The 144179-nt window shown below is 34.2% G+C and overlaps 2 protein-coding genes, 1 long non-coding RNA gene and 1 pseudogene across 11 annotated transcripts; 2 read left to right on the forward strand and 2 right to left on the reverse strand.

The window, feature by feature from the left end:
* Positions 1 to 4351: 4351 nt before the first annotated feature.
* On the reverse strand, positions 4352 to 57543 carry LOC148623143 (sacsin-like). 7 transcript variants are annotated; one of them, XM_088573698.1, is made up of 10 exons: positions 57425 to 57512; positions 44772 to 44891; positions 43282 to 43531; positions 35208 to 35324; positions 34721 to 34868; positions 32299 to 33444; positions 29666 to 30070; positions 11163 to 22159; positions 9212 to 9498; positions 4352 to 7401 (listed from the first exon to the last, which is right to left on the reverse strand). In XM_088573698.1, the coding sequence occupies exons 3-9, from the start codon at positions 43402 to 43404 to the stop codon at positions 9220 to 9222; spliced, it is 13215 nt and encodes a 4404-aa protein (XP_088429824.1). In that variant the 5' UTR covers positions 43405 to 43531; positions 44772 to 44891; positions 57425 to 57512; the 3' UTR covers positions 4352 to 7401; positions 9212 to 9219. The 7 variants fall into 7 exon arrangements, with proteins under 7 accessions (XP_088429824.1, XP_088429823.1, XP_088429827.1 ...); XM_088573697.1 differs by lacking the exon at positions 44772 to 44891 and having other exon boundaries at positions 57425 to 57543; XM_088573701.1 differs by lacking the exons at positions 44772 to 44891; positions 57425 to 57512 and adding an exon at positions 55019 to 56492.
* On the forward strand, positions 53019 to 66999 carry LOC148623144 (neuronal acetylcholine receptor subunit alpha-10-like). Of its 3 annotated transcripts, none has more exons than XM_088573707.1 (5): positions 53019 to 53140; positions 63266 to 63310; positions 63987 to 64096; positions 64903 to 65438; positions 66032 to 66999. In XM_088573707.1, the coding sequence occupies exons 1-5, from the start codon at positions 53138 to 53140 to the stop codon at positions 66733 to 66735; spliced, it is 1398 nt and encodes a 465-aa protein (XP_088429833.1). In that variant the 5' UTR covers positions 53019 to 53137; the 3' UTR covers positions 66736 to 66999. The 3 variants fall into 3 exon arrangements, with proteins under 3 accessions (XP_088429833.1, XP_088429831.1, XP_088429830.1); XM_088573705.1 differs by lacking the exon at positions 53019 to 53140 and adding an exon at positions 58789 to 59080; XM_088573704.1 differs by lacking the exon at positions 53019 to 53140 and adding an exon at positions 59135 to 61558.
* Positions 67000 to 72155: 5156 nt separating this feature from the next.
* LOC148623145 (uncharacterized) lies at positions 72156 to 78212 on the reverse strand. The gene is made up of 3 exons (XR_015920782.1): positions 78059 to 78212; positions 74064 to 74169; positions 72156 to 72512 (listed from the first exon to the last, which is right to left on the reverse strand). It is a non-coding gene; the product is annotated as an uncharacterized LOC148623145 (long non-coding RNA).
* A 49182-nt stretch (positions 78213 to 127394) lies between these two features.
* LOC148623146 (uncharacterized) lies at positions 127395 to 128473 on the forward strand (annotated as a pseudogene).
* The last annotated feature ends 15706 nt before the right edge of the window (positions 128474 to 144179 follow it).

Consider the following 144179-nt stretch of genomic DNA (forward strand, 5'->3'; position numbering starts at 1 on the left):
TATACAGCATATCAAAAACATAATCAAGGATATCTTTAGTTGTATCTCTACCTTTAACTGCCACCTGTTTAGTAAATATGTCTGCTGGGATTTTAGGAATTTTCAAAAGATTTGGATACATGGTTTCTCCAAAAGAACAAATTTCGGCAGTAAATCTAGCATCTCTCAAGAATATCTGTTGGTCCAGACCACTGGGGAGACAAATCAACTCGTAACTGGTAACAAGACAACATAACGCTTTATTGCATTTTGCTGTTAACAATCATCATAGAGATACAGCATTCTCTCTATGAGCCCAATAGTTATCAGTGCTGTTAACAATAACCACAGAGATACAGCATTCTCTCAATGAGCCCTATAGTTATCAGTGCTGTTAACAATCATCATAGATACAGCATTCTCTCTATGAGCCCAATAGTTATTAGTGCTGTTAACAATCATCATTGAGGTACAGCATTCTCTATATGACCTCTATAGTTATCAGTGCTGTTAACAATCATCATAGCGGTACGGCATTCTCTCTATGAGCCTTATAGTTATCAGTGATGTTAACAATCATCATTGAGGTACAGCATTCTCTATATGACCTCTATAGTTATCAGTGCTGTTAACAATCATCATAGAGGTACAACATTCTCTCTATGAGCCCTACAGTTATTAATGCTGTTAACAATCATCATAGAGGTACAACATTCTCTCTATGAGCCCTACAGTTATTAGTACTTCTAAGTTATAAGGAAATCTATAAGCATAAAACATCTATCTTAATGTTAGTTTTACAAAGACTATAGATCTACAATCTGATATGTGGATGACATTTTCGTGTTTTATGTTTTTAATAAGTTATCAGTTCTCTCTAATATTTTATACTTATCTATAATTATTTTGTTAGACTTATTCTCTTTTTTTAGGATATTAAGCACATTAACGTGTTTGTGGTTTTTTTTAGTTCAGATATATAATATACTTTATAAATTGAGTATCCAACAAAAGTAGTAAAATAGTTACAAGGAGAATAGTTTTCATTGGAAATTTTATACCCAAAAACTAAATGAGTAAGGCTAATTTGAATATCAGATTTGACAAGTTTGAGTATTTTAGATTTTTTTTCCCAAAAACAGCATAAATATGGACAATGAAATAATGCAAGTAGTCTTCTTCTTGTCCACAAAAGTTACAGTTGATATTTTCGACTATTCTCCATTGATTAAAAAGGTGTTTGTTTGAATATTATTTTGCAGTAACTTCCACCTAAAATATTTTAACTTATTCTCTTTCAAAAAGTAAAATATAAATTCAAACAAGTTGTTTTTGTTGAATGAGGACGTGCTCATTAATATCATCCATTTCATTTTTCCATTGGATTGTTTTACTACTGATATATTGTATAGCTTTTTGTTTGACAGTACAGACACTTCAACCCATGTTAAAATGAGTACAAATCTACCCCTGGAAGGAATTATTTCTTTTCTAATATGACAAATACGGTATTTTTTGTGACAAAAATTTCCCTAGGCGTAGCCAAACTAACGGCTGTTCGGTTTAACCTCCCCCGTATGGAAGTTGGATTAATTAAGAAATAAACCACACATCCAAGTAAACTATCTATTGAATAAGTATCAGTATCAGTAAAGTATTTGATAGCCTTTCAGCCGTTAAATCGTCGCGTTTTTAAATTAGTGTTTTGTCTCGAAGCGACAGCGAAAAGAAAAAAGACAGTGCGCAGGTGCTAAAGGTGGGGTTGTACCGACATATACTATTTGACCATATGAAGACGTCATATTAGAATACTCAACGATGTCTTTACAAACATGTACAATGCTTTTCTATGACTCTCAGGACGAAGCAATATTAACCATACTTTGGTTATCGCTTTTTTTTTCAAAATCATATATTCAGACATCCAATTTCTTTTTTTTTTTTAATTCATCTATAATTTTATATTGATAAATATTATTGTTCTCATCGATGTCATTAATATAAATTAGCCCTCTTTCAATCCAATTGTTAATTATTAAAGTTTTTGCGTTAAATATTGAATGAATTTATTGTTCCAAATTATTTGTTTTCGATTTTCTCTAAAAGCTGTAGGTCTTTTACATAGTCAACCGCCGATTAAGTTCCAACATTTTGCAATCTCTTTGTAAAATTCCAGTTTATGATTTAACTGATTGTTAATTTTTTCTTCGCTGTTTGTTTCAAATATCAACCAATTTTTACCCAATGCATTAAACTATTTTCTAGGAATCAGTTTCCATTTGGCGTCTGAGCCATTTTGTAATCTTATCATCTAACTGGCTTTAAGAGCATCAAAATAACCGCATTAAAAGTACTTTCACTGCGAAAGAGATGTGGCGAATGAATATTAAAATGTATCAAATAAACTATTTCGTATAAATACATTGCACGTTTTTACAGTATACGATTGACATTATATTTTACATGATTGATTGTCAAAGAAAAATTCAAATCCATATATAGAAGTTTGAACTATATTTTATTGATGCCTTTGATATCCATATATGGATTCCATGAAATACAGAACGAACAAATTACCATCAGCGGATTATAAAATTTTTAAAATACCTATAAATTTCTCATGACTTCCGAGGTTCAACGCCATCGGCGCTTTGATTAATTTCCCTTGTTTATAGTTTCCGATAATGAGATTTCGTTTAACTTTGTCTGGTTTTCCATCCCATATGAATTTAAAACATTTTTTTCAAGTTCTTTGCTATATTTTTCTGGGACTACACAACATGTACCAACGAATGTAAAGATTGGTAGGACTAACGTTTTGACAATTAATATTTTACCTAATATTGTAAGTTTTCTCTTTTTCCAAGACTGTGTTAATTTTTATACTTTTAAAGTTTTTTCTCCCAATGAAGTCTTTCACATTCGGATTTATTATGTCCAAAATATATGCCTGTTGCATGGGAAGCAAACAAAATCAATACCAGAATGATTTTAACAATACATTGATTAGATAAAACCAAGAGAAATTATAGAAAGTCCAGACAAGAGACTTCATCCAAAGTATATGTTTCCGTCTTACCCCTCTCTTTCCCATTAGGATGTCGTGATTTCTTTGCATGCCAGTGCTGACTTTTTTTCTTTTTGACACTTCTTAGAACTGACTTTTTATCTTTAAATTTTATTTCTCCAATAAAATGGCCACTTCTTATAAAATAAGATTATGCCACGCGTATTATGACTTCGTAGAGCCTGTTCAAGTCACTTTCCCCCAAGTCAGACTTCTTTCAAAAAGTAAGGCTTCAATGATTGACCAATGAGACTAGCCAAGTACATATACAAGAAGGGTGACCTCCTCCGCTCCAAGATGTTTTTAAATGCAATAATAACAAGCAAGATGTTTTTAAGTAGCAGTAAAGCAACCAAGCATAACAAAAGTCAGCTTCACAAGACGACATAGATACCTCAACTATTTCGAAAACTGGTTTCATACAAAACAAGGTAATTAAGGTGCAAATTAGTGCTCATATTTTAAGTTGAGCAATGTTTAACTGTACTAGGTATTACTAAACATAGGCCATTTAGATTGTTGCCCATGTTTTAAAATGTATACAATAGGTCATAATCCTATTCATATGATACCCTTTTAAAAGATACTTACCAAATAACTTACATGTACATACTGTTCTCATCACAACATACTAAGCAAACACGTGATAACGCTGAGTCAAACCGAAAGTAGAACTCTATGTACATGTAAGTAATTGGAAGTGATTTACCTATAGTCGACGTCACTCGCACTTTTTCAAGTAATCATCGGTAGACGCTCTGGTACTAATTGCTGCAAACTACTTCTCAGGCGTTACATGCGCCTGAATTCTTGCGTAAGAAGACGTATCGGTTCTGGAGCTTGCATCGACTGTTGTGTAAAGGGAGTCCGCCAAAAATAATCCACAGCGGTACTCCACTGTATCTCATTTCAAACATTTTCCTAGTCTGGTAACGTTCAAAATAAATTTGTTCATTATGAAAGATTATTTTTGCTATTAACAAGTAGAGCTGTCAAGATGATTATGTGAATATGTAGACGTAACTATCACAAGTGGATTACTCACAAAAAATTGGTCAAAATGAAGAATTTGTATCAATAGTGGGAATAGTTTTATCTTTATACATGTGTATATCTACATGTACCTGTTATGTTTGTAAAGCAGACGATAACGACGACGCGATGGCAATACCTCACACGGTCCTTTGAGCCAGATGGGCTAAAGAGGTCAAAACTAATCTTTCAATATTTTTTCTTGTTCTTCAATGTACGCATTTGCCTGGTCTAGTTAAGTCAAGCAAATTCTTAATCAGAAAGGTCATGGTATAAAAAAAAACTTTTATTTTTACACAAAACACTGCTTCTATTGATCGTCAGTTCTACACATACATGTAATTATCAAAAAAACATAATTTCCAAAACAGCATTACATATAAAAAAGACTGGAAACACATCACCACAACAATAGTATTTTCATATGACACAACAAAAAAAAGTGTTCCAAATGCAAGGGATTAATTATCACCTATATAATACATGTTTATACTAAACCAATTATTTAACTACATCTGGAATATTTGTGTTATACATTTATACTCTTTTGAGAACTTGAAAACAATTATTTGTATCATGGTACAGTTCATCAGTTATATCTTTATGCAGAAATAATCCAAGTTATATGTATCTATTTTATATTTGATGTTAAAATACTTTACAAAAAATCCAACTAACAAAACACTTTACTAAAATAAACAAGACAAGGTTATAGGTTCAATCAAACATAAAGAAAATAACAAACAACTTAAAAAAACAATTTGTATTCGAACTTGGTTTTAGAGACTGGACACAAACTTCACTTTATTACAACGAAAAGACTATACTAAAGTCACAAAATGTTCATATTCAAATGCGAGAAGAAACAGAACATTACACTATGAAAACCATAACACGTTTGTAATAGAAAAAAAGTGTGACAGTAGACACGCACTTTCCATAATCATTTAAGAACAAAGGAAAATACAAAAAAAAAACAAAGACAAAAAACAATGCAACAACCCTATAAAACAAACCTCTACATCGATACTGGGTAAATACAGTTTATACACAATTGAAAATATGAATTTTGACAATAATGACGAGTCTGTCTTTGAATTTGATTTACCAGATCAAATATTAAACAATTAAAAAAATGATGTCTTTTGTAGTGTTATATGAAGAATCAAGTTACCGATTAAATATGTAAACTAGAAAAACTGTGAGCGATGCTCACTAAATACCCCACCTCCAATTTTGATAACATGCAACTTTTACCTACATATTAATTTGGATCAAAATCTGTAATAGAAGGTGAACAATGGGGAAAAGTAATAATGATTCTGTGAAAGTTTCTTTCAATTCTATTCAGTGGTGTGGGAAGAGTAACGGATAAGATATACATGTAGATCCTCATGTCCTCAACTTCAGAAATGACAGATTCCATATTTGTTATGTTAAACCCCAAAATTGATTGGGTTCAAAATCTTAAATAGAAGGTGCACAATTGGATTATTTAATGAAGGCTCTGCTAAAGTTTCATTCAATTCCATTCAGTGGTGTAGTAGAAATAACGGATAAGAGGTGTGTCTCCTGTGTAACGGAAGGAAGGAAGGAAGGACGGACGGTCACCCCTATCCCTATATACACGTACCTCCACTTGCAGTGGGGACATAAAAAAGTTAAAAGCGCATGAAAACCAATAATGCTACAATTTTCATAACTATGGCATTTAAAAAAATCATTATAATCAAGTATTCGTCAAAAAAGTGAAAAATTCTTCAATGTAAATCCAATATTAATTTCAGTATAAATCATTACTCTGTTACATATCTATGATGCAAATCCTGAATACTAAACAAATCAACAAATCTTCAATACAAATCATCAATACCAATACTTCAATACAAATCATCAATTCAATTCTTCAATACTTAAATACAAATCATCAATACCAATACTTCAGTATAAATCATCAATTCAAAACTTCAATACAAATCATCAATTCAATTCTTCAATACTTAAATATTTTTCATACAAGTTATCAATTTAATCAGGAATAGCATATCATATAAAATTTTTAAGGATTATTAAAATGAATATAATCAAAATGACAAATAATATGAAAAATAAATGAACATTCAGAATCGTACATTTTACAATTCAATGCACATTTTCAGGGGCATAATAGACACTGAAAAGGAGGGTGTCAGGCGGGGTTCTTGAGAAAATAGGGCGGTTGCTAGGACATTATTTGCTATTTGTTGTCAGTTTTACACATAAAAACGATTAAATTTCAAATAAAAAGGGGTTGACAACCCCCTGCACCATCCCCTGGATCCGCCACTGTTTATATAGCCATCAAGTTTAAAATGTAAGTCTATAAAAATCTTGAAGAAAACTCTTCGGGGGAAAAGGCTGTTGTTGGTAATGATAAGAGGTGTTAGATGTGATATGAAACATGTTTGTTATTGAATGTGTGACACACATCATGGTTAAATCTTTAGAACAGTGACCTATAATTGTCTGAAAGTAAGTTAGGAGGTTGTTTCCTAGATTTATTTAACCACTTAAAATAAAACAAAACACTACGCCTTCTTCGTTTGAAACGAAACCAACGTGGTTAATTCTTTTAACTTTGTATTCAATTGTAACAGTAGAAAAGATTTTTGAAATGGGATTGATCAACATGAAATGAAGCAAAAACATAACTATAACAGTATAGTCTACAATATCATACAAAGACATACCATATTTGCTATCATAATTAACGATAAGAAACTACGACAAATTAGTTTAAGAACCAAAGGGAGTTAAGGTAATAATATCCAAAAACAAATATTTATTACATCGAAATTAATCGAACATCATATCATCGTAAAAAAATAATGATATGCAAAGTATGCAAATCCTTTTATAAAACTTTTATATACTCTCTTTTTAAATGTGTCAACCACGGAAAATCAGAAAATTAAGACTTACCTATGGATTTTAATGCTGAATTTTTGCTGGAGAGGAATTTCTCTTTCATTTAATGTTGTTTAACTAAAATGCCTAAGGTGTAAAGAGTTAATAAAGGTTCAAATAAATGAGAGGAAACGATATCTTACTTAAGGCTAAGGTAAGTTTTCTTTAGATAAGATACACTGTACACATACCACATGCAGATTGGGACAAATATGATTAAAACCTTAGATTCACTGCAATATAGAAGTAAAAAAAAACATACAATAAATAGTCAAAAATCACATGATAAAGCATACCAATATCATAATCAGTCTACATGAGTCTTCCTCTTTTCTGCATCCACTGTTTCCAAAGACTTGACTTGATCTGCTATGGCACTGAAATGTTTAGAAATCAACTCATTAAAGCTCAAAATTACTGTTAGCATAGACATAATGCTAATAATTTAATAAACCAATTTTTATATTAATTGTTTGGCTGGGAAGTAAATAGATGTTTTTTTTTCAAATCGAATCGGAATGCTAATGCACACAGTTTAGGATAGTGTCAACATAAATAAAGCAATAAAGTATCTAAATACATCAGTGGGAACCATAATGTTATGTCTCGGCTGAATCACATGGGCTTGATCCCACAATCAAACATGCAGCCCAACTAGTATATGACATGAATAAATCAAGTATTTTTCCTGCAGTCTATGAATTTCATAAAAGCACCTGTTAAGGTGTTTCCACAAAAGTCATGTCCAACAAGGATACTGTTGTAGTTTAAAAACTAGAAATACTGATTATCGCATACTTTGTGATACACCTGCTCCCCTCCATAGAAACCATATCAGAAACCCAAGAAGTTATTCATATGAAGAAAAAAAAGCGAAATAGAAGGTGTACAATGGCGCCATGTGATGAAGAATGCGAAGAAGTTTCATTAAATACCTAGCATTCAGTGGTTTTAGAAAGTTATACGTCAGAACTAAGGACGGATGAACGACTGGACGGACTATGGTCACAATCACAATGTACATCTCGCTTTTCAAGATGGGATATAATAATGGAATATTTTATGCCATCATGAAAATAAAGTCATACTGTATGGACGGACGGAAGAATGAATACACCTTCGGACGGACAGCATGATCGTTGTATACCTTTCGTTCATCGGAGGTATTAAAAACACTAAATGATAACCAGTCTCGTTGTTGGGTCATAAATTGTGAACATCAAATTTCAGAACGATAATAGCAAAAGGAGTGAGCAAAAACAAAATAAAAAAAAAGTATGTAATAGCATGAAAACTCCAATAAAGAGCCTCGTGGAGCGCAGCATAATACGATAGCAGTGGCCAAACCCTGAACAGTTTGGGCAAGTGTGGACACAAAATTAGTTTTTGACGTATATACTTAAGCACAGGGACTTCTAGTTCATTATGGACACAACATGTTTGGACAGAATATAGCATAAAGTTTGAAAATCTTTAAAAAAATCGGGCCTAAAATAAAAAAGTGGATTTTTTGGGGTGTGGCATCTATGACCCCTTATAACTAGAAAACGGTAAAAGATATCTGAAATCTGATTAAAAAATGTAGGCATCGATTTTCATAAGTAATCCAATAAAAAACAGAAATCGTACAAAACATTTTAAAAATGATGAGAGGCCGAATTTTGTACCCCCCCCCTTTAACTCAAAATGATTAAAGATACCACTCGGTAAAAATTAGGATAAAGTTTTCATGTGGAAACCAGCGGAAATGGACAGAGGGGTAGATAGACACATTAAAAATTAACTATCTTATGAAGAAATATCTTATTATCAGAGTCATCAAGGGAACCAAGGTTATAGCGGTAATCAAAAGAATGTAATCCACGGACAAGGACCAGACATGGAAAACAGACATACACAACAAAGAACATAAAGTAAAGTAACTAAAATCATACATACAAAGTAACACAAGCAAATAAGCAACTCGCACTCCACTAAGAACTGGGAGCATGGACCAGGTGCACCGGTAGGGTAAGCGTCCTCTGTTTTTCAACAACATAAACATTTCCGTACAGAAAATAGCTTCATAAGATATTTCTATATAGTCAACCACTCAGCCCTCCAACAAAGATTTAAAGTAATCTTTAGCCAAATTATCAACAGGTACGCTCGCAATCTTCAAAAAACATTCCATAAAAGTGAGCATACCTTATATTTTATAGTTGATCATCAGCAAAATCTAGAATATTTTTGCTGATATCTCTTGCAGTTTCTGTCATTTGTTTGGTGTAAATATCTGCTGGAATTTCTGGTATTCGTAGACGCTCTGGGTACATAGCTCTGTCACAAGGTCCTACTACATCTACTAGCCTCCTTACCATTGCTCGAAGATTGGCGTCTAACCCGTTTGATAGCTGGACCAAATTTGTCGTCTTGTTAGGAACATTATTACAATTTATACTTAGATGCAAAGCCTTCAATACCTTTTCAACGCACTGAAAAATAGAGAGCTGTTCATTATTTGTATGATGGTTGACAGTAACATAACATACACTAATTTCGTGCCATTTATTCTAAATATTCTCACAAAACAAACTAGATAACCGATCACTATATTACAGTACAACATGCTAAAATATCTTAAAATTCTAAATTTCACGGAATGAATGCGTTCACGTTTATTTCTTGTTTAAAGTCCAATCACATTGTTTTGCCGTGAAAAGGATACTTAATAGCGAAAAGAGCATGTAAATTAACAACGTGAGTCGGTTCGTAAAATGCATTGATTTAATCGTTTAATTAGCATATATTTTCTAGACATTCATGTTCTCTATTTAATATATGAATACAAATACTTCCTGAATTTTTTAAATAACTTTCATTTTCGTCATAAATTGATTGATACTGATCACGCAAGTGAATCCTTCATAATTCAAATTATTTAATTTCAACATCATAAAAAATGCAAATTTGTTATTGTGATGAAATCAGATAAAACCAGTTGATATTTTGTGACATAAAAACTTTTTTCTCAATGATTCTTTTTGAATAGTTTGACCGCTTGAAATCAGTATCTGTCATGGCAAAAATTCTATCAATCGTCCATTTATGACCTCAAAATGGTGTCGGGATAACGACAGAAACGCCATAACGTCGCTTTCGACCAATTGGGTTTTATAGAAAATGATACACAAGCACACATTACTAAACCAATAGCAACGGCGAAATTTTCATACCACTATACTCGGCGTCACATAAATAACATACTGTTAAAATTTGAATAAAAATATTTTCTACGACTTTATAGACACCAACCGTCGTTTAAATTGTCTTAAATGACTTGCTCATTCGTTTAGCCAAACAGCTTCTCAAAAACAAGTCGCTGATTAGCTTAAATCATGCGTAACAAATCCTTACGGGAAAATCCCATACTAATATCCGCCATGTTGGTTTTTACGGGACGATTTGTTTACAAACGAAGTGCGTAAGTTCCCGTCGAACTCCGGTGACAATCGTCTGCTTGATCAACTTCTCGGTATTATACGTTGTTCGCGTAAAATAAATCCGAGATATCCGAAATAACGCCGAATTGCATTCTGGGTTCTTCGGTTTTTGGACAAACCATTTAAACGTAAACAACATCTCCTAGCAACCCGATCACTGTAAACATGGCCGACTTTTTACAATGTAAATATTGCCACCTAGAATTAAAATCTGACCGGAATTTAACGATTCAATGTTTAGGGAGAAGCCGTTTGGCTAAACGAATGAGCAAGTCATTTAAGACAATTTAAACGACGGTAGGTGTCAATAAAGTCGTAGAAAATATTTTTATTCAAATTTTAACAGTATGTTATTTATGTGACGCCGACTATAGTTTTTATCACAACGTTCATGGTGTAATGTCACAAATATCTAGCCGTTGTGTTTAAAATCTTACAATTTGTAGACGAACTGTAAGTTTAAATTGTTGAAGGCAGAGCTAGAAAATTGATTTTAATTCTAAAATTGAAAACTCTTGTCTGTTTTGAATTCCTGGCTACTAACGCATCATTTATGAACTAAACACTATGAAGCAAATGTGATGTTTCAAGTGTATTTGATCAGATCAATAGCTTTACAGTTTCAGTAGTATACTGAATAAACAAACTTAAATTACCTTACAAAACATGAAACAAATCCAGTTGAAGTGTGGACCTGTATATGCTTGTGGGAGGAATTCTTGAGCAGCAGTGTAATCCATCTTAGCCTGACGCATCCACTGACAAGCTTCATGGATAGATGGTACCTTCTCATGCGCAGTTTGTCTTCTATTTCCTCTCATTTGACTACCCTCGGTCGCATTTTCACGACTATAGAAGGAATCATTTTTCGTACTACGCTCCCAATGTTCAAAATGAGACCAAAACGTCGACTGAGTTTTCGCACGTTGGAAGAAATAGTCGGTATTGTTTGCGTCTGAATTTGGTGTGTCTGTAGTTATGTCAATATCATCACCACGCTCCATTTTTAGCACGCATAACTTGATAAATTTAAATATTTCTGTAGCTAGCTCTTCCTTGCCAATATTCTTATCAGGGTGCCATGTTTTAAACAACCGTTTAATAATTTTTCTTCTTTCATCTTCTGGACGAGTCCATGCTGCCTCGATCCTGTCTCTAATATCTTTTAAAATTTCATCTAATGGACGATCATCGTCCTTCGATTCTGGAATGTCCAAGAAAACCTGTAATTCTTGTGTTCGGTGTTCGAAATTTCGTTTAAACTTAAACAAGTCATATGCCTTTCTTTGTTCAAGTTTATTATCCCCAACAAGTAGCTCGTACTCAATGAGAGTTTTACCAATAAATGGAGTGTCGGCGTTAGTTTCAATCTTCTTCTCGACGATGGCATAAATGTATTCCGCTGGAATGAATTTTTCACCAACCAATGTTTCTTCGCAAATCAATAACGCAACATATTCTCCAACGTCATAGTCATAAAAATTGCTAGAAAGGTAGCAATGCCTATTAGGATGAACCACTGTGCCTGCAGGTGGAAAGACTGACTCGTTACCACGAAACCCAATGTTGTACTGTTTTATTTCTTCTTTATCTAACGCCCTTGAAATGTCTTCCGGTCGGTTATACCGCGTCAAAACTTTCGATAACAGATTGTCTGGATCAATAAACTCCCCGTTAGTACAAGCCTTTAGTGCGACAACAAACCTTTGTTGATTGTCAACTAACCATCTAGTTAAATCATCATCATCATCAAAGACACAGTATAACAAATATTCATGACAGGAATGCTGAAGAAAGTGACAATTTTTTTCGCTTCGACCAACTTCTTTGTTTTCAAAAAGCAGTCTTATCACGATTTTTTCTACTTGAACAATCATCAACTTTTCTAATCCAGCAAGAAAGATTTCAATACCTTGTTCAGAGAGTTCTGTTGAGGAAGTGTAATTAGGACTTTTCTTGTGACTGTGAACATAAATTCTGACTAAAGCTTCTTTGAAATAAGGAGAGGAAATGAATGCTTTCAACTGTGTACCTTTTCCATCACGAATCATAGTTAACTGACTTTGATCTAATTCCTTAGAAATCATTTCTGATAAAATTATTGGCTGCATTTGTTGTGGTAATTTTTTCAATCTCTCTGATATTATACCAGGAATCCATACGTTGAGAGTTTTAAAGTCCATAAGATATGGCTTGCTAATGTCATGACCTATTGTTTGCTCGTAGTCATCGTTATCTGAATAAACTAGCCCGGAAGCATCTTCTAACGTTGAGGTTCTTGTCAGAAAGTACAATTTATTCAAGTTCAATATGCGTAAAGTATCAATTTCATGTGGTTTTGCTGTAAATAACAGGTCAAGAAGCCTTTGGACAGCGACTTGAACTTGTTTTATTTCATTGATGTGTAGTTCTGAGTTTCCGACATCAATTTTCAGGTTACGAAGAACCCTTATATAGGTACAAACATTCGTGTCTACATCCATTCCTAACATTTTAAAAAGTTTAGAGTATTCGACATATTCATCAGGAATTTTCATAAGGTAAGGTTTGATTTCAGATTCACATCTATCAAAATTCTTCACACACCTATCACATGTTACAAACAGTTTCGATTCAGGAAGAAACAATATTGGTTTTACCGCAAGACATTCTTTAAAACGAAATATGTCTTGATCATGTTGTCCATGCAACCATTTGTAAATTTTCGTCATCAAACCTTTCAGAAGGTAAATATTATGTAAACTGGCTTTATCAGCAGCAATCTTCAACGCATCGCTTATGTTCTGTACGTGACGAACTACCTTTTCCATCGGTGGATCGGAGTACATTCCAAGCTGATTTTTTATTACCTGGATTGATTTTTCATTCTGATTCCAGAAAGGACTACAGCTGTCGGGATCAGCATACTTAGGAAGAATTGAGCATGTAGTCCAAGCAAAATCTGCATATTTTTCTTTTACGGATTCTGAGTAACAAATAAGTTTAGTATTATGCTGCTCGAAAATTTCCCTTTTCCAAACTGCAACTGTTACAGGAACAATGAACTTGATTTTGCTTAGTTCTTTCAAAAAACCTTCTTTTTCTACACCTTGTCGAGATGAAATAAGACTTACAAGCATCTCTGATTTCTTAGCATTATCTTCATTGGTTGTAGTACTACTTTCAACCTGACGAGAAAATTCTAGGATTTGATTTGGTGTTACCTTTACTTTTATACCAGATAATGTTAACATGTCTTCCCATACACTGTCGCGGAACGGTGCACATGGAAACTGGTGTTCTTTGCAAAACACTCGGAACACTTCCTTAAAGGGACTGACAAAATTGGATGCCTTGTGCAGGTTTCCATCAACATCTGGAACAAACTTAACATTTGCAAGTATGTCAATCAGCTTCTTTTGCTTTCCCGAAAATTGGCTGCAATATGATGGTCTAGCAAGCAGTTTATCTCTTATCAAATTAAGATGATCAAGGTGAGCTTCACGTGGTAGACAGTCAAACTTGGGAAGCAGATGAATGATATATACGTCGATTGCCTCAAGCTTTTCCATTGTATAGCCAAGCTCTACGTACAGTTTCTTGGTAGTTATATTCGACTCGATAAGGAATGTTCCAGACATTGTCGCCCATTCTTCTAACCCAGCAGTACTTATCTGTAATGTCAAAAACTTATCAAGTACTAAGTAATTTGATGACGCATGAAGGCAAGTGTTTCTTCCGTTGATACTGAGATGAATTGGCAAATCTTTCAACAAACTTAAAAGGCGACTGTCCTCCTGTACCTCATCAAAATGAGTTGAAATAAATTCTAGAATCGTACAACACGTTTCTGTTTTTAAATTCCGTGCTTCAATGTCATGTCTATAATAGTGTAAAAATTCCAATAAAGAAGGAAGAGACGTCTCTGAAGCAACTAATGGTTTGACAATTGTACTCTCACGAATGTGAAAACTTCCATCTATAAGGGGCAAACGAAGATTTTCTAATGCACATTTCATTGTACCTTTGCAAGTATTAATATCTAGAATGTATTGTAGATTACCAACAGGGAAGAGCACATTTTCATATTGTCCGTCAACATTTGGGATCTTCAGTTGACGAGCAGGTACTAAACACCACGGCATAACCGTTGAAAGGGCTTGTTGAATGGTTGAGACAGAATGATTTTCTGGTGATTTTGCCGACAATTTTTCATTCACAGTCGTATTAAGAAATTTCCATACATTTTGAATCCATTCCATATTTGGTATTTCTTTTCCTTTAGGATCCCACTGTATAGGAATGTTATGGGTTCTGTACACTTCGGTTTGTAGTGAATAACCTAATATTTTGGCAAAGTCGGCTATTTCGAAGTGTTTGATCCCATTTGTTGCCACGGTGAAAAGTGTGACCAGGTCATGGTGGAGAAACAAATCTTTTGACTGATGAACAATATTGGTATGTTTAGTCCAATAAACTGGTATTTCTTTTTTAAATGTGCGTAAGAACCCATCTTCAGTTAAGCATAATGGCAAATCCTCTATATTCTCTGTACCGTTTTGTAAACAATATCTGAGACAAACCATGACATTTGAAGACGATTTAAGGACAGTCTCAGTCACTGGAACATCTACATTGTGTAATCGACATTTATCGGCGGATTCTGAATTGAAAGACTTGAGAAATTTAATGAAAAATTCAGGAGAAATCTCGTGGATCTCAATCTGCGCTTCTTTCAAACTTTTAATCACAAATCTTGGACTTTCAATTAGCTTGACGCCTAACTCTTGCATGAGGTTTACCAGTAATTGTGGTTTTTCATCTAGCGAATGTGTTAATTTGTGAATAGTTGATAACACATTTTTTCCAAAAGACATAACAGTTTCAACCATACTCATGTTAGTTTTCGTCGGCTTTAGTGTGTTGAGAACAGGGGGAAAAGTCATACAACTGTCCTTCAAAGCATAGAAAGTAACTTTAATTTTAGCATGTTCACTCGTCTTTAAACTAGGAAAGACTTTAGCTTCCTGATAACAAATACATCTGTAAATGCTACATGACAAATATTTGAAGTATTCGTTCTGCGTATTTGATACGTCTGGAAAGTAGTCGAACAATCTAGACACAGCAGTTTGCAAAATTGATTCTAGTTCAAATATTCTTCTGTTTAAATCTAGATGATCTTTCATCTTGATAAGTGCTGAAGTGTAGGCTGGTGCTATGATGTCTTCAAACAAGAACTTATTCCACGATGATTTGTATCCGTCGTTTTCATCTGTCCACAGGTTTCGTCTAGCTTCATGATCTAACGCGAAATGTCCGTTACAATGAACAGGAAGCCCTGTATCCAGCGGAAGCGGCAAAAAACAGAACAACCTTCTTCTAGCTTTGCACATTGTATTTGGCTTTGGTTCAGTCAAAGGAAATGCCACTCCACCACGAGGTAACAATCCAAGATCTTTGTTCTGATAGGCCCGTAAAATATTCTCTGGGCATTTAATCTGCCCTGAAAATCCTATTCTTCTTACAATTAACCATTCACTACATTTTCCATTACAGTCTTTGACTATAGTTTTGTAACTAATTTCATATGGACAGAACTCTCTTAAATCTCCATTTTGTCTCAGAGTAGCTGAGCAGTTTGCTACCTCTTTCTTGTATTCCTCTAAATTATTTTCATTTTGCAATTTTACAGAGTATATTTCTCTTAATTCACCCTCACAAATCTCTGACACTTTTATACTGGTAACATTGCTTAAAAACAACAATACGTCCATCATTTCAGCTTTCAGATCCTCGATTAGTTTTTCCACTAATTCCTTAGTTATAACTGTTTTTGAAATCCTCGATCGCATAGCATCTGTTATCGTTCGCAAAGGAAGTCTAAATATAGTTCCTCTGTTTTTTGTCATCAGCAAGTCCGAGTGATAACAGGAAAACACATCACCATAGTCTTCTTGTAAAATAGCAGTGTCAAAATACAACTTTCCAGGGCTTTTTCGTGTAGTTTGTGGTACGTAAGCACAATGAGGGTCTAGCACACAAAGACATTCATTCGTTTCTACTTCTTGTCCCCGTGTTAGGAACGATGGAACATCAGTAAGATGATATACAGCATTAAAACCGACGCCGTATTGACCAGTCTTTGTTGGATCATTTGATTTGCTTCCAACACCAAGACTTTGAATTCCAGTAATATCCTCTTTGGCGAACGATTTATCGTTATATACTAGAATTGCCGGCCCTTGTAAAGGTTTCCAAGACTCGTGAAATAAACGGTCAGTGGGATAGTAATTCCAATCTATTACGATGTGGACTTCTGTAGCCTGTGCGTCATCTGCGTTTTGAACTAACTCTTTTAATATACTGCCATCACATGGATAACCGGATATTATTCTTTGAAGTCTTGAGGTCAATTCTTCATGTTGACCAAAGTCTTGTGAGTGAGCATCCAAATGTAGATCTCTAGAACAAACTCTGATTTTTTGCTCTCGTTTCGTTCTTATCCCTAAGCCCATGGCAATATCTGGTGGTATACTGCCGTGTGTAAAATGCATATCACCTGTTGAATTTACGTTTGGTTCATCGAAGCAGAGTGTATTAATTGAACGTAGTTTACCTTGTGTGTCGGGTACCAGCACGTCGCCAAGATCTTTATCTGACTCTCTGTCACGTTGTAACGCTTCAACAAGCACTCGTAGAAGTTTAACATACAGTTGTATCTCAACGTCGTCTAGGGACCTATGTTGATATTTCTTCAACGCTGAAAGAACGCGTGAGGTACTACATTTTTCTTCAATTTGAAGCAGACACAGAAAACCTTTAAATGCCTTATATTCAAAAGCTGACTGAAGACAATAGAAATGCGGGCTACAGTCCTCTATACTCTCCATAACCACCTGGCTTGGCTTTACAAATGCTCCGTTCAAGAAGATAATATTCTGGTCCCAATAACCCTTTGCCATAGCTTGCATGATTTTCTTTCTTTTAGCTTCAAATGAAAATCGAATGAACTCATCGCTCAAATATGTGTACATAGTATGTATCGTCTTTTTGAGCATTTGAATGTTATCCAATAATTCTTCAGATTCGCTTGCATGTTTGCATAATTTCAAGAGATTTTCAAAAATAAATGAAGGTGTGACATCCACAATAATACCTAAACTATTGCGTACTCGATTGTCTAATGTTTTGATGTCCAAAACCGGTTTCGATACACATACTAATTCAATAATCTGACTTGTGTAAAGGTCAGTCGAACGCTCATACCTCGCGTTTTTGTCGTGTTTATGATTTTCATTTCTACATTTATAGTCAACTGTATGCGAACGCAAGTTGCATTCAACAGAATCTCCTCCCCATGGCCATTTCCAATTAATCGGTTTAGGTGCCACAGGTAAGAACTGGATAGACTTAAGACTGGAGACTACATCAGGATCTTTTTCAATTTCTCCAATGTTGTTTCTAATGTACTTTATAAAGACACTGCAGCGGTCTAAAGAACATTTAGAGCATGTCTGAGAAACGAATGCAATAGATCTTGCTCTGTCCAACAAAAGTTCATTCGGAAGAGATATGCTGTTCATTCCTAAATTACACAAAGTTGAAATAATACTGATTTTGCTGTATTTACTTGGTTCTGGCAGTATAAACCGCTCGTCTTCGGTACAAAAAAGACCAGATATTGAACTATTCCTTTCTACCAACTCACCAGGACGTCTCAGTAGCCTTTTGGGATGTGTAGGAATACACCTATGTTTTTTCAACAACTCTTGCATTTCCTCCGATGTATTTTCAAGAGCATGTAACATTAGCGAATCGATCATCCTGTCATTCCATATATCGCTTTCCAAATTCGGGAACACGAGCTTTTTGTAGAAGTCTATTTTATGAAATGTCTTTTCTGTGATTTCTTTTTCACATCCTGCATGGATAAAACAATCTAAAACATGCCTCGGTAGTTTTATCATCAAGCTTTCATTGTCGTCTATACATTGTACACATACGCCGAATGCTTCGTCACCAAATTCTGTCTCGAGTATTCCTGTGTCGAGAAACTTACATTTCTTGAAACTGCCATTTTTGTCATATCGTCTGAAAATTTCAACATTACAGTTTTTACCTGTCACACTTTGGTAGAAGGCCTTCTGAAAATTGCCAAAATTTCCGTTTTGACCACAATGTGTAGGCCACATTTTATGATATGGTTCACTCGGATCAACATCTAGGTCATTAAATCTTTGAAGAAACAAAACGTATGCGTTACAAACAGCGTCAGTCATTAAAGCCTCATTCCATTCACCTCCAAATGAATTTTTGTCATCTGTAGTTTTACATGAAAGTCTACGTCGATCTGATGATACTGCAAATGACCCGTTAAGGAAAACAGGTAAGTCTATTTGTACAGGAAGTGGCAAGAAACAAAATACGTGACTTCTTTTGTAGTAGCCGAACGGTAAAGAATTTAGACTGCACGTCTTGTAAGCATTGTCGTTAGTCCTGCTAAGTGGACAAGCCACACTGGCCAGAGGGAGAAGTCCATTCCGATTTGATTGCAATGCTAAAGTCTTACTTCTTTCAGTTCCAGATGCCCAAGCCACTATCCATGTTGTCGTAGATGAAGACGCGTCGGTGATGTTGAATTCGGAAAGTCCTTTTTCAGCTCTTACTGAAACTTCCAGTATCAATGTTAAATTAAGTTTAGAAAGCACTTGGCTTTGACCATTCTTCAGAATTGCCAGATTTTCTGCAAGTTCTTTCAAAACCAAGCAACGCTTCTTGTCTGAACTGGAAGATAACGGCCGTTCAATGCACTGTTTAATTTCGCGGGAGACGCTAAATATCAATGCAGCATTTTCTGGATTGGTCTCATCACATGGTAGATGATAAAACTCAATACAACTGACGTTTTGTGTAAACAAAAGTAAGTTCCCGCCTGCCTCTACAAAGATATTTAATAAACTGTTTACTTGTTCTCTGTCATACGTAACACCACTAATTTCACTGGATGCAGCTTGCAGTTTTGTTCTGAGTGGAAGTCTAAAAAGTGACCCATTAAAAAGAATTTTACTCTGGTTAGTTCGCAGGTCACATCCAAATATACCATTAAATGGTTGAAATTGGGAAGTTTTTCTCTCAAGAATCTTCCTGTTTTTTGTAAAATCCACCCTGAGCCCAGGCTGTTTACTGCTTTTTAAAACATCGCTAAGATATTCATAGTGTGGGTCGAATATTACCATGTTGTTCCCTGTCACAAAACTGGGCACATCTGTCAAGTTGTATACAGAACAGAAACCGAGTCCAAACTTTCCAATTTTAGACAGGTCTTCTTGTTTAGTTGCTCCGCTGACTTTCGTGATATTGTGTAAATCATCGTCTGTAAAGACAGCATCATTGTATGCCCATAATGCCGGACCTTGACATTCTAACATGTTTTTGTCAATTAGCTTTCTACCATAGGTATCTTTATCACGTTCGTCGTACATGAAACAAACCTTTGTTGCTCCTGCATCGTCAGCATTCTGAATGATTTCTTTAGGAACAGAGAGGCCATCTTTGTATGATTCCAGAAGATTTTTGATACGCCTTGTCAAGGGCTCACTTTGACCCCATTCCTCAAGTCTCTCAGCATTTTCGAATAATGTATCCATCACAGTAGGCACACCTAACTTCTCTGCGGTATCTGGTGTTATGTCCTGGTGAACAAAATGTTTTTCATCTCCATATAGTTCGTCGTCGTCTCTGCAATAATTGCACTCATTGACAGGATACAAAACAACCTTCGTTGCATCTTCTTGTTTAATTGGAACTAATACACCCTCTATTTCATTTTTTGGTCTATCTTTCAAATGATTTAGTATACTAATCACAAGATGGAGATCAGACTTGGCCTCGTTCAAAGATGTACCACTTTCTTTGTATTTTTCCCGTATCGACATCTGAACATCTATTAGTAGCTTGGGATTTTGTTCTTTTTTAGATCCCATTGCACCAAAAAATGACTGCAGATTCACTTCACTGAACTCAGAAGGCAGAGGATATAAGTAGGGCAACAAATTGATATCTGAACTTTTGGTCATGAGGTAAACCTTTCCTGGTTCGTCAAAACCGTTTCCTGTCCACAGCCACTTGTGTCCTTTAAGTCTCTGGCAGTCACTGTGGGGCTTATTAGCAAGAAATCTGTAAATTGTGCTGATCATTGGTAAAAGATCTGGCTTGAATTTATCTTTGTATTTTTCAACAATAATTTGTAACTGGTTAATAACATCAAGCGATGATGGAACCTGATTACACCCAAGTTGTCTACTTAAGCCTGATATCGGTTCTTGGAGTATTGGTTTTATACTCCCTACCAAGCTAGTGTGTTTTGTCTCAAACATATCAGACGGACAGCAGAAAGAAAGTTCCTCTTCAAACCATGGCAAACACTTTGGATACGATTCACTTCTGGCTTTTGGTACGACAAAACGGGTGTTTTTTAAGACCATTGCAAGTGTACTGTTATTTATATAAGTTTGTAAAAGATTGGGTTTCTTGAGTAAAAGATCAATAAGCGTTTTTGACCGGCGTTGTGAAAGATGATCTATAGTGCTGCTCTGTATATTCCGAGCACACTGTAAAATGTCTTCTGCTGATATTTCATTCCATGACTTCAGTCCAACTTTTCGAAGCAAGTCAATCTCAATTCGTGTAGGTGTTTTCGGGAATTTATTTTGGTCAACAATGACACTCTGCAATATCTCATCCTCAGGATCATACAGCTCATCAGCTCTCTTTAACTGGCCTCCAGTACTGGTAACAAACTGAATACATCTAGCAATACTCATAATTGTGTCTTTCTTGTGATAGTAGGGCAGACTTAACAGCACGTGGTGCATCATTGTGATGACTTCTGCCTGTTCATATTTGCTCCAAAGGTTGTTTAATATGTCAATGATAGCATCTTCTTCCTGTATTACTGGAACACTGAAAAGTGTGGCAAGACTTTCGTGGTCTGAGGTAGGGCAGCTTAAGCTTTCTCTGAAGTAATGAATAGGTATTGTACCAGTCTTTACTACCCTATTAATATCTTTAACAGAGACAGGTCTCCTACTTTTTTTCTCTAAGTACAAGTTCATACAAAATATCAACTGTTTTACTGGTGTGCTTAAACTGCACTTTGTTAGGTACACAATAAACTCATCTCTCTCAGGTTGAGTCACTGATGAGTTGAACGTCTGTATCTGCTGTGTGGAGTTTCTACTTTGTACCAAGGCAATTAAACTCAGTACATTGTTCGACGTTGGTATCAGGACATAGCGTCTGATGTCCCTATGTTGTTTAATTTCTTCAGTCACTTCATCAAGGACAGCTATACTTAAGTATCTAAGACAGTTTGATATGTTTTTTGATATGCTATGACCCTCGCAAGATCTCATTAAGAACTTTTGAGATACTTTATATAGCACATTATTCATGAAGTCTGGAATCAAATGAAGTTCAGAAAAACTGCTGAGGCTGAACCGCTGAATAAATAGCCAAACCTTTCTCAGCCAAGTTTCACCAATCGGACCTGTACGATCCCAATCCATTGTTGTACTGGATGGAGAACCATTCTGGATATCTAAAGTTCTCGCTACCAAACTGGCAATCACATCGGCTGGCTGTGCTTCAAGTGCAGACATTTGGAAATTACCTTTAAATAAAGTAAAACTGTATAACCGAAACGTAAGTCTGCAATAATAACAAAGCTTTTACGGAAAATCTTTAAAGGTAAGTATACAATTGTCATAAATATATATATATTTTTAAAATTAAAGTGCATGCCATAAAAAAAAACGATAAATTTATACCCCGTGGGGAATGAAGAACAAATAATGCGGGTTTTCATTTTCTTCATTCAAATGATAACAGAGTATCGGCAAAAAAAAAAGATAAATTAAATATACGTAAAAACGTTCTTTGCATACTGTTGTGTTTTGCTTTAATACATTAAATATTTCAACTTGAATTATTACTGAATTATTACAGTTTGTAATAAGCAAATTGTACCCAGTCTTTTTACGTCGTTTTCTCGTCATAACGTAATACAACCATTATGTAACGTAAAAATTACGTCTTACATCTACATGTCTGAAAGATGTTGCAAATTGACGTTGATATGACGTCTTTTCTGGTCAGTGGTCAGTTTTATGATATCTATAAAATGTCATGATACAGACGTCGTTTTAACGTTATCATTTGACTGACTGTGTGATTTTATGGAACTAGCTAGCGAACTTAAAGTTCTGCAGCAAAAATATAATTAAACTAAACTCATTAGTTAACGCATGGACATACCTCTATCACAAATGTCAACCTTTTAAAATTCTGAACCGGGGCGAGATCTTCGCCCTTACAAAATTTTCTCAAAGTGGAAGATTTTAACAATGAACCGACACAGAAATTATATTTTATTATAATTTAATATATTTAATTATATATTATATTCTAGGATTGATATACGGTTCATGACGTTCCGCATTGGTCACACAAACATATTTTACGAGTACGCTATGACGACGCAACATTGTTTACAAAGAGGGAAGTTGGATTTCTAAGTTGATCAAATAAAGTAATTTATTACGTTTTTAAGCTAAAAATTCTAATCAGATGGGAGAAATTTCCGCAAATCAATGGGCTAAAGCTCCCGCTTTGACGCAGGCACATCAGTGGGAGACTGTTGATTTTTTATAAAAAAAAAAATCGGAAAGCATCCACCAAAAGCGGGACGGGAAACGTCTAGCTATGCTATACTGACAATAGATAACAAAAAATATTTTAAATTGTCCTGTTTCTGTTTTCAGTTGCATTTTGGGATATTTTGGCATAGACCTGTAATTAAATTTAACTTAATTACAGTCTATGATTTGGTATCATATTATTTATCAAAAAAAAAATTATAATCGCTGGATTTCGGTTGCGGTAACCAGAACTATCTTCCCGGGAATTTGAACAAGAGGCTCCCAGGAGCCTGAAACTCTTACCTTGTTTAAGAGCAATAACTTTAACAAGGAGTTGTCCGACAATTTTGACTAAAAACACTTTGGTAACAATTATCATAAGAATCATTTCACCAACTGAAAGTTTCTTCCTATCTATTTTAGTTTTCAAGATATTGGCTAAAAACTGCTAAGACACCATTCTCCGCCTTTCAAGGGCATTTACTCTAACAAGGAGTCGTCCGGAAACTTTGATCCCAGTGGACTTTTGTAGGCAATTTCATCAGGATCATTTTACCAAATGAAAGTTTCCTCTATTTAACATAGTTGTCAAGATATTTACTGATAACTGTACACATGAGGTTCCCAGGAGCCTGAGTCGTTCACCTAGTTAAATGTTTGTCTTTCAAGAGCAATAACTCCAATAAAGAGTTGTCCAACAATTTTTACTCAAAGAAGACTTTGGTAGGACTTACTATACACGTTTCTTTCTATCTATTATAGTTTTCAATGTATTGACCGAAAACTGCTAAAAACATCATGTTTTGCCTTTCAAGGCCGTTTACTCTAACAAGGAGTCGTCCAACAAATTTGATCCCCTTTGTCTTAGGTAGGCCTTATAATAAGGATTATTTCGGCAATTGAACGAATTTGGCTAAACCTATCAGTTTTGAGATATATGAGAAAACTTCAGACTGACCTCTTTGTTTTATTTTTAGCAACAGCAACCGTATTTTTCGACTACACTTAGAAATCGATGGTAAAGGAAAACTATTGACCAAACTTTATGACAAACGTGATGACTTCATTCTGAATTGTTAACTTTCCTTTCATCGGTGGCAACATCCCTTCGGCTCCTGCGTATGGAGTGTTCATATCACAACCCATACGTTATGCCAGAGCTTGCCGAAACTACGCAGACTTTTTGTATCGCACTAGAACTCTAACAAATAGGCTTCTGGAACAGGGTTATCTTGCTACAAGATTGAAGTCATCACTTCAGAAGTTTTATGGTCGTCATCATGAACTCGTGGATAGTTATGGTGTATCCATCAGCACCATGAAAACTGATGTATTCAACGGGTCATAGTTTTCCTTTCCTCGTTTGTCTACCCCGGACTTGACTTTTTATGAGCAACTCGGCGGGCGTTTCTAGAAAAGCAGAGAACGCTTACCCTACCGGTACACCTGGCCCATGCTCCCAGTTTTTAGTGGAGTCCGATTTGCTCATTTGCTTTTGTTACTTTGTATGTATGATTTTAGTTATTTTATGTTCTTTGTTGTGTATATCTGTTTTCTATGTCTGGTCTTTTTCCCTGGAGTACATTCTTTTGATTACCGCTATAACCTTGGTTCCCTTTATTACTCCTTAACGACAACGACGACAATGGTTGCCAAGTGATGGCACTAGCTCACATGGACTGTGACCAGGTGAGCTAAAAATACGGCCAGGATTAGAGAGAGACAACTAATTCGAAATGCTTTCATATAAAAGAACATCAGGTACAATCAAACCACATATTTTTCATGCAATAACGTACGAATATGCCAGAACTCAGTCAGGAGAGGATCATACGAAGATAATCTGAGTTGATGGAATCCATTATCCAGTTAGGAAAACGAAGTCCAGAAGTTTAAAATCTTACAAGTTAAAATGTCATGACTTCACTGATGCGACCAAGAAAAATAAAAATAAGCCTCAAAAGACGGCATAATTATTTGAACAAGGGGGATCAAATTTTAAATCCTTCCATTTTACTTTGGGAAAATATAGGACGAGCCTCGTTTTTTTAAAAGGCAAAATGCTGCAATATACATAAATTAAAAGCATATAAAGACAATAATAGGTCCTACCTGCTGTTTTTGTTTCAAATTTGATCCTAGCCACACATCCCCATAAAAATCAAATGGTGGTTCCCTTGACTATATCATTTGTCTGCTGATATTATGGAAATATAAGGCCTTCAAATTAATTTTTGTTTCGACTTAAGATGGGGTTAGGAATATTTACAGCAGGTACGACTTAATGTTTATGTCTTTTTTTCATCCAAATCAAAAGGAATAAATAAATAGGACTTTTTTGCCAGCTATTTCATCAACGTTAAAACAAAGTTCCTGGCAAATGTAAAATGTGATTGTTATGCCCCTTCAACTTTGTTACTTCAGAGATAATATGTATTTTTTTATGTTTTGTTTTGTTTGTTTGTCATTTGAATAGTTATGTTTTTTTTCTAGGACTGATAGTTACAATCTGGCAAAAAAGCTTTGTGTTTAATTACACATAGGCTAAGGAATAATATATTTGCCTCCGCTATTATGCTATAAAATACGGGACTTATAGATGGGCAAAACTTCGTTATTCAAGTTTTGTTCTAGTTTTGCTTTATTGCTGTTGAGCAAACAACAGTGAAAATACTTTAGGGGTGGTTAATTTTTTTTAACTGCTCTTAGCTAATAGTGCATTTGTGACATTTATGGTAGGAAATAAATCAATACGTTTTCATCACAACCATGATATCTGAATATTATGCTATTTTAATGATTACATTTTTTTTTATTTTAGGTTAATGACATATAAACATATGACCCAATGAAATATGAAAGGGCAAAGAGGGAATCATTCCTTTGGTACACTGCAGATCTGTAAAATTGTAAAAGGAAAATAAAATTTACAATTTAGGAAAACAAATATATATATATATATGTGTGTGTGTGTGTTCCTGGTTTCTTCCATGCAATAAATCTCTGTTGTTGGACAATCCTATATTCTGAATGTTTATACTCGTCAGAAGTTGCAAGTTGCTATATGATGGCTTTGGAAAAATCCCATACTGAGGTTTCAAGTAAGGGTAACAACAAAATCACCGAACACTAATTCCATTCAAGATGACAGCTTTCAAACAGGTATGGATTTTTTTTTAAAACTATGCACAGGTGTTTAGTACTGTAAACTACATCTTGGAATTTCATTTTTTTATAAACACATTTGATGATTACCATGGCTAAGTATTTGTACTTCACCACTCGTAAAATGCAGGGTATTTTAAGATTGCCATTTTACTTGACTTGCAAGGAAAAGTTCCCAACATGTTTCAAGCAAGGAGATTACTTTAGAATAAAAACTTTATAAATTTGTAAGACTAGTTTTACTGACTCTTTTACAGAAACAGCAGCTGTTCTGTTTAAATCTACAGAGGACTACATTAAAGTATTTCTATGGCAGACCTGGAAGCCTCAGATGAGAGGGCAGATCAGTAGTGTTGAACGAAAGAGTCAGATCAGTAGGGTTTAACGGAGGCAGGAACGAACGTCTGATCAGTAGGGTTGAATGGGGGAGGAAAGAAAGAGACAGATCAGTAGGGTTTAATGGAGGCAGGAACGAACGAGAAAGATGGGCAGGGTTTAATGGAGGAGAAACGAAAGAGTCAGATCAGTAGGGTTGAATGGGGGAGGAAAGAAAGAGTCAGATCAGTAGGGTTGAATAGGGGAGGAACGAACGAGACAGATCAGTAGGATTGAATGGGGGAGCAACGAACGCGACAGATCAGTAGGGTTGAATGAGGAGGAACGAACGAGTCAGATCAGTGGGTTGAATGGGGGAGGAAAGAAAGAATCATATCAGTAGGGTTAAATAGGGCTGGAAAGAAAGGCTAAAAGAATCAGATCAAGGGAGGAATGGAAGGTCATGAGTGAGATCTAGGGAGAAAGGTGAAAGGTCCTGAGAGTCAGATGAGCAAGGGGTTGAACTTTCGAGCGGATTAAATACAAATGGGATGGAAATGTGACACAGCATATTGTTTGTTTTGATATTATCGTCCTTACAATTATTATTAATTTCAGATTGTTATTTTTTTAATTATTGGACTTTATTGAATAGGATGATCTGTTTTCACACTATAACACAAAAACCCTGCAAAAAAATCAATGAAGTTTTGGTGAAAAATTTATTTATACTAGTGAAAGCCCCTTGTGAAAATAGTTTCAATACTGCCAGTCAACTCGGAATTTTATGTTTATCTTATGAGTATCTTTCATTTTTATGATTCTTCAATAGTTGAGGCAAAAATAGCATTTTGACCCCAATATTCTAATTTTAATAGAGACGCCCATGTTATTTACCGATGAAAAATTTCAAATTATCAGCCTGTGCAGGAAACCCTAAAAAAATATGCCAACTTTTATTAAAGCTGCATTAGTTGCCAAATTTGTTCAGTTTTGATTCTACTGAATTTTTCTAATAAAATGAAACTTGTTTGTAGTAATGCAATTGAAGCAATAAATGTCGACAATACCTACAGAATATCGTGAAAACAACGTTTTTTCAATCAAAGAAGATCGATAGCTCATATCTAATTATTTTTCGCCATTACTTCCGAAGATTGTCGACAGAACTTAAACCTGGGTTAAAAATACTTTAACCTTGGTAACACAATAACAATTACGGACACACAGGTAAGCACGTGTCTTGTTTACATTTCAAATCATCTATTTCTTGATTTGTTTTCTAATAAATAATGACAGTTACTGACCATATTTGTGCCTCATTATATCACAATACGTAAATTTTAAAAGGATCATTGCATTATATTCAAACTTTCACGGTTTGAGTCCGACGGTCTTCTTTGCCATGGAATAACCACTTTCGTTTTACGATCAGATTTGCTTTTTAAAAAAAACCACCCTTACACTACATGCGTGTATTAAGGTCACCAGAAGTCATATGCATAAGAATTTATCTAGGTCGATTTTTTGTCTTGCAAGACAATAAATATATAGACACCTATTTTATGTGTTTAACGCATTTTATTTGTGGATATCGAATGAAATTATACAGCAAAAGTACAATTTAGTAGAAAAAAGTTAAGGCATATTTCAACAGAAACAAAAAAAAATATGAAAATGACAGCTAACGCAGCTTTGAATTTTGTTGCAATCGGTTTCGGAAAGTTGTACACGATAAAACGACAAAAAATCTGTTTTAGGGGCCATAACTCCTACAACAGGTAGGTCCGTCTTTTGATGAACAATATTACTCTCCATCAAAATTTTGATAAATACAACTTTAAGGGAGATTTAAGCATCATCGAAAACGAATCTCTACGTAAGATCTTTTTCTAAAGATCCCAAGTATCTCGAACCACGCTCAATAAATTGGAATTAAAACTTTTAAGGTCTTATGGATGCCGCGGAGGACAGACAAAGAAAATGGATAAGACGAGAACAAGAAGATACTGGTTCTCTGTCAGAGTTGATATAGGCCGTTATGTCTTCAATTTTGAAACAAATGAAAGTTATAAGTAGATCAATGAGTGTCAAAGCTACATCAGTTTTCAAAGACTCCGATGTAGTACAAACATTGTCTACTATACATGACAAATATATTGTCGTAACAGCAGACAAAGCCCAAAAAACATTGCTTTTGTCTGCAAAAGATATTACATCAAATGTTTATTATCAAAAGTAAACATAGAAAATAAAAGCAGTGTTATCTAGGTCGATTTTGCCACTACACTCTACAAAGAAGAGATTGTGGATAACCATAAATTTGTACTGTCCTTTTTTGGTCTCTCTACCAAATTGATTTTGAATTACCGTCTATGTACTGGATTCCTAAACTCCACACGAATCCATACAAACAACGTTACATAGCTGGATCTGCAAAATGTACCCCAAAATTTTCAAAACTTCAATTCAATTCAAGATTATGATCAGAATATTATAGCATTAAAACCTATGATTTTTCAACGCTGTATACTTCTATTCCCCGTACTCAATTAAAATATCGACTCAAAAGCATAATACATAGATGGTACACCTAGATACAAATGAATAGTTCTCGGTAGAGATTCCTCATACTTTTTTTAAAAAAAAAACATAATTCCAAATCATCTTCCAAATATACATAAGATGTTTTCAAAATGCTGGAATTTTTTATCGACAACATATTTGTTCAGTGTGGTCGACGCGTTTTTTCAACAAACGGTCGGCATTCCAATGAGAACAAATTTTGCTCCTCTACTTGCTGACCTCTATCCCTTCACTCTTTACTCTTTCAAACTTTTTATTCATTTTTTTTCTTCTTTAGAATAAATGTTTATAAAGAACCCCTACCCATGTACTTTGCGTAACTCTGTAATTAAAGTTTGTTGCAAATATTGTGTTTTAGAAAATATATTAAAACTAGATGGCCTTTACTAGTAAATATATACTGAATGTCTTACCTTTTCTCGCTATAGATATAATGATAGTGTAGACATCCTCCTGAAGTGTCTGATTAATGAACGACGCCTCTTGTCCTGGAAACAGATCAGCTTCCTCCCGACAGACATATATTCGGTTTGCTCCTCCAAAATCGACGAATGAACCGTTGTGTAAGGGAAGCAATTTTAGTCCTTGTAAACGGGTGTAGTTACCATCATTCACCAGATATATCAAAATGTTCATCTTGTCGTTGAATGGAAATGACTCATAGGAGTTATCGTTCTTTAGACAGTTCACAATGAAGTCTTTCGACAAGGTCTTCACTGTTAAGCCGTGGCATTTCAGCATGGAAATAATGTGTTTTGGGGCCTCCACTAAATTTATTCCATAATGCTTTGCAATCTTTAATACAGATTTCTCTACAGCTAAAAAGATAATAAATTGATTCCATCTATCTTATACAATTTATAAAAAATTGCAAGTGAATTTATTTTAAGTCGCTAATATTGTTAGCGGCTTCTTGCACTCGTTAATATTTCCATATGATTTGCAAAAATATGTATTTATACGCCACATAATGCTGCATATCCTCGCCATGTTTACCGTCATAGCGTCATAGTTCTACCTTCATACAAGATAAAAGTATACTTCTTAAGTATAATACACGTGTGTTCTACGTGTGTTTCTTGCTTGTGTGATACCGGGAACTTTACATGAAATGATCGGTTAGCTTTAAACATTACCCAGTTTCCGATTCAGGCACTGAGGCTCGTTACAGGACTATATAGGTCTTATACATTAGCAGGCCCGATATTTATGAATATTCATTGCCAGCTGCTTATTATCTGATTCTATGGTCAATATCATAAGCAACCCACAGATCGCTACAACGTTCCTTTTTTCAAATATATCATACACATGTCTATGCGCGTCTTCTGCATGTATTAGGACGGGAAGTTTACATTAAAAGATAAAATGATCGGTTAGCATTGAATTTATGTAATATTACCCCGTTTCCGATTCAAACACAGGCGTTCGTTACAGTTGATTATATAGAGGTCATATATTATCAGAACAACAATATCTATATATAGCCACTGTCAGTTGTTTTATCATGTTACGGATGATTGAAAACATTCGAAAAAGTATGCAATAATATCAAGGGAACCAAAATTTTAGCGCAAGTCACCCGATTTAGATTAGAGCATATCGCATTCGTACCATTTCGGATGTTGAAAGTAAGCCAACATATTTGACGATTAGCGACTCTGAAGACTATGAGTGGCCGTTCATGTCAAAATAGCGTTATTTTCATCTAGATGTAATTTTCTATCTAGATACTTCTCACAACTATATAGATACTCCGCATAACTATCTAGATGCTTCATTCAAGTAACTACATGTAGATGCTTCTTACAAGTATCTAGATATATAAAAACTTCTCACGAATATCTAGATACTTCGCTTCGCAAAAGCATCTAGATGTTTCTCACAACTATCTAGGTGCTTCTCACAACTATCTAGATACTTCTCACAAGCATCTAGATGCTTTGCACAACTATCTAGATACTTCTCACAAGCTTCTAGATGCTTGTGAGAAATATCTAGATCTTGTGAGAAGTATCTAGATGCTTGTGAGAAGTATTTAGATAGATGTGAAAAGCATCTAGATCCTTTTGAGAAGCATCTAGTTGCTTGTGAGAAGTATCTAGATAGTTGTGAGAAGCATGTAGATGCTTTTGCGAACTACCTAGATACTCATGAAGAGTTTTTATGTATCTAGGTACTTATAAGAAGCATCTAGATAGCTATGCAAAGTATCTAGATACTTGTTAGAAGTATCTAGATAGAAAATTACATCTAGATGAAAATAACGCTATTTTGACATGAACAGCCACTCGTAGAAGACTTCAGTCTTTGATTATTCGGGTTCGGGACTTTTATTTGTATCTTATATGATTGTTTGTTTGTTTGTTTGTTTGTTTGGGTTTAACGTCCGAGCAGCAATATTTCAGATATATCCAGACGATGAACATGAAGTGGATGATGAACATGAAATGATGATGAAATGAAAAATGGGATGGGACATAAGTATAATGGGGTCGAGAAATTTTGATTGCCACTGGAAATAGGGAGAGGTGGGTAGGGTCTGGCAATTTAGCCTCCTGTGGCAGAGCCATATGGTTCCTACTCCGGGAGAATACCACAGTAGGGTTCTTTAACGTTCGAGGAACGTGGCATCTTTCCCAACACGGTGCACCACTATGGTTTGCGGTCAGGTTTTCCGTATTATAGCTTGACAACCCCAGCATGTAACACGCCAGGGGTACCCCATGCCACCACCTGGGCTATACAACCCAGTGACTCTGTGGACAGAGCGCCCTAGCCCCCAGCTAAGGTTCTGAGTACTATTTAGTCGTCTGTTACGACAATTCTTTTGACACCCTGACCTGCACGGGTCTTGTACATGTATTAGATTGGTGTTTGCCTGGGGGTACTAAGATGATCAAATATTACCACACGTTGATACCGAACAGGATAAAAACGTAATTACATACTCAAAATTGTCAATATCATTTTTTTTTTAATTTAAGTTTCATACAGTTTTGAAACATTTTTGGTATACTAAGGTCACGAGAAGAACTACATGTACCTAAATTTGTGCTTCCGTCAAGGATGCTAAACACGGCTTGACTTGGCAGGATCCATCTACCACCATCTTTACTGGTAAAAAGGAAAGGGGTCGCTAGGAGACATCTGGCTAACGGCTCTGTGATCAGATTCCAGTTGCTGGTAACTTCCCCTATATCTGGAATAACGTTATACACTCGCTCGATATCCCGTTGAAGAAACTGGTTGTTTTCACACTTCCGCATTAATTCTTTAATGGTCATATGGTAGACATCAGCTAGAACTTCGCTAACCAAACATTTATTCCACCTGGTTGGTTTATCAGTGTGTGTCTTGTTCTTCGTCTGATCTGCAGACGGCCATTTCACGTGGCGTCTGTTTTGGTCAAGTGCAAACAAACCATTAACATGGACAGGGTACCCAGTCAAACTCTTAGTTTCTAGCGGAAGTGGCATCAGACAAAACACATGACCTATAAATTGTGGGTCGACAAACAAAGGAACAGCTATACTAACGTAAGGACTGTATGACAAAGATTCGTCCTGTGAAAGTTTAATAAGTTCATCAGATAGGGGTTTCCCCTTCCGACAATGCATCACAAACCAATCCTGTTCAATGGATTCTTCTGTGGCGTTCTGTGTGACAATGGTAAGGTCAAACGTTCTGATATAGGTCTCCTCTGTGACAGATAATAGCACCTGTCTCATGTAACTTTGCAATTCGTACCGCTTTAGTCTCACATTTTCAAGGCAGTTATCTGCAATCATCACCGTAAAGAACGGACCAACCAGATGTCTTTCGTCCTCGGTTTTCCAAAATAGTTCAATTTTCTCAAGACATTTAAGGAACAGAAGTTCAACAGATGCTTCAGATTGAAAAGCCGTAAAAAGATCTAAGATTTTCTCGCTTCCATAAATATTATCAGAAAGAGGAGATACATTATGGCGCAAGGGAAATCTGAACAAAGTGCCATGAAAGTTTCCTGTATCCAATGTCTCCTGTGAAAATCCAAATAAACCATCAAAAGCATTTAAACAATATGACGGCTCCATCTGCTTTTTGTATTTGTGTAGCATGTTTAGTTTCATGGTGATACAGACTTTCCCTGGATCTTTTTGGTGAGGATCAATCACTAATAGTTTACCTCCACTTATAATCATTGGGTAATCTGAAAGTAACAAAGGGTTATAAGTATTGGTTCAGATTTACAATATGACTCATCCTTATAATGCCTGTCTTATCAAGTAGCTTTGTTCTATTTTTAGAACTAATTCTCTAAAGCATTAGGTACAATTAAGAATTGGCTGTGATGAAAATTTTGTCTATTGAAAAAATAACATAAATTTTCCATGTGGATATCGTTTATTGCGCGAAGTGCAATAAACAAAATGTGCACATGGAAAATTTATGTTATTTTTCAATAGACAAAATTTTTATCATAGCCAATTCTTATAAATTAATATGAAAACATATTTTTATCTTTAAACATGAGAAAAGTAACTCTGAATTTAACTGAATAAGGGCGTGTCAATATTTTTTATCCATTGAGATATAACAGAACTATTTTAACCAATCAGATTACAGTATTTATCTCAAATTAATTTATGTATAATTGGAATTAATTTATGTATAATTGGATTGAATTATTGGTACAGATATTGCATGCTTTTTAGGACAAGAAGGTTCCATAATTCTGCAATAACCAGACTGCTATGTCAATCCGAATATTTTAAAGTTCTACATGTAGTTTACAGGAACAATCCACAATAAGACTTATCACTATTTAAGGACATGTTTTAGCATATCCTATAAAAAAAAACATCTTCCTATCTCAAATATTCTGGTTACTTGGTGAAGAAGTGGAGACTGATTTTTTAAAAAGTTTCTGGTATAACTATGCCCAGAATTAACCAGCACCACCCTATTGGTAGTCTCATATATTGACCTCCTCTCAGATGTCGATGGAAATGGGTGAACTCATTACCAAACTATACCACAAGTGCGATGATTTCTCTTCCTATATTGTCAACGTTCCTTTATCTGTACCATTTGTGTATTATTTTTCGTATCATATCTGAGACATGAAGCGAAAACTAGTCGAAACTACGCAGACGCTTTGTTCCGCTCCAGACTTCTTTTGAATAGGCAACTGGTTCTAGAACAGGGCTATGCTTAAACAAGATTAAAGTCATCAGAACAAAATGTTTATGGTCTTAATCATAAACTAATGTAAGCAAAGGTGTATCCATCTACACGATTATAACTGATTTGACTACATGATGTTTTTCATTTCCCGTTTCCTCTTTCGTCTACCCCGCACGTGACATTTTATTAAAAACTGGGAGGGTGTTACTAGAAAAGCAGAGGACGCACTATTGTGACTACCTGTGCACCCTGTCCATGCTCAAATTCAAATAGCAAAAACATGATTTACAATAGTGTACCTGTTATGTGAAATACAGATTTAAATCCCAGTCCAAACCGCCCGACCTTTACAGGGTCAAATTCCTTCACACTTTGGTAGATCATCTGTATCCCTGTCCAATCCGCCTCCGTAAAGCTTGCACTGTTAAAAACACATAGTGCCGGTCCCTGTATTTAAAAAAAATGCTACAAGTTATAGAGAAGCACCCGTAATAAAAAAGTTAATGAAACAATTTCGAAAAACGCAAGTTTTCATTGAATATTAAAGAGAATGACACTGAAGAAAATCAATAATGCTTAAATCATGGCGCACTTGTGATATGGTCAATATTATAATGCAATACAAAGTACATCACATGGTTGCCACATGCTACAATATAGATAGTAATATTTGCAGCAGTCATGTCTACTTTATTCATCACAACACCAAAGCCATCAGGTATAATCATTACGGTCTAGAGCAATATTGCTGAATTTAAAAATGTTAGTGTTACATTGTACATGTACCTTGAAATACTGTTTGAAAGCCTTCCGTTTTGTTCCATCCTCTTTGTTTACACATCTTTCATCAAACAGAACTTTCATTTCGGAGGCTTCAGCGTCTTCAGCGTTCTGTATTATTTCCTGCATACATTAACATACAGATATATCAACACCAGAGAACAATCGATGGATTCCATGTATAATATTCCAGAAAGAGATAAATTAACAGTATAAAAAAAACAACACAGAGACCTTAAAGAAACTATTAATAGTACAAGAGCAAATCAAACTCCAAGGTGATTATAAACCGGGTGTACAGGTAGGATAAAGTCAAATCAAACTCACAAGGTGATTATAAACCGGGTGTACAGGTAGGGTAAAGTCAAATCAAACTCCCAAGGTGATTATAAACCGGGTGTACAGGTAGGGTAAAGTCAAATCAAACTCCCAAGGTGATTATAAACCGGGTGTAGAGGTAGGGTAAAGTCAAATCAAACTCAAAAGGTGATTATAAACCGGGTGTACAGGTGGGGTAAAGTCAAATCAAACTTTCAAGGTGATTATAAACCGGGTGTAGAGGTAGGGTAAAGTCAAATCAAACTCAAAAGGTGATTATAAACCGGGTGTACAGGTGGGGTAAAGTCAAATCAAACTTTCAAGGTGATTATAAACCGGGTGTACAGGTGGGGTAAAGTCAAATCAAACTTTCAAGGTGATTATAAACCAGGTGTACAGGTAGGGTAAAGTCAAATCAAACTCCCAAGGTGATTATAAACCGGGTGTACAGGTAGGGTAAAGTCAAATCAAACTTTCAAGGTGATTATAAACCGGGTGTACAGGTAGGATAAAGTCAAATCAAACTCCCAAGGTGACTAAAAACCGGGTGTACAGGTAGGGTAAACTCAAATCAAACTCCCAAGGTGACAATAAACCGGGTGTACAGGTAGGGTAAAGTCAAATCAAACTTTCAAGGTGACAATAAACTGGGTGCACAGGTAGGGTAAAGTCAAATCAAACTCCCAAGGTGACTATAAACCGGGTGTACAGGTAGGGTAAAGTCAAATCAAACTTTCAAGGTGATTATAAACCGGGTGTACAGGTAGGGTAAAGTCAAATCAAACTCCCAAGGTGACTATAAACCGGGTGTACAGGTAGGGTAAAGTCAAATCAAACTCCAAAGGTGACTATAAACCGGATGTACAGGTAGGGTAAAGTCAAATCAAACTCCAAGGTGATTATAAACCGGGTGTACAGGTAGGGTAAAGTCAAATCAAACTCCAAGGTGATTATAAACCGGGTGTACAGGTAGGGTAAAGTCAAATCAAACTCCCAAGGTGATTATAAACCAGGTGTACAGGTAGGGTAAAGTCAAATCAAACTTTCAAGGTGATTATAAACCAGGTGTACAGGTAGGGTAAAGTCAAATCAAACTTTCAAGGTGATTATAAACCAGGTGTATAGATAGGGTAAAGTCAAATCAAACTCCAAGGTGATTATAAACCGGGTGTACAGGTAGGGTAAAGTCAAATCAAACTTTCAAGGTCATTATAAACCGGGTGTACAGGTAGGGTAAAGTCAAATCAAACTTTCAAGGTGATTCTAAACCAGGTGTACAGGTAGGGTAAAGTCAAACAAAACTTTCAAGGTGATTATAAACCAGGTGTATAGATAGGGTAAAGTCAAATCAAACTCCAAGGTGATTATAAACCGGGTGTACAGGTAGGGTAAAGTCAAATCAAACTCCCAAGGTGATTATAAAATGGGATTACAGGTAGTATAAAGTCAAACCAAACTTTCAAGGTGATTATAAACCATGTGTATAGGTAGGAAAAGGTCACATCAAACTCCAAAGGTGATTATAAACAGGGTGTATAGGTATTGTAATGTCAAATCGAACTCCAAAGGTGATTATAAACTGGCAGTATAGGTAGTATAAAGTCAAATCAAACTCTCAAGGTGATAATAAACAGGGTGTATAGGTAGGGTAAAGTCAAATCAAACACCAAAGGTGATTATAAACAAGATGTATTGGTAAGGCAAAGTCAAATCAAACTCCCAAGGTGATTATAAACCGGGTGTACAGGTAGGGTAAAGTCAAATCAAACTTTCAAGGTGATTATAAACCGGGTGTACAGGTAGGGTAAAGTCCAATCAAACTTTCAAGGTGATTATAAACCGGGTTTATAGGTAGGGTAAAGTCAAATCAAACTTTCAAGGTGATTATAAACCAGGTGTATAGATAGGGTAAAGTCAAATCAAACTCAAAGGTGATTATAAACCGGGTGTACAGGTAGGGTAAACTCAAATCAAACTCAAAAGGTGATTATAAACCGGGTGTACAGGTAGGGTAAAGTCAAATCAAACTTTCAAGGTGATTATAAACCGGGTGTATAGGTAGGGTAAAGTCAAATTAAACTTTCAAGGTGATTATAAACAAGGTGTACAGATGGGGTAAACTGAAATCAAACTCCCAAGGTGATTATAAACCGGGTGTACAGGTAGGGTAAAGTCAAATCAAACTTTCAAGGTGATTATAAACGAGGTTTATAGGTAGGGTAAACTCAAATCAAACTCCCAAGGTGATTATAAAATGGGATTATAGGTAGTATAAAGTCAAACCAAACTTTCAAGGTGATTATAAACCATGTGTATAGGTAGGGTAAACTCAAATCAAACTCTCAAGGTGATAATAAACAGGGTGTATAGGTAGGGTAAAGTCAAATCAAACTCCCAAGGTGATTATAAACAAGATGTATTGGTAAGGCAAAGTCAAATCAAACTCCCAAGGTGATTATAAACCGGGTGTACAGGTAGGGTAAAGTCCAATCAAACTTTCAAGGTGATTATAAACCGGGTTTATAGGTAGGGTAAAGTCAAATCAAACTTTCAAGGTGATTATAAACCAGGTGTATAGATAGGGTAAAGTCAAATCAAACTTTCAAGGTGATTATAAACCAGGTGTATAGATAGGGTAAAGTCAAATCAAACTCCAAGGTGATTATAAACCGGGTGTACAGGTAGGGTAAAGTCAAATCAAACTCCCAAGGTGATTATAAAATGGGATTACAGGTAGTATAAAGTCAAACCAAACTTTCAAGGTGATTATAAACCATGTGTATAGGTAGGAAAAGGTCACATCAAACTCCAAAGGTGATTATAAACAGGGTGTATAGGTAGGGTAAAGTCAAATCAAACACCAAAGGTGATTATAAACAAGATGTATTGGTAAGGCAAAGTCAAATCAAACTCCCAAGGTGATTATAAACCGGGTGTACAGGTAGGGTAAAGTCCAATCAAACTTTCAAGGTGATTATAAACCGGGTGTACAGGTAGGGTAAAGTCAAATCAAACTTTCAAGGTGATTATAAACCAGGTGTATAGATAGGGTAAAGTCAAATCAAACTCAAAGGTGATTATAAACCGGGTGCACAGGTAGGGTAAACTCAAATCAAACTCAAAAGGTGATTATAAACCGGGTGTACAGGTAGGGTAAAGTCAAATCAAACTTTCAAGGTGATTATAAACCGGGTGTATAGGTAGGGTAAAGTCAAATTAAACTTTCAAGGTGATTATAAACAAGGTGTACAGATGGGGTAAACTGAAATCAAAATCCCAAGGTGATTATAAACCGGGTGTACAGGTAGGGTAAAGTCAAATCAAACTTTCAAGGTGATTATAAACGAGGTTTATAGGTAGGGTAAACTCAAATCAAACTCCCAAGGTGATTATAAAATGGGATTATAGGTAGTATAAAGTCAAACCAAACTTTCAAGGTGATTATAAACCATGTGTATAGGTAGGGTAAACTCAAATCAAACTCTCAAGGTGATAATAAACAGGGTGTATAGGTAGGGTAAAGTCAAATCAAACTCCCAAGGTGATTATAAACAAGATGTATTGGTAAGGCAAAGTCAAATCAAACTCCCAAGGTGATTATAAACCGGGTGTACAGGTAGGGTAAAGTCCAATCAAACTTTCAAGGTGATTATAAACCGGGTTTATAGGTAGGGTAAAGTCGAATCAAACTTTCAAGGTGATTATAAACCAGGTGTATAGATAGGGTAAAGTCAAATCAAACTCAAAGGTGATTATAAACCGGGTGTACAGGTAGGGTAAACTCAAATCAAACTCAAAAGGTGATTATAAACCGGGTGTACAGGTAGGGTAAAGTCAAATCAAACTTTCAAGGTGATTATAAACCGGGTGTATAGGTAGGGTAAAGTCAAATTAAACTTTCAAGGTGATTATAAACAAGGTGTACAGATGGGGTAAACTGAAATCAAACTCCCAAGGTGATTATAAACCGGGTGTACAGGTAGGGTAAAGTCAAATCAAACTTTCAAGGTGATTATAAACGAGGTTTATAGGTAGGGTAAACTCAAATCAAACTCCCAAGGTGATTATAAAATGGGATTATAGGTAGTATAAAGTCAAACCAAACTTTCAAGGTGATTATAAACCATGTGTATAGGTAGGGTAAACTCAAATCAAACTCTCAAGGTGATAATCAACAGGGTGTATAGGTAGGGTAAAGTCAAATCAAACTCCCAAGGTGATTATAAACCGGGTGTACAGGTAGGGTAAAGTCCAATCAAACTTTCAAGGTGATTATAAACCGGGTTTATAGGTAGGGTAAAGTCAAATCAAACTTTCAAGGTGATTATAAACCAGGTGTATAGATAGGGTAAAGTCAAATCAAACTCCAAGGTGATTATAAACCGGGTGTACAGGTAGGGTAAAGTCAAATCAAACTCCCAAGGTGATTTTAAAATGGGATTACAGGTAGTATAAAGTCAAACCAAACTTTCAAGGTGATTATAAACCATGTGTATAGGTAGGAAAAGGTCACATCAAACTCCAAAGGTGATTATAAACAGGGTGTATAGGTATTGTAATGTCAAATCGAACTCCAAAGGTGATTATAAACTGGCAGTATAGGTAGTATAAAGTCAAATCAAACTCTCAAGGTGATAATAAACAGGGTGTATAGGTAGGGTAAAGTCAAATCAAACACCAAAGGTGATTATAAACAAGATGTATTGGTAAGGCAAAGTCAAATCAAACTCCCAAGGTGATTATAAACCGGGTGTACAGGTAGGGTAAAGTCCAATCAAACTTTCAAGGTGATTATAAACCGGGTGTACAGGTAGGGTAAAGTCAAATCAAACTTTCAAGGTGATTATAAACCAGGTGTATAGATAGGGTAAAGTCAAATCAAACTCAAAGGTGATTATAAACCGGGTGTACAGGTAGGGTAAACTCAAATCAAACTCAAAAGGTGATTATAAACCGGGTGTACAGGTAGGGTAAAGTCAAATCAAACTTTCAAGGTGATTATAAACCGGGTGTATAGGTAGGGTAAAGTCAAATTAAACTTTCAAGGTGATTATAAACAAGGTGTACAGATGGGGTAAACTGAAATCAAACTCCCAAGGTGATTATAAACCGGGTGTACAGGTAGGGTAAAGTCAAATCAAACTTTCAAGGTGATTATAAACGAGGTTTATAGGTAGGGTAAACTCAAATCAAACTCCCAAGGTGATTATAAAATGGGATTATAGGTAGTATAAAGTCAAACCAAACTTTCAAGGTGATTATAAACCATGTGTATAGGTAGGGTAAACTCAAATCAAACTCTCAAGGTGATAATAAACAGGGTGTATAGGTAGGGTAAAGTCAAATCAAACTCCCAAGGTGATTATAAACAAGATGTATTGGTAAGGCAAAGTCAAATCAAACTCCCAAGGTGATTATAAACCGGGTGTACAGGTAGGGTAAAGTCCAATCAAACTTTCAAGGTGATTATAAACCGGGTTTATAGGTAGGGTAAAGTCAAATCAAACTTTCAAGGTGATTATAAACCAGGTGTATAGATAGGGTAAAGTCAAATCAAACTTTCAAGGTGATTATAAACCGGGTGTACAGGTAGGGTAAACTCAAATCAAACTCCCAAGGTGATTATAAACCGGGTGTACAGGTAGGGTAAACTCAAATCAAACTTTCAAGGTGATTATAAACCAGGTTTATAGGTAGGGTAAACTCAAATCAAACTCCCAAGGTCATTATAAAATGGGATTATAGGTAGTATAAAGTCAAACCAAACTTTCAAGGTGATTATAAACCATGTGTATAGGTAGGAAAAGGTCAAATCCAACTCCAAAGGTGATTATAAACAGGGTGTACAGATGGGGTAAACTGAAATCAAACTCCCAAGGTGATTATAAACTGGCAGTATAGGTAGTATAAAGTCAAATCAAACTCTCAAGGTGATAATAAACAGGGTGTACAGGTAGGGTAAACTCAAATCAAACTCCCAAGGTGATTATAAACCAGGTGTACAGGTAGGGTAAAGTCAAATCAAACTTTCAAGGTGATTATAAACCGGGTGTACAGGTAGGGTAAACTCAAATCAAACTTTCAAGGTGATTATAAACCGTGTGTACAGGTAGGGTAAACTCAAATCAAACTTTCAAGGTGATTATAAACCGGGTTTATAGGTAGGGTAAACTCAAATCAAACTCCCAAGGTGATTATAAACCGGGTGTATAGGTAGGGTAAACTCAAATCAAACTCAAAAGTTGATTATAAACCGGGTGTACAGGTAGGGTAAACTCAAATCAAACTCAAAAGGTGATTATAAACCAGGTGTACAGGTAGGGTAAAGTCAAATCAAACTTTCAAGGTGATTATAAACCGTGTGTACCGGTAGGGTAAACTCAAATCAAACTTTCAAGGTGATTATAAACCGGGTTTATAGGTAGGGTAAACTCAAATCAAACTCCCAAGGTGATTATAAACCGGGTGTATAGGTAGGGTAAACTCAAATCAAACTCAAAAGGTGATTATAAACCGGGTGTACAGGTAGGGTAAACTCAAATCAAACTCAAAAGGTGATTATAAACCAGGTGTACAGGTAGGGTAAAGTCAAATCAAACTTTCAAGGTGATTATAAACCGTGTGTATCGGTAGGGTAAACTCAAATCAAACTTTCCAGGTGATTATAAACCGGATGTATAGGTAGAGTAAAGTCAAATCAAACATTCAAGGTGATTATAAACCGGTTGTATAGGTAGGGTTGAGTCAATTCAAACTCTCAAAATGATTATAAACCAGTTAAAAAGGTAGGGTAGTCAAATCAAACTCCCAAGTTGGTTATAAACCATGTTTATAGGTAGGAAAAAGTCAAATCAAACTCCATAGGTGATTATAAACAGGGTGTATAGGTAGAGTAAAGTCAAATCGAACTCCCAAGGTGATTATAAACTGGGAGTATAGGTAGTATAAAGTCAAATCAAACTCCCAAGGTGATAATAAACAGGGTGTTTAGGTAGGGTAAAGTCAAATCAAAGTTCCAAGGTGATTATAAGCAATGTGTATTGGTAAGGTGAAGTCAAATCAAACTACAAAGGTTATTATAAACCAGGTGTATAGGTAGGGTAAATATAATTCGCCAAAATAGAAACACCAGTAAAGTTGTTTAAAGTTTTCTCAGTTATGTCTGGTAGAGTATTTCATATTATTAAATCCTACCAAATAAAAATTCAACAAGCGGTTTCCGACAAAATGCATCCAGTTCTTCTAAAATTAAGAATTGTTGAAAATATTCTGTCCCATAACTCCTTAAAAAAATTTGGCACTTGTAGTATACACATACTTACACTGTAACTAAATGCATAAGGAATATCCGAAGTGGTTATGGAGTGATGCGTTCTAAAGACTTTCCTAGCTGACAGACAAGCAGGCGCATAACATATTAACCATTTCACTCTATCACTTTGTTACAAAGGACGATTATACATGTTTTTGATCTGTATATGAATTTAGACAGTTTTAAGTAAAGTTTTCGTTTTTTTTTCAGTTTGTGTCCGTAAGGCACAGCTAAAATGAGCTTAAACTGAATATCATGCGTATTCAATCAATGACAACTAAAAATATATCTTGGTGAACATTGTATTCTCTCTTATAACCATTCAGACAATAAAGGCTACCCGAAAGAAGGAGTTAAATGTTATATTTTCTTTTGTGGTCGGACGGACAGACAGACAGACAGGTAAATATATTTAAGTGTGTGTTATTTAAGCTTTTATCATATCAATACCTTAAGGATTTGGCCGTCATCTGGGTACTGGTCGAGTATAGATTTCAGCTGGTGGATCAATGGAGGCTGAATTATCCCGGAGAACTCAGGTCCATCCTCCTCGCTGTCATCAGTGGACGACATTTTCGGGGTTTATCCTTTTCAAGCTGTGACTAATAGACAGTTAGCAGAATGTATAAATCAGTTGGAGTTTTTTCTTGAACTGTGCATCATGCCCTTCAGAAATCCTAGATTGTTTTCTAATATAAACCTGAAGTAAAAGAAAATGACGATGAAATAAAACATTTCATATTAATATTAACTGATGCTACATAAAATTCAGTTAACGTTTTATTTTCTAAATAAGTAAAATCCTGAGTACATCATACCCGATAAGATACACTCTAAGGAACTTGTAATGGGCTGTATAGAGGTTTCTTAAAATTATAGAACAGGTGTGTAGGACGGACCAGATTTTTTGATAAAGATAGTGATAAATTATTGAAATAATCGGGATAAAAAATGCAACTCACATTAAAAATACGAGGTAAAGGAATTTACTCATGCGATATTTCAATGAATTTTATTATAATTGTCGTGATGTTTTGTTTTGTGCGTTAAAGTTATGTTTTTCAACGTATCGTATCAATGGTGATATCCTGACGGGGAGTGTGCAGGAACCTAATCCAACAATTCAATAGTGTTTCAACAATCATATTTATAATATTTTTTTTCCTTTATTATTCCATAACATTTCAATTTTTGGTATACATTGATTCGCTCATTGGGTACTGACATAGAAATAAAACACTACATCTAAAAGCAGTTTTTGGCATGGCATGGATTATGTCCTTATTGTATGACTTATGATGTACCGCGATTCTCAAGCCCGCATGGGAAGTATTGGGATTGATTTTATATACGATGGTGACATAACTGCTTGTAGGTTCGGAGCTCACCTGCCAGTTAGCTGCTAGCAGTTCTTAGTTAGCACATTTGTGTAATTTATATTCAGTTTCTTTATTTCCGTTGTAACAAGGGACTAAGATCTAATTGGACTGACTTCTTTGTGTGTTTGTGTACTATTTTTTTCCACAGTGGCCAGATTATAAAGGGGGACGGTTGTGATCACGCCAAAGCACTTTGACTACATTTTTAGCGCCTTTTCCAAGTCCGGAATTTCTGGCCTCTTTATGTCTTGTTTCGTTCTTACCTTTAGTTTATTTCTATGTTACTTGAGTATATAGGGACAGCTCTTTCGCTATTCCTGTGTATAATGATATTTTGGGACCTGTCCTGTATCCTGTCCTGTATCATGAGGGTTTTCTCGACATTCGTTGAGACCAATGGGCGGCCTTCGACTGACATTTTCATCCCGGTGGTGTTGTTGTCTCTTTGGCATATACACCATATACCTATTTTTGTTATATTTGAGCCATTTGTACATAGATAGATGTAATATATGTGTAATTAAAAGGCAGAAAGGTATCCGCATTGATTAAGTTCCCTACCGTATTAGGTTCTCTCTTCAGCATCAGCTGACTGATTTTCAAAAATACTTCATTTCACCCAAACATTAGGGATTTAAATTGCGGGAAAATATATTATAAATTACTTGAACCTCCACGCACCTAGGATTAGAAAAAAAATATTTCCTTTTTAAAAAAAAAAAAAACACTTCAGATTTCTGTGTGGACTAGCTTCCTAAAATCATCAGTATTCTCAACAGAGAGTATTCAAGGGAACCAAGATTCTAGCGGAAATCTAAAGAATGTAATCCAGGACAAAGACCAGACAAACACGACAAAGAACATGAAGTAACTAAAAAAATACATACAAAGTAACAAAAGTAAATGAGCAACTCGGACTCCACTAAAAATGGGAACATGGACCAGGTGCACCGGTAGGGTAAGCGTCCTCTGCTTTTCTAGAAACACCCGCCGAGTTGCTCATAAAAAAGTCAACTCCGGGGTAGAGGAAAGGAAAACTATGACTCGTTGAACAAATCAGTTCTCATGTGCAGATGGATACACCGTAATGATCCACGAGTTCATGATGACGACCATAAAACTTCTCTAGTGATGACTTTAAAGCTTGTAGCAACATAACCCTGTTCCAAAAACCTAATTGTTACAAGTCTAGCGCCATACAAAAAGTCTGCGTAGTTACGGTAAGCTCTGGCATAACGTATGAGTTGGGATATGAAAACTCCATACGCAGGTGCTGAAGGGATGTTGCCACAGATGAAGGAAACTTGATAATTCTGAATGAAAAGTCATCACGTTTGTCATAAAGTAATAGTTTTCCTTTACCAGCAATCTCTAAGTGTAGGTCAAGATATGAGGCTGTCTTAACAGTGACTGTTTGTAGTATCCTTTATCTCAAGTTCTTTGGGGTAGATGCGAAGTATTAAATCCCGCAACTTGGATTGTGTAACGATAATACATCATCTATATAACGGAAACTGAGATTAAAGGATCTAGCTAAACGATGTTCTTTCTTTAGGATCAGATCAGCTATAGAGTTAGCCTCATGAGAGTGAAGGAATAGGTCAACAAGTAGAGGAGCAGAATTTGGTCCCTTTGGAATGCCGACCGTTTGTTGAAAAACGCGTCCACCACAATGGACAAATATATTGTCGATCCAAATAAAAAAATCCAGCATTTTGAAAACATCTTCTATATATTTGGAGGATAAAATTTAGAATTATTTTTTCACAAAGCATAAGGAATCTCTAGCAAGAACTATATATTTGTATCTACGTGTACCATCTTTTTTGGAGAAACAATGATGTATAATGTTTTTGAGTCGGGATTTTAACTGAGTGTGGGGAATAGAATTATACAGTGTTGAAAAATCATAGGTTTTAATGCTATTATATTCTGATAATAATCTTGAATTCAGGGTCTCCAAAGATTTTTTCGAATTTTTCAGGATCCACAATGAATTAATACCACAAGTATTGTGGTAAGACTGGATACCCTCTATGGCAGCTGTGAGTACAGAAGTTGTGAAAGAGGTTTGGGGTTACATTTTGCAGATCCAGCTATGTTGCGTTGTTTGTATGGATTCTTGTAGAAAATGAGACAAAATTTTCAGAACTGATCTAACCGTATAGTACTACATAATATAGGATAGAATTCTACAGTCAAGACATTTAACAGAATTCTACAAGAAATACGTTTGGCAGAATTCTACAGTCAAGACATTTGGCAGAATTCTACATTCAAGACATTTGGCGGAATTCTACAGTAAATACATTTGTCAGAATTCTAAACTCAAAAGATTTGGCAGAATTCTGCAGTGAAGATATTTGGCGGAATTCTACAGTCAAGACATTGGGCAGAATTCTACAGTCACGATATTCAGCAGAATTCAACAGTCAAGACATTTAGCAGAATTCTACAGTCAAGATATTTAGCAGAATTCTACAGTCAAGACATTTGGCGGAATTCTAGAATCAAGACATTTCACAGAATTCTACAAGAAATACGTTTGTCAGAATTCTACAGTCAAGACATTTGGCAGAATTCTACAGTCAAGACATTTGGCGGAATTGTACAGTCAAGACAATGGGCAGAATTCTACAGTCACGATATTTAGCAGATTTCTACAGTAAATACGTTAGGCAGAATTCTAAAATCAATACATTTAGCAAAATTCTACAGTGAAGACATTTGGCAGAATTCTACAGTAACGATATATGCAGAATTCAACAGTCAAGACATTTAGCAGAATTCTACAGTCAAGATATTTAGCAGAATATTCTACAGTCAAGACATTTGGCAAAATTCTACAATCAAGACATTTAACAGAATTCTACAATCAAGACATTTAACAGAATTCTACAAGAAATACGTTTGGCACAATTCTACAGTCAAGACATTTGGCGGAATTCTACAGTCCAGACATTTGGCAGAATTCTACAATGAAGAAATTTGGCAGAACTCTACAGTGAAGAAATTTGGCAGAACTCTATAGTCAAGACATTTCGCAGAATTCTACAATCAAGACATTTGGCAGAATTCTACAATCAAGATATTTAACAGAATTCTACAAGCAATACGTTTGTCACAATTCTACAGTCAAGACATTTGGCAGAATTCTACAGTCAAGACATTTGGCGGAATTCTACAGTCAAGACAATTGGCAGAATTCTACAGTCACGATATTTAGCAGAATTCTACAGTCATGACATTTGGCAGGATTCTACAGTCAAGACAATTGGCAGAATTCTACAGTCAAGACATTTGGTAGAATTCTACAGTCACGATATTTAGCAGAATTCTACAGTCAAGACATTTGGCAAAATTCTACAGTCCAGACATTTGACGGAATTCTACAGTCAAGACATTTGGCAGAATTCTACAAGAAATACGTTTGGCAGAATTCTACAATCATGACATTTTACAGAATTCTACAAGACATAAGTTTGGCAGAATTCTACAATCAAGACATTTGACAGAATTCTACAGTTAAGACATTTGGCAGAATTCTACAATGAAGAAATTTGACCGAACTCTATAGTCAAGACATTTCGCAGAATTCTACAATCAAGACATTGGCAGAATTCTTTAAATCAGGAAATTTAACAGAATTCTTTAAATCAGGAAATTTAATAGAATTCTACCATGAAGAAATCTGGCAGAATTCTACAGTGAAGAAATCAGGCAGAACTCTATAGTCAAGACATTTCAGAGAATTCTAAAAGAAATACGTTTGGCAGTATTCTTCAATCAAGGCATTTGACAGAATTCTACAATCAAGACATTTTACAGAATTCTACAATCAAGACATTTGACAGAACTCTACAGTCATGACATTAAACAGAATTCATATTATTGTTTTGCCAGTTTCGTATACTTTTCACTAGACATTTATCATGATTTCACCATCCAACATCAAGTTGCAATAACATTCATACAAAGATATTATTTTCATCATAATACGCTGCCAGCTAGAAACCATCCATTCTAGCTTTTATCCGAATGTGTAATGGCACTCTTCCTAATTCTCCATACAATCAGGAGCACTTAAACTTCAATATTGTTATACCTAACTGCATATGGAAGTTTCTATAGCATAACAATTTCCAAAGCCTTTATCTCATGCATCGTACAACCATTGTGTAAAATAATTCAGGTTTCCTTTCTTCAGGTAATCTTTCTTGCTCTCTATTGCATCATTTGAAATTACCTTTACATGAAAATATGACAACCCAGGTTTTCACATTAATATGAGGAAGGTGAAACCTTATTTGTCCTTATGCATGCTAATATTGTCAGTCTTAAATATTTATGGGCGAAATGACAGGTCTGGTAAGGAACTGTGTGTTGTTATGGTCCGAAATGGTTTTGAGTCGAATTGACCGGTATTGATTACGTAATTTTCTTAAACATTCGAGTACCATGTTTTGACCATCCCTATCTTAGAAAAAGCTCAGATTCGATTTATATTTAATCATCGAAGCTAGCTTATGTTCCCTGACTGGTGTGGTCCTCAATCGCATTTACCGATGCTACTATTGTACTGTTTTCAAGCTTGCGCAAGGTGTAAAACCACTATTAAAAGTCCCATTACTTTCTATATTGAATTCAGCAATTTCTTTTTTTAAAGTTTAAAATGAACTTCAACAGATTTTATCATAGAGGGGAACCATTAAAGACTCTTTCATAAAATTTGCAGCATACCTTTGATGGCTTAACTCTAAGAATGAACGGTGAAGTGAAAGTAGACAGCTATTAAAATTAATACTTTCCTTATGGAAATTCGACAAATCGATGGGATTAAGATCTAGACTCTAAAAATTTTCTCTACATCACAGTTTAAAATTGTTGTATTGTACCTGACATGATAAACTTTCAGATGACACCCAGCGTGCATGTACTGGCTGAATCACAAAACAATATTTGTTTTTTTTTTTCACGAACTACTCACTAGTATGCGGTGCAGGCGACTGGTTCCCCTTAATAGTGACATTATAGCACAAACTGGATATTGATGCTTTTTCTGCCCATAAGTATGCATGACCTAGTTGATAATACAGTCATTTACGTGCCCTTCGGCAGCGTAATAAATGCATTTTTTTAAAGTTCACTAACCGCAGCATAATACGACCATATCCATTTGAACTCGGTTCACTTCAGGGGCCGATTCTGGCGAGGGCGTGTCGGGCGTGCGCCCACCCCCCCTAAAATTTGCAAAACATGGGTTGTCAGGGGTAGATTTAGGCGGTTTTAGGTTTTACCACAAAAGATATCTACATTGTACCACTCTAGAAAAATATTTCAAAAATTTAAGTTAAAAAAAATTTTCGCCTCGCTCCGCTCCGCAAAATTTTAACTGCGCCCCCTAATCTTAAATCCTGGATCCACCTCTGCATTTGAGGCTGGTGTTGACATAAATATTAGTTTAGGACGCACCTAACATATGTCTTTACACTTTATTATGGACATAACAACTCATTTAAACAAATAATTACGCAATATTTTGAAACTGAATTTAAGTAATATAAGGAAGGTGAAACCTTTTAATGATCTCAAAGATACATTAATTAAAAACACCTTTGATTATTTTTCAGCTCTGATTTGATATATTATAGATCATGTTTTAAATATGGTATTTCTGAAGTTGAAAAACGGAAGAGAGATATAGGATGTAAAGTTGTTTTTGGTACGAAAACGACTATGAGTTTTCTAAAGTGGAATAATCATAGAAAAATGTTCGAACAACTGCTTATCTAAAGCATGAGACAGAATATTCTCTGATGCAAGAGAAGTTTAATTCCATATTCCATGAAGTAAATTCTTATATCATTTATAAGAATCGGGAAAACGGTTTCGTATCTCCATTCTTACACTGGTATGTTCATAAGAAAAATGGGCAGAAAGCACGTTATATATATTCACGTTTGATTGATGGAGTACATCTTCCGATTTGAATTAGGAGACTGATTTTGTTTTGGAGGGGGATATGTCACTGTATGTTTAATTTTCATTACATATTATCATATCATACACCATACCCATCATGACGTATATCACCGACTTCTTATACTGTCGTATACATATCACTAACATTGCACGCTTGGCGCAAAATGAATTATGCGCACCCAGGCTATAATTCAGATATTTGCTCAAATTTGCGATAGAAATCTTTTTTATATTTTTTTATAAATTGCGAAAGTGCTTAGCAAGTTGGTCAGCCGTAGTGTTATTTTATTGTGTTTTCGGGTCGAGTATAATTGAGTTGTTGAATGTTTTCCGAAAGATGAATAAATATGTACAGTTTATTAATAAATATATTTGCAGTTTATACAGATTATAAATGGTTGTTGAAACTTGTCCTTGCAATTGAGATTTAGTCTCAGCCCCATATGCCCTGCGACAAATTTGCAAATTATAGACAAACGTTAAAATATAGTATCGCAAAATAAAACGATTATCTAATCCTAAACCAAAAAATAAATTATTAATGAAACTTTCAGTAAACTTTAGAAAAAAACTAAGAGACCTGTTTATCACAGGAACTCCCGCCTCATTTGTTATTAGTGATTTTTTTATTTTATTAAGAAATCTAATGTGTCTGAAAGACACTAATGCCCCCGCTCGCTAGATTTGCCAAATTAGGAACATGTTTATTCTTGTATGAAGACATGGTTTGCAGATTCAGAAATCCTTCCAAGGCTTGTGTTATTCATGGTCTGGGGATCAATTTGTGGATCAGAAATTCCTAAATATATGCATATCTACATATTGTATCCTGGCCACATAGTGTCATGAAATTCTGTTTGGTAGTGTCAGACTAGTTGTGATGAGAATAAGGGGACTGATGGACGACGTATTAATGGACACATAAAAAATGTTAATACTCCATAACAAATCCATAACTTCGTTGCTTGGGATATATTTCTGACAGAAATAACAAAGTCTAACTATCACCCAATTCCATAATATTTCATGAAAATCAAGATCCTTTGGCCCTGCACACCTTCATCATGTGTAGAAATACCCTGTAAAATATTTTAGATGTAGTTCAAAAACTGTACGAGGAGATAGCCGGAAAAGCCATATAGCCCTGTTTCTGAGTAATATGACAACGTGTAACTATCACCAATTTCCGTAATATTTCACGAAAATCGAAATCCTTTGGCCCTGCACACCTTCATCATGTGTAGAAATATCCTGTAAAATATTTGATGTTGTTCAAAAACTGTACGAGGAGATAGCCGGACAAGCTATGATCATGTGTAATCCGGAAGGACGGACGAAGGGACGGACAGGGGTAAATTAATATGCCCCCCGACAGTTTTTCGCGGGGGCATAACAATGCAAATTCACTATATCTGTAAGTATATTGCTTCGGCATTATATCGTCAGCTAAGTTAGGCTATACGGCAGTTAATGAAACATATAATGCCCAGTCGAGCTATGCCTGCATGGGTCGCACAATTCATTTCGCGCCAAGTGTGCAATGTTAGTAAGTGATATGCTATGTAAGAAGTCGGTGATACGTCATGATGGGTATGATGTATGATATGATAATATGTAATGAAATTACACATACAGTGACACTTATAACCTTCCAATATGGAAATTTGTGTAATGATAATTATACGGTTTTAATTGTCCTAAAGCATTATCCTAATTGTAACAGTCTGAAATGTCTATAGGCCGAAATGTTCGCCGGCATTCGTAAGGAATTATGGGTTGTCATGGTCGAATTGTCGGGTATAGGTCAACAGTATGGTTTTAATGAACTGCAAAACGTCTTATAAGATTTCTTTTATTTCATTTAATTCGTTTCATCCTGCTTTAATTTGTATCGTTAATTTTGTTTTTATTTCGTTTTGATTCATTTTTTCGAATTATTTCGTTTTGATTATTCTTTTTATCGCTTCTTTTCGTTTCGTTTTGTTTCGTTATCGTTTCGGAATTCTTAAGTACCCACAAATTATGGGTAATATTCATGACGTAACTTTCGTAAACATCTGGTACGAGACCACAATTATCTGCCTATAATGATATGGGATTTTTCAAAACATTTTTTGAAACACTTTCTTTCAGAATTTCTCATACTTTTTGTGCTCAAATGGAATTATAATTTATTTATATTATTATAAATAAAGTTATTTCTAATTATAATTGGAGTTATTTATAATTCATTATAAATATTTATAATTATTCATAAATATTTATAAATAGGCATTTTTGTCCACTTTGGATTGCCATGGACTTGAACAGTGCTTATTAAAAACTATTCAGGGGACAGGTTTTTACCCAAAAAAATAAGGTTATATAAAACACACATCTTTTATTAATTGTTCCAACAGATAAACAAGATAAAGGGTAGCAGAATTATTGCATTGTCTTCTATTCAGATTTTGGAAGAGAAAGGAGCGATACTCTGGTAGGGAATTCTATTTCATGAAACGACATCGGACATCCTGACCTAAGCTAAGCTATCAAATTCAAACTTTAATTATGAAGAATGAGAGTTGATTGTAAAAAAAATGTATGTCATCTCAGTGTTAGTTTTGGGATAGGGACGAGCTATACTCCTCACATCCTCTGACCCACAACTTTTTATTGAATAACTTTACACCTCACATCTTCTGACCCACAACTTTTTATTGAATAACTTTACACTTCACATCTTCTGACCCACAACTTTTTATTGAATAACTTTACACCTCACATTCTTCTGACCCACAACTTTTTATTGAATAACTTTACTTCGCACTTCCTCTAACCCAAAACTTAATTTGTGTTTGTAAAACGAAAGTTGATCTACGAGAAGTACGGAGCCCGCTGGGATACCACTTTTTACCGTCCGGGGAGGAGGGCGGTTTCTGAATTTAATACAGGATGTCACTATTATGGTAAGCAGGGATACTTACAACTAAAGAATACAATAACCATTACAATGTCCTTTTACACTAAAATACTGAAATATTTGATGATCATGAAAACATCCACAAAAAAGAGAGGTTTTTTGGAAATTCAAAACGAAAGTAGCTGAAAATTGTCAACGATTTTCCAAAAATGTGTGAAATGTGCACTGTCATCAAACAACTTTTTAGGACAACTTATAAATATATCACGAACATGGTATGTTTTATCTATCAGGATTTATATATATACACACGTGTGTACTATAAGATTAAATACAAATCTAGGTAGCGTAGATCTATTATAATGTACGATAAATAAAATGTATTTACCTTTGATATTGTTGTTAGACAAGTGTTACTGATACGGGAAGTTGATATATATTTCAAATGTTAAATAACCATACGTTGCGCATTTGTATCGACCTCGTCTATGTAACATTTCTTTGTGTTACTGTATCACGTTCCGTCACAGTTTCAGATCCTTAAAGGGACCGGGCATTATATATCTCCAGGGCCCATGAGGACTGGCAAAAAATAAGAGGGTACAAGAAAAAAAATAGTAATTTTTGAAGGGGTAATATATTTTCTAATTCATTGAACAGAAGGAGGTAATGATACTTAAAAGTGATCAAGCGCGGATCCAAGGACTGGCGTACCGGGCGTACGCCCCCGCCCCCTAAATTGGTAAGAAAAAAAATTTCACAAGTTTCACCCCATAATGTTTTGCCTTGCTTCGCACGGCATTTAATTCAATTAACGCCCCCCCCCAAACTCAAATTCTGGATCCGCCCCTGGTGATATCTTTTTCACACATGATCATATGATACAATAAATATTTATGCCAGAATGTTTCAGCGTTGTCTTATGTTTCCATCCAATACATCTATCACTGTATAATAAATTCACATAATCTGTATTCACATGATTGAATAAAGGTTGCATAATTATTGTCCCTTTGATATATTCCCAATGTCCATTCTTACTCTATATACATGACTATAAATATAAGATGATTTGGGGTGTTACCATTGTCATGTAAAATCTACAAGTTTAAACAATGACTGCCATAGCTATATATATATAAAACGGATTTTTTGTTAACAATAACACAATAAAAACTGATAAAACCCCATAATGTAAACTTTCAAATAGATAACAAATCCTTATATAATGGAGTTCCATTAACAATGTAATTCTAATAAAACTTAATTCATTTTAGATGAGCAGTATATATGTATGTACACGGTTCCAGTTCTTGAAGTGGGACTTTTAACCATCAACTTAATAGTGATAAATTAAATCGACTAGAATTCAACCGTGTTTTGCACGGTTGAATTCAAGTCGATTTAATTTGATACTTTTAAGGTTATGGTTAATAGTTTTCATTTACCATCGATCTCTACGTGTTGGTCAAGATATGAGGCTGATCAAATATTTTATTGTAGTGATACTTGATTTCAATATATATTCCTTAATTGTTTTCAGGCGATCTGAATAAATAAAAACCCCCCAAAAATAATTTATCTATATCAGTTCACGAAGAAGCACACACATATCGTTTTTGTCCTTACTTAAATTCTTGCAATAATTAAATCGTTTTTGAATGGCTTTTGCTTTTGAAAGGTATTTCTATCTTTGCTAGTTGTCATGTAAAATTATTTTCTATAATCAAAATACACAGTTTATGAACTGGTGAATTACGTTACAATGAAGTAAATTACGTTACACCGTAATATATGCCAATGCTTAATTTATATATCATACATAGCAATATACTATTGTAATAACATCTTACCAGTACATGTATTCTCCGTTTCTAAGTTAAATTAAACTGAAAATTAATAATATCTAAATAACTGTACTTACTAGAAATTAAGGACACCTATGACTAAAGGGACAGTTTACATCAGGAACGGCTTTAAAATTGTTCCCGCGTCACAACTTCGTTTCTAAAGATGCCCGTATGATAGGCGATGTCACTAGTTAATTTGTTCAGCGAACAGTATTTTGTTTCCGTTTAAAAGAAATTACCGTAACGTAGTTCACTGTAACGTAATTCATGGACTAGTACTTTACCAAAGATGTGAAAAAATATGTAGCACCTGAAAAATCTGCTAAAGAGTCATTTATGACTGACATTGGTGTGTGTATAATTAGGAATATGGAAAGTTTGCTACTACCATTAACAGATGCAAGAGACACCGTAAAGTAATTCACAATTAAATGCACATTGGAAAAAAAAAAGATAAAAATCATGTATTTTTTCAATAAAAACATTATCCTTTACGTGTGAATCATTCATTTTCTTATTGTTTATTATTTTTATGTATTTTTTTCCTCACATAAACTTACCATATGTGTCAGTTACATTTTCATTACAGCTTCAGGAAAATTGTAACGTAAATCACTGTGTTTCATGGGATATCCGTATTATGTGGAAAAAAAAATAAATCGTTTTCGATGTAAAAATAACTGTTAAAATTGTGTTTTCTAGCCATTTTTCCCTAGAAAGCTTGTTGGGCGTTCTTCATTTGGAGTATTTTATATTTTTCTATGTATTTTTTTAGGGGAACCCTAATTTGTGACATAGGGTTTTTGTCGATTGAGTCTTGGATATTTATCGTTTTTATTCAGTGAACGGGATCCATGCCCCGTAAACTATGTTTTTACTATCTGGCATAACCCTGATAGTAAATTGAATCCAAAACTTATCAGGAAATAGCTTTTTGTTTTTGAAAATAGCTTGTGACTACGAAAGATTTTGGCTTTGGCGCACTTTCACTGAATTTGAGTGACAATGTAGTTGTTTAGTCTTTGCATATTTGGTTTTCATTGTATTCTGAGTTTGGTATCACTACAATGACAATGAGAAGTGTTGCTTACTGCATGCAACATGGCTAGTAACCGTGAGAAGTGTTGCTAATTGCATGCAGCATGGCTAGTAACCGTGAGAAGTATTGCTAATTGCATGCATGCAGCATGCCTATTAACCATGAGAAGTACTGCTAACTGCATGCAGCATGGCTAGTAACCGTGAGAAGTTTTGCTAACTGCATGCAACATGGCTAGTAACCGTGAGAAGTGTTGCTAATTGCATGCAGCATGGCTAGTAACCGTGAGAAGTATTGCTAATTGCATGCATGCAGCATGCCTATTAACCATGAGAAGTACTGCTAACTGCATGCAGCATGGCTAGTAACCGTGAGAAGTGTTGCTAACTGCATGCAACATGGCTAGTAACCGTGAGAAGTATTGCTAATTGCATGCATGCAGCATGCCTATTAACCATGAGAAGTACTGCTAACTGCATGCAGCATGGCTAGTAACCGTGAGAAGTACTGTTAACTGCATGCAGCATGGCTAGTAACCGTGAGAAGTGTTGCTAACTGCATGCAACATGGCTAGTAACCGTGAGAAGTGTTGCTAATTGCATGCAGCATGGCTAGTAACCGTGAGAAGTATTGCTAATTGCATGCATGCAGCATGCCTATTAACCATGCGAAGTACTGCTAATTGCATGCATGCAGCATGCCTATTAACCATGAGAAGTACTGCTAACTGCATGCAGCATGGCTAGTAACCGTGAGAAGTGTTGCTAACTGCATGCAACATGGCTAGTAACCGTGAGAAGTGTTGCTAATTGCATGCAGCATGGCTAGTAACCGTGAGAAGTATTGCTAATTGCATGCATGCAGCATGCCTATTAACCATGAGAAGTACTGCTAATTGCATGCAGCATGGCTAGTAACCGTGAGAAGTGTTGCTAACTGCATGCAACATGGCTAGTAACCGTGAGAAGTGTTGCTAATTGCATGCAGCATGGCTAGTAACCGTGAGAAGTGTTGCTACCTGCATGCAGCATGACAAGTAACCGTGAGAAGTGCTAAACGAATGAGCAAGTCATTTAAGACAAGTTAAACGACGGTAGGTGTCAATAAAGTCGTAGAAAATATTTTTATTCAAATTTTAACAGTATGTTATTTATGTGACGCCGAGTATAGTGTTCTTTTCTTTTTTCTTTACTTTCACTACCCAGTCGGAAAGCACCATTATAGAAATATTATCTATAGACAGATGAAATGCCACCGAACCAAAAATATTAGCTTCAATGTGTTCATTTTCCAAAAAACACCTTTTAAATACAAACATTTTTACAGTCACTATGATCCGCAGTGTGGTATTTACTAATATTATCCAAATAATTAAAAATAACTTCAATGATTTAAATCAAAATAACTAAGGGCAAAATATACAAGCAGTGAAGCTACTTACAGAAATTTTTCAGTTTTCACGGTACTTTTCTTTGAACAAAAGGTAAACTACCACTGATTTTATATCATTTAGGCGGAAGTTCACTGATCACTTGTTGTGCAACTTGGAACACATTTTTGAAAAGTACAAAACGAAAATAGATTTAAAGGGTCCTGACTAATAAACGGAACGGAATGAGGAAATGGAAAATGCGATGAAAGCTGAAAATGTTTCTCTAAAATAGATGGAAGAATGATACAGCTAAGCCATAGTTATTCTAGTAAAAAGTAATTCGTTTAATATACATCGCATGCCTGAATGGCATGCTTTCTACACGTTTGTAAACAGACAGTGATGTATTCAATTCATTGTAAGCCTTGTTCTTCAAAAAAGACTCCAAGAGAGGGTATTTTCTAGACCATGGTTCCTTTAAACCCTTGACAGTTTCAATGCAAAATAGGGGAGATACTTAGCTATATTTCACTGGTGGTCGGATAAATATCACATCATACTTGCGATTATCGGATTTTACTCACATTTAATGTGACGGGACAGGACATGCTTATCTTTTCGTGATCAACAAATGTCACCTCATAATGTTGCGAGAGTTTATGTCTCTATCAAATCGTCCTTCTATTTTGATGCTTCGGTATTCGTTTCTCTCGTTATCAAAGTTTACTAACTTACGCCATCCAAAATGATTATGACCATAATTGCGCGGTATACAAGATAGAAAGGGGTAGCCAGCGTGGAGGCTTTATGCGAATTCTGGTGTGAAGATATTTAAGGCTATTTTCCACTTAATTTGTCCAAATGGAATATAAGATAGGGTAATCATCCTTGCTCACGTCATCGTCTCCCAAACAGGATCGCAATAAGGAAATATACAATACATGTATCCTTTATTTTACGAGCTTTATGAACAGATCGCGAGGGTTTACCGTGGTAATCTGACTGTTTCGAAGGGAGTACAGATAAGTAAATTTATACTTTCGGCTATGTTCATGCATTGTTTTTATCCTGCAACCACATTTTTTTTTAAATAAAACATGCGAATTTTGTCCATAATAGTTCTTTTTTTTCAGCAATTTTATTAGCGCGGCGGTCGTTGTGGGCACCTTTAAACTCGTTACCTGTCTCCTGTTTTTATACGTTGCTCATAACTGAAAAGTAACCAGGAGACAATATTGTGCAGTGTATGAATAAAACTTTGCACTATTTGACACCCTTCATTTGTATATAAAATGGCTAGTTGCAGGATAAAAATTCTGCTTTCCGTTCTATTTTGCAATACACACGTTTTAGATCCCCCTTCGCTGAAAATTTCCAGTGTTTCACGCATTTCCGGAAAACCAATATTAAATGTTGTGTTGCACATTCAGATGAATACACAGATAAAGGGGAGAATTTTGACCTTGTTGTTAAAAACATACTCTAATCGCAAGAACATGTTTTATACTATAGGTCTACACAAGAAAGGTCTCCCGTCCAACTCGGTTTCTTGGAAGTGATATTAGTTTTTTTTCTTAAGCAATACATACAAGATATAACATGCATTTTTTATATTATTTCAAAACACAGATAATTACATATACAATATTAGAGTCAAAATAAATATAGCACATGAGACTCAAGTATACGAGGCTTGAGGACGGGGCAGAATGCGAGGGATACTACGTATGTAGACACTATTTTTGACAGCATCTTAATGCATTTTGTTAAATCTTGCAATGAAAAGCGATTTTGTTTTAAATATAGGTATAATTTGTTTAATGTCACTCCCAACGCGTGGGAAATCCCCTGCTTCATAGTAATTTCGAGTACAATAAAAAAAATGTACATGTACATAAATACAACTGTATATCTCACACCTCATATTTCAAGTCCAGAAAGTCCAAAAAAGGGGGGGGCTCCAGTGATTTGCACAGAAGGTCTGCAAAAAATTCCCAACAATGTTAGAACTGTCAAATTTCCGAAGCAAATTTTTGGTTTTGGTCGTTCCCTCCGCGGGAATCGAACTCGTACCGCTGTGACATCTTTGGCAGCACTGCCTGCACAAAGTCCAGCCCCATAGACCACTCGGCCAGCTAGGCTATATAAGAATATAGCTTTCTCTAGCCGGGTCATTTCTCCTCGTAGGGTTAATCTAGGGTAGTAACTTAGTACAAGATGTATGGTAGTACATGGTAGCTCTTTTAGGCGTTATTATGTAGGATAGAGGATCAAGTTGACGATACATGTCACAACAAATCATATACAAACGTCTCAGAATGTGACGACTCTATTCGCTACAATGCTCCATCGGATCAAATTGATACAGGGAAGTGATTGCTCGAGTTAACATATAAATCTATGACTTTAAGATACATTTGTCAGACTTGTCATTAAAATCAGTATGTGAAAACCGGGAAATGTTATTTTTTAAATATTAATTTAGATAACATATTTACACCAAAATTAGCCGTGATGAATTCTTGCTGCATCGCATTGTATATTGTAATAAGCTGTAGCCGGTAGCAATCTCAGTAAGAATTTCTGTCGAAGTGACACTTTAAGTCATCAACAGTACGAGACAGAAAGACATTCCACACTCAGTTGATTTCGCCGGATTTCTTTGATTAAATAAGGACGCTAAGCTTGCAATTATATGGTACTTGGTTAAAACCTTAGAGACAGATCGGTCGGTTCGTAGAAATAAAAGAAACTGAAATAATGAAGACATTTGTCATCATTAAGGCGGATCGGATACTCAATCAACACGGAAGTGATCTCTTTTCTAGACGATAACGCTTCAGAAATATGGCCAAGTTTCGTGAAACATATTTTTTTGTTTTTATTCAAGTCATCAGTCAGCTATTATTCCACTATAACAATACAAACCGATGTTTCTGGGAGAGCGACAATTTCTATCCGTTTACTGGATGCAGAGCTCCATGAATTCTGTAATTAACCATACAGATACAAAGGATATACTTTTCCATTGTTTATATGTAATATTACACTGATTAAAACGAGCATTCCAATTCCTAAAGAAGTTGTTTAATTATATTTCATGGTTATTAAAAAAAGAAATCGAAAGACCAACATGAAGCTATTAGAAAATGTTGTTTAACGACATAAGAATAGCGACCCCAAGAGTGTATGAATGTTCCATACCATACAGAAGATTAGGACAATACGCGTAGGGTCCGGGCCATAATTATATTTAGGTTCCATCAGATCGGATGAGTAACGGTCTGGACAATTAACCGATTGTGACAACCGTTTCCTTCAATTTTTATTTTCAAAAAATAATATTTTCAAAATGAAGTTATCATGTACATGCAACTGGTGACAGATGTTACCTATACGCTACAGACCCAATATCTCACACACCAAAGGGAATACGTTGCCTTCGTGAAGATAGAATATCCATTTAAATCAAGCCTTCAGACCAAATAAGTCTAGGACCTAATCATGCTGAAATAATAAAAGACATTAACAGAGGAGACTTTATAGAATGTTATGATCAGATTCATCGTCACGCAGTTTATTTACTATGGACGCATAAACGAAGCAATATAAATGCACAAATATAAATAAGAAGATCCGTTTTTATTGTGTCAATGAAATAGTTTGTCACCGAGCGACAGTAATCAATTTGTTGCCGGAACAGAGGGGCTTCTTTTGGTTCTTCCATCTGTATTTATAATATAAACATTGAATGTGTCCAAGATCGTCCGGTTTATAAGTTAGGGAAAATTGTAGACAGAGAAAATAATAATATTTTGCAGCGTACACTGTTCTGATGAATTTAGAGTGAATAATAGTTTCTGTCGATACATAGGGATTATGGATTCAACGTTAACCAACATATAACTCAGAAATCGAGATATTTTGACAAACTGACAGGAAAATGAATTAATTCGACGGAGATTAGCATTGAACATTTTAAAGATTTTTTAATCTTCTTGCCATATGAACATGATTATTAGCCTGTTCTGCTGTAGTTTTCACGTGTATTTTGTTGTTGGTGTGATGTTACCAGATGAACAGAGGCTTGTCAATGAACTGTTCAATAAGTCTAATTATGACAATACCGTTAGACCAGTGATGAATGCTTCCTATAGTGTTGAAGTCAAGTTTGGATTTACATTAATCCAGATTATGGACATGGTAAGTCCAGCTCATGTTAGTTAATGTATATTCTTAGGTTATGATAGTAACCTACCTTTGATACAAGTTAGTACCAAGAATCAATAACTAAAGAACAAAATCGGGCTTACGGTGTATTAAAATAGTCCAGGTAAACTATTAACACGTTATAAATGCTAAACTAGTAACAAATAATAAACGCAAACCAGTAGCATGTTAGCATATCATAAAAGTCAACCTAGGAATACTTTATAAAATGCAAACTAGTATCATGTAAAAAAGTCTAACTAGTAACATGTTATAAAAGGCAAACTAATAACACGTTATAAAAGTCAAGCTAGTACATTGTAACAAGTTTTAAAAGGCAATCTAGTAAGTTAACATGTAACAAAAGTCTAACTATTAAAATGTTGTAAAATTCAAACTAGTAACGTGTTATATCAGGTTAAATAGAAAAAATGTTATAAAAGGCAAAGAAGTAAAACGTAATAAAAGTCAAACCAGTAACACGTTATAAAAAGGAATAGTAGAAACACGTTATAAATGGTAATTAGTAACGCGTTATAAAAGACAAAGTAGTAACACAGTACAAAAGGTAACTAATATCACATGTTATAACAGTCAAACTACTAACACGTTATAAAAGGCAAACTAGTAACACGTTATAAAAGGCAAACAAGTAACACGTTATTAAAGCCGTGCTAGACCATTGTAACACGTCATAAAAGGCAAACTAGTAACACATTATAAAATGTATACTTGTGACACGTTATTGAAAGCAAACTAGTACAACATAATTAGAGACAAACACGTAATAAAACCCAAACACGTTTTAAAAGGTAAACTAGTAACATGCTTTTAAAGGTCAGCTAGTAACACATAATAAAGGATAAACTAGTAACACGTCATAAAACGTTAACTAGTAACACGTTATTAAAGGCCAAGCAAACTAGTTACACGTCACATCACACTCGTGCAAATCGGCAAATCGGCTTATAGAATGCTGAATGTCGAGCGAACGGGCAGTGGAAGGATGGGCAGAACATTTTTCTCAGCAACTACAGTAACCTGTTTATTGAGCAGGCGTATTTATCAACATTTCCGGTCGAATGCGTACTTTACGGCAACCCGGTCATTTCGGTCTTTGAACCATTTTTACTCAATATCCTTAGACATGTAGAGTATGTAATCAGCTTGCTAGATAAATTTTATTTCAATTGTTAATGCTTTCTCGCTCTCACTAGAGATTTTGCCGTGAACTGTATTTTTCTAGAAACTAGGTTTTTTTTTTAGTTGAGGTTGGAGGTGAAGAAGATTCTTATTTATTTTGATTAATACAGGTGCAGATATCCTGATAGTTTGGAAAAGTTCAATGCAATTGGGTCATTTTGTTCCAAAATATGCAAGAAATTATCGATTATCTACAAACTAAATGGGAGAGGATAACAACCATTCGACCCCTTTCGCTCCTCCACTAGTAAAAAGGTACCCGGTACAATTGATTGTCCTATGGTAAATGTTTCATGTATTTCAGGGCGAGAATATTTGTCTTCCAATCGAACAGACCCTACTTTGTACGTTGATTCTGATGACCCGCAGGTAGACATATTTGTTCCATTAATTGTACTGTAAAAGTTTCCACTGTTTTCACTGTGTACTATACTAGTATTATGAATCGTTACTTTTTCATTCTCATTCATAACTTCAAATAAGTCTTCGTTTTAACAGGAAGAAGTAAACCAAGTTTTTGTCACAAATGCCTGGCTAGAGCACGTAAGTTAGTATACAAATTAATGGCATACTTTTTAAAATGTTTTATTACCATGAATTTGAATCGGCCTAACAAATGGAAAAGAAAAATAAAAGAGTGTACGAAAAAAGAAAACTGTTGTCTCAAATTAAAGTCGACTTTCGATATGATATTGGAATCATCCAAATTGTGTATTGTGTTGTTCAGATCCATATCCAAGAAATTAAGTTTGAGGACCAAAATTCTCCGATGTATCTAAGAAGACGACGTCCGGTATTATTTGTGTGAGAACCCTTGTATACATGATTACAATAACAGCTCCCCTTCTAGTAAACGATAACATATCACTTCATTTTATAAAGTTAGTGACGGAACCATTCAGAGGATGAAACATGTATTTTGTCTGTATAAAAGTAATCAGAAAGCGATGTTATATCCATCATAATTTCTTACTTCTGTCAGCTTGAATACATTTGTTCTAATGGTATGTCAAAACTAATCTCTGATGTCTTAAAATCTTTTGTATTCGATGCATTTTCTATGAATGATATATTTGTATAGGTGAATTATTGATTGGGCTGTACAGTTTTGCATAGCCACTGAACCAATAATGCATCACGGAACTGTCTTAACGTTAACGGTATAAATGTTTCACTTGTTGTGTACTATTTTTATTTCCCTCTACCAACGATACTGAAGCGCTGGAAGGACGAGAGAATGGGATGGAACGCATCACAATATAATAACTTGAAGGTTTTACGAATACCAGCCAGTAAGCTCTGGTTACCTGATATTGTGCTATATAATAAGTAGGTATAAGATAAAAAATATTGAAAATATCATTAAAAATCTACCCAAATATTGAAATTATAATGATCAAAATACATATTTACAACAAGAGTCACTCAATGATCATTACACTTCTAAAGTTTTTATTTGATAATTAGATGTATATGTCTTTCCGTTTGTTCACAACTGAAAACCACTAGAACTATTTAATGAAACGCGATACTTGAGTGTAAACCACACGAGTCAGACTTATCTTTGTTAAATCTATATAGCTCACAAGAAGCCACGTGGGTTCGTATAATGGTTCTTTTTATTACTTGCAACATACACTATACAATTTGAGGTTTTATACATAAAGAGATACATAAATAACATCACGCCTATCCTAAATAGGATCGTTTTGCAAGATCTGTCAATACAAGGATTTACGACCTTGATGGATTGTATACAAATTATTTTGTGTCACATGAGACTGAACACTTAGGCACACTAATTACAAACTTCTACGTAAAGATGACAAAGAGCGAATTAATCATGTCTATAAAATGGAATTTATTTTCTTTTAAGTTTTTAACTGGCTAGTCGATTACTGTCTTCCTTAATTTCGGTTCAAGAAAAAAAACTTCACATTAAAGTCGATATTTTGTAATACCGGGTACGAAAATTATATACAATGCTAAAAATAAGTTACTTATAATCTTTGACAAAGACAAAGCTGAAATTGCATGATCATCTTTAAAAAAATCACAGACACACACACAAAAACACAACTCACAAAGAAAATGTTCTTCCCAACTTGAGAAATAATGAGAATGTTTCGTTTCAGTGCCGATGACTATACAAACGGTTTCATGCCCATTAATGCTATGATTCATCATGATGGTTGGGTGTACTGGTCTCCACCTGCCAGACTTCGCAGCTCCTGTAAAGTTGATATCACTTTATTTCCATTTGACAGACAGCATTGCAAACTTAAATTTGGTTCTTGGTCATATCCAAAAAGCCAAGTAGATATGGTTGCTCTTCAAGAAGCCGTAGATCTTCACGAATATACAACAAATGGAGAGTGGATTTTGTCTCAACACAAGATAGTTAGGAATGAAATTAAATACCCGATTGGAGACGATATCTACCCGGATGTTACAGTAGAGTTTTTAATCCACAGGAGGATTTTGTATTATATTTTAAATATAATTTTCCCCTGTTTCTGGTTAAATGTTCTGAGTGTTTTAACCTTCTGTCTCCCTCCTGATGCTGGCGAGAAGATCACTCTCAGTATAACTGTTCTGTTGTCATATTCTGTGTTTATGTTATTAGTAGCAGAGAGTATGCCTCCAACTTCCGAGTTTGTTCCACTGATAGGTGTGTTTTCTATGTGTAATATTCTGTTCAGATTTTATTCAAAAACGTGACAAACTCTTTGTCAAACATCATTGACATAGCGAAAGGCGTTTTCCATTGTATTTAATGTAACAAAACAATATTAGGAAAGCTAAATTATAAATATTTTCATTGATTAGTGAACCATTCCGATGTTAGACAAAGCAATAAACAATAAACTATGCGTCATGTGTCTCCCTCCTTGTACATGTAAGAGTCATTAATAGTCATACTAATACATACGCTTATTTGCGGATAAGTGCGACAATATTTCCGTAACGAATATGGCGTTTCCGTTACGATTCTGTATGTTATTGTCAAAAGAAGATCTTTTTGTACATATACACCTTGGCAGATTGATTTTCTTTCCGCTTGCATTTGTTAAGCCTTACAAAAGTAGATGATTCTGTTTTTTTTTTTTTTTTTTTTTTTTTTTTGGTAATACCACGTATGTATTTTCTTCTAGTCAATATACCGCCTATCACCCCTGTTTCTCTTTACATTTATTTACATTCAACGTAATCATGATAGTTTGGAGATCTTATTTATGACGATTCTGGGTCTGTTATTTTTAGGAATTTATCTGACAGTATCGATGGCAGTTGCCTCTGTAGCAGTTATACTGACAGTCCTGGTGATGAAGCTTCATCACTGTTCTCCAAAACAGAAGAGAGTACCCAAGTGGGTAAGAATCGTGGTCCTAGGAATTCTGGCTAAAGTTGTGCGCTGCGACTGTGTCACTGGAGTTAGATCATTGAAACGCGAATATCAAATACAGAAACACAAAATGTCTTTTAAACACGATGAACAACAGCCAGCACCAAGATGTAAACTTCTCCGTGATATAGGCCAAAGGGAAGTAACTCGTGATATAGGCCAAAGGGAAGTAACTCGTGATATAGGCCAAAGGGAAGTAACTCGTAATTCTAATGAGAGTTTAAGTGATAGTGAAATTTCAGAGGAATCACTTATGAATGGTTACCAGTTCTCGTCCGGTATCAGAAAAAGCATAGATAATTCTGAAATTCCCTCAACCTATGACAAAAACAATTCTATGCTATATAGCACAGTATCAGAAATATCAAAATACTTGAGATACCTAGTGATAAAGAGCGATTATAACGATTCTGAAGAGGATATTATATCAGAATGGAAACAAGTAGCTTTGGTAGTTGATCGCCTTTTGTTTTGGACATTTTTATTGATAACAATGGTCTCTACTGTCGTTATATTAGTTTTAGTGCCCGTTTCTGCCTACAGCGAGCTACAAGGATGGTAGAGGTGCTCACACATGCAAGACATTTCACTATACGAAAAATTAACTACATATAGTCTTATAATATCTTAAATACATATGAAAAACCTACTGTACAAATTCATATCTAACTGTTTAGAAACAAGTAAAAAAATGATGCCATAAAATACAAGTCCCCATTTATTGTAATTGAAACTGCAAGTTATACATATATCATCTGTATGCATATGAACTCATTAGTGTCATTTTGTTAGGTTTAAAACCACTAATAAAGGTTCCATTACTTTCTATGTTGAATTAAGCAATTTTCAAGGTCCCAATCTTTTTTAAAGTTTGTTAAAATGAACTTTAACAGGTTTTATCATAGGGGGGACCTTTTAAAGACTGTCTCATAAAATTTGCAGCATACCTTTAATGGTTTCTAAGAAAGAACGGTGAAGTGAAAGTAGACAGGTACTAAAAATACTACTTTCCTTTTGGATGTTTGACAAATCAATGGGCTTAAGATCTAGACTCTGACAAATTATTCTCTACATCAGAGTTCAAAACTGTTGTATTCAGTGTGTACCTGACATAAGCTTTCAGGTGATACTCAGTTTGCATATACTGGGTAAATCACAAAAAAATATACAATGCATCCTAAGAACTACTTTGTTTTTTACGGACTACTTTCTGGTATGCGCAGGCGACTGGTTCCCCTTGATAGTGGTATTATACCTGGGGCCAATAATATTATTTGTATTTGAAGAAGTACATTTTTCTATGGCATAAGCATTAAAGTGTTATTTGATATTTTGATCTTTACTTACGTAAGGAACAGACCTTAACTAACGTCATTCTCTTTTGACACTCTTTCAAATTTTGAGACAAACCTTATTCGTTATAACTTATCTTGGCTTACAGCAATAAAACCAACAAACTCAAGCCAAATAAAAAAAAACAATAACTCTAAGTCCCAATCTCATACTCAATCTATATAATTTTTATCTCTAAAGTGCAACGAACGAATAACAAACTAAGATCGAGATGTCGTGTGGTCTGTAACTGTTTCTGATTAAGAAATAAAACTGAATTAGGTTTTTTACATGACTTTATCACCATGTGCCTGAACATATACTGTCTGCAAACAGTACGGGATATTTTCCGACATTCATGTATACATGAATATGTAAACCAGAAGTGGCGAGAGCAATACACAAGCAGTCGGTCGAATGCTGGAAGCAAAAGGGGTCCAATAAGGTGGTCCTTGTGTGGATCTAATCTTCCAGACTTCTTACAATTAGGCTTCCAGAATAGGTCATGTTGCTGCAAGATTGAAGTCATCACTACAGAAGTTTCGTGATCGTCATCATGAACTAATGGATCTTTACGGTGCATGTATCAATCTGCATCATGAGAACTGATTTGTTCAACGTGTCATAGTTTTCCTTTCCTCTTTCGTCTATCCCGGACTTGACTTTTATGAGTAACTCGGCGGGTGTTTCTAGAAAAGCAGAGGACGCTTACTCAATCTGCTTCATGCTCACAGTTTCAAGTCGGGTCCGACTTGCTCGTTGACTTTTGTTTCTTTGTACTTATTATTTTTTTATTTATGGCAAGCCAAAGTGGACAAAAATCAATATTTTGTAATATTAGAAAATAGTTTTTAATATTACAAAATATTTTTTTTTAATAATAGAAAATATTTCTTAATATTAGAAATACAATTTGTAATATTAAAAATTCATTTTCTAATTATCAAAATTCCTGATTTAGTAATATTACAAAATATTTAAAAAAATCATTTTTCAATATTAGAAATCACTCATATTTGTCCACTTTGGCTTGCCATAGTTATTTTATGTTCTTTGTTTTTATTTATGTGTTTCTGTTTTCTCCGTCTGGTCTTTGTCCTTCAATTTGGATTACATTCTTTTGATTTCCGCTATATCTCGGTTGCCTTGATTTCTGGTTCTACAGTATTTAATGGCTGAATGGTAACATTTGACTATAGGACAGTTAGAGAATGCTATAAAATAAGGGGAAAACTGTAACGAATTAAAAGATATTATGTTAGTAACGCGTAACTATTTTTGTTGTTGTTGTTCTTCGTTAGTTTTGCAATATTCGTATACACACGGAACTTCTTAATATATGTTAATCCGTACATCCAAAACTTTGGAACGAAAGTTCTAAATATCTGATAAAATTGTATCATATCCTTTCCCTTCGCTAAATAGCGCCAATAGCTTTAGTGACTCAGTTCAAGTTGAATCCCTTAAGCCCGTCAGGCTTAGTCAAATTCTGACAGAGATAAAAGTTTTCAGCATAAAATATGAGATGTGATATGATTGCCAATGAGATAGTCATCCACCAAATGGCAAGGAAAGGACAATTAAACTTCTACAGGTCACCAAACGACCTTTAATCAGGGACATATTTAAAGCCCATAAACCAAGGTGTAAAACGCCCCCCAAATAAATGATGTGAAACTATTCATAAAAGACGAAAATCGACCTAATCTATACATACATTGTCAAACAGAAAAACGTAAAATGAATGTCTGAGTTTCCTTGCTGCATGTTATTTTCTCGAACAAGGCGACGAAATATTGATATGTAGTTTGACCGTCTCTTGTTATGGTTGGGTATAAAATTTGCAGGCTATGATATGTATTGTTTTAGTATATCGTCTACTGTCTGTCGTATAATGTCTGTCAAATATTGTCCGTAGTATGTCGTCTGTCGTTCGTGGTCTTTTGTTTGTTATCGGTCGTCTTTCGTCGGCTAATGACTGTTTTCTATTGTCTGTCTACATCGTGTTGTATATTGGCTGTTTTCTTGTTTCTGTCTATAACATGTGGTCTATTGGGTGTCATCCTGGTTTGCATACATTTAATTACCATACTAGTTAAATAGTTAAATAAACAAAAAAGACAATGGGTTCATACACCTTGAAGACCTATAGTTTGTTTTAAATATGTACAATGAAATGCATAATATTTTTTTTACCTGCAGAAAATATATGTTGGCATTCTGTTGATTTTTGTTTTTGTATTGATTGCATGTTTTATTTAATGTGTACATTTGTCTTTCATTTCTAATAATCCTATAAAAAATAAGTAAAACATTATTTTTTAATAAATATTTTTAATAACAAAATCAACAACACAAGATAAGGGACAAGACAATTCATTTTCAGACAGCTTGAATCACAACAAATATAATAGATAATTTGCATGTACTAAGAATACATATACAACATTTAAGACCCATTGTATCAGTTGCAGCATTAAAATAAATATAAAATCAGCTTAAATTATCAGAAATGACAAAGCATGAAATATATTACAATGTTTGTATCGTATAAAAGTTCACTAATTAAGATGCAGTAAGTGAGAAGCGGCATCTGCGTAGTCTGTCACAGTCATAATCCGCTGCTGATATCTGTCTTTGAGTTGCTGTAGTTGTGTGTTGATGCGTCGGTAAACTGGTCTTTTGGGTGAACGAGCTCCTCCAGCTGAGTACTGGATCACTGTAATATCTGTCATGGCCTGGGTAGTCTGTAGTAAGTAAATTATCTCGTAGATGTTTGGGTGAGCATGTCGGACTTTTTTCTTGATTTTGTTGTGCCAGCCCTCTAAATGGTTTGTAGTGCGAGGTCCTTCTGTCTGGTAGTGGTTCCATAAAAATCTGTTGTTCTCCACCCAGTGTTCGGTAACGTAGTCGGTAAATGTAGTAGTATCGTAATTAATTATAATTATGATTATAATTAGCTATGGTGCTGAATACTTGTTCAGCATGTTTAGCTTGCATATGGGAATACAGTTGGCTTGGAAGCTTAACATTAAGGAATGTAATAAATTTCAACAGACATTAATTAAGGATAAACTATAAAACTAACTTTACAGTTTTAATTTTTTTTATTTCATTAAGTTCATAATTTATTATGTAAATAATTGTATTTTTGTACTATAATCCCAATATTGACAACATGTACAAAAATAAAATATTAAATAATGAAATATTTCATTTAAAACATCATCAAGTTTATTTTGATATTCTCATAACAATATCTTAAGATTTTAAGTACAATTCTTCAGATAAAATACAGGTGCAATTAAGGTGACCGCGTCTTGTCATTTCAAACTTTATCTATCATGTCTTGTCATTTCTAACAGTATGTACCCGCGTCATGCCATTTCTAATTGTATGTACCTACGTCGTGTCATTTCTTACTGTATGTATCCACGCCATTCCATTTCTAACAGTTCTAACTGTATGTATCCACGTCATGTTATTTCTTATTGTATGTATCCGCATCATGTCATTTCTAACTGCATATATCCGCGTCTTGTCATTTCAAACTGTATCTATCATGTCATGTCATTTCTAACAGTATGTACCCGAATCATGCCATTTCTAATTGTATGTAACGGCGACATGTCATTACTAACTGTATGTATCCATGTCATGCCATTTCTAACTGAATGTATCAGTGTCATGCAATTTCTAACTATATGTATCAGTGTCATGCAATTTCTAACTGTATGTATCAGTGTCATGCAATTTCTAACTGTATGTATCAGTGTCATGCAATTTCTAACTATATGTATCAGTGTCATGCAATTTCTAACTATATGTATCAGTGTCATGCAATTTCTAACTGTATGTATCAGGTGATTTGAAATATTTGAACGAATATAAAGATTTATTTAAGATAATATTTGTTTAATAGCATAAAACTAGGTAACTGTAACTAGTCATAGGCATTTTGATAGAAAGTTTGTGAATATGATAGACAATAGGCAACTCAATGGGCACTAGCAAATATACTACCAAGTCGGACCTTTTTTACAAATACTAAAAACACTCATCATTGACGCCGACAAAATGAAGCGAAGAATTACGGTTGTCACCTTCCCCTATCGTTATAGAGTATTAGTTTCCGATATAACACACTGCTGCTTCCATTTATTATGAACGTTTTTTTTTCCTTAATCAATAGACGTGATTTTTAAAAAAAAGAAGACAAAACGGTGGCTTTCTTGTAAGTTATGAAATGTTTACCTCTCTGAAGAACTCGGGTTCATCCCGGCTATAAATGGGTTTTAGTGCTGTTCGCTCTTGTGTGTATTTCAACTGAAGTGTCTTTATGACATTCCCGACTGTATTTTGTCAACGGTCTTCACCTATCTTGGTACTCCTACACTCCTACATTTTTCTCAGTGTTTGTATCAATAGGAGTTTCCCTACGCCAATACATAAAAAGGTTGCAAAGAGGCATAAATGTTCAGTTTTGGTGTAGTATGCTAGTGTGTGTTTGGTTTTTTTTTTATGTGATAGCAAGAAATCGAGACGGTAATATAGATTTTTCATACAAGTACATGTAGCGTCACCACGGAAGAAAAAATATATGTAAAGCACATATGTGGTATAGAAGATACTTTCAAAAAGAATAGAACAGTCATAAAAACGATTTATTAATGTACTAGGTTTGTCACAATTTTCTGCATTTGTACACTATTGTACCAATCGTATCACAATATGTATTTGCATCGAATTTATTTATCAAAAAACTTAACTTTTATTTTTGAATTAATATTGCGTCCAGCTTTACAAACAGCTTAAAGTAATCTTTTCTTCTAAATGTACATAACTTATTTCGTTATTAAGAATAGAAAATTAATTCCTCCATCGTTCAATCCATTAGTTTCCGGACCAATTTATTTCCTTGTAAAAGATCCACACTGTTTATGAGTCAGGAGCGTCCCATTCGAGAAGAAAAATCTGGGCCAACAACCAGTTAAACAGGAATCAACCCTTAAAAAAAGTAAAGTAATGATATTTATAGCCTTCGCACGTCATTAAATATCCTAATGCCGTGCAAGGTGTCACATTTGTAACATTTTTGTCGGTTTTCTACTGTTACAATCATCTTGTAGATTATCGAAGTCGTGAAGAGCGTGGCCCAGAAGACATTGAAATACTTCTGGTTTATATTTTCATTTACTCATAATTAACTAAAATAATAGTCGTCTTAGGAATTCATGCCTTCATTAAAGTTAGCACCGTCGTTATTGAATTTACGTAATTATGATGTAATAGATAAACAATGTAACGAAGTTGATTCCAAAAATAAAGAAAAGAAAAGAAACGATCATAAAAGGCGAAGGACCAACACCAATTAATTGTTTCTGTTAGTTTAACTGTTGTTTAGATGGCTCCCTAATAAATATGTTTTGAATTCTAATAAAGCCTTTGTGTAAGAAAGTTCGCTTCGATATCTTGGACATCCCAGTAAAGAAATTTTGATTAAGTTCGTGGCATACAACAGCTTCAACCCCAAAAGCAATTGTTTACAAAGCAAATGAAAGTTTAGTATCTACCTCAAAGTCATTTTTTTCCTGCTGAAGAATACCGTTTATCAATAAATTTTAGAAGACGTAAAACTGACAGCATTTTGATTGAGTAAACTGACCGACACGAAAGACAGCTTGATACGAATGGTAAATTAGAGGTACTTCCTACTGTGAAATGAGGACGAAATGCACTTGAATTTGTCTAAGGCATACAGTAAACTTAGAGTTATCCCTCTTTGTCCATCAGGGTTAATTTTAAAACTTTTTTTTTCGGTTTTTTTGCATTGTTTTGTTTGATTTTTGTTTTGTTTTGTTTTGTTTTGTTTTGTTTTTGTTTTTGTTTTTGTTTTTGTTTTTGTTTTTTTTTGGGGGGGGTATAGGTTTCTGTAAATTTGTCCGCCTGTCCGAACTATTTTCTAACAGTTTGCAGCATTTAAAATTGTTATGTAACTGTGGGATGTAATATAACCACATGGGTATGTTTGGACAAAATTACGCGTTTTCAGCAAAACTTGGTCTCATGCGTTGTCCGCAACTCCTTTTTAACGACTTGCAGGATTATTATGAAACATAATGAGAGTAAAATCACCACATTTGGGATGGTTGTCAGGAATTTATGTTTGAAAAAGAATTTTAGAAATGATGACCGTTGAAATTTAGGCATATCTCAGCAAAACTTGGTCTAATGCGTTGTCAACAACTGCTCATAACGACTTGCAAGATTTAAATGAAACTCAGTAGTGTGTTATACCATATGGATGTGTGCATATTGTCAGGATTTTATGTTTATGTATTTTTTTGTTTTGTTTTTTTTTGTCCTCTTGTACACCTACTGTTTCTGAGGCTATCAATAAAATCGTGTCTTGTCTTGTCTATCCCATTAATTGATTTGTATTGATTCACATACATCTAAGTATCCATTAATTGATTTGAATTGATTTACATACCTGTATTAAAAGAATCCTGCATAATATATGTAAGTCAGGGGATATCTTTGGTAACATATACTTACCTACACTGTACATTACGATCAGTACGATAATTCATACATATGGCATGTTTGCATGCTTCTTTAAAAGGACATTCTTTGGGTTCACACGGTGTAGCCTTAGGAAGCACTAAAATATAACATGAAACCAAATTAGTTGGAGCCACTAAGTAAGTCACAAGACGGTTAAAATAAAAACAAAAGCAAATTATAAGCCAAAGAAAACCAACCAACAAACAAACATACAAAACACATAAATGCCAATAATTTTTAGTACTTGTAAATGTAAGAACCTAACAAAATATCGCCGATGAAATTGGTCTTCTCGTCTACAGTTGGTGATATTGTGGGAAATGTACTTTTTATTCGTAGACATTTCATTGAAATTTTTAACTCATTTCACCAAAATGAAAAAGCAAATCTTATCCATCACCCGTATTTGTGACCAAATATTGAAACTACGCCATAAACGGGGATAACTTGTTCCGTACTTATACCGATACCAATATAAGGAACTCGCTCTAAAATAGATGTACTTGTAAAGGATAAATACCCACGGGTATCTCTCACCCTTTGTTTTACGTAATATTCTACACAAAGCACGGAAAGCTCGATACTCATACAATAAGTCATCTAAATCTTTGAATATGCTCATTTGTAAGGGATCGGTAAGAATAACATTTTTTTGGTATTAACATTGATTCGCTCATAGGGTCTTTACAAAGAAATTAAAACAATATTTAAAAGCAGTGTTTGGCATGCCATGGGTTGTGTCCTTACTGTATGACTTATGATGTACCGTGATTCTCAATCCCGCATGGCAAGAATTGGGATTGATTTTACATACGATGGTGACATAACTTTTAGTAGGTTTAAACTGGTCTGGAGCTGTCATGTCAGTTACTTGCTATAAGTCCTTAGTTTGGACATTTGTGTATTTTATATTCAGTTTCTTTATTTCCGTTGTAACAAGGCAATTTTTGCGCCTGTCCCAAGTCAGGAATTTCTTACCCCTGTCTGCTGTTTTATTTCGTTTTATAGGGGCAACTCCTTCGCTGTAACTACGTGTAATGATGTTTTAGGGCCAACTGCAGCCTGCCCTGTGGTATGAGGATTTCCTCGTCGTTCATTGAGGACCAATGGGTGGCCTTTGACTGACATGTTCATCCAACTGGGGTTGTTGTCTCTTTGACATGTACACCATACCTATTCTCGATACATGCATATTAGGAAAAGACGCCATAATAGTGAGGGATAATCAACAGTTTGTTTACTTTAAGCTGCTATTTGAGATGTATTCCTTGCTATTTGATGTATATGACTAATGACTTTTCCTGTTTATAATTGAAGGTATAAAGCTGCCTTTCCACAAATAGGTAGACGGTCTATTTATTTTAGTTTGTACCCTTCTTCAGTAAATATAATGCACTTATTTTCATATTAAAACTGCTTCATCAATTAAAGACTTAACCATCATTCTATTAAAATTGCAATGTGGTATTTGAAAGCCATTTTTAGAAGTTTAATGAGATTTTGATGTTAGTTGCAGAAAAAGGGGGGATAACAACCTCCAATCGTCTGCTTAATATATATATATAGGAATATATATAGAAGGAATGACCCGGCCAACGAAAGCTATATTTTTATATAGCCTAGCTGGCCGAGTGATCTAGAGCGCTGGACTTAGTGCAGGCGGTGTTGCCATAGATGTTATAGCGGTACGAGTCCCGCGGAGGGAACGACCAAAAATTTGCTTCGCAAATTTGACAGTTCTAACATCGTTGGGAATTTTTCAGACCCTTCTATATATATATATCGCAACGGATATACTTTGACTTTACTCATTCGAGCATTAACTTATTAAAAAAATTTAGTTCATTGAAATCTGAAAAGGTGACTGTATCTCTCTGAAGTTCAATTCAGAGTATGTCATATCCGTGTATCATCCAGAGTCATTTATAGGACGAAATATCATATGCTTTTATTACAGTATGTTGTTCAGAATGCTTTAGAGTATAGAAATTGAACAATAGTTAAGTTCCTTCAATAACAGGAAAATAAATAAGATACACCATAGTTTTGTTTTAAGGAAGAAAACTCTGTCTGATCCAAACACTTGACGTCCTTCGTCGTTGTCGTTGTTGACAATTTGTCAACCTTCTTCTTTTCTGTCACTACAGGACCAATTAGAACACGACTCGGTATGAATGTTCCTTATGGTATTCTGCCTGATTTTGAGATTTTTAGATCCGTTCAAAATTGCTGCCGTTACAAAAATACAATATAAAAATATAAATGTTCCTTACGGTATTTTGCCTATTTTTGTGTTCCGTCGATAAACAGGGCCGCTGTTACTAGAAATACAGTAGAACATAGGGATAAGACAGCAATTTTCTTTTTGCATATTTCTCCTATACCGCCAGGCTTAGTCAAATTCTGACAGAGATAAAAGTTTTCAGCATGATGGGATCTATCAGTGGTCAAATTTTCGTGTAAACCTGCCAAGCCACGTGAGAGTTCTTATTATAAAAATAGGAAATGTGGTGTTATTGAAAATGAGACAGTGTTCCACCAGAAGAGGATCAACGAACAGGTTAAATTATATAGGTCACACACTGTTTTCGATGATGGGCAAAACCCATACCATGCAGAAAGCTGCAAGAAGCCCCAAAATAAATGAAGTGAAACTATTCATAATAGACGAATAACAATGGACATAAAAACAACGACAATAATATGGACTTCAGGTTCCTGGCTTGGAAAAGTATGTTGCCGGGTTAAACATGTTTGTGAGTGCTCAATCCTCCACCTTACCTGGGACACTTTAACAGATAGTACAAAAGACAACACGCTTTATATACCTCGAAAGACTACTCGAATTATCTATAAGCTAGTTCAAAATCCAAAAGCAAATGATAAGCACACTTTACTCGATAAAAAAAATCAATATCAATATTACTTCCCAAAATCTTCTCTCCTGACACTACAGGACCAATTAATATCATATTTGGTATAAATATTCCTTAGGGTATTTTGCTCAGTTCCGTCGATAAACAGGGACGACGTTACTAAAATACAGTAGAACAAAGGGGTAGCAGTTTTATCTCCTGAACTTTCTAAAATGTTTAGCCAAATTCTGACATGGGATGCTAGTGTTAACATGATAAGATCGATATGTTGTCAAACTCTTCAGCCATGTTGGAGTTGATGCCATTTTTTCGACGTTTTTCACGATTTCTTTATATTATTACTTTCAAAAAGTTCCTCTTCTGACACTACAGGACCAATAAGAACCAAACTTAGTATCAATGTTCCGTAGGGTGTTCTGCCTAGAACTGATATGGGGATCTTTATCGGTCGAAGAACATTTTGGTAGACAACAGTTTTCCGCATACATCAGCAAAATTCTGACATGGAGGTAAAAGGGTTCAGCATGCTGAGATCTCTCTGTGGTCAAAAGTTAGTGTAAATCTGTTAAGCCATATTGGAGTTGTTGCCATTTCCTGACATTTAAACGCTATTTTAAATATTATTACTTTAAATAATCTCAGAAATTACTGAGCAAATTCAATGAAAGTTGATTTGATTGTTGTTTAGGTATAAGTGTTAGGAATTTTTATCAAAAAAACTTTACCGCTTTTACTAAAGTAAGAATTTGGCTTTCCAAGCCAGGTGAGCGATTCAGGCTCTTTAAAGCATTTCACCTCCAATAATTTTTACTTGCTAGCTTAAAACAACTCTTGATTGTTCCTTAAATAAAACGTCTCAAGCTACCTTATATAGAACTATGTGATCTGTTTTTCGAATGGATCACACAATTCCAAGTTTGCGACAAACAGCTGTAATATAATGAAAATAGTCATTAACATCCTAGAAACTAACTTATTTTTACCCGGCTTAATTAGAATCTAATGAAATTAACAATATGCAAATCAAACATTTTCTGACAGCTTTTAAAAACACCATGATACTACCAACGAGGACTGACCGAAGTATTTAAAACAAAAACAGGTCCTTACCTGTGTTATAGAAACACGTAAAACACAAGAAAATGAGAAAACACATTCGTAACTCAGCCATTTGTTTCGATAACGAACAAGTATGATTGTTCCGAGTGTATACCTATTAATCATACTTGACATATTTCGTCACCTGTTACAAATTAAATGGTATTTACGAACTTAAAACATAAATCCCGAAACAGAAAAAATTATCTTGGCTATTGGCCATTTCACGAAGTTTTACTAAGTCAGAAAAATATATATATATATGTTTAAACATCTATAAATAAATATTTCGTAATGCTGCTGTAATGAGGGGAATTGTTTAAAAAGATCAATCATTAGTATACTTAGTTAAAAGAAACAATAACTAAAATATTTACGTGCGATTCAATTCCCCCAAACGTATTAGAAAATATCTCTGTTTTGTTATACACTTTTGTCTTGCCATATCGATCCAGAAGCGGATCCTGACACGCGAAAAGAGGGGGGGAGGGGGCAGCCGGAGTTCCTCAGAAAAGAGGGGTGTTTATGACATCATTTGCCATTTTTGTTTATTTTACACATGAAACTGACAAATTTTGCAACAAAAAATAGGGGTGCCAACCCCCTGCACTCCCCCCTCTAGATCCGCACTGCGATCAGTAAAACCAATTAGTTCTATATCTGTCAGACAAAACGAGGATTGAAACTGGAGGTGTTAATTATTTCTCCTATCAACGAAACCTCCTAAAAAGAAAATAAAAACAAATTGGTATCCACCTACATGACAAGCATACCCCTGAGTGTTTATGTAGTAGTGTTTGGAAGTTTTGAAGGTGATAAGATGATGACATAAGCTGGTTTTGAATAGCTTTAATTACTCTTATTTTTTTTAAGTTTTGATGACCACACTAGTCCATGGGCTGGAAGGGTCCACAGTGCACCCCCACTCATCAACGTCACGGTGATTTTTAGGTACCTTCATACCTCCCATTACCGAATCAATTTATCGCCAAAGAATATTCTCGGATTCTTTTTCAGTATAAGCCTATATTTATACCCCACTGGGTCAAATAGCCAAGATTTTTGTGACTCAATTGTTTGAGCGTCTTAGCCTTCATAGGATAACATGTGTAAATGAACTAAACAAATTTGGTATCATTGTATAGCCCACTGTATCAGCTTTAAAATGATACCAGGCAATTTGCGGTACAACTTGGGGTTTTGGGGTAAAATAGAAAAAAATGCACTCCTAACCCGCCGAAAAATCGCCTAAATTGACATATTTTTCAATGTCAAAACCCTTAGCATATTTATGCTTTAGTAAAAAATGGCTAAAAATTAACATTTTGGTTCATATTTAGGTATTCTTTGCATGGGTGGGTGTGACAATTTTTCACCTAATTGAACTTGGAAAAGTTCAAATATTTATTACTTGGACTCATTACAAAGCTAAGACATTATATAGTTGTATTTGAATATACAAAAGCTTGTTTGAAGTACAGTATTTGAAAGAAACTATAGGTGAAATTGAAGAAATTATGAAATTCTGAAAATCCTCCTTTTTATGAAAAACTCATTATTGCCACATTAAAACTGAAAAATACGTCCCTGAAAAGATATGTTGAACACATCGATAATTAAAACAACAGTACCCAACATGTCTAGTGTATAGTGTTTATATATAAATCATTAACATTTGGGTTCATGTGGCATTTTTGTTCATGTGTAGGGGTGGTAATTTTTCACCTAACTTGACTTTGAAAAGTTTAAATATTTATTACTTGGGCTATTTTGAAGCTAAGGCACTATATCAATTCACTGTATTACATAAAAGCCTGACAGAACTACGGTATTCTGAAAAAGGGAAATAACGGGTGATATTGAAGAAATTCTGAAATTCCGAAAATTCCTTTTTTTACGATTTTATAGTAATTATTACCCCAAAAAGAAAATCTGAACGCCTTAATTTATCAGATATATTGGGAACATCATTATCTTAATTATGAATACCTTAAATATGAGTTTGTGGTCTCGGCATGCTCTGAATGTGAATTCTGTTTGATACTAAGACCAGCTTTCTAGGGGTAGGGATAATATTTTAAACATTTTTTTTAAATCCTTTCCCTAACATTAGTTTGTCGTAGTTTATTTGTGTATACAAATAAATTATCTATCGAATGATGCTAAATTTAAGATGGTTTAATGGAGCAATAACTTGTAAAGTCGAATTTATATGACTTTTGACCGAAAAATCGAAAATCCCATTTTTCGCTTTTTTTGATAAATTCTAACTACGAAAATCGCCAAAAAAAAAACATCAAAAGAACCCAAAAAGTATAAATTGTGATAATACAAAACAGAAAATACCAAATAAGTCATTTTTTACTGAAGCATAAATACTCTAGTGGTTTTGACATGGAAAATTATGTTAATTTAAGCGCTTTTTAGGTGGGGTAGGGGTACATTTTATTCATTTTACCACAAAACCCTAAGTGTTACCGCAACTTTCTTGGTACTATTGTAAATCTGAGACATCTGGCTACATGATGATACATACATATGTTAGTTTACTTCGTTCTACTTCGTAGAAGTAAATAACTTTAAAAATAGATGTTTGTATAAAAAGTAGCCAAAAATACAAAAATGCTCCAATTTATTTTTTGGCAACAAAAAGATTCGTAAATGGGAGGTATAAGGGTACCTGAAAATCATATATCGGTTGATGAGTGGGGGTGAACGGGGGGTTATCTTAGCCACACATACTAATCGTTTTTGGACAGGTTTGGCGACTACTTGCTTTTGGATAGGTTTGATGACGACTTATTTTTGATAGGTTTGATGACGACTTGTTTTTGATAGGTTTAGTGACGACTTGTTTTGGATACGTTTGATGACCACTTGTTTTGGACAGGTTTGATAACGACTTATTTTGGATAGGTTTGATGACGACTTGTTTAGGACAGGTTAGGTGACGACTTATTTTGGATAGGTTTGATGACGACTTGTTTAGGACAGGTTAGGTGACGACTTATTTTGGACAGGTTTGATGAGAACATGGTTTTTATGGTGGGCAGTAGTGTGAAATTAAAAGGTTGCATGATGTCTGGAATTAATGATGTTTGTGTAATAAAGCTTTTTTTTTTCTTTTCTTTTTTTTTCTTTTATTTCTATTTGATATTTGTTTGGCCATATATATATATGTGTTTTACAGTTTTATGAATTTCTCATAGTATTTTTTGGTGGACGATGCCGATATATGCCATCACGATGTTGCTTTGACGACTATTCATATTGTGGTATATAGTTTTGACAGTGGGTGTTGAAGAATAGTTAAACAATATTCGTTTGCCACTGAATGATTGGTATGGCTATTTACAGTTAATAAATATGTCGGCGGACGATGTAAAATGGATGATTGTTAATATCATAATTATGAATTACATTTAATTTTTACTAATTTATTGTTTAAATACTTTAATGTGTAGAGAATGTATTTATCTGACCGGAGATATGTATAGAATACTGTTACTAAGCGATATCAATTCTTAAGAGGAAAATAAAACATTCTTAGTTTAAAAATATATAAAAAGATAAAGAATGACAAAAACAACTTCAATCTTACTTATTTTTCAGAACCAACAGAAAATGCTATAAGTTCAGAACCACAAAATTAACGAATAACACATAAACTTGATATATTAATATCTGCATGTTTTACCTGCATTAGAAACTTGAAACATGAAACTAATTTATAAAGCAATTGGCACGATTAAGGATGTTTTTAACAAGTTAATGATTGCTTGCACTAGAAATGAATACTACTAAAGACTACAATGTATGGATCACCAGCTGTTACCGCATCCGTTGGTGTTCAGGTGCGTTTTTATTTATTACGATGTGATGTATAGCTGCCTAGAAGTACAGTTCATTGGAGCTAATCTAACGAACGACATATATCTATTCAAAGTTTAAATAGGAGATCTTTGAAACACATATGCATTACAGAGCCTATCAATCTTGATAATATAACTGCATTGGGTAAAGTACCTAATTAATGGAGTATGGGATCATGCAGAATGAGGAATGTAACGTGGGGAAAGCACAAGGGCTTGCTAACTTTATCAAATATGAAGCTCGACTAATATAAAAAAAAATGTTTTATTATTTGTCGGGCTGGATATTTGAAAGTAGAAGCGAGTCCCTGTGGGGCAATGGAGATTGGAAATCAGTAAAATGTAGGTACACATGGATGATTAGCACATATTTACTTATGTTGTCGGTAAGATTTATCATTACCTTTTAATAAACTCCCATTCACACCGACAAAAAGTTGCGTGTCCGTTCGTCTGTCTGTCCGCCCCTGACGGTTTCAAGATGATAACTTGAGAAATTATCGATGATTTTGTTTAACCTACACACTTGTAAAGTATCATAAAATACAGATTAAGATTAGTTTCCAGCAAAATCCAAAATGTAGTTATTGAGCAATTTCGAACATTTTGTCATCCCCCTTTTCACCATTTCGTGGCAGAGTATCACTTAATGTTCCATTAATGTCCAGTTTTTAGAAATTTGGGCTTTATTCAACCACAAATCCCTTCCGACTGCAGACAAGCATATGCATTAGAGAGAAAATGTTAAACATGACTGGACATAGATAATTGAAATTTCAATGTATTTTCTGTTTCAGCAAAAACTTAACTTGATTTTGCTGTGTACTTTTTTTTATCACGGGTGATGCCAAAATAAGCGAAGTAAACGGAGATGTTCGCTATTCACTAAGGGTCATGAGTTCTTTTCAAAGAGATTGAAGCGCGAGTGTTTGTTTCGTCATTTTCTGAAGATAAGATCAGAAGTCATGTCAGTTTTTTATTTATCTTTACATAAAATAAATGTATCTTTGGCATATGTCGGGTGTGCCTAATTTGTTTTAGATGTATAAGTTTTTCTGTACTCAGAGATATAATGAGATACCGTTAAAGTGACGATTAGTGATGGCAAATGTGGCAAAGGGGTATATTGCGTTTATACTGTTAAAGGGGCAAGGATGGATAGAAAAAAGGTGGCAATGGAGTATATGGCGTTTGTACTGTTAAAGGGGCAAAGATGGATAGAAAAAAGGTGGCAATGGAGTATATGGCGTTTATACTGTTAATGGGGCAAAGATGGATAGAAAATGTGGCAATGGAGTATATGGCGTTTATACTGTTAATGGGGCAATGATGGATAGAAAATGTGGCAATGGAGTATATGGCGTTTATACTGTTAATGGGGCAATGATGGATAGAAAATGTGGCAATGGAGTATATGGAATGAGATACTGCTATTGGGGTGATACTGAATAAGAAATATGGCAATAGGATATAAGGAATAAGAAACTGTCAATGAGGAGGTGATAATGGGAAATGTGGCAATGGGGTGTAGAGAATGAAGTACTGTTAAGGAGCTGGTGAAGGATTGAAAATGTGGTGATGGGATATAGGGAATGAAGTACTGTTAATGGGGTGATGAAGGATTGGAAATGTGGCGATGGGATATAGGGAATGAAGTTCTGTTAATGGGGTGATGAGGGATTGGAAATGTAACAATGGGGTATAGGGAATGAGGTACCGTTAATGGTGCAATGAGGGATGGGATATTGAATAGGAGGAATAGGAATTGACTTTATTCCTAAGGAGAGCTGCATCTTCACTTTGTATATTTTTTGGGGTTTTTTTTTTGGACTCTCATTTTTGTGCATTACCAGTAACTGTTGACACTTTTTCAGTTGATATTTTGAATTCTTGGGATATCACGAAAATCATCTTTTAATTATAGATCGACATGTCCTTGACAAAGACAAAGATATCACCAAAATCTTCAAATCATAGACAAAGAGGTTCTGGTTGTAACGTAGGATAATACCAAAATCTTCCAACCATAGACCGAGAGATCCTGAATGTACATGTAGACTAAGATATCGCCAAAAAATAAATTGACAATAGACCATCAATTCCTGAAGAGAGAATAGGATATTGCCAAAATCTTCCAACTTTAAACTGACAGATACTGATGTAATCTAGAATATCGCAAAATTACCCAAACATAGACTGACAGATACTGATCGTCGACTAGAATATCGCCATAATTTTCAAATCGCAGACAGGCAGATTTTGGACGTAGACTATGATAGGACAAAATTCGTCCATCCATTGACAGAGAAGTCATTGTTTTTAACTAGGATATTGCCAAAATCTTCCAACCGTAAACCTACTGATCCTTGATGTAAACTAGATTTTGCCAAAATTTTCCACCCATAAACTGACAGATCTAAATCCAAGATATACTCAAAGACTAGGATATCGCAAATATTTTCAAATCATAGATAGATAGATCCTGGATGTACACTAGGATATCACCAAAGTCTCCCAACCATAGACCGAGACATTTTGGATGTACGTGTAGACTAATATATTGCCAAAATCTTCCGACCATAGACCATCAAGTCCTTAAGGTAGACTAGGATATCGCCAAAATCTTCCAAAAAAAGACCGACAGATACTGAATGTAGGATATTGCCAACGTCGTCCAACCATGGACCCACTGATACTGGATGTAATCTAGTATATCACCAATTCCCCAAATACAGACCGACGGATACTAATTGTAGACTAGAATATCGCCATAATTTTCAAATCATATACTAACAGATCCTGGATGCAGACTAGGATATGGCAAAAATAAATCTTTCATCCATTGATAGACAAATCCTTGATTTAAACTAGGGTATATCCCCAGAATCTTCCAACCATTAACCGGCTTGATTTAAACTAGGTTTCGCCAAAATCTTCTATTATGGACTGACAGATCCTTGATATTCACTGAAATAGCGCAAAAATCTTCTTTTTTTGAAAAAAGGATTATATCATAATTCATAAATTCTAGAATTGAAAAGAGATAAAAAAAAAATTAAAAAAAAAGAAATATTTCAAAATTGTTCAAAGTTTCATATAACATTTATATGGAGTTTGATGCTATAATGTTGCCCTACATACCGTTCGTATTGTTACAGTGTTGTCTTAAGACAACATTAACTATCTTTACAATTTTTCTCACCCTTAATGAGCTCTGTGGACCTTAAGAGTGGCATTGAATGTCAGTCAAATTATTCACGACAACAGTTGAACATTTATTCCAAGGCAAACATATGTCTAAGGTCTCTCATATAAGTTCAGAGTGTTTTCATTAACTTTCATATCTTAATGACTAAGGAAGTTAATGTTTCATAAAATAACATAATAGTAGACAAAATAAGCATAAATAGTAAATTAAGGAATCATTACGTTGTGATTTTGGATGAGTTCATGGTCCTCGGTCTTGCACAATATCCGTTCTTTTTTTCCTATTGTTTACAGAGTTTTTTTCTAGTGCTGTGTGGAACAGTAGAATGCATCCCCATGGTAAAGGTGCATGCTTTTGTTTTTAACTGAATTGGAGTTAAGTACTAAATGTGGCTTCGTATTTTCTTCCTATTATATATACCTACTTACCTACCTATCATCTTTGCTCATCGTGGAGCATAAGGCGAATGCACAGATCTCTTCACAATGGTCGTGATCAGTCTCTGGCAACCTCATCCGCTGCTTTTCAGATCTGCCACCCAATCTCGTTCCTGTCTTTCTCCGTTGTGATCCTTCATGTCTCTTTCAGCCTACCTCGTTTCTTTTACCTTCTGGTGCCTATTTTAATGCTATCTTTTTGTTGTCATCATATTCTTTCCTTAAAAAGTGGCCAATGTAGCGCCATCTGGATTTGATGTTATCCTCCATTGGCTGAGTATTCGTTCACTCATGAAGTTGCTGGATGTTTATCTTGTTGGGCCATAATCCTTTCAGCATCCTACGCAGACATCTGTTCTGGCCTTACATTTCTTAATGTCAGCCGCTGTCATCTTCCAGCACTCAGATCCGTACAACAATACCAAAGATACATTGCTGTTGAAGATTCTGGCTTTTGTGTCATAAGGAGCTCCTCCTTTCTATGTTACTTTTAATTCCAAATAGGTTACATCAGCTACGTCCTCCAATTTCTACTGGGTTTTGTATATACACATTCAACATTGATCTTTAATTCAGCTTTCTCTGCCCATTCTTGAATGGCTGCAGTTTTGTCCTTTATGTCTCTCAACTAGCTCGACAGTACGACAATGTCATCGGAAAATTAAAAATCAAGATCTACTTGTGAACTATCTTATTCATGTATTCTTTCCTTTCACGATGTTCCAACAGCAGTAGGAAAAGTAATCCAATTCGTACCAAATCTGAATGCAATTCGTTTTTAATAACGCATATTGTCTTATTGATATAAACTTTGATGATTGTTTATAGAAATCCACTGTTTTCCAAAAAGGTGTCTCGATGTGTCAAAGGTTTTCTTCAAATCTATAAAGTCAATGTAAAGAGCTGTTTTCCAAACGACGTATTGTTCAAAAATATTTCTTGGATAATATTTGGTCTGCTGTTCTTCTTGATGCCTAAATCCAGCGTGTTCTTTCCTTAACGCTTTGGCAACTCCATCTTTAATTCTGTTAATCTTTCCTAGAATCTTGCTTGTACTGACAGCAGCATAATACCACTCCAATTTGAACACATTCACATTCACATTCACATTCTTGTCTATCTGCACCCGCTTATTTCACATACATCTATCTTGTACCTTTCTTATTGATTAGTCAGTTTAAGTGTCTTCCCAGCTTGATAACGGGTTTTGGCATTCCAGTATGTAATCCTTGTAACATGTTTTGGTCCAAGTACTGTTTTTTTTTCGGACCTCTGGCTTCCTTGTGGCTTTCACCAAAGTCCGCCCTGTGTCTGCCTGTGATCCATCATTTGTTAAACCATGGTGTCCGTTGCTAATCTGTTCCTTGTTCCTGTAATTTGTGCGTATTTTTTTTACAGGAATGGGGTGCTATACCGTTGCCCATCCTTAACTCCTTTCACAACCGGGCTTGGGACCGACTTCGGCAGAGTTCCTAGATATACTGTTTAATAATTTCAATGGTCTCTGTTGCCTCTTTGTTCTATTTCATGTAGTTAGTATATCTTTCATAATTTTACTCAACCCAATTTGCCCCCACATGTTATTGATGTTTATTCACATGTCTTCGTCGGGTTTTATGACGGTTTTTGAAAGATATAACTGTCAGTCCCTTTTAACTGTTTTAATTTCGTATTCAAGTAATCCTTATCCATTATCATTTTCTTAGACTTGCTCTTCAGTCAATGGATATCCTTTACAAATTACAATCATGATATTACGTAATGGCAAACAAACTTAGGTTTCCGACACGTATTGCTACACCTCTCGATTATATCATGCTAACAAAGGTGCTACCCGCTAATCCCCAACTACAATGCTATGAAATGACTTTTCTGTCCTCGTTTAGTTTTTGAAAGTAAAGGTTGCGTTATACGGATGTTTCGTACACATGGTTGACACGGTCTAATTTATTAAAACTAAAAATAAAAAGTAAAACTTGGTGAAAATATTGATTGTGGGTAGTGGAGCATTCGTATAATAATAGATGCAATACTTGTGAAGATACAGATGGGTATAATTCATGTTTTAAGTTACCCGGAAATATTCAGGTCCTTGCCGCAATGGGTATTTTTTTTTTCTCAATACCATGCATACTTACTTTTCCTTGCAGTTCTAAAGTGCCTGATGTTTAAGAAGACCTGTTAATAGTTAATTTTGAGCAGTCATCCAAAATTAGTCATTAAAACTGATATTTTTTCATGGTGTAACCATAGCTACAGATGTTTATGACAAAATATAAGAGAATATCTTTTTCATGTATCACCATATTGTGAAGATTTGGAAAATATATACTTTTTACAGAAAAAAAACATGTTTGAATGTCTCAATCAGCTTTATTTACACAAAATGTCATAAAATTATCTACAGTGGCATATCTAAAGAGTAAAAGCAAAGTTAAATCAACCGTTAACGGAAGAACTTTTTCACTTACTTTTATTTATGACTTTACATGAAAAAATAACCACTTAGTCTATTTGATAACTTTAGCTCAACCTACTTGCGGTATCCAATACGTAGGCCAGACCGTCCAGTTTCTCCATTAACAACTTTTATTGTTTTCAGATACGAAAGAAATGCATAACTCTCGAATGTAAAGATTTAAATAAATAGAATTACGACATAGAAATTGAACCACTTAAAGTTAATCCTAAATAGAATTGACAATCTTATAAGCAGCAAAAGTCCAGGAAAGAAACTCCAAACAGCTTATCCTCTCGGTCTAAATATATAATATTATGGACAGAGAAAGAATATCAAGATCATCAGTCATAAATGTTATGAAACTTGTCTCTAAAAATTCTTGGAACAAACGATTCCATGGCAATGTCTTTAATCGCAACAAACGAAAATTTACGTCAATCAGTTTCTCTGAATGACATTCTTGTTGTTTTTAAGTTTCCATTTCTAGATGGTAAAACACCTCCCATGTTTCTTATATTTCACAACTGGTCCGTTTTGATCGTATTTGTAATAAAATGTCAGATATTAATGAATGCAATAAACTCCTCAGAGAAAAGCCTTTTGCACAAGCGGCATCGATATCACAAACCGTTTTTCGCCGTTACAAACCTTTGATATAACAATATAGAGATATTCGACCACCAATTGCACCCCTTCGATAAACTTATTTTCAGTATTGTACTGCATTTTGTGGTGTATGTTTTTGATGTTTAAGTTCATTTTTTACCTAATATTAAAGGGGGATTATTACGGTCTTATAAAACTCCGCCGCAGATTGCATGTGTCAGTCCACAGTCATGAGATGTTGGTCATTAATGTGTCTTTGTCGTTAAATTTCTATTTCGTTTGATTTTGAAGAATTGTTATTGCTCTGTTACCGACAGCATGGATTTTATTTCTGTTGTTGTTGGGGCTTTCCAACGTGTGTTTATACTTGTTGAGGAGCTGTTGGTGGTCTCTGGGAGTATTTACCATTTTGTATTTAGTTTGTACACTGATGCATTTGGTATTTTTCACATTGCACCATATATGTTCTTTTTTCTTTCATTTTGATCTACGATAGGTGTCTCTATTACCACTGTATAAGTCAATATATATATATATATATCACTGCATAATAAAACGACTGTTTAACCTCCTACGCTTCTGTTACTTAATTTTCGTCTTGTTCATGTAAGAACTATAAGTTGGGAGTACATTTACTAGGAAGAATATGGTGAATTACCTTAGAATTCCAATATGTTATGATTTACTGAATGTATGAATCAACTTGACGGGATTTACAATTACAATGTTATAATAGGCTAGAAACCATTCCACTTCCCATAGGCTTCTATGCAAATTTCACAATATTCAATGGCTTCTCTGAACTTTACCTTAACTTCAACCTGCAGAGGACTATATATCAACATGATTCTGCATATGTCAGCTCACAATCCTCAGAATGGCATGTGGGGTTAGCAGACTTGCAGTGCAGTACTGGTCACCCGAAGTGAAGTGTCTATAAATAGCATGGGAAATCCAAGTGTTTTCACAAGATAGGGGTATATTTAGAAATCATTATGGAGATTATGCACCTATAAAATGTACAGAAATGATTTTCCTTTCAGAAACTTTTTAAATTGTTTTAATGAGATGAGAACTTTTTTCACAGCACTATGAGGAACAGGGGTAATTTCTGCGTAGGACTATTTTTGCGTACGTTCCAAATGCTCATTGGTTGAATTGGTGGTCTGTAACCTAATATGCAAAGAAATATCAAGTATTTGTCAAACCCATTCCGATTTTCATGAATTATTCATCTAGCGGTTAACTTTAATTATATAATGTAAAATTATATAATTGAAATCAACTGCTAGATTTAATAAAGAAGGCATCAGTCTCTATAAATTCAAAGTGACGATGTAATGAACATTTTATTAATCCATTGTCATTTCTGAAAGAGATTGTTAGGTGTCAGCCATAGGTCTAAAAGGGAACCAGCAAACGGTTATCAAAAGAGCTAATCCAACGACAAAGAAATAAAAGTATATGAGCAATTAGCTAATATCTGGTAGCATGGACAAGGTACACCAAGGTGCAGCATTCTCTGAACAAAATGAGTTGTTCATAAAATATCAAGTCAGGGGTACAGGGAGAACAGAATGGTTTTCGTGGTACAAATGCGAGTTCGTGATGACGGCCATAAAACTTATGTAATGATTACTTTAATTTTGTAGCAACCAACTGTTATGGAGCCTGATAATAGGAAGTCAAGCAAGGTACAAAAAGTACGCTTAATTTCGGCAAGCTCTAGGATAACGTATTTGTTGTGATATACAAACTCAACAGGTCTGAATTATTTGATGATGTACATTGTTTTGATCAACTCAGCTTATCTCAGATGTTAACTTTGATCACTACTGTAATTCGCAGATCGAGCCTAATTCGAAATTAGCAAGTGAAAACCCAATTGGAATATGCGATAGATGTCTGGCAGTTTACAGACGGATAGACATTTCATTTTAGACTGGTAACTGTTAATAACCAACCTACACAAAAGAAGACAATAAAAGTTGGAAACAGGCAAGTATTTATGTAGACAATCAGTCTGTTGTTTTACGTTTGTGTTTGTAAGATGCTGTATAACATCCAATATAGAAGAACAAGAGTTGTAGCTATATATCATTCTAACATGTCTTAACATGGTTAGCAATTAATTACCCTTTTTAGATTTTTATGTCGAGATCATAATTTTATTTAGTAAAGTATTTATCACCTGCATTTTTGTTCAAAGTGCACGACCAAAAGGCCAACAAAATTAGCTTAAATAATTCACGCCGAAGGAAATTATATGCATTTAGGGTCACAATTGTCATTATTGGCATGGAATTCTACTTTCATTACAAATTGTATTATCCCAGAGGACAAGATATTTACATACTTCAGGATATTGTTAATAATTACCAATTACCTAGTCCAACAGTTCTACTAAAATAGCCAGAGTTCATCAAGCCACATTGTCAATTAGGTGCACTGATTTTTTAGTTACTTTTATCAACATTGGAATTGAGGAAAGTTTCAATGATTTTTCATAAAATGTTAGTTTTTTATGCTGCCGCTTTAAATAACAGAACTTGCGGGTGTAGCGGAAAATATTGACAAAATGCTTTAAAAACTTCGGTCATTTTATCCAGGAACCAGATGTAGGGCTGATTCAGAGACCTATAAATGCCTGATATTTTCATTCAAATTGATATATAAAATGCAAACAAAGGGGTTGAAAATGAATTTTCGACATTTCTATTTGAATCTTCAGTCGAAATTTTGAACAAGCATTTTGTCGACCTTTACAATGTGATTATTTTACATTTTGTGTTTCACGACAGCCCATTTTCATTGTGTTGATTACCGAATGTACTTTAAGGTTAAAATGCTACCATTTGGTAATAACTTAAATACATGAACAGCATTGGATGGGTGGGAAGAATCACGGGAACCAAGACTAGAAATCAAAATAATGTATGTTATAACGACTAGACAATGAAAATAGACATACACAACGCGGGAACATGAAATAACCAAAATAAAATGTACATAGAAACAAAAATAAATGAGCAACTTCACTAAAAACTTAAGATAAGCGTCATTAATATTACAGAGTAAACGTTATGCCAGAATGTTTTTGTTTATCTTCTTAAAAATAAAGTATAAGGTCAAGGTGTATAAAATTACCCCACAAATAGAATTACGGTTTACATCATATATTGTGTGACTTTCTCTACCCTGAGAACAGATTTTGTCACACTGTTGTATTGTTTTAAAAATTTTAAATTGTCCCACATATATTTTAGTATGAAAGAACATTTTGTTTGTCGTCAGTTACCTGAAAGTTTAATTTGATGTTTCTCTTTATACATTTTGTATGATAAATTTGCAACAAAATACATTTACAGCAGTTTTACAAATATATTCTATAATATGAATGTGATATCTCCAATTAGTATTAGTTTAAGTGATAAATTGCAGCTTGTCTGATCTGAGCTCTGTATATACATGTATAAGAATATTATTTTAATTATTTAAATATTGATATTTGAATTCTCTTTGCTTGAATTGATGACTATTCTAAATACGACTTTAAGCTCATTGAAATTGAAAATCGTTCTTCAAAACCTATCTATATATAATATACATCACTATTTTAGGACACACTTAATTGATTTTTCGAAGAACCAAGAATATAATAGCATGCAAAAACATTTCCTTTGTTTAATATATTTTTTAATTGAGTGTTTTTTAAGCCCAGCATATGCATTTTCATATTTAGATATCAGGTATCTCTGGAACAGCATCCTACTAATGCACATGGTCCATACCTTTTTCCCCGGCGCCAACGGTCAATTAAATCTGCATTGCCTCATAACAGGTTTTTTTTTTATAACTTAAGACAGCCTGCTCTCAAAGCCATATTCTGCTGGAGCCAAAACCTATCTTTATCGACTACGAAAGAAAGGGGGAGGCTATGGAGAAACGTAACAAATGCACCAGCAAACTTAACTACTAAAAAGTAAGTACTTTTAGAGAACACTGAAAGGTCTTCAACAAGTGTAAACACACCCTTACGTAAGCTCTGAAAGACCCTGACAACAAAAGTAATAAAATCCGAGGTTACAGAACGACGACAATTCTTAAAAATCAAACTAAAAAGTAACATTTCGACACAAAGATACATTAATGACCAACATCTCTTGACTGTAGAAAAGCGCACGAAATCTGCGGAGAGATAAACTTACTTTTATAAGGCCTTAACCAACCCTTTTTAATATAAGATAAAAAAAAATAAACTGAAATAACCAAAAAAAACACCATAAAATTTATTCAACATTACTTCAAATTATTTCCGTGAAGCACATAATTCCAGGGTTATGTTGTTACAATTTCAAGGTAATCACTACAAAAAGCTTAATGGTCATAATCATGAATTATTGGATTGTTAGTATTTGTTCATCATGAGAACCTATTTATTTGTTCACCGTGGCATAGTTTTCCAATTTCGTCCATTTCGTAGAGTACATATTCTGATAAACTCGGTGGGTGTTTCTAGAAAAGCAGATGAATGCTTACCCTACGGGTGCACCTGGTCAATGTTTCAAGTTTTTTTGTAGAGTCAGGATTGCTCATTTATCAAATTTTTGTTTCTATGTTTGTGTGAGTTTGGTTAATTTCTGTTCTTTGTTGTTTGTCTCTATTTTGTTTTATCTAGACGTTATCCCTGGATTATCTTTTGTTTGATAATCGTAACTGGTTTCGTTTATTATCCTTCAAAACCACCAAATTCCCTATGTTATAACTGGTAATATATGAAATAGTTTTCTTATGGACAATACATGCAATAAAAACTAGCCGACCGACTTAATCTCATAAACAAATACTCCTTGACTACTGACATAGTCCGAAATGTTGACGCTTCAACTCAGCATCAGCCGATATACTAATGGCAGTCTTTTTCTGCAAAGATATATCGTTACAGCTACATAATTACCACAGACAAAGATAAACAAATCGTTAAAGAAGCGAAAGCCCTATTCCCGAACAATAGATTACTATAAACGACTTTTGTGAGAGTTCATTGAAAGCAATAACTATCAAATCCGCACTGAAATGCAGAAAACTAGTGACAACCAGGATTAACGCCAATCGATTCAAATATAACATTTCGTTCGTTTTAAAAAGGGAATTTTTATACACTAAATTTTGATTCAGCATTCTAATAACTAAAGATGATTTCTATCCACAATCTTCCCTCCTTGTGTGCAAAACATGATTTTACTATGTACTTTTTAATTTATTTTATGTTTGTTAAAGGTTTATTCATTACTTTATATGCTTATTATTAACCTTTTTGCATTTTGTAATGTTTTATTCGATCAGTAGAAACAACTATGTTTGAGCTTTATTCACTGCAATATCAACTTGTATTTTTCGTTTTTCATTGGATAACAAAGAGCATTATTGATTCCAAAGAAGATAATAAGTGTATCCGTCCTTATACTTTGCCTTTGTCTAACTAAAGCATTCATCACATAAGAAAAATGACGAGAATCACAACAAATATTATTTATCACAGAAGGAATAACACGACAATCACATCAAATAACTTTCATTGCATGGGAAATATGACGAGAATCTCACATAAAATCATTCATAACATTAGATATATGACGAGAATCATACCAAAAACATTCATCACATTAGATATATGACGAGAATCATACCAAAAACATTCATCATACGATAAACATGACGACAATTACGTGCACGCCACATAGCATTCAGCACATGAAAAATATGGCGAGAATCACACGAAACAGTATTTATGTTAAGAATCACACCATCTACTCAGTGTCTCGTATTTCTTTTGAATTGTGTTTTAGGCAGTATTGTTTTAGGCATTCTTGTAAAAAATTTAATTATTTTATTTTCCATTATTGTCTTCATTTGATCGAACCCATGAGTCTCCTGTAAACTGGACAGTTTCTTTATTTGACATACATCAGTTATTACGAAGCAATGTTGTATGGTATTAAGAAATGAATCCTTACTGATTTGTTCTTTAAGTTCTGTCGATTGTATAATTGGTAATATATTGATATTTCAAATTCAAAAGAATCCCATATAATCAAGACTTTTTTGCTGTATAGGACAAAGGGAACATAACGAGCACACGCTGATTATAGGAAACTGACTTTTAATTAATTCCGAACATTACATCGTTTCTGTGAAATATTATTGACATCAACACTGATTAAAACTGTACGGGATATCTTGTTATCATTCTACGTAGTAATAAAATGATTATAATGATCGGATATTGATACATACTTGTGCATACTTAGAATAAAGCATATGATGAATTCGTCGGTCATCAATGGAAATATTTCCGACACGGAGATCCTTTCAACGCCATTATATGTGTATATTTGGGTGACAATCGGTAACGTGTTCATCTTCATTGTCGGGTTTGTTGGAAACACTTTAGTAATTTCTGTGGTTTTAAGGTTTAAGGATATGAACACTAGCACTAACTACTGTTTCGTCAATCTAAGTATCGCTGATCTTTTAACCTTGACCATATGCCAGATATCAGCCCTGACAGAGTTTTTTACCCATGACCGATGGCTTCTAGGAGATGCCCTATGTAAGTTTCTTTTTGTTGTAAATAGAACATGACATATGATAACATTTTTAAACTATCAAACATGATTCTGAATTGTCATACAAAATGTTTATTTGATCGATCATGAGAAAAAATGAAAAAGTACGTGTGGTTCCGGCCACACGACTTACCATAGTTTTTACCGTCGACCTAAGATTTTAATTTACCAATATGAAAAAAAAACATAATAAAATAAAAACCGACCGTTCGTTTTATTTTTCCTGAAGGCCGAGGATCGCCAAGGTTTTAATTGTTCCGTGCATGAGTCATATATAAATAGTGATTCATTTGTATTTTGGTTATTAGCAATGTCCAATTGATTATCTTATTAAATATGTAGACTTACTCAAAAAATATTGTTATTGAAAAAAAAAATAATTTTGTGATCGTCTGAAAAAATCTTCTAAATCATCAGTGAAGTCCAACGAATTAACGCAAGAGAAAAACGTTGTGAAGTTCTTGCGGGAGTATTTATTTCACATATGATTTATCGAGATACTCTCTTTATCTCTGCTTTTTTTCGGTTCATTTTAAATTTAAAAAAAAATGGAATATCAAAATAAAAATTAAACTACGTTCTGTATTGTACGATTTCATTGACAAACTTAAAAGCATATTAATATATTAGGATATGAACATACTATCCTAATGGATATCGTGCAACTTAAGCAGTACTTAATTTAATAAAAAATATTATGGACCTAAGATTTTGTTTTGTATTTGATAGTATTTCACAGCAGAGACATAAAACAATAGAATTACCATCATCAACGTTGTATCTATTTGCAAACTTTGTCTGGTATTGTAATCTAGAATAAGTCGTGCAAATTTATTTAAACGTAAGTAATCTTGAAAATATGACAAAACAATATTTATGGTATAGTCATAATAGAAACTGCAAGAATGTATACCCCTACTTTCACTTCCATACTCTTGAATCTGTTATATATCCTGTTTCATGAAAAAAAGCAGGGCACATAATACAATCAAATCCTTCCTCAACTCTAACTTCTACCGATCAGATTACTTGAAATTGACGATTTGAGTAAAACTCAGGATTTGATGAAATTCTTATGATACCCAAGCCAGGTGTATTTTATCATAAACAGATATCATATATTGCTACCTTCCTTAATAAAACCGAATCAAATAAACAAAATTTTTACTGAACATACTTAGTAAGAAAATCATTTTATTTTGATCATTCATATAAAAACAAGAGAAATGTTTTAATCTTACAAACAATCTGTCCAGCGGTCTTTGGTAGCAGATATATTTAGTAAACTGAGTGTGTCCCAATAAACAGAGCTTGACATATTGGCAATATTTAAATGCGTGATGTTTCTGTAATTGTAAATGTTCTTCTGAAATGTGTTTTAGACAAGATCGTTCGGGCATTCTTGTCAAAAAAACTTTATTTCCACTGCTGTCTTGTTTTGATCGAACCAATGAGTCAGCCATAAACTGGACAGCTTCTATATTTAACATCAGTTATTACTGTGTGGTATTTGGTAACGAATTTGACATGTAATGATGTTGAAAATAATTCCACAGTGTATTTGCTCTTTATTGTACCATCTCATAAATATGTCTTTTGTACTTCATGTTCCAGTTCCAGCTTTCTTTTTTAAATAAAAATCTTGAATCTTGAATGTAATTTGATAGCTAGTTAACTGAAGGTAACATGATTCATTCCATGATCAACAATAAAATCACGACAATATTTGGTTTTTCTCTTTTGTGTACTGATTCATGTGATGAAGACCATCTTGGAAATCCGTACAAATTGATTCTAGTGTATTTTTTCTTATATCTATCTATAATTTCGATGATTAAAAATCAATGATGAAAGGTTTCTGACGTATAAAGGACAACTTTGTTATTAAATAATTGTAAATTGAAACCCATTTCTTTGCTGAATTCTAGATTTTCATAGCTATATTTATTTTGAAATTTGTCATTTTGATTATCTCCATTTCCTAACATTCTGTTGTATCTAAAATGAACAGCTCTAAAATGAGTCTATTTTCAATTGTGTATTTCTTGTCAATTTCTCTTTTAATTACTATTTTTACTCTCGATATTGTTTAAGAAATGAAGAAATGTGAATGATAGTAAACGTTGGCTATTGTTTTAGATTATTCAGCTTATTCCTTTTTTGAAAGAAAAAAATTGAGTTGCCATACACTTTTAAGATATACTGTCTAAATAATTACTTACTAATTATCATTAATATAAAAATGGTTGTTTTCTATGGATAAATAGTTTTATTTTGTCAATCTAACAATAATGTCAATATCGCATGTAGATAACACTGATTTTATCAAATATATTTTATGAACATAGGACAGCCAGGTTTACTGCTTCCTTTTAATGATGACACAAAACAAAAACACTGAGAGCTTTTACAATATCCCCAAAAGTAATGGCAGTGAGTCAATATCATATTACTACTCTTACTCTAAACAAACGTAGGCAGTATTATTGTAAGGTATAACAGTTGATAATTCAACCATATTAATTCATGTTTTGCTTGATAAATGATTCCACACCGACAATGTGTCATTATAGTAAATACTAAGTACGAAGTTATTTTGTCTATAGACTATAGATTTCAAACATGTTGTTATTTAACTCCCAGATATGTTTCGTTTCAAGTTGTTAAAGTGACGATAAATTTTCTCACATAATCCATATCAGACTTTTTCTTTTTTTAAAATTGGATGGAAAAATAGTGCCGTCCCAATGGAGTTAAAATTGTCCTAAAATTTAAGTTGAATTCAGAATTAAAATTACATAAAACGAACCAGGAAGCTAATTATTTAAAGTTGTGAATCTGAATCCCGCATTAAAGCAAACGATGCTATTTTCAATAGATATCTTACAAAGAAAAAGAAATTCAAGCCAATCTACCCAAAGAATTTGAGATATAGGATACTTGACCTCCACTTAGAAATCAATAGAAAACGAAAACTAATGACTAAGCTATACCACAAACAAGATGACTTTTCATTCGGAATTATCAAATTCCTTTTCATATGAGGCAACATTCCATCTGCGTATGGAGTTTTCAAATCACAATTTATACGTTATGTCAGAGCTTGCCGTAACTACGCATACTTTTTTGTATCGCGCTAGACTACTAACAATTAGGCTTCTGGAACAGGGTTATGTTGCTACAGGATTGTCATCACTACAGAAATTTTATGGTCAATATCATGAACTACGGTGTATCCATCTGCTCCATGAAAACTGATTTGTTCAACGTCTCATAGCTTTCTTTTTCTTCTACCCCGAACTTGATTTTTTATGTTTCTAGAAAAGTAGAGAACGCTTACCCTATCGGTGCATCTGGTCCTTGCTCCAAGTTTTTAGTTTTAGTGGAGTCCGAGTTGATCATTTATTTTTGTTAATTTGTATGTATTATTTTATTTATTTTATGTTCTTTATTGTTTTTGTCTGTTTTCCATGCCTGGTCTTAGTCCGTGAAATACATTCTTTTAATATCCGCTAGAATCTTGGTTTTCTTGATTACTCTTTAATAAGTATGGCGTGCCTATACCTCTTAATGAGAATGACACATTTATTATACTCTTCACAATTTACATTTTTGACTTTACACCGTATATGAAACTCGAGGCGTGTTCCAATATGGGTACTGGTTCAAATGGTTTGGTTAACCTCTAACTGTTATCTGCATGTGTGTGTGTGTTCCATTGTAAATGACAAGGCTATGCTTATACAAAACTTCTTTACTGGTCGCTGGTATGACAGATGTAAATGAAACATTAATTGTGTATGTGATTCAAAATTTGCTATCATATGTTTCTCTCAAGAACTGGAATGTCATACATTCATTTAAAGTTCATTTCAGTATCCAATTTTAATTCCATTTATTTTTCTTGGTCTATGTTAGACACATTTATTACTTGAAAATTGTCAGCTTTAGTTTTAATCAACATAAAGTTTGCAATACATGGTAATTTTTGTTCAAGAACTAATGTCGCTATATCCAATAGCAAATATAAACTTTAATTGTTACGACGAACCTTACGAAATAAGCTAAACATTATACAATAATTTAACAGTGGATTGTGGAAGTGGCATGTATGACACACTTGTATTTCGTTTTCAAATAATCAAGATTTGTTAAAGGAAAGCAATTTTGCCTTTTGTATTAATTTGGAAAATGGTTGTTATACATGACTAGTTTTATTTTGTAATTATTGTAAATGTATAATGTACTCTAATAATGAACTATTACTAAAATTTATCCAGAGCAATGACCACACATCACACAGGTTGTAGCCAGAACAATGACCACACATTACATAGGTTGTAGCCAGAGCAATGACCACTTCTCACATAGTTTGTAGCCAGAACAATGACCAAAATTACAAAGGTTGTAGCCAGAACAATGACCAAAAATCACATAGATTGTAGCAAGAACAATGATCACACATTACATAGGTTGTAGCAAGAACAATGACCACACAACACATAGATTGTAGCCAGAACAATGACAACACAACACATGGGTTGTAGCCAGAATAAAGACTAAAATTCACATAGATTGTAGCCAGAACAATGACCACACATTACATAGGTTGTAGCCAGAACAATGACCACACATCACATATGTTGTAGCCAGAACAATGACCAAAAGTCAAATAGGTTGTAGCCAGAGCATTGACAAAAAATCACATGGATTGTATCCAGCGCATTGACCACACATCACATAGGCTGTATTCAGCACAATGACCACAAATTACATCCAGAGCAATTACGACGCATCAAATATCTACAATTTGTTCTGTGTAAACATTGTAATTAATCTACTTGATAATTATACAGAAAAGCAGAAAATAAACCGATCAGAATTGGACGCAGCATTTTTCCCCAATTTTCTTATTTTATGTCAGTTGTATGTTTACTCTTTTTTTTTGTAATAGCAAATAAAATCTACCATACCAAGACTGGGCTTTTCAGAAATGAATGAGGTTACAAAGCACTACGTAAAACTTCATTTTTGTTTTGATTTTGTATTTTGGGTTTGTTTTTGTACATGTTTTGTTTATTTGTTAACTACGCAATGATATTCGCTTAGATAATACAACTTTATCATCCAACTTTAACTAAATCATTAGCTTAAGGTTATGCTTTAAGGTTATAGGATGTGTTTTCTGGGTTTCTTTGCTTGGTATGAATTTTCGTATATTTATCTTTAAATCCTGGAGTAAACATTTGTGGAATGTGAAAGGTAAAAGATGCATAAGTGGTATAGTTATTGGTGCAAAAAGATTGTGGAGGCACGAAGTCAGTTTAAATCACAATTAAAGATGAATGATATAGTTGATATAAGTACACTCCGATGGACGAGATTCACCTACTTACTGCTAGTGAATAGAACATCGTTATAAAATACTATTTTAAACTTTTTAAGAGTGCTCTAAAAATGCATTATTACAACTACAGACAAAATTGAATGCACTTAAATGTTGCAATTTCCACTCATTTTATTCATATATGGACAGTTTAGGAGTTAATTAATAAAAAAAAATACGCTTGATAGGCCCATTTGGTATTTAATGTACCGTAAATTAATGCTTGTAAAGCTGGTTCACTGCCTTATGATCCCTTGTTTATTTCATTGTTTTCTTTGTTTAGAAAGAAATATAACATGACAGAATATATCAAGAGTAAAAAATAAGACTTTTGTTTTAGTACTGATATCTACACTATTAATGTCAATAACAGAATCTTCACTTGGCAAGTGATGTGATTCAAAATTTCCATTGTCTTAAAGTGGATTTTTCAGCACCTTTTCTGAATTTTTGGTTTAAATAATAATTTGACTTAGTCACATTTTTTGCTAAATTTATTAGGTACGTTTTTTTTTATTTTGAAATTCAATCAAGTTTTGCGAATGCTGTGAATGTATTTTTAAATCATAAGTTAAGTGAAAATGATAATTTTGTTTGGATTACTTCCCTTTTAGTTATTATGAGAATGTATTGCTCAATAATCTGATAAGTAAGCTAAAATTAATTTCTGATCAATCATTTTTATACTGATCGATAATTAGCACTACGTCAAAGATATCATTGAATAAACAACCAACAAAAATTATTTGACTTTATCTGAATGCAAAAATCCCAAAAGGACATATTTGGTGTCTTCATATAAAAAAATTAAATTATTTCAATGATAATTATACATTGGTATGTACACACAGTACACAAAAAAATCGGCTAGAAGAGGTGCTCAAATAGTGCCCATTGGAATGCCAACTTGTTGCTAAAATATGGCTCCTGTAAATTTTACAAATATATTGTCAATGAGGAAATCAAGTATGCTACAAACCTGCTTTTCTGTGTAGCACACTTTATACTTCTAAGATGTTTAGGAAAAAAGGTGATTAGTAACCTAATAGAACATAATTTCTCGAATCAGCAAAAGATTAACGAAGAAGTCCTTTTAAATGAGATTATGATTTATCAAAAATTAGTGTTAAAGAGTTGTCAAGGGAACCAAGGTTCTAAGATAATCAAAAGAATGTAATCCAGGGACAAGGACCATACCTAAAAACAGACACACACAACAAAGAAAATAAAATAACCACTATAAATCATACAAAGTAGCAAAAGTAAATGAGGAACTTTGACTCCACTAAAAACTGGGAGCATGGATCAGGTGCACCGGTAGGGTAAGCGTCCTCCGCTTTTCTAAAAACATCCGCCGATTTGCTCATAAAAAGTCAAGTCCGGGGTAGACGAAAAAGGAAAACTATGACACGTTGAACAAATTTTTATGGTGCAGATGGATACACCGTAACGATCCACGAGTTCATGATGACGACCATAAAACTTATGCACAGATGATTTCAATCTTGTAGGTACAAAAAGTCTGCATAGTTTCTGCAAGCTCTGGCATAACGCATGACTTGTGATATGAAAACTCCATACGCAGGTGCCGAAGGGAAGTTGCCACAGGTGAAAGGAAATTTGACAATTCTGAATGAAAAGTCATCAAATTTGTTGTTAAGTTCGGTCAATAGTTAAGAGTTGAGAAGTCAAAAGTTTGAAGAAAATTAATTTACGAGAAACTGTTGGATTTCAGGTTTTCAAGTAAATCTTCACATGTTTTAAGTATCCACATATTATGATTAATTACATTACGAGAGTAGGTGGTGTTGCAACTAGCTTGTATGGATTCTCCTGAAGTTTGGGAATTCAATGAAAGTAATAAAGTCCTAATTTTGTTTTCGATGCTGAGAAAAGGTATGAAGGACTTATGGTTGTTAAAGATTTCATCTTTGAAAAAAGTAGTACTTTTGTAAGTGGCTTTACATGGGGTGTTACTATCAGTGCTCAATTTCTTTATAAGGCAGTTAGTTAAGGTAAAAAATAATGCTTCACCAGTCTGAATGAGAAACAAACATTCATGATATCTGTCTTCTTTTTAACTTAAACGATTTTATTTTTCCTGTCAGGTTTTACTATACCAGTTATATTGTTACCTTTCACAACCTACACGGTCTCTGTTACCTTTCGTGATTCCAGACTTCAGACTTCTTGTTAACTTGCGTGATTCTGTCTTCCTGTTTACTTTCTCGATTCAAATCCTCATGTTAAAATATGTAATGTTCATTGAACATTCAAATTGCTTGTAAGTTATTAATATACAGTTGCCTAAAGCTTCTGTAGAAGTACTTAAAATACAAACAACTTATTGCATGTAACGAGCTCAGAATATATAATATACAAATGTAGATATTGACGTAATTGGAATAGCTCTTATACGCAATGTACCACGTTATTGTTATAACAGACATACACGGGCAATATCACACGACTTTCAAATGAATTTTACATGAATTTTACTTTAAATTAACAAAAATGATTGACCGAGTTCGCGTTAAATATTCATGTTTATCAAACCGCAATGTGAATTTCATGTGAATTTCTCCCATTAAGCTCATGTTAACTGTTTTACATGAAACCCGATTCACATGAATTTCAGGTAAACAATAATTTCCTGTGCATTAATGATGAATATCTCTACCTATTTTAGCTTTTTTGACAGAAAACACATGCACTCTCTATTCCTTTAAAACCTACAATTCGGATTGAGTCGTGCAGAAGCGTTTATCGCAAACATGTTACAATTAGAATTGCTGTGTTTAAAATAAACCACAAAACATTGCCTGGAGTTCACTATTCTGTAACGGCAATGTCATTTCCAGATATAGAATATTTGCATCTTTTAACCGTGATTAATTTTCAGACCATTGCAACTAAGAAATCAATAGAAGACAAGAGCAAACTCACAAATAAAACAAAAACAAAAATACAAAACAATGACAAAAATGTCTGGGTTTTTTATGCGTCATTATTATAAATTATATGAGATGTTTTTCACTACAAAAATAATGTTACAATAATTACAAACAGTATTTAGTGTAAACAAACTAATGATGCTATAATGATTATAAACAGATTTAGTGTAACTAAACTAATAATGTCATTCATTTTTTAGTTTTAAGCTTTAGTTTATTTCAATTGTTTTTTATTTGAGGATACCTTATGAATTGTTTTTTATTATATAGATGACAGTAATTTACCGAATGTTCCCTGTGTAAAACATTTCCCGGTAAAACGTCACAACGCAAATATCATTAGGCCGATCAAATATTTAAATTTACGTGGAAAACTTATGGATAAAATCTACATAATGAATAGGAAAATCAATTGGTTATCGTGACCAAAATGTACTCGTACAAAAAACGCTTGAAAATTTATCTCTTGGGCGGAACAAGTTCCGCACACTCGTTAAATCTGGGCGTTCTTCATCACATATGAATTTATTTTGGTTATTCACTCTTTCCAATTCATTATCATATCATTTTCAAATTTTAACGCTTAATTCAGAAAAAGAATTCCTTGGTATTCTTTAAAATACTTAGTAATATTTCACGAGGGAAACCTTATACAAGACCAGGGTTTTCAGGTCACGTTTCTGTTTATTTCATGTCGCGTCACAAAATTTAAATCCCCTATAACACTGAATTAATCAGAACAGCGCTGTCTCTTTACTGTATTGCGTTTATCATCATCCAATAAAATGGAAAAACAACAGACAAATTAATGCTAACGGACTCTCTACTCATATTAAAACAATGGTGAGACAATTAAAAAAATAGAATGATCATAGGGAATTTAGATAGTAGTATGCCATTAAGGTAATATCTACCGTTTACAGTCACTATGTTAATGATTCTGTGGACATAATAAGCAATGCATTAATCTTCTAATCTAAGTAAATAAATTGAAATATGTAATTAGAAACAGTCGCCTTCTTTTATTTCCGCCAACCGTCTAAACTATTGCAGGGAGGAATTATTTCCTGATTTTACTTAAATCACAATTAAACCCGTTGGGGTAACTTGATAACAACATACAATGGTAGTTTTATTTCGGTTATCATGTTTAAATCATTTATGTAGGCATATAAAATGAAGCAAACAGCTTCATCATTTTATAATTCGTTAACCGTAATAATTACATTTTTCCAAGATGGATTAAAAGACCAAACACTTAGATTAAATTGATAATACTGCACGGTAAATCTATATGGTTATGGAAACATGATAAAACATATAAACAAATCAACACAGAGTTATTCAGGTAATTTTATAAAGAAAATCTTTTGTTTACTATTTATTCATATAATGCTTATACAGTTAGTTTAGAAGAAGTCGTGTTTATGTACATTTTACAAGTAATTAAAAGTGTCAAAATGGTGAAACTATTCAATCAATTTGAAACAGTGTTATGCACGATAAATGTCTAGACCAATCCTTGTCGATTTGAAAACCCATAATCGTGAAAAAAGTCATGAACTGTATTCCAGACAAATAGTAGATTTAAGTGATTGAAAAGTTGTTCCCAACAAGTTTTTACGAGTAACATGTCTGTTATCAACTATAAGATGAGTGTCATAGAATTTATTTTAGCATTAGCCTTCTGAGACATGAAGATGTTAAACAAAATTCGATTAAGTCTGTGGTTCTAACGAAACTTAGTTACGTAATTTTTAATATAAAAGATAACGACAAGTTGGTCATTAACCTTGGGTACTTTAGATAACGATAAGTTGGTCATTAACCTTGGATACTTTATAGATAAGTTGGTCATTAACCTTGGGTACTTTAGATAACGATAAGTTGGTGATCAGCGTTGGGTATTTTAGATTTCGATAGGTTGGTGATAAACTTTTCGGTACTTTAGATAGATAATTTGTTGATTAACCTTGGGTACTTCAGATAACGATAAGTTGGTCATTAACCTTGGTTACTTTAGATAGATAAGTTGGTGATTAACCTTTGGATACTTTAGATAGATAAATTGGTGATTAACCTTGGGTACTTTAGATAATGTTGAAAACAAGAGTAACAACAAAATTAACTGATCCGATCCATAATCAAGTCCGACATAAATCTGGAAAAATAGATATTACACCATCGGAGAGCTGGTACCGCAATGGTCCTGACTTGCTACAGGCACCTCAAACTAAATGGTGGTTTAAAGAACAATTTACAAAACCAAAATAACAATAATTATCTGTTATTTTAAAAGAAACTGAGTACTTTTCAACAAAGGACTGATACCCGAAAATGAATTTAGTAACAGACCTTTTGCAACGCATTCACCTCATACCCTTGTTTTTTTTTTTTTAAATAACGTCATAACGTCCTTGAAATCACTCTAGACTCGATAAATTCCCAATACCTTTTGTATTATCGTTACAACCGAAAGGCATTGCAGTACCTAACTATTTAATCTAAGACTCTTTATCGATGCGGTACGGTCTACTAAGTTTAGGGCTATTGATATGATGGTAAAGTTTCTTGATGAAACTAACCTTCATGTTTAAACATTGGTCATGACCTGGTTGATGGAAATTATTACAAAGAGCCGGATATTTAGGGATCATGTCATCGTTACGATGTGTATTCATATGGTTTTGCAATGTTTCTTCAGTTTCACCAACATATATTAAACCACATAAAGTACACGAAATACCGTAAATGACATTTTCGGTAGAACAGTCCAGAGGATCATATGAATTTGTAAAATAAGTTTTGCCAGTTAGATTACCGGTTTTTGGTGAAATGATTAATATATATTATGTTTTGCAAATAGTTTTTTTTCTGCAAGTTTTGGATCTGCATTTAGAAACTGCTGGAATTTTTAATCGACAACATATTTGTCCAGTGTGGTGGACGTGTTTTTCAACAAAACGGTCGACATTCCAATGGGAATAAATTGTGCTCTTTTACTTGCTGACCTATTCCTTCACTCTTATGAAGCTGACTTTATAGCTAATCTGATCAGAAAGAAAGACTATCGTTTGGCTAGATCCTCCAATCTCAGTTTCCGCTATATAGACGACGTTCTATCTTTAAACAATCCTAATTTCGGGGATTTGATACATCGCATCTACCCAAAAGAACTTGAGATAAAGGATACTACAGACACTGTGAAGTCATCCTCATATCTTGACCTACACTTATAAATCGATGGTAAGGGAAAACTATTAACCAAACTTTACGACAAACGACTTTTCATTCAGAATTGTCAACTTCCCTTTCATCTGTGACAACATCCATTTAGCACCTGCGTATAGAGTGTTCATATCACAACTTATACGTTATGCCAGAGCTTGCAGCAACTATGCAGACTTTTTGTATTACGCTACAACTCTAACAAATAGGCTTCTGGGACAGGGTTATGTTGCTACAAGATTGAACTCATCACTACAGAAGTTTTATGGTCGTCATCATGAACTCGTGGATCGTTATGGTGTATCCATCTGCACCATAAAATCTGATTATTCAACGGGTCATAGTTTTCCCTTCCTCGTTTGTCTACCCCGGACTTGACGTTTTATGAGCAACTCGGCGGGTGTTTCTAGAAAAGCAGAGGACGCTTACCCTACCGGTGCACATGCTCAATGCTCCCAGTTTTCAGTGGAGTCCGAGTTGCTCATTTGCTTTTGTTACTTTGTATGTATGATTTTAGTTACTTTATGTTCTTTGTTGTGTATGTCTGTTTTCCATGTCTGGTCTTTGTCCCTGGATTGCATTTTTTGGATTACCGCTATAACCTTAGTTCCCTTGATTATTCTTTCCTACTAATTTATCTTTCGTATCACAAGTAACGCGTGACATAACACTTTTTATTTTCTCTGTTATATACCTTTCTATGTACCACATACAAGACGTGTTATAAAAACTCATTCCAAGACCATAATACCTCATTGTGTGGAATGGAAACATGATTGAATACATGTCAAGCATTACCGAACAATTTATTCAATTCACACAAAAAAATGTAAAACTATTCAATATGTAAGTGGCATGCTATTTGAACTGGTTTGTTTAGTTAACCATAAGAAACTTGCTAATGTGTTTAATACATCCTTGTTCTTGACGTCAAAAGCCTATGACTTATTTTACATATTGACAAAGTAATTCGTAGGAAATGTCAATAAAACTACGAAATGTAATACATCTCATGTAAATATCAGCTTTCAATGTGAGGCATAAGTTACACTTAACAGAAAGGCTTTCGTGACTAAAGGTCACAAGAAAAAAGATAATTCCACTTGTTACAAGAATACTTTTAAGCAAAGATACAATTCAATTGTAGAAGGAAATTTTGGATTTCGGAGAAAATAAGAAATAAAACTGAATGGCCAACTTATTATGCGGTACATTGTGAGTGGCTTCATTCTTGATATAACGATTTGTTTCTTGTTTGTTTGTAGTTTTGTTTTATTTTTTGTTTTGTTTTTTTTGTTTTTTTTTTTGTTTTGTTTTGTTTTTGTTTTTGTTTTTTGTTTTGTTTTTTGGACTTTTTTTGCAAACATAGCGTTTGCAACCATTCTTAGTGGATAAGGATATCATGAAATCCTTACATAGTATTTGTAAATAAATAAAGCATTAGCATTGTACAGAAATCCGTGTAGCTTCTGTAGGTTCTGTCATGTCTGAGCGAATTGGAAAATTTAGATGAGAAGTTTATTAAGTTATTACGTCGACCTCTAAAAGTTTTTATATATCATAGGCAGTGTCTTTTGTCTACTTCGGTAGTTGGATCTTAGATTATCGTCATTTATGTACAGGATGTTTAAGGATCTGGCCGAGTTCCGTTATTAATGAGATCTGCTATGAAGTTATCCTCGTGAGGGTTAAAGAATAGGCCGGTAAGCATAGGAAAATAATAAGTTTCCCATCTTACCGACTGTCTCGTGAAAAAAAACGTACTCATCACACTGAACAAATTTATTGTCGTGTCAAAATTCATACAATATCTGCGATATATAATTGCAAAAAATCATGGTTTGAGTGAAGGTCAATTTGTGAAAAGTGTAAGAATAAATGTAAGTAATGTGGACAGAGGTAGTGCACTTTAAGGATCCAAGTGTAAAGTGTTGTTTGTATGGTTTTTGTGTAGTTTAGGTATCTAAGCATTGGTAGAAGGTTTGAGTAAGAATAAAGTGACGTGTTGCTATAAATTACAATTCATACAGCGTACAGTCCATTGTTTTAGCTTAAAGTTATAAAACTTGAAATCAATACTTTTATGTTAATGAGAATGCAGAGGGGTGGGGTGAAGTGTTTAAATTTGAGATGATAGAAGCGGACTTGCCTGTGAATGGAATGATAGAAGCGGATTTACAGTACATTTGATGATAGACGTATCCTTACCAGTAAACGGATGTTAGATGCAGACTTACCAGTAAATAGGATGATAGAAGCGGACTTCCAGTAAATGGGATGATAGATGCAGACAAACCAAGATGGTAATTTACCAGTAAATGAGATAATCAGTTCGGTAATTTTATCATTACACATCATGACAGATGCGGACTTACCTGTAAATGAGGCTATAGATTGTTACTTGAATCAATGTCCCTATGTCTGTTTTTTAGTTTAGGTAACAGAACACACGATGCATGATGGACATAAGTCGTTACATTGGGACAATAAAACCCAGTATACAGAAGTATTTCAAGAGCAAAACAAGTCAAGATAATTATTCACCTAACTACAAATAAATAATATGATTTCTCAGATTTGCCGGATTAACCTTATGTTGTTATAATAGATTCGGGAAACTGGTAGAATGATATCATTATAAAAGCCATTTATGAAGTTTCAAACTTTGGGATTAAATGACAAAATATTCAGAACATATTACAATTTAAAATCATTAACGTTCATTTATATTCATATAGCGAATGTTCTTTTAATAAGATGAATCAAGTTTTCCTTACTTTACATATGTTTTTAATGAAAATGCTTGTCTTAAAAAGTCAAAGTCATATTCCTTGGAGGATTTCAATATCCTTTTTTTTCGATTCGCTACATTGGTTATGTAGATCTTCTCTGTTACATGGGTTCACGTTTAGGACATGTTTTTTTTTATTATTATTTTTACTTATTTGAATCATCCAACTGCTGACGCTTCGGTATTTTTTTCAGATATCTAATGATTGTAACCAGATTTCTTTGATATATATATAAAACATAAATACATTATCTGCATACTGTTATGGTATTATTTTATGGTCATATTTCTTTTCTTTCAATGACAAAGTACCGTGTCCGATAAAGGAAAATTCCCGTTTGATGTTTATCAAATGTGTGGAATAAGAACTATCAGTCTCTGTAAAGTCAGATGTAGGTGAAAGATAGCAAGATAATACTCGCCATTATAAAAAATATAAGTCAGTATTTGCACTGAAAACTAAGGTATAATGTCAATATTTGTACTATAAGAACTAAGGTATAAGTCAGTACTTGTACCGAAAACTAAGGTATAATGGCCAGATTTTCCAAATTGGAGTTGTAAAAGCTGTTATAACTTTTTTTATAGATACTGCAAATGAACAGTTCAGAGGTGGATGACCTCATTGAAAGTTTTTCTAGCATTTTTTTAACATTACCTCGGTATTTTTCAAAATGATAAAATGACGCGAACCAGAACCAATAATTGCAAGTCATTAATCCATTTTGAGTCCATGTTTCTATCTACTGAGTGATTCTTACAAGGACTTACAGTCAATCTTGTTCAATAAATTGAACGTTTTCAAGCAATGCCTTTATCAACTTAGTTTTATAAAAATCATCAATTATCTACCTATTGATGAAACTGGCTAACGTAATAAAAGAGTAAACAAAGGAATCAAGATCTAAGCAAAAGAATGTAATCCAAGGGCAAAGATCAGACATAGAAAACAGACACGCACAACAAAGAACATAGAATAAGCAAACTAATACGAAAGAAGCAACAAAAGCAAATGAGCAACTCAGACCACTAAAAACTGGGAGCATGAACAAGGTGCACCGCTATGGAAAGCGTCTTCTGCTTTTCTCGAAACAGCCACCGAGTTGCTAATAAAAAAAGTCCGGGGTAGACGAAAGAGGAAAGGAAAACAATGACACGTTGAACAAAGCGGTTCTCATGGTGCAGATGGATCCACGAGTTCATGATGACGACCATAAAATTGTGGATCTGAAGTGGTAATATACATGTTTGCTGTGTTCGAAGTTTTAATTTTAGGAATGAGTGTAAGCTGTTAAGACAAACATTTTCAATGTCATTCATGCAGAACAATGTCATTAATAGATTCATAGTTGTATTGAGTCGTATCGATATGTGTAATGATAATGAATGAAGATGATGTTCATCAACTCTAAAAATCGCTTCATAAATTCAAAAAAGAAGATATATGGAAGACATAGATAAGTTAACTGTAGTGGAACGTTTCCTGAAAACTCATCTGAATTAAAATAATTTGAAGATGAGATATAAATTGTATTATTTTTATATTTAAAATCAAAGTAAAAGAAAAATACTTTAATAACAGTAAATCGCTATAACGGATGCAAAATCTAATATCAAGCTGAATTATCATTGACATTAAAACTACAAATAATGACTAACAGACAGAGTCATTATGAATAAAGGATAAGATATACCCTAAGGTATGGCCGTTATATAGAGGAACAGTAGAGTAAATCACTTTCGTTCGTTCATGTTAAATATTTGTCTTGTTTTATCATCACTTTGGCTTTACAAAATCTGATTAACACGGCATATTTATTTTATTACAATACTTTATCACGACAAGATAACAAAATGCTTCGATGTTAGAATAACATTTTAGTCAATACGACATTAATTAGTTTGATAGTAAATGACTTATAGTAAGTAAAAGGAAATGACTTATAGTAACAAGTTTTACTTAATCTGAACATTTTCCAAATGTAAATGAATTAAACAAAACAAAAGAGAAAATGTCCACTATATGCAGTGATATATTTGTATATGCTAATTATGATATACATAGTAACAGCCAAGGGATATATTGCTATTATATTATATTATATTATATTATATTATAATTGTTTACGTATATCAGCATTGATGACAGAATATTGGGAGAAATTTTATCAATAACAAAAATAGCGTATTCTATCAATACAACGAAACAAGCTGGAACGATCTGATTGAGACCGAGTTGTTTAAAGGATTTCAGTTCTTTCCATGTTCTTCTTCAATTGACATATTATGTAATTCGTTTATTTCATCGCCTTTTTGTTCACTTCAACAATTGGGGAAAAGTGATTTTATCCTTGGGGTCGAAGGAAGACATGTTTTGATTGTATTTTATCCTTGGGTTGGGGTCGAAGGAAGATCTGTTCTGATTGTATTTTATCCTTGGGCTGGGGTCGAAGGAAGATCTGTTTTGATTGTATTTTATCCTTGGGGTCGAAGGAAGATCTGTTCTGTTGTATTTATCTGTCATGGTTGGTTACTATGGTTATCCAATAAAGAATTGACGTCACACATGTAATATTATATGGCAATAAAACATCAATTCAATATGTTTTTCTGTTTTAATCAAATATTGCTTGTAACGCAACATCCTTCCTTTAATTATCATATGCCATTCGCCGATTATTACTTTTGACATTTCAGAATTGTTATTCGTTGTAGAATGTCGCATTAGAAAATTAATAGCTCATGATGAGAATCATTAATTGTACAGACATTATTTAATTTGGCATGTTGCTATTATATTATTTTTCTAAAGAAAAAAATGACACGTCTTAAATCATAATGCCTTTTAATATCAAATCAGTTTTCTCTTATTATTATTATATTTGTAAATTTTCACCTTATGTTCCTCGAAAGGTCTCTCCGACAGTATTTCAGCAAAGTTACGATTGTAATGAAACATATTATATGCCTTGATTTTTCCACTTTTTCCCTTCTGTAAATAATAAGGATTTACGATCAGAAAACCTTAGTTAGTGCAGACAATCACGACTCAAAAATCTGCATACCGTTACACATACATCTTGATACCCTTTTTTCTTGTAGTAACAATAAACAAATGCTATTTTAATGTGTAAACTTAAACAGGGTGAACATGAAAGAAATCTTAAGACACCTTTTCAGCAAGTATTTATTAGTCTCTGTAATCTGAAGTCTCTATGCACAGGCATTGCAAAATGGACTTGAACTTGATTTGTTAGTTGCAGAAACGACACGTAAATAAATATAATCACAAAAAAAAGAAATATAATAGTTACGCATCATCAATTTGTAAAATCAACGGAACAATGGTTCGTGTGAAACTGTGGTTTATTGCATTTTTTTAACATGAACTTTATAAGGAATTCACGTGACAAATATAATACAAATCAAATGTGAATTTCATGTAAGCTTTAGTTATTTTAATATGAAAATTCTATGTGCATAGTGTCATGGGCTGCAAGAGTTATGCTTCTTACTTTTTGGGGGTTTTAAGCTACGATTTCACATATTTTACCACTAGTGAACAAAATAAAAAATAAAAGTTACTACATCGAGCTACAAGTGATAAGTATGGTAGATTTCTCCTGTGACAAAATAATTTTCACTATTGAGGGGACATTTTTCAACACTATTCAACAAAATATTGATTCCAACGGTACTAATAGTGCCCCTCTCCTAGCTGATCTGTATAGTCGTATGAATTTGAGTTCTTTCAAGATCTTGTGAAAGACATAAGGTAAAAGAGGTTATATCCTTTCACATATTGATATATTGATGATGTTCACTTTTTATTATTAATCCTTAATTTTGGAGATTTGCTTCCAGAACTAGATATCGAAACGATTACAGCTTCGGGAAAGTTTTTATCTCAGTTTAAAACTATAAGAAAAACAAGACGATTTTGATTTTAAAATAAAAAACTTTCTTGTGCGGTAATATAACAGCTTCTCCTGTATATGGTGTCTGCATTTCTAAATTGTTAAAGTTGTTCAGAGGTAGTAACGACTATTCTGACTTCTTATTAAATGCGCTTTTATTTCCTGATTGAGAGGGCTTTACGAAAATGCTGCCTTAATCACTTTCAAACATACAAATTTTATTGAAAAGAAACTGTTTCAGAAAATGAAAGATGATGGATTTTCATTTTCAAACATCTTGAACATGATTATTAAATAATCCCCCCGCCACAAATTCAAGACATATATTAGGTAATTTCAATTTCAATTGAATTTAGCACTTTTTTTTAATTTTCAATTATTTATATAATATCTTCCGTACTGTTTAACTACTGATTTTACAGAAAAACGGATGCTTTTTGTACCTGAATCTTGAAATAATAAAATGTTGGCTTGTGCTGCTGACTAACTGTAATTTGAGAATATGCTAAAATCAGAGATATGGTGTTTGAATGGTTGATCTCTATTATCAGTTTATGCATAAAAACAAACTATATCGTTTATAAAATATGCATAATTATATTGGTTACTAATCATTTCTCAAAAATCTAGAATAAAATATACTTTACATTTAAGCTTTCGTAGATCTTTTTGGTATGCCATTTCAAAGAGAAGATTTTTATTCTTGATGATCATTTGTCTTATGAAAAGCGACGATGCGATTTTTTATTCGTTACATTATATCGGGTTTTATGACTGTAGATAATTGTACTTCTAGAAATAAGAAAATATTGTCTTTCGCTGGAGCGTTTTCCTAATTTACTCAGTATCTGTACGTAATTTTTTCCAGGAAGTATCTCAATAAATTACCAAAGTCAAATGAATACGGATATAATGTTTCGCATTAGTTTAGTTATATACTTACACTTTGTGTATACTTGTACAGGTGGATGGCTTTAGGTATTTCTTAATCAAATATTCGTGTCAGGGAAATGGATCAAGGGCCGAGGTAAACTTACAAAACTTTTAATTTTCTAAAAGTGACCGTCGAGGTTGGTTCTGTAACAGGACTAAGGACCAACAACGAAAATAAAATAACCACTATAAAACATGCGAAGTAACAAAAGTAAAGGAGCAACTCGGACTCCACTAAAACCGGTAGGGTAAGGGTCCTCTGCTTTTCTAGAAACAACCACCGAGTAATTAATAAAAATCAAGTCTGGAGTAGTCGAAATTGGAAAGGAAATCAATAAAACGTTGAACAAATCAGTTTTCATGGTGCAGATGGATACACCGTGACCATCCACGAGTTCATGATGACGACAATAAAACTTCAATCTTGTAGCAACATAACCCTGTTCCAGAAGACTTATAGCAAGAAGTCTAGCTCGATACAAAAAGTCTGCGTACTTACGGCAAGCCCTAGCATAACGTATGAGTCGTGATAGTCTTACACGTGTGCTGACGGGATGTCGCCACAAATGAAAGGAAGTTGACAATACGGAATGAAAAGTTATCGCGCTTGTACTACAGTTTGGTGAAAAAAATCCTATTCCATCGATCTCTAAGTGATTAATACCAAAATAATGTACCATTTTCTTTCTTTGATTCCTTCTTTACATTTGTAATTTTGTATTTTCGCTTTTTTATGACAAAGTCATTTCACCGCATGTTTTTATTTCTTTTGAAATTTGGTTTGATATTTGTTTATTTTTAGCCAATCAGATTTATTCTAAGTTCAAATATAATTCATGTCAGAAAATACGTAACACTTACGTGGTGTCACTGAAAGGTTTAAGTTTGTTTGTTTGTTTGTTGGGGTTTAACGTCCGAGCAGCAATATTTCAGCTATATTCAGACGATGAACATGAAATGGATGATAAAATGAACATGAAATGAAAAAAAAGGGATGGGTCACAAGGATAATAGGGTGGAACAAATTTTGATTGCCACTGGAAAAAGGGGGGATGGGTAAGGTCGGGCAATATAGCCTCCTGTGGCGGAGCGCAAAGGTTCCTACTCCTATCGAATACCGCAGCAGAGTTCTTTAACGTGCGTGGAACGTGGCATCTTTCCCAACACGGTGCACCACTATGGTTTGCGGTCAGGTTTTCCGTATTATAGCCTGACAACCCCAGCATGTAACACGCCAGGGGTACCCCATTCCACCTCCTGGGGCACACATCCCAGTTGCTCTGTGGGCAGAGCGCCTAGCCCCCGGCTAGGTTTCTGAGCACTATTTAGTCGCCTTATACGACAAGCTTAGCGCTGCTGCAGGCCTATTCTTTTAACACCCGGACCTGCACGGGACCTGAAAGGTTTAATAAAATAGAGTTAATCATTCTATAGTCATCACATGCAGCTGACTTTTTGTAAAAACGGCCTATTTATATTCACTGCATTTATGCCAGGAAAATTTTATTCAGACGAGTACACTCTTGATTAAATGCATAATTCCATAATGAAGGAAAGAATATTTATTTACAAATAAACTCAAGATCAAACACTAAAATAGCACACTAGAAGAGCTGCAGTAAGTTAGCATTAGACACTCATAAAGAAACAAATCAATGAAAGACCCTTCACTAACATCTGTTCTTGTCATACAAAACATTGATTAATGCTAGAAACAGGAAGAATGTGTTGTGATCAATTGATACATTAAATAGATGTTAATATGATTTTAAGGTATCTATAACCTAATCATACGCACTGAGTGTCAAAATGTACATGGTATAAACTAACAAACGAACGTTCATTCTTCAATTCGATCTTTCTTCAGATTCATACTGTTTAATGTTGCAAATTTTTGTAAGACTTTATATACCAGATTTTCTATCAAAAATCATATATTCTTCATAGTATTAGAAGCAAAAATATCGGAAAGTAACGGAACGAGTGAAAAAAATACCAATGACTTTTACTAAGTGTAGAAGAAATCCAAGGGTGTGCCTTGTTCGTGTATTGATTTAGTTCTACAAGGGTACCTCGTCCATAAATTGTAGAATCCTACAGGTGGACACGGATTTCTAATACATGTGTTGATGGAACCCAAAGGTATACCTGGTAAATAACATTTATAAAATACTGCATCAAATCTTACCAAAACAGACATATAGTTACATAAATAACTGTAGAAATCAATAACATAGTTACAAAATTTACCGTAGAAATCAGTGATCTGACAAAATAAAAATTGATAATTACAACTATATTATATAATAATACTAATCGCCTATTTTAAAACAAAACAACATATTTAATCTTATAATTAGTTTACAATATGGTCCTGTATATATTTTCATAGTTTACAAAAATATAAACTTCTATAAAAATTTCGACAAACGTGATGACTTTTCATTCAAAATTGTGAACTTTCCTTTCATCTGTGGCAACATCCCTTCAGTACCTGCGTATGGAGTTTTCATATCACAACTCATACGTTATGCCAGAGCCAGAGCTTGTCGTAACTACGCAGACTGTTTATATCGCGCTAAAATTCTTACAATTAGGCTTCTGGAACAGGGTTATGTTGCTACAAGATTGAAGTCATCACTACAGAAGTTTTATGGTCGTCATCATGAATTCGTGGATCGTTAAGGTGTATCCATCTGCGCCATGAAAACTAATTTGTTCAACGTGTCATAGTTTTCCTTTGCTCTTTCATCTACCCGGAATTGAGTTTTTATGACCAACTCGGAAGCAGAGGCCGCTTACCCTACCGGTGCACCTTGTCCATGCTCTCACTTTTTAGTGGAGTCCGAGTTGTTCGTTTACTTTTGTTACTTTGTATGTATTATTTTAGTTACTTTATGATCCTTGTTGTGTTTGTCTGTTTCCATATCTGGTCTTTGTCCCTGGATTACATTCTTTTGATTTCTGCTAGAAACTTGGTTCACTTGATTAATCGTAATAACTATTATACCAATAAGAAACAAATATATTCATAAACTTTAATCAGATTTAATAAACCGACAATAAATAATGAAAATCAAAATTTTTTTTAAACTGCTTTATGAACTAAAAATAAGACAATAACAATAAGACAACAATAGATATTAACATTTAAACTCACTTAATGAATTAACACTTATAAAAATAGACAATCAAATACATTACTGTTATATGCTGTATGAATTGGCAACCCTATCAAAGTAAATTCTGAATTTTTCATGTTACTTCTGATTATTTAAGAATTTGTATACTTGAGAACTAGCAATTGTTTGAAATATGAACATAACATCATTTTATTTTACTTGTTTAGAAGTGCGTGTTTAACGATATGAAATGAATAATTACTCTTTGTTTTATTCATTGAAATACACAGGACACAGATGAATTATAAGCGACAAAGGGTGAGGGTACATAAGGCACTGTAGCGCCTACTAGAAAAATGGAATTATCTCCCTTTGATAAACTCAAAATTGTTTTATCTTTATATCATCTTTATTTTTGACGAAATCAAAAGAGAAAAAATTATTTTGTTTATAAAAGAAATAAACAAAGTAATATGCATATTCAATTAGCATATGTTGAATAAAGTAAAAAAAAAAACAATTACACCTTAGTGATATGTTTTACGCAATTTGTTAGACATATGTAGTAACAAATTAAGCAGGAAAATCTCTTCATAGAGGCATACAAATGTAAAATATTTCACTTCTCTTAAATGTCGAACTGTTGTGGTGTGTTTTCATCAAATAAATATAATATGTTGCCATATCATACATGTAGTATTAATACTTTACAGTTTTGCGTTCTAGAATCAGCCAGAAAAATGTTGTATGTAATCTTTTTGGTTTGTGTATGAGCTTCAAATTAAGGCGGTATATATATTAATTCATCTTCAGTGCCCGATGTAATAATTCGTTAGGTAGTTTCGAATTGGTGCAGTCGCGCACTTAGCCCTGTAATTTCTACATTTTATAAAGTTTAAGGCAATTAATCATTTTTTGTCTCCCCTTCCGTAAAATATCATTTAACTTGTATAAAATTTATAATAAAAAATATAAAAAAAATAAAATCATTGAGTCTCAGAGTATGTTACGCTGAAAACAGAATCATCACATCGAGATGGGGCAAATATACAAATCATGTGTTACTGTTTCTCCTCAACTACATAGTAACACTGCATGAGTGGCTATTTACATCTTCATAACCACTTAAAAGTCAATAATGATTATCGTGGTTAACTACAGACAGACAGACAGCCAGACAAACAGACGGATCCATGAGCAAAGTGTTAAAAGTTTTCCGAGTACAGTAGCGGAAAAATAATAAGCACATACATGCACAAATTATTGTTGATAAACTTATCAATACTTTTAGTTAAATCAATAATTTCTAAAATATTTGCCAAGTTTTAAAATATATTAATGAGAAAAATAAAAATGAAACATTATTTTATTAGAATTGATGATTACGAATAATTGTAAATTAATATGGGAAAGTTTGAAAAAATGCATCTATATAGGTAATTAACCTCCCGCTATCGGCCGTTCTCGGCTTGAGCCTCCCGACATTTTATCATACATTCTTCAACGGTCTTGTCCGTCTCTCGGTGGGAGCTGGTGGGAGCTTAAGTTCTGCCGCTTTCAAGATTTTCGCTATTCATCAGTCAAAATAATGGGGATGAAACTGTGTAGGTAAGAGGCTCAGAGGTGACGCACTTCAATTTTGGATAAAAATAACAGGGGTCTCCTTTTGTAGAGTTCCCAAGATTAACTTCAATGCAAGCTGTATCTCCGCTAAAATACATGAAAGCTCGCCATATCTTAAATTCAGGTTCGAAAACTTGTTTCAATAAATGTCACGTGGTTATTCATACCACTAAACCTCGGATGGTTCACGGTCAGATCATGCTTATTTAACCTGAAACCTACATGTATAAGGCATTGTCGCACTCCATCAAATCCACAACCCGCGACGCGCCTGTTTTTCTAATATTTTCAAGAGGCGGATAACAAAATTTGGAGACATGGATTAAATACAAACGTAACATAGGATGCAGCTGACTGAAATAAAAGACAACTTCGTTCATATAAAATATAGACGCTAAAATTTACATTAAATATTCGAAAAACCGACAAAAAGCTGAACTGCAGACAACAATTAGCATGAAAGGACCGCTTGGCACAAATATTATATAAGACCTGTTATAACAAATACTAAAACTACATGTCGGCTATTAAGCACAGATATTTACACATAAACATGAAGATTTTACATGTACATCCATGCTCCTCCTGAGCGGAGCATCATAGTACTTCCTCAGGTAACAGCTTTGATATAAAAACGGGTATTTTAAGTGTCTACATGTTTTTGGCGTATGTGTAGGTGTACATTTTTTTACAGGCAAACAATGCAAACAGCTTTTAATTTTTCTACTTTAAAAATAAAAACAAAAGTAATTAAAAAACATTATTCGCGCTTGATATATATTATAACAGTATTTACAACTTTGCCCGATCGCATAAGGAAATAAAATGCTTTGCAGCATTTATTACAAACAAAATTATCTTTAGACAGCGTGCTTCAGGTTTCTACACACTATAATGCTTATACGAGCTTATTTAAAGCATTTCAATTTTGTACTTAGTTCCACGCAAAAAAAAATCATATTGTAGAACAATCTTTTATCGAAGAAATTTATACGGATATTAGAGCAAACAGATATTGAAAATTATTAAATTCAAATATTAAATCCATAGATAAAATCCCACGTAAAGGACAGTAACGCGGTCCTTTATGTAATGTAATGTAAGTATATACATGCAAGTGCATTCACGTACATGCATGCATCTTCATAGCAGTGGCTATATCAAAATCGACGTCTGATCAAAGATTATTTTAGACTTTTTTCATTCTTTGGCATAAAGGTGAGATGAAAGCTCTTTAATTAATATATCTACTCCACTTGCTACAGTGTAATTAGAATGGTCAGGTGCTTAATCATGTGACGGTTAGCTAGGTCGCACGATACATGTACAGGTAACGTTGGACTCAGTCATTTTTGAAGCGATTTTAAGCGTGAACTTCGAAGGTGCACATAGAGATCCAGCATTAACCAACTAATTTTTTTTCCTGTAAAAAGACTATATAAATGCACATTTTCAGTTTCAATCTTTTTTTTTTTTTTTGGTAAACGCTGGATCTCACTATAAAATAAATGACAGAAGGGTGAAAAAATGCTATTTTATTTACAGAATAGCCTTCCAGGCGATTTTTGTGCATTCGTTTCTGTATTGTTTATCTTTAAATCATAAACTGAATGCATAAAATTGAAAATTTACATGTATTACATTATTATGTGATTTAATATATTTCGCTCACTTTCGAGGAAGCATCACTTACCTGAAATGTGTTAAAACAAAAATGGACAAAGTTTATACCTTGTACATATATATATATAGAAAGGTCTGAAAAATTCCCAACGGTGTTAGAACTGTCAAATTTGCGATGCAAATTTTTGGTCGTTCCCTCCGCGGGACTCGAACTTGTACCGCTGTGACCACCTGCACAAAGTCCAGCGCCCTAGACCACTCGGCCAGCTAGAGTATATTAAAATATAGCTTTCGCTGGCCGGGTCATTCCTCCTCGTAGGATTAATCTAGGGCTGTAACTTAGTACACGATGTATGGTAGTACGGGACAGTTCATTTAGATGTAATAATTTAGTTCATCGAAATGAACTGTCCCGTACTACCATACATCGTGTACTAAGTTACAGCCCTAGATTAATCCTACGAGGAGGAATGACCCGACCAGCGAAAGCTGTATTTTTATCTGGCCGAGTGGTCTAGGGCGCTCGACTTAGTGCAGGCGGTGTTGCCATAGATGCCACAGCGGTACGAGTTCGAGTCCCGCGGAGGGAACGACCAAATATTTGCATCGCCAATTTGGCAGTTCTAACATCGTTGGGAATTTTTCAGACTTTTCTATACGTTTATATATCTTCCCTGCATCAATTTGATCTGATGGAGCAGCGTAGCGAATAGAGTCGTCACATTCTGAGACGTATACAAATAATGATACAATATATTGATGGACATGTTTCAATGTCCACCATGGACATTGTCTTTTGTGACATGATCTGTCAATCTTATTAATCCTGCTTAGTTAAGCTTAATGTTTCCCAAAAATTGTGTTTTCGTGCTTTTGCGATGTGAAATAAAATAAGTCACATTTGTTGTGTACTTGTAAATGGTAATATGCTATTGTTCAGGTTAACGACTGTACGCTGTTTTACTCCATTTTGATTAAGGTTTTTTAATTACTCTGAAAACCATGAAGCAGTCATTGAGTTAACTACTTCCCTGGGTTTAATCATCAACTAGAAGGAATTTATTCCTCATATTGTGTCTCACTTTTTAAGTGATTAAAGTATAATTTCAGTGATAAATTATTACAGTGTGACAGCATTATCTAAAAGGGCAACGATTTCATCAAGTGAATATCAGGAACAAAGTGCAATGGATTCCCTAATTAATCCCTCTTTACCAAGTGACGATTGATTCCTCAGTAAATACGACATTTTATATTCCTGTACCTGTGTATAATGACCAGCTGCAGTCTGCCCTATGGTATGATAGTTTCCTTCGTCATTCATTGGAAACCCATGGGTGGCCTTGAGCTGACATTTTTCACCCCGTTGAGGTTGTTGTCTTTAGACATATTCATTAAATAAATATATATGCAACAATGGCTGAATTAATCTTAATACATACTGAATATCAAATCTGGCTCGCGGGAGATATAGTTCGATGGTTCGCATGTAATTCAAACTTTTACACGACGTCATGTTCGTTATATCATATATTCTAACTACTAAGCGTGTATAGCAATTCTAGAGCAAGCTCTCCTGACAGTTCTAGCAGATCCGGCGCTAATTCTGTTCAGTTCTACGAGAGCCGGCTCTGCTAGAATTGTAAGAAGAGCTGACTCTACGAGAACTTTTCTACTGCTAGAACGTCAGAAGGGTCGGCTCGGCTGAACTGTAAGAAGATCTAGATCCGTCTGTTGATGCAGTTCTCGTAAATTTATACACATAAATTCGTCTCTTTACTTAATTGATTATATTCAAAAAGTTTCGATTTTGTCGGAAATTGTCCAAGTTGTAGGCTTTACGCGGTGATATTTTGGAATAAACAATCGTACACGTACTTCATCAGTTTTATTGTATTGCAGAGTTTTAAATATTTTTTTTATTAAACAACTCCCAATTAAACCAATAATTCTAATTTTAATAACAACTGAAATACTTCAGTGAAACATTGACAAGTACTATTAATTTAAACATACATGTACAAATGTAGTGTATTAAATTTTTCATCCCCGGAGAAATCAAAAACGTAAAATTAGCCTATAAAATCCACAAAGAAAAAAAGCATTACTTGTGTGACTATACCAATGCAAAGTCTTCAAAAAACATCAAACTGGATAAAAAAAAGCTATAATTTGAGTGTATTTGGGCCTATTTTGATTCATTTGCTAGTGTGACAAAAAAAAACTGGGAGCATGGACCAGGTGCACCGGTAGGGTAAGCGTCCTCTGCTTTTCTAGAAACACCCGACGAGTTGCTCATAAAAAGTCAAATCCGGGGTAGACAAACGAGGAAAGGAAAACTATGACCTGTTGAATAAATCAGTTTTCATGGTGCAGATGGATACACCACAACGATCCAAGAGTTCATGATGACGACCATAAAACTTCTGTATTGGTGACTTCAAGCTTGTAGCAACATAACCCTGTTCCAGAGGCCTATTTGTTAGAGTTCTAGCGATACAAAAAGTCTGCGTAGTTTCGGCAAGCTCTGACATAACGTATGAGTTGTGATATGAACATACGCATGTCTTGAAGGGATGTTGCCTCAGATGAAAAGTTTGTTTGTTTGTTTGTTTGTTGGGGTTTAACGCCCGAGCAGCAATATTTCAGGTATATTCAAGCGATTAACATGAAGTGGATGATAAAATGAACATGAAATGATGATGAAATGAAAAATGGGATGGGACACAAGGATACTGGGCTCGAGGAATTTTAATTGCCACTGGAAATAGGGAGAGGTGGGTAGGGTCGGGCAATTTAGCCTCCTGTGGCGGAGCCCTATGGTTCCTACTGCGGGAGAATATCACAGTAGGGTTTTTTAACGTACGGGGAGCGTGGCATCTTTCCCAGCACGGTGCACCAGTATGGTTTGCGGTCAGGTTTTCCGTATTATAGCCTGACAACCCCAGCATGTAACACGCCAGGGGTACCCCATTCCACCACCTGGGGCACACAACCCACTTGCTCTGTGGGCAGAGCCCCTAGCCCCCGGCTAAGGTTCTGAGCACTATTTAGTCGCCTTTTACGACAATCTTAGTGCTGCTGTAGGCCTATTCTTTTGACACCCGGACCTCCACGGGTCGCAGATGAAAGGAAAGTTGACAATTTGGAATGTCTTCACGTTTGTCGTAAAGTTTGGTCAATAGTTTCCTTTACCATCGATTTCTAAGTGTATGTCAAGATATGAGGCTGACTTCACAGTGTCTGTAGTATCCTTTATCTTTAAGTACAACAAGCAAAATTTTGTGTCAATTATATCAAGTTTAAAACCTCCTTCTAAAGGCTTTACAACTAATCCTTCTATAGGAATAATTGACAACAAGGACACAGATAAAATTAATTCAACCACAAATAATTGTTTGCTTATTTTGTAAGGAAGTCTAATTACAGTTTATTTAAGTAGAAATGTTATATGGTTCGTTGATTGATGGATTTAAGTAGAATATTTCATGTATGGCTTGTCAAATATGCATTATGAAAAAAGAAATGATTATCGTTACGTAGAGATATGCCATCCCTTCATTTGTTTGGTAGGTTTTTCTACATACACCTCTACCATACACAGTATGCGAACTTTCTGTTTTGGTACTGAATAAAATGTGTTTTTATATATAGTGTGTATATCAGAACTACTATACAAAGCATCCGCACTTGCGCAGTTGTCTACTTCTGTGTCCACTAATTTCGTCAGAATATTTTTAGCCATTTATAGTTCTGGTCTTACATTCTACATACATAGAGCGTCGCTGACGCTCCGTCCATGTTATTAGTATTAATTTTACTTTTCTTCTGATGTCATGTTTTGATTCTGTTGTGTACAAGTTCCAACATTTACAAACTTATTGTACATCTTGCAAATTGTATAACACGAAAAGACAAGTTGCAGCCTGTACATTTGTACATATTGCAAATTGTACAACCTTTATCATGAAATTGGTTGCAACTTGTACAAACCCTTTCATTACAGGTTTATTAGTTTAATTCATGCGTTTTACCTCAAAAGTTAATTCTAAACATTAAAACTAATAATTTTGAAAGATGTGTAAGAATGACTAATTTAATGATAGCGGAAACCAACTCTCAAATATAATCTGAAATTGAAACTGAACTGGACATAGATATGGATACGAATGCTTCAAAAACACACATTGGTCACAACAAAATGGATACTTTAAATACAAATGAGCCAGGATGTTTAGACAGACAAACGTTTAAGTGGTAGTAGCTGATATTCACGAACACAACAGTAAACAACAATATTTTTTATTTCAAGATGACATAAGAGGTGGTCGAAGACGAGTTTTCTCAGGCCGCGTTCTTGATGTCACCAACAAATTCATATCAAGTATCAAGTATATCGCAGGCGAGGAACCGTACCTTTCAGGATTTGACCACCCAAAATAACAAACAAAACAGTTAAGTGTTTTAAGTGCTGGTGATAACGTAATCATCACAATTTCACCCAGGACACCAGAGAAACATAGGAGGTTTTGTAACGAATGTGAATGAACATGGAAGCAACAAAGTAGGAACTAGAGTAGGTAAGATTAGCATGAACTGGTTTCAGATCAAAGTTACAGAAGGTGGGAAATTGAATGCAGTTGATGTTCCTAATGTTGAGTGTAGGTTTGAGAGAGGTTATGAGTAAAATGACAGTAGATTTTTGTATTGTCAATATAAGAGGGGAAGTTGTAAAACGGGGAGGTGTAAATGCCGTAAGAATAAGGTAAAATGTAATTCCAAATACCATGCATCCTCATTGAGTAGAACAACCATTATTGATACTTTGTGAATATTTATGATTTTTCATCATTTTATTATATTTTGTTTGTGTTTGTCAATTAAATCAAATTCCACACATTCTGCACTTGATGATACTAAAATATTTAGATAAAAGGTTTTTATATGTTGCAACCAGTTTCAGAATAAAGGTTGTACAAGTTGCAACATGTACAGAAGTAATTGTACAGGTTCCAACATGTACTTTTATTTTGTACATGTTGCACCTTGTACAAAATACGTAGACTACTTATATTACGGAATAGTTATCAGTTATTTTCACTGTTTTTTTTCTCACTTACTGACACATTGTTCCTTCCCATGTACGTGTTCATCGGTTATTCTATTGAGACCAATAACTATTTTTTAATTAAAACTACTTAGAATAAATTTCGTCGGAAACAAAAGGATGTATAAGAAGACTGATAAAAACACACATTAGACATATAACCTATAGGACATCAGCTCACACCAGTAATCGGGTTTAACGATTTTACCGTACATAATAAATTATCCTGTCCTACAGTCATACCTGTAATGGCTTCTATTGACGAACATTATTTGTCTTCTTATACTTTTTGGTTGGTTTCTTCTTTCAATACTTCAGCCTATTATTTTCGTTAATGAAGAAATAATTCATTTTGAGTTAAACATTCTAACCACATTCATTGATTCGGAATGTATCCTTGTCAAAACCACATATGATATATCCCATTGATTCGGAGTGTATCCTTGTCAAAACCACATATGATATATCTCATTGATTCGGAATGTATCCTTGTCAAAACCACATATGATATATCCCATTGATTCGGAGTGTATCCTTGTCAAAATCACATATGATATATCCCATTGATTCGGAGTGTATCCTTGTCAAAACCACATATGATATATCTCATTGATTCGGAAATTGTTTGATTTAAGTTGATTTGTGTTATATGATCTTTTATGATTGTGACTTCTCAAAGTAGGTAAAGGAGTTATGCTGTTTCTACAACAATGGTTAACTATGAACGATGAATGCACACATGTCAACCCATATTACCAAACACTTGATCTAATCTTCCAGATAATGTTAACAAGACATTTGTCACGATTTTGTAACATAAAGTTACAACTATAGGTCGTGAAATGATGACCGATATTTCTTGACCAAAATAGTCCATCCATTTTCTCATGGAGAAAAGGAATATTCAACACATTTTTTTTTCTCTTCACAATATTGTAATACATCTACTACCAATAATTTACTAAATCAACAACAAAAACGAAACTTCAATTACGTTTTAATATGTCAAAAATACCGGTCAGCTTAGGACCAAGATTCTAGCGAAAATTTAAAAAATGAAAGGGGGCTCAACGCCCCTTAATCGTGGTTTAGATTTTTTTCGTGTGCTGAGTCGATTGGTGAAACTGGAAAAACTGAAGATTAAAAGATATTTTGAGGCGTTAAAGTGTACTGAGTAAAACCTACTGAATAATGTAAATCGGGGATTATATCATTATCGGGAAAAAGGCAAGAAAAACACTAGAAACCCATGAACCTGAAGGTAAACAATGCCCAAGACAATGCACAAATGGCGGAATCCGACTGTGAAAGGGAAGCGAGAGGCGAAGAAGCCTCTAATTACTCAATTTTAGCTCGTTTCTTAAACATATAACACACCTTAAACACCTTAGTATTAAAACTTGACTCTCAATCGCAAGAAATTAATGATATGAAAAAAATATATTCAAAAGATGGAATCGAAGATAGACTTGAAACGGTTATCACAGAGACGATCAAAGGAATTCGATCTAATGAAGTCATACATAATCCATGTTGAATGTCGATAAGACTGCCAACAGGCACAAATTTTAAATTTGACAGAAAGAAGCATGCGTAAAAACGCCATTGTGACAGGAGTGAGTGAAAAGCTACAGGAAAATGTAATCGCTGAATTTTAAAATCCAGCTTTACAAACAATTTTAATAACTGACAATATAAAAGTCGATACGCTCATTCACATCATCTGAAAATCGAAGACCAATTGTAGTTAAATTTCATGATTACAATGACAGAGAACATGTACTTAAAACTGTCCAGAAAATAGCTAAAAACGAATAAAAGCAACTTCAGGATCAAAAAGAGTAAAACAATATGGAGGTGGAATCGAAAATCAGATGCAATAATCTAACTTTTTACTCATAAAGGTACAAAGTATGCAGAAAAGGTTGCGATACCAGAAGCCAATGAAGTCATTTCAAAACATCAAACTCGTCACGGAACTTTCGAAATAACAACAACAGAAGCGGTAAATGATCACGGTCATAATTATTGTGCTAGCTCCGCAAGGATATGCCGAGGTGAGAGAGGCTACAAGGCAATTGATGCAAAGTTCTATCGCTGAAAACACGTATAACATGCTTGGCTTGTGTACCGATTCGTTGATATAGATGGGCGTATACATGATGGCTTTGAAGACGACAGAGACTATGGCCCATGGGCTATGATTCTAGCTCACCTTAGAGATATTGATCTTAGAAATGTGGTCATTATCTCATTATCATCTAGAACTCCACTGCCACCCTGCTACATGACAAAGATTCAAAATATCATTCAGACATTTCTATGGTCGAATGGTCCTTCAAAAATAAAACAAAAAGTCATTCAGCAATCGATCAATGACGGAGGACTGAAAGCACCTAACTTTGAACACCAGATGATTGCTCTGAGAATTATGTGGGTCAAAGGATTTATGTCAAGATTCCAAACGAAATGGAAACAAATCTCTAATGCCGCCTTCTCAGATTATTTCAATTTAACAGATATCTGTTGAAAGTAGATGTGATTTTGGGACGCTGTCCTAAATGCCCCCCCCTTTTATTTAGATACGCTAATGGCATGGAATAGGATAAAACGTATGTGTTCACCTGAAAGTTCATTTAAAGCCAGAAAGGACTTTATGTGGTTCAATCCACATATTAAAATAAATAAGACCAATATTTTCTTCAAACATTGGTAAAATAAAGGTATTCGATTAATAATCGGGTTTATCTAAGTAAAAGATAAACCAATTTAATAAAAGAGAAATTAATCTGTTCTTTCACAACGTTAAACCGGAATCCGTTCCGGATGTATCCCGATTTTATATTTACGTCTAACGCTGCCATATTTTTTGAAACACCACATCAAAACAGATAATCAATCCAAGCCATCCTCCTTAAAACGCAGCATGAAACCTGCCAAAAGAAAACGAGCAGCCCCTAGAAGGAATCAACAAGACGGAGATGCTACAAAAAACCAGAAAAAGAAGAAGACTTTGCAGACTGCTCAGACGTCATCGTCGCCACGCCAATCCAGAAAAATACCCTCGACAGCTTCCACGTCGTCCAGCGAAATTGATGCCACTGATGCCCCTACTCAAGGTCCCTCGACCAGAAAGTCAACTTTATCTGTGAGCCATGGTCCGGTCGTCAATATCATAGCCGATGAAGCATTGCCTCCCATTCCTGATGAGTCTCGTATGCCTGTTCCTGTTACCGCACAAGAGGTCCCACCCCAGCAAAGCTCGAGTGGAATTGGTAGGTTTATCAATACTTCACAAACCTTAGCACGTCCATTTTACTCTGGGTCTCCTGTTCCCCCCCTTTCCGATCCTGATACACAAAGGTGTGGCGATATGTCGTACATCAATCAATCGCCCGATTCTGTGTCTAGTGTCTACTCCTATATCATCTCACGTCCCAAGTAAAATGAAAGAGAAAGTATGGGCAGGTGAATTTGTAGATCTAAACTTGCTTCTCAAATCAGCTCGAGATTTAGCAGATAACTGTGAGTTAGATGGAGAGCTCACTATAAAAGGGGGTACCCTTGCCGTTGTAAACAACAAAACACAGTTTAAAAACATTGAAACTTGGACTAATGCATTCATGATATATGCAAGCATTATTTTAGAGAAATGGCCCCAAAAAGGGTTAGAACTTTTCAAATATATGCAAACAATTCGACTTGCAGCCTCCAGGGGCTATTTTCGAGCTTGGGTTCACTATGATAAACAATACAGGTTGCGTAAAGCGGCGTCCCCAACTTCTTCTTGGGGAATATTTGATATGGAACTTTGGATGATGTGTGTTTCAACCCCTTATACACCCCCTTCTCAGTCAGTAGGTCATGGGTCGGTTCAAGACCCTTCAAATCATAGACCTGGACATTCCTCATGATGGGGTTCACTTGACCGATCTCGGAAATGACGTACTTCTAAACAACTTTGAAGGTGCTTTGGAAACCTTTTTATCCTCACCCGATGTTCGTTCATTCCCTTAGGATTGTCACATTCGTTAATATATGTTATCAAATGTTGAAAGGAATATAAATGATTTATTATTTGAAGCGGTAGGGCCGCGGGGGAGGGGGGGTAGATATTTGAACGTGTATAGACACGCCCATTTGGCGGAATCTGGCAAGATAAGGGGACACTATCCTTTCCTTAAGGTTACAGACCACCAATTCAACCAATGAGCATTTGGAACGTACACAAAAATAGTCCTACGCAGAAATTACCCCTGTTCCTCATAGTGCTGTGAAAAAAGTTCTCATCTTATTTAAAAAATTTAAACAGTTTCTGAAAGGAAAAACATTTCTGTACATTTTATAGGTGCATTTTGCGTCTTGTGATGTGAGGCCTAATCTCCATAATGATTTTTAAATATACCCCTATCTTGTGAAAACACTGGGATTTCCCATGCTATTTATAGACCCTTCACTTCTGGTGACCAGTACTGCACTGCAAGTCTGCTAACCCCACATGCCATTCTGAGGATTGTGAGCTGACATATGTAGAATCATGCTGATATATAGTCCTCTGCAGGTTAAAGTTAAGGTAAAGTCCAGAGAAGCCATTGAATATTGTGAAATTAGCATAGAAGCCTATGGAAAGTGGAATTGGTGGTTTTTAGCCTTAAGTTGAAGCCATGGCAAAATGAAAAGTTTCTTGAAATAGCTTTAAACTACTTGAAGATCTTGTTAACTTTGCCATGAGAGGAATACACTACAAAAATCCTTCAAAATATGCATTTTTTTAAGTTATAGGTCCAAATTATGGAAAATTGGTCTTTTTGGCTGATTTTCATGTCCTATCTTGTAAAAAGTGTAGAAAATTTAGTAAAAATATCAAATATTAAACTTTGAGGGCTATATTTACCTAAATATGGTGGTAATAAGCACTTGAAATCAAGTTTTGTGTAGATTTGAGCAAAAATTAGGTTAGAAATGAGGAAAAACTCACTTTCATTACTGCGGTTAAGGCCATATCAGCATTCCCCTATGGCAACATGGAAAATCCATTACTGAGTACTTTTTTTGCTTTAGGTGCCCTTTACTGGTCATGTTTTAATGTGAAAACACTGTATTTACAAATGTAAAGCCAAATATATCACCTTTTGTGAAAATTTAAAGATTTAGGATTTTTGACATGTGATCAAGAAAAAGGGGGAGGCATGTCAGAAATAAATTTTTAAAAATAGACCAATTTCTCAGAAAATGATTACTTTTAAAACTATTTCTTCATTAATATTGTTAAAAAACAAGTTGTGATTGATATTTTTTATTTGAAAAGTCAGAAAAAGTTCTTCGCAAATATTTAATGCATTTATGTATGGTAGAATATTGTCACTTTTTTGCTCGCACAACTTGGTTACCCTATATTTAAAAATCAAATATTTAAAAAAGTGCTTGTCACATTTCACTGAAACTTTGCAAATGCATTCAGTATGTGTGTAGGAAGAAACCTGTATAGTTATTTATTTTTTCTAAGACAAAAAGTGACTCTTTAGGTTACAGACCACCAATTCAACCAATGAGCATTTGGAACGTACGCAAAAATAGTCCTACGCAGAAATTACCCCTGTTCCTCATAGTGCTGTGAAAAAAGTTCTCATCTTATTTAAAAAATTTAAACAGTTTCTGAAAGGAAAAACATTTCTGTACATTTTATAGGTGCATTTTGCGTCTTGTGATGTGAGGCCTAATCTCCATAATGATTTTTAAATATACCCCTATCTTGTGAAAACACTGGGATTTCCCATGCTATTTATAGACCCTTCACTTCTGGTGACCAGTACTGCACTGCAAGTCTGCTAACCCCACATGCCATTCTGAGGATTGTGAGCTGACATATGTAGAATCATGCTGATATATAGTCCTCTGCAGGTTAAAGTTAAGGTAAAGTCCAGAGAAGCCATTGAATATTGTGAAATTAGCATAGAAGCCTATGGAAAGTGGAATTGGTGGTTTTTAGCCTTAATTGTACGTCGGGTCATATCAATAAAACTTTCCTACGCTTTACCGTTGGAAGTTGGTCTAGACCATCTCATGCCTCCATGAGTGGTCGGTTCTTTTCTGATCACCAGATTGAATTTGACCAGGGTATTCTAAATACAAATAAATAATCAAAATAAATAATAAACTCACTCCCATGTTTTTATAAATATTAAATGAAAAAAGTGGTTGCTACCATGGGGTGACAAATGGTATGGGCTGGCGTACTGGAAAATCGTGTCCCTCGTTCTCTCAAGGTACCTTGAGGAATGTGAGCATCCATTGTTTACCAATGGTGCACAGAGTTGTCCGTATACCCCTGCGTTTGGCATTCTGTTTCCCTATCTTGTCAATTCCTCTCTTGCAGTGAGCTGTGGCCGTTATTAGCCGTTTATATTGTTTCTTGAATTTTTATAAGCCAAACAATTGATTCTTTGATTAATCGGGTTTATCTAAGTAAAAGATAAACCAATTTAATAAAAGAGAAATTAATCTGTTCTTTCACAACGTTAAACCGGAATCCGTTCCGGATGTATCCCGATTTTATATTTACGTCTAACGCTGCCATATTTTTTGAAACACCACATCAAAACCCCTCCATCCTCCCCTTCCACATTTACCACCTGTTGCTGCTGCTGTTTTATAATTTTTTCAGGGTCAAAACATTCGATCGACTTAAACTTCCGGGGATCTGAGAGTTTCGAGCAGAGTAGACTGTTAAATGAGGAAATCCACGTGAACTTTTGTGAATACAGACTCTGGACACTCAAACTGGTTGTGAATCCGACAGATCAGCTCGGAGAATATGAACTCATGGACAACAACATTGGTTTGGAGACTGTTTCTTTAATTGGATTTGTTTAATGATTTTGATTTATTTTATGATGCACCAAAGACTGACTTAAAACGTTAAATTTTAGATAATTTGATTTCATTTTTATTTTATTATTATATATATATATTTTCAGAATAACTTGTGTCATAAATGTAATTAATAATAAACAGTTCTTGTCACAGTATGTCTGGGCGGAATCTGGCAAGATAAGGGGACACTATCCTTTCCTTAATTGTACGTCGGGTCATATAAATAAAACTTTCCTACGCTTTACCGTTGGAAGTTGGTCTAGACCATCTCATGCCTCCATGAGTGGTCGGTTCTTTTCTGATCACCAGATTGAATTTGGCCAGGGTATTCTAAATACAAATAAATAATCAAAATAAATAATAAACTCACTCCCATGTTTTTATAAATATTAAATGAAAAAAGTGGTTGCTACCATGGGGTGACAAATGGTATGGGCTGGCGTACTGGAAAATCGTGTCCCTCGTTCTCTCAAGGTACCTTGAGGAATGTGAGCATCCATTGTTTACCAATGGTGCACAGAGTTGTCCGTATACCCCTGCGTTTGGCATTCTGTTTCCCTATCTTGTCAATTCCTCTCTTGCAGTGAGCTGTGGCCGTTATTAGCCATTTATATTGTTTCTTGAATTTTTATAAGCCAAACAATTGATTCTTTGATTAAATGATATAATAGACTGGAGAATTCACATACATCTAAATAACAAGTAAACGCCACCTTTTAAGATGTTTGGTTTGTTAGGATAGCTATTCTCCATTCTTGGAAACTTTTACTTCTAGAAGATAATGTCAAGGTTGAAAGCATTTCTTTCAAAATTGTGTTTATTCATGAAATAAAGATATTGTCACTGAGTAAGATTTGATCTCAAAATGTTCGTAATATGTTGTTAAATGATGAAAAAGTTGCTCCCGCATCTAGAGAGAAGTGGGAAGAGATTTTCAATGTTCAAATTGACAGACAAACATGGGAGAAAATTTATAAATTGCTTTTCGAGTGCACGATCGAAAGTCTTCTTCAATCTTTTCAGTACAGAGTTATACACGAAATGGCCGCATATAGGTATTTGTTACAGAAGTTCGGATATGTCGCCAATAATAAGTGTGAAAAATGTAATAAAGTAGAAACTATTAGAAGCAAATTCTTTGAATACGTAAAATTAAAACCTCTTTGGTTATACATTGAAGCTATCATTAGATAAAGTTATATTTGGTATTATTATGCAAAACAACATAGAAGTTATTAATTTATGTACTCTCTTAGCAAAATACTTCATCGATTGTATGTCTTTGAATAATCTCTCTCAAAACATTTGTTTTTCTTCCTTTTTAAGTGTTCTAAAGAGAAAATCTATATTTATTGAATACGTGTACCTTTAAAAAGATAAATTGTACCTATTCATAGATAAACTTGGTCTATTAATGAATAATCTACCTCCTGAATGATTATTATTATCTAAAAGTGGTAATGAATTATTATAATAATGTTTGCAGTTCCAAAACATATTTGTGCATCTATATCAACAAAATGTTATGACATCATATCATTTCTAAACATTGTATAATAGTATGATTTTATTTATGTAATCTGAATACACAAACTGTTTTAAAGAGTCTGTGGAAACCAATATCCGAAATGATGGCTTAGTCTTTATAATGATGAGGAAAATTCAGAAATAGGAGTGTTGTTAAATACTATAGGATAAATAGAAGTTGTGCTGTAAAAGGAGTGTAGTAAAGTCAGAGGTGTAGAATAAAGTTTATAACAATATGTTTCATGGTTCATTTCTTTCACTACCAGAACATGGAGGTCACGATCTTTAAAAAAGTAATTGAAGTGACTAAATTTGAATATATAAACTTATAAAGCTATGGCTACCTATTTAAAGTGAACCGGCTGCAATATAACTATGAATCGAATAATGAATTGGCTTGAATTTAAATTGAATTGTCTTCCTTGGAATAAGATCTACTATTTATGGTAGTTATAATTATTATAACCACATTATGTAGGTCAAATAAGCTGCACAGAACCGACTTTCTTAATCGTTCTATAAGAATATGTTGTTTGTTTTTGTCATTTATTACCGCATTTGCTATTGATAGAGTCCATGTGATCATAAGATAAAACAATTTACATGTTAAAATTGCAAGAAGATATATAAAAACATTGTAATTCTTCATGTTTGCTATCCAAATAGGACAATCAAATATATTTGAATAAATAAATCAAAGCATTACCAATCCTTAATGGCTGACAAAGATTACCGTGTGTGATATGTTCAGATTGGAATTTGCTCGAGGTTAATACATAACAATTATTTATTAGGTATTTTCAATTTAATGAAACTAGAAATATTTAAATATTGTTTCTCAAAAAGATCTATTCGTAATGTGATATTTCGTATATTGACGTTATAAAAATGCATCTTTAAAAAAACAAAAAATATATATTAATAGTTGTAATTGTATAAACAGCAATAGAAATACAACTAGGAGTATTTTATTTATAAATCCATCATTACTCAAATCCCGGGATTAATATGGGCGGTCATGATAATATTGTTTTAATAGCATTACTCAGAAACTTACTTACAAGACAAATGGAGAAATTGGGCTAATGAATTATGCTTTCTGATAAAAGAAAAAAGTATTTTTTTAGAATATTTTGTAATAAAGTAATGTCAATGATTCTGAAATAAAATGAAATACATTCGTTTAATATTAATAATCTTTTCATGTTGGACCTATTCTATTCTATTCTTTATTTGCACCACACTTAATAAATGTAAATGGTAACATCAGTTGAAGTAATTAAATTGATATATAGAATCTGATAAATACATAAGGAATGCTCTATTTAGCCGTATGGGCAATTATCAGACTTTATCCGCATCGTTTCCATTAATATGGAAGTATCTAGCAATATGTGTGTTAATATGGGTAAACACTGTTTCTTCCACAATTACTCGACAGACAAAAGCTGAATGTTGACTGTTTGGGTTAGGAGTCAGAATAATGTGTCTGATTGGGCTGACATTCCTACCTGTGAATTGCTTCTTTGGGCAATAAAAATCCGGCTCGGCGTATCTGACAACGACAAAACAATAATGGGGATTTATCTTTCAATATTTACATTACTCGGACATTATATGGCTTTATTGGGACAGTGTATGGTAAAGGGTTCAATGCTGACACTGCATGATCTAAATAAAAAGGCCAAAGTTGTGTAAATTTGACTGGAATGTTTATGAACAATGTAATCTAAATTCCCATTGCAGTAACCTATATCAATATCTGATAATAGTGAACAATTTTGTTAAAAACTTTTTACTGACCTTGTTGCTCATTTACTTTTGTTACTTTGTATGTATGATTTTAGTTACTTTATGTTCTTTGTTGTGTATGTCTGTTTTCCATGTCTGGTCTTTGTCCCTGGATTATATTCTTTTGATTACCGCTATAACCTTGGTTCCCTTGATTACTCTTGTTCTCTGTTATTGCAGGAAAGTTTATCACCATACTAATCTTACTTTATAGCAAGACATTGGTGTTTGTGTATTGTTAAAATATTTTTTCTTGTCAAGACACAATCAAATGCTCGCAAATTAATGAATGTGTACGAATGCGGTACTATTGGAGATGGGCCACACAAAATAAAAACACGTATTTTACTTTATTTCGTCCTGACTACTCCACTCGATGTTTAACAGTCATTCAAATCGATCGGAATAGATAGATACCTTTGAACACAAAGAATCTTAAATATATGTTGATAAGACAAATTCAATGATAAAGAAGTCCTAACATAGTACATATCCCCCTTCTCTAAAGCATAACATATAGTAAAACCAATTCGCTTTGTTATTGTAACTAGACAATTTAATGAATGCATTACAAACGTTAAATTGTTTGATGAGAATGCTAGTTGCTAGTTGTTAACTTCATTTATTTAATTTTTACATTAGCTATTATCAGTTTGGATTGATATTGGCGAGATAACGAAAATAAAGTTTAAACGATTCTGTTTTGATATATGTGAACAGCAACACGACACACCATCATACCAACCGATTAACGCATGTAAACAGCCTTGCAACACGACGCACCATTATCATCGACCGATTAACGGTGTGAATTCTCAGAAACATACAATCTTAGTAACATTATCGCCTAAAAAAATACTTGATTGATATTTTGCCATAAAGCACATATATGCCTTTTGTTGAAATCGTGATGTAAAAGTGAAACATGGAATAGCAATATTATTTGATGAAAATGTAATAGAAAATGTAATATTGGAATTAACAATATCTCTTGTTAACTGTTTATGTAACAGAATAATACCTCTATTTCAAAGAACTGCAAATGATAAAAAAAATAAAAGAAATTTGATAAACTAAGCAACATCAAAACAAAATGAATTGTGTAGAATTTTGACCTGAATGAAATATATGTAGAGCAATCACGGATTAACATACTTTAAACCATACCATGTGTTTATAACATTGAACAGGAATCCATATTTTATAAAGCCTGTCGTGGCAGAACTTTCTTCTGCCTGCTCTTCAAAATGGCTTTTTTTCAATAATTTAGTCTTTACGAGTATAGTATTAACACTTATTTGTTATATAATTAGATGTGTGTTCTTTCTGGTTCTGTACTAAAACTCGTTTTTTCACTGCCTGATGAAATAATCAGTTCCCTAAAGAGCAAAAAATGCAACATATTACGAGAATACAAAAATGCATTTCAATACTAGTTTAATTTGTTCGTGTTGTGATAACATAATATCATTTTACAAGCTAATAATCTTTTTTGAGAAATTAACAAACAATTTAACAAACTGTAGGGCTGTAACAGTATAACAAACAATAGGGCTGTAACAGTTTTAAGATATTAACAGTAGTGTTTGTTAAATAATATCACAATCACAAATAGGAGGGACGTATTAAATCATAGTCAAGAATAAACCAGGAATATGGAAATAGCAACTGTGTTCCTGGTTGGTGAAAACTCGCAACGACATTGTTCATTTTTAATTACGTGTACTTCAGAAATGCATTTCTACAGTTTTTATATCATAGTACTCCAAATTATAAAGCGTTCCTGACAACTTCTGAATTAATGAAACGTCTTGGTTTAACTTTTTTAAGAACTTCAATATAAGAAAGATATTAGCAATATGTGAATGATTTCATTACGTTTGTATAGGTGTTAATAGTCATTTTGATAAAAAAAAATACATGTAAAGTGTATTAGTGTTACCAAAATATATCACAAGTTCTTTACTTTCCATATATAATGGACTTTTAAAATATACGATTGTAGCACACACATCAATAAAATTGAATTTGTTTTGTTTTCTTTATATTGCTAATTAAGGTGAAGTAACATTGTTTTTGTCTGCAAAACGTTTTACATCAAATGTTTATTATCAGAGGTAGACGTAGAAAATAATACCAGTGATAAGACCTATACTGCTACCACACTCTCCAAAGAAGAGATTGTGGAAAACCATTAATCTGTGCTATCCTCTTTTGGTCTCTCTACCAAGGACGATGATTCTGATTTACAGTCTTTGTACTGGATTCCTAAACTCCACAAGAATCCATACAAACAACGTTTCATAGCTGGATCTGCAAAATGCACCACCAAACCTCTTTCAAAACTTTAACGTCTATGCTCATAACTGTCAAAGAGGGTCTGCAGTCCTACCACAACACTTGCTACTCCCGTAGTGGTATTAATTCATTGTGGATTCTGAAAAATTCGAAAGATCTTTTGGAGACAATCAGTTCAAGACTATTATCTAAATATAATAGCATTAAAACCTATGATTTTTCAACACTGTATACTTCTATTCCCCATATTCAGTTAAAATCCCGACTCAAAAACATTATACATCGTTGTTTTTCCCCAAAAAAATGGTACACCTAGATACAAATATATAGTTCTTGGTAAAGATTCCTCATACTTTGTAAAAAATAATTTCAAATCATCTTCCAAATATACAGAGGAAGATGTTTACAAAATGCTGGAATTTTTAATCGACAACATATTTATCCAGTGTGGTGGACGTGTTTTTCAACAAACGGTCGGCATTCCAATGAGAACAAATTGTGCTCCTTTACTTGCTGACCTATTCCTTCACTCTTATAAGGCTGATTTGAACCGAAAGAAAGAATATCGTTTGGCTAGATCCTTTAATCTCAGTTTTCGCTATATAGATGATGTTTTATATTTGAACAATCCTAATTTCGGGGATTTGATACATCGCATCTACCCCGAAGAACTTGAGATACTACAGACGCTGTAAGGTCAGCCTCATATCTTGACCTACACTTAGAAATCGATGGTAAAGGAAAACTATTGACCAAACTTTACGACAAACGTGATGACTTTTCATTCAGAATTGTCCACTTTCCTTTCATCTGTGGCAACATCTCTTCAGCACCTGCGTATGGAATGTTCATATCGTTATGCCAGAGCTTGCCGAAACTGCTCACACTTTTTGTATCGCGCTAGAACTCTAACAAATAGCTTCTGGAACAGGGTTGTGTTGCTACAAGATTGAAGTCATCACTACAGAAGTTTAATGGTCGTCATCGTGAACTCGTGGATCGTTATGGTGTATCCATCTACACCATGAAAACTGATTTATTCAACGGGTCATAGTTTTCCTTTCCTCGTTTGTCTGCCCCGGACTTGACTTTTATGAGCAACTCGGCGGGTGTTTCTAAAAAAAGCAGAGGACGCTTACCCTATCGGTGCACCTGGTCCATGCTCCCAGTTCTTAGTGGAGTCCGAGTTGCTCATTTACTTTTGTTACTTTGTATGTATGATTTTAGTTACTTTATGTTCTTTGTTGTGTATGTCTGTTTTCCATGTCTGATCTTTGTCCCTGGATTACATTCTTTTGATTACCGCTATAACCTTGGTTCCCTTGGTTACTCATGCAGATTCTTACGATTATTTTATTTTATTATCTTTATTTAACATACCTATGTGTAATGTCCAAAGTCCCGTTTACTTTGTAATGAAGAGTCTTACGTCTTATGAAGCATTCAGTTCATTTTATCATAATTTTGTTTACTCATAAACAAAATAGTTTCATAAAGCATTTGTAAAACAAATGTAACAAATCCTTTATGAATTATCTGTGCACAGTCTTTCCTTGGTTGATAATCATTTTCAAACATGAAAAAAACACAAGTGCATATAAGTGTCTTACATGGAGGAATTGGAACTTTAATATTCTTAAAAAATATACAAGCATTCACTACAGGTTATAAAAATTAACGCAAATGAGAAATAACTGAAAAACTAAAATATAAGACAAGACGTGCATGAAAAAAATGAAATTGTCAACGAATTAAGATAGAGTATGACAATCATACAAGCTTCTACAGTGATCGATATCAAACCATTAAAAAAACAACCAATAGTAGAATTCCATAAAGGCAGTTTTTTTTTAAAGTTTATTCATATGTTTATAAGAAAATATCGTCTTGGTGTATTTTTTTACATATTGCTATATTTTTCAAGAGAATTTACTATTTCTTTTCATACATTCCTTTTCACTTATTCCATGTGATTGAATTTTGCCTATCAAATGCAATAAATTTAATAAGAAGTTGTCCAAACATTTTGACTCAAGAAGTCTTTGGTAAGACTTATCAAAAGGATTATTTCAACAACTGAAAGTTTCTTTTGATCTATCATAGTTTTCGAGATATTGACTGAAAACTGTACAAAAAAGTCATTTTTCCCTTTTCAAGGGCAATAACTCTTACATGAAGTCATCTGACAACTTTTATCACTTAAGACTTGTGTAGTCCTAATAATAAGGATCATTTCAGCTATTGAAAGAATTTGGCTAAACCTAACGGTTTTGGAGATATATGCGAAAAACTACTGTCTGACCCCTTTGTTCTAATTTTAGTAACGGCGGTCATTGTTTTTCAACGAATCAAACATCCCCACATCAGTTCTATGAAGGATACCCCAAGGAATAATCATACCAAGTTTGGTTTCAATTGGTCAAGTAGTGTCAGAGGAGAAGATTTTTTAAAGAAATAACATTAAAAATAGCACAAGTCTTAGTTTTATTAAGAGATGATCCTTAAAATGATGCAGATATAAAGAAATTTATAGAAGAGTGAAAATACCATTTTAAGAAGGTGATGAGAGGACAACGACATTAAAGAGAGGTTACGTTTGTATCTGTATATATTTATATTAAAATATCGTATTTTCAACAAGGAAATTAGTCGTACTATTGTAAGAACAGTGTAAGTAAGTAATTATTTATTATAGTGACATGTGTACAAAATCAAACTAACAAACAATAATTTTAACATGAAATAAGACACACCCGGCCCACTGGACCTATAAGTCACTTAAATTAGCTTTATCTATATACAATTTCAAGCAAAGTAAAACAACAGAAAAAAAAAATCATTTTGAGTAAATGAACTGTCTACGCTTACAATAAGCTTTTAAAATAAAATTTGAAGTTTGTCTGGGAAAATATTTCACAAGTTGAATTAACTGTTCACATTTTGGTAAGGTTTTGAAAGTATCAAGTCCATTTATGTTATTGACAAGCTCAGTTCTGATATCATTGTAAAAACAACATTCGGTCAAAAAGTGTATTTCATCTTCAATTACATTGTCAGTGTCACACAAACGACATATTCTTTGATGTTTGGGTTCACCTACATAGCGGCCTGTTTCGATCCTCAAAGGGAGAATTCCACATCTGAACTGTGCCATCATAGATCTCTCAGATTTCGATAAGTTCATTTTGACGTATGGTTCAATTTGGAAGAACGATTTAAACGTTTTGTAAGTCCTCAACTTTGGTGAGTTTTCATTCATATCAAACCACTCATGTGCGTACTTTTCAACAAGAGAGTCATTTACGGTGTTAAGATCACATACGAGTTTATTACTAAATTGATGATTGAGTCCAATGTCATTCATCACAGACTTTAAATCTGAGGACCAGTTATTGTTACATCTGTTATAGTCCCACAGAAACACTTGTTTACATAATCTGTCGTCAGGCATTTTCATAAGTCTATTCCAGTATCTAACCATATGTTGAAAATGTCTATGTCGTGATGGTAACCAACCCATATCTCCGATTATTGCCGATTTAGGTGCGAACTTGTGTACTCCTAAGAAGTATCTGATTGCTTTATTTTGAACATTGTCAATACAGTTGAAACCTTTAAATCCCCATATAGCAGCATTATAGTCAATAATCGGAGCCACACATGAGTAGAACAGTTTTTGAAAAGTACTAACTCCACAGTCCTTTAGCCCGTGCACTTTTGAGATTAGGGCCCCGAGGGCACGACCTCCAGCCTTAGCAAGATTATCGGCATTTGACTCGAATGTTTTCTTTTCATGAAATATCACGCCTAGATACTTATATTGTTCTGTTATTTGTAGCATATTATCACCAATTTTAAACTGGAAGGATGTTCTTGGTCTTCGTCCCGATCGAAAATGAACGACTTTAGATTTGTCCGTGTTAATGAGAACTCGCCACTTTTTACACCAGTTGTGAAGAGTATTCAGCATAAGCTGCATGTCATTCTCGTTAGTCGCAAACATAACTATGTCGTCGGCATACAATAACAGTGAAAGTTTTTTTGAATGGATATCGATACCCAACTCTAGGTTATTTATTTCCTGAACCAAGTCATTTATGAATATCGAGAATAGAGTCGGGGACAAATTATCACCTTGCTTAACTCCTGAATAGCACGTGAACCAGTCTGTCATAGTATTGTTTATTCGTATGCTTGCTGAAGTCAATGAATATATACTTTTCACAGAGTTATAAAGTTTACCATCGATATTCTTTAAGAGTAATTTATAAAGGAGCATATCACGGTCTACGAAATCGAACGCTTTCTTCAGGTCTACGAAAGTTGCTATTATATTTTGGTTATTTCGAATTATACTGTTCAGTGTAAAAACATGGTCCTCACATGATCTTTGTCGGCGGAATCCATTTTGCTCGTCTGCAAGTAAATCATTGTCCTCTAAATAGGAAGTTAGACGATTGTTCATAAAAGAGCTAAACAGTTTAGATATACATGACTGTAGACACACTCCTCTATAATTCAATGGTTCTCGCTTATCGGAGGACATGTCTTTCAGGATGGGAAACAATATTGCCTTTCTCCATAAAGATGGTATCAAACTTGTATCAAATATCCATTGAAAAAGAGATAGTAGAATTGGTAAGATGTTCGGCGATTTAAGAACTTCGTATGGTATTTTATCCAAACCAGTAGCTTTTCCATTTTTCGTGGCTTTAATCACTACAGAGACCTCTTCAATAGTAATATTGGAATTTAATTCTTCGTTACAATGATATAACGGATCTAACATGTTGTTTTCTAGTAGATTTTTATGCTGTAGCGATTGTCTATAAAATTCATTATCAAAATCCTGATTTGCATTAGTGTTGTTGTACATTTTTTCAAATTCGGATTTCCATTTTTCGCAAACTTCATTTTCGTCATTAAGAATATTTCGTTCATCGTCATAAACTTCCATGGGTATTTCGGATTGTTTTCGTGGTCCCATATTACGTATTTTAGCCCAGAATTCGTTAGGGTTTTTTGTTGTCATTGTTTCAAGTTCCTCACAGAAAGCATTTCGGTGCCGTCTTTCATAAAATCTCAATCTACGATCAAATAGTTTTTGTGCACTTTGGAATTGGAGCCGTTTTAATCGTTTCGAATTTGTATTTCCCGTACATTTTAAGAATGATCGCTCTTTAAAGTGCATGTCTTTCCAAAGAGTCGATAGTTCTTCATTCCAGTATGGTTTATGATTTCGGAAACGTTTTTTCGTTTTGTTACTTGGTGCAAAGCAAGGAATTGTATCATCCATCTCCTTTAAGATAGTATCGCACAAATCCGTATATATTCCATCTATGTTGCTTTGTGTTTCACGGGTCCGTTCAATACGTGTTATAAGTGTTTGTATTGCTTGTTTCGATATATCAGAGGCGAAAAAATCGTTCGGAATCACCTTCAGTTTATATCGTTTTTTGAAAGCACTTCCTGATTTTTTACTTATACTATCGACATTAATTTGTGTGTTCAGTTTAGTTTCTAGTACAGAATGATCCGGGACTTTCGAGCGGTCATTTAGGTATCCAAATAAGTCGTATTTTTCAACTATCGATCGTATGGTGCGAACCTCGAACGAAATGAATGTCTGTAAAGCTTCATGTGGAACGCATATATAATCGACAACTGACTTTCCTTTTCCCGATATGCACGTATAATTGTTTTTTGAATTATCATATCTTCCATTTAGAACGCACGTTTTAGATTCG

This window comes from Perna viridis, chromosome 3, assembly GCF_037379345.1.
Source record: "Perna viridis isolate PV_CMFRI_1.1 ecotype Kerala chromosome 3, ASM3737934v1, whole genome shotgun sequence".
Taxonomy (NCBI): domain Eukaryota; kingdom Metazoa; phylum Mollusca; class Bivalvia; order Mytilida; family Mytilidae; genus Perna; species Perna viridis.

Excerpts from the sequence above, each read along its gene's own strand:
- LOC148623143 (XM_088573697.1), bottom strand. The coding sequence starts at position 43,404 with ATGTCGTCCACTGATGACAGCGAGGAGGATGGACCTGAGTTCTCCGGG. Across the intron at positions 34,869-35,207 it reads CTTTCAAACAGTATTTCAAG|GGACCGGCACTATGTGTTTT; the intron begins GTACATGTACAA and ends TTTTAAATACAG. Across the intron at positions 9,499-11,162 it reads TTTGTTTCATGTTTTGTAAG|TGCGTTGAAAAGGTATTGAA; the intron begins GTAATTTAAGTT and ends TCTATTTTTCAG.
- LOC148623144 (XM_088573704.1), top strand. The coding sequence starts at position 61,361 with ATGAACATGATTATTAGCCTGTTCTGCTGTAGTTTTCACGTGTATTTT. Across the intron at positions 63,311-63,986 it reads CAAATGCCTGGCTAGAGCAC|CGCTGGAAGGACGAGAGAAT; the intron begins GTAAGTTAGTAT and ends ACGATACTGAAG. Across the intron at positions 65,439-66,031 it reads CGAGTTTGTTCCACTGATAG|GAATTTATCTGACAGTATCG; the intron begins GTGTGTTTTCTA and ends TGTTATTTTTAG.